Raw genomic sequence first — 112,283 nt, 5'->3', positions numbered from 1 at the left:
AGTGTGCAGCACCTAATCAGCAGATAGCAGCCTAAAGCAAAGTTCACAGTTTATAACTCGTTTAACATCTGCAGCTACTTTTTGCTAGCTAGCTGTTACAATGTGGCGATGTGGGATGTCGCCTAGCTTGATTGAGCATGCTAATGCTAACTGAGGAATTTCAATGAATCTATTTCCGTTTATTGTAAAACATTTATTTCATAAATGAGTTCTTCACAGCCCACGTGGGCGGCTCAAATTCCCAGAGTTCCCTGTTAGCTAACTCACTAGCTATCTTACTCAGTGGGCACATTAAAAAAATGCAGACATTTATTTGGCAAACTGATGGATTATGTCTGCTTATATCAGCATATGACATGGTAAATACAGCCTGAGCAAATAAGACCAATATTTCCATTTTCTTTTCTTTTAATTCCCATGGGAAGTTTCCACCTTGAATATTTGTGGTATTTTTTCAATCCTAGTTTATCCTTCCTCCTTTACCAGTTGAACAGTAGAATTTAGGTTCTGTGAACAGCCCACAGATCAGAATAAACTTTGGCAGAGGTATTGGCATGCAGGACTGTACAAGAGACAAATATAGTTTTCTGTTAGTGTGATATTGAGGCTAAATGAAGACACAGGGTACAGGGGTATACACATTAAAGCATTAGAAATGAAGTGATTGTGTTAAAGTTAGACTAGAGTTCTACTTTTCTAGGACTATTGTTGATATTCAAACACAGCTGCTAGGGTTTGAGAGCAGGGAGATACGTATGTTGGAACTCAGCACTGGCCTCCACAGAAAAAAAAACATTTGTAACACTTTCTTCTTTGCCTAGAAACGATCTTTATCCTTATGCATATAATTTCATCAATATGTCACTGACACAGTTTGAGAACTCAAGTCTTACCACAGAGCTAAATACCTTATTATGACACTTCCAGTAGATGGCGTCAAGGTCTGGCAACATCTTGCACAGTGTGTAAAATGTAATGGTTTGAATATTTTAAATTGCTTATACTAATCACTTAATCTTTTTTCCTTCTAAGACCAACAGATGCTCTCAAACAGTAAAGAATAAAAACTAGTTCCCACAGTATGCGTACTATATATCAGCAATGCTGTACATTAAAGGAACATCCATAAAAAAACATCAGTTCATCAGCTGATAATAATCATGCTTTATGGCCACATATGCCAAAAAGAAGCCCTGAGGAAACGAACTGAATGATGGGAAGAACAAAATACTCTGAAAAGGGCATGTACTATAAATAATATGTGTGCACATACCTGAGCTGCATGCTGCCACAAGCTGAGATTCACAGGACTAAAACTGGAGATCTCTGGGATCACACCAGCCCTGCTGCCAAATCGGGCCAACGGCCTAAAGGGGGGGGGGGGGGGGGGGGGCTTGCTCAGACCACACCCATCTTTGAGGTTGACCTTCATTTTGATCTCCGCTACACCTGTAAAGCTTCGTGACACTGCATCTTATACGGTTATTACTGCAGAGCCGTAGAGTCGAGGTGGGGAGAGCTGGGCCCGTGACTGTATCTTGTTCCGTGGGGATGCTATGGTGGCAACATCTGTCCACAGATAGACATATATACACCTGGCAAAATAGTATGGTGGTAGTTCCCGCTGCAGTAGAACAACATTTTGCACACACAGACTCACAGTGTTAAAACAATCCCAGCGTCACTATCATGGCTCTTAAACCTAAGACAGTGATTGTGGTTTGTTGGTGACTGATGCATCAGTTAGTTTATGATTAGCCACAAATCTTCTCCTGGTGCTTACTGATGCTAAAAGCTCAGGACAAAAGAAGTCATTTTTCTCACAGTGGGGAGAAGTGGATGGTCCTTTTTTATTTTCTTGTTTTCAATCAGAGCCTAAAGCAGATGAAAAGAGCTCACTGAATAAATAAATTAAGTAACACACCGATAAACATTCCTCCTGATAAGGATCAAGAGGTGTGATGCCGCCCCAGAGATCACATTTACACTTAAGAGGAGGGGTGTTCACACCACCCAACAACTTTCACCTTTTAACTGGTGTTCATGTTAATGTCTCTGCGTGTCTGCTGATCGGCAGCGTGAGGGGACTGATCAGCCTGAGGGGACTGATCTGTGATCAGTGACAAGAGCCAGCAGCCTGAATTGAAGCCTGCTTCCTTACGGACCAATAGGATCATGTTATTGTCTCAACAGCCTCCTGATGATGACATATTTACACTTAGTCTTTATACCTGGTCCTTCCAGTTTCCTGATTAAATCTGGTCCGCAGGGTGGAGTAGAGAGATATTATGAGATCATGTGTTATGCAGGGTAAATAGAGAGATAGGTTCTTCATTTGCCGATCACCAGAAAGCAAGCAGCAATTAAAAATTATGTTTGTGGAGGTACATTAACTTGTTTTGTATTGTATCCCCTCTTATGCCTGAATCACACGCAGGCCAAGAGAAGCTGATGTGCATGTAGGTACAATTAATATGGTTTGTATTTTGAGTCACAATATGTTGACATGCAGGTCCATTTCAGATGGAAAAAAAGGAAAAAAGTCATCACGAAACCTAGCAATTAAAAAGGGAGCCTTAAGGGACTGTATGACAATTATTAGTGGGGTGCATGGGGTCAGTGATCTGATGTTTTGGTAGCGCAAAAGAGGATATTGATTATTTTTCTCTCATTGCAGATTCATCCTTCCTTGTGAGATTTATGTATATGATGCATCAAAAAGATTGCATTTGTTCTCCAACACACCCAGCTGAGAGACGTAGGTACCATGTCATCATTTATCATCAATTGACTTGATGGATAGTCAAGCATTATCAGAATGTAGCATTATCAGAAGCCACAAAGCTACTACCTGTGCTCATTTCACTCATTCTGTGGATGCAATAACTGGCTGCAATACCACTTTGTAATGTTTTCATAAATATATTATTTTGGGGGTAGGATCCAAAAATACAATTAAAACTGGGACAGGTCTTTTTTTTTTATTAACATAAGATCCAACTATTCTCCCCACCCCAGTCTTTTGGTGTATGATGTACTCTATGAACCTGAGATAAAGCTGGTTTAACCTCCATTCGATAGCCTACTTGTTTTGTGATAATGAAAAATGAATCATTTACAGTCTCACGCCAGAGGAAACGGCTCAAGGCTGCTCTCCTCTTCATGGCCCTGAACTATGTAATGAAACATTATGTCACTGGAAAATTTCATGTTATGGCAATCCACAGTTATAAAATAAGGTGATGATCCCCTCTGCCGAGAAGATGAGTCCACACATTCCCATCTGCTCAATATCACATAACCTACCTGTTGTTGGTTCTTACCTCAGGGGGCTTCAGTTGGATAATGGTCTACAGTGGGACAAAGGTGTGTTTATGGAACGATACATTCCTGGGCTCATGGACTCCGGCTCATTACAAGATTATTCTCTCCCTTTCTTGGCAGAAATATGAGAGAGTTTGGGACTTCAGGGCAAAACAACTGGCTAATACAATGTGGCAGCATGGAGCCTTGTGGACTGCCTTGGTTAAAGTTTTCCATCTCTTCCCTGTGTTTCAAAACCAGGAAGTGGTGTCACAGCACCAGGCCCAACCCCTGTTTTCACCTGAAGAGAGGGAGGAGCCACACTGAGCTTGTCAAGGGGAAAAACAAGGAAGAGCTCACAAGCAGGCAGTTCAGTGTGTCTGTTCGCTTTCCCAGATTGTGCCTTGGAGACAACTGAAAAAGGAGTTTACCCTGCTGGTGGGTCTCTCAACACGGATATGGATGTCCCAGATTCTCCACATGGGAATATGGGGCTGTTAAGGACCTTTGATTCCTCTGAGTTTAGCAGCTGGGAGAAAATCGGCTCAGGTGGATTTGGACAAGTATACAAAGTGCGGCACGTACAGTGGAAAACATGGCTGGCTATCAAGTGCCCTCCCTGCCTTCATATGGATGACAAGTAAGTTACAGCTGTTGAGCCACATGGACTCACTTTGATAACTGATGTTTTGGTGAAACAATATGAAGTAGTATAAAACAGTGCTCCCATAGGGGTGCTGACGTGAGAGGTTTCTTTTCTCCTGTATTTGATCCCTCTGTCTTGTCCTCACCCAAATAATCTTGTCTGTCACGTTTATCACTAGAAGACCAGTTTATGCCCAAAAAGTAGAGACACCGAGGCTTAAGATTCAGAGTGAAGTCATTCAGAGCCTCGAAGTCCTCGAAAGGTGAACACCAAGGAACGTGTGACTCACCTCCTGCTTGTCTGGGCACACAGTGCAGCAGTAAAGGTGCCACAGCAGCAAACAAGAGGTCACATTTAGATATTTACTTACTGTTCCTAGAGTCAGAACTGAACAGGTAAAGAAAGCGCTAAGGTTTTTCTGCACGGAACAAAGGACAGAGTGAATCTTTAGCTTTAAAACACAGTAACCCTGAATTAGTTTTAAACTACGGTGAAATCTGTGGAGTCCAGCCACTGTTGTGTTGCAGCTGACATGTTGATTGACCCCTATGGCAAAAGTACGCCCACACTACTCGGGCAGTAGCTGTTTACTTATTCCAACCAAAGCCAAACATGAAAGGTTCACTGCCGATTTGCCCAAACAACAGTGGCACTTTTATGTATGGGCCTCAGGGAGGGGCTGATTTACATAGATGTACATTTCAATAAAGATAACAAGGTGGTCTTTCCCCCCCAGGCACTGCTAGAGATTGCACAACCCTCTTGAATTCTGTAACATTTTGCACAACCATGAGTCATACTTTTGCTCTGCACGGATCTCAAAGAGCAAAGAAAGAAAAATAGATGTTTTTTATATTTTTTGAAAGTGTTTGTGTGAGAGAGCGGCGTCAGAATCTAGCGAAGTTTCCATCCTTCTGTGCACGCACACTGGGTTCATCTGTGGGCTTCAGACAAATGATAAATATTACCTCACAAAAGGCTTCCGTGTTTTATTTCTCAGAACTGGTGGTGCAACTTAAAGCATCCGTTGAACCTGAACCAAAGATCTTATCATCCTCAAACATCTGCAGAGTACATAAACAGTCATTTGACGGCAGCCTTCATTGACCCACGCATAACATCCAGCAACAGGGACTCAAAGCCACCTTTGTCTGCCTGTTTGCGGGCTGCCGCTGTGTGGTACAGACAATAAAAGAAGCTGTAAAACCGGTCTTACCGGGCTTCTCTTTTAAAGCAGGGACATTGTTTGGAGGAGCTGCTCAGGAGCACTTTGGATTAGATGAAGGATTTAGCAAACAAGTGCATGGACCATTCTCTCATGTCATGTTTGATTATTCCTGCCTGGCAGATTTGGGGGATTGTGCCTCCTTCACTTGTACTGACAAAAAAGGACAATTATAGCCAGGCTCCCTCCTATAGAACACAACACTTTTAGAAACCTGATACATTTTGCACATAATAGACTCTGAGCAGACATAGGAGTCTCATCTTTCCCGGCCCCGCTCACCTAATTCTGCCTGTGAAGCACATTCTTACAAATACAACCATTTGTGATTTATCTTTCCCTCATCTGTCCTCATTAAGTGTTTGCATTTCCAAAGCAGCCTTTACTGGATATATGAGCTCTGAGGTCATGAATGACCTGCACAGTTGTGTTTTGTGGTATGTCAGCAGGGCCAGTGGACCGATAAAGAGAGCTGTGCAAAGGTTGAGAAACAAAGAACAAGAGCTCTGTTTAAGCCCACTGGGCTCTCCTGGTGCATTCCGGGTTGGGCTGGAATCCCTAAAGGCCTTAAAAGAGCAACTGGACAGTCAAGCACAATCCACATACTTGGTCTGAATGGTGGTTATTGAATTATAGACGTCTCCAGAGTTCACTCTTTCACAGCCTCGAAGGTTAATGCTGGTAAACATTTAACATCGCTGGGAGCTCAGCAAGGATGACCTGTGATATGCTGGAATTTGGGCGAGGACAAAAGTTATGCCAAATATTACAGCTCATTGAGCAGAGCATGAGCTCAGAATCATTAGGTTAATGTTTTATGAGAAGGTAGATTTGATGAATACCTGTGAGCTAATGGACGTAGAAGTATTGGTTCAAAACAAGCTAACCTTAATACCTTAAAAACAATGTTTTATGTCATTTTCAGCTGCTTCTTCAAATTGTTTAGGAGCTCCGGCATAAGAGCCTGAATCACTAAAGCCAATAAAAGTTAGTTTTTTTTATCAAAGGGAGCGTTCAGAGCTGCTGGAGGAGGCTAAGAAGATGGAGGCAGCCAAGTTCCGATACATCCTGCCGGTGTATGGGATCTGTGAGGACCCCCAGGGCCTCGTCATGGAGTACATGGAGACCGGCTCCCTGGAGACCCTGCTGGCCACCGAGCTGCTGCCCTGGGAGCTCCGCTTCCGCATCATCCACGAGACCGCGGTGGGAATGAACTTCCTGCACTGTATGAACCCACCGCTGCTCCACCTGGACCTGAAGCCAGCCAACATCCTGCTGGATGCTCACTATCATGTCAAGGTAGGGTCACAAAGTGGCATCCTTAAGTCCTCTTAAACCTGTAGGTAGTTTATTTTTGGTGATGTTTGGCAAAAAACACATAATCTTTTATCATGTTATAATTCAAGTGTAGACTTCTGCGCCTCCTCTTGGCTCAGTTTTCATGCTTTTAGAAAAACTAAAAATGCAGCTTTAAGGGCATTATTCAGCTAGCATCGGTGAAAACATGGAAATAAGTGACGACGATAGTGATATTCAGGTGATACTGTGCACATTTATTTATTTATTTATTTATTTTTTTCTAAGGCAGTAACAATATGTAAAAGAATAATTAATTGTGAGAAATCATCATCAAGCATCTCATTGAAATCATATAATAATAGAGCTCCTATGGAGTGCAATGATTTGATGTTTTTGCTAATGTAATACATGAAGTCAAATCACAGCCGTCTTTCCTTCAAAGCTGGTTGAAAGTCACCGTTTTAGGGTTTTAGAAGTAATTTCAGCCGTGAGGGGGTTTGCTATTCCCTTCCATCCATTTTAATATGACAGCCCTACACACGCTGTAGGCAGGCAGGTGTCTCTCAGCCTCTGTCCAACCTCTAAACAGCTCAACTGTATTGAGCAATGGGTGGGAACCATCATTCTGGAGGTTAATACGTGGATCTAAACACCTCACCCGGGCCTGTCCCGACAGGATTAATTCAGCTCCTATTAAAGCTCCCTCTGTGAATGTGTGTGCCTGAAAGAGCGTGGGTGTGCACTTTTCAACACAAACGTGAAGGGCCTCTCCTCTCCTACAGGCTGGGACATGGCTGTGTTGCCCTCATCATACCAGAGTGCACATAATAGAAGCTTAGCAGCATGTCACACTCAGTGGGCAGAGTTAGTCATCAGTGTCACAGGGTAGGAGAAACGGCGGCTGGGTTGCTCTATTTGAGGATCTAATCTGATCTTTCCCTTTCTCAGATATCTGATTTTGGCCTGGCCCGGTGGAACGGCCTCTCGCGGGCTGATGACATCAGTAGAGATGGCTTCTGCGGCACTATTGCCTACCTGCCACCCGAGAGCATCATTGAGAAGGACAGAGTGTCGGACACCAAGCATGATGTATACAGGTTGGATTTTTCTGCAGTTTGCATGCAGCCCTTTGTGTGGATGTAGATTTTTGCTTTCCATCTGCCTTTTTCCTTCAAGGTCTGCCTCACTGTAATGAATCACATCAAGGAGATGGATTAGATAGCAGATGGGAAGTTGGAAGATGAATATCATTTTCTCAAAGAGTCAACAAAGTGTCAGTTTAAAGGGGTAAACAAATTATTCCTTTGACAATCAGACAGCACTGGTTTATACAGTGGGTGGTAGGGGGACATGAAAACGATAAGCAATTGCAACTAGAAATAGAAGCGTGCCAATTTCTCTGCAGTTCAATATTTTCTTTGAACTGACATCTCTTTATTCTGTTTTGCCTCTATTGCAGTTTCTCCATCGTCATCTGGGGGATTATCACACAGAAGAAACCCTACCAAGGTGAGGATAGGTCTAGGCTAAAAATGTTATCGTTTTATGAATTTTAATTGCTTTTAAACATTATTCTAACATGTTGTTTTGTGTTTTTACCAATGAATGATTTCAAGCAACAAGTGACAAAGCTAATGTGCTACAACTATGCTAGCTGCTAGGACACTGACACCAGCATGCTAACATGCTTACATGATAGTGTAGCATTATGACATGTTATTATGAATCTCACATGCTTTCTTGGCAAGATTCAGTCTGCGTATCATTTACGCACCAGGCATAAATGCTTGCACGAGATACCAGGACTGGATTTGTTCACGTTCTATCCCTGACCACTCGAGGTCAATGCCTAACCTCAACCGATCCGTCTGGAATGCATGGCGGGTCCTGCCAAGAAAGCAAGTGGGATTCATAATACGGAAGTATGTTAGTATGCTAACATTTGCTAATTAGCTTGAAACAGGTATAGATATTTCATTTAAAATCATACATATTAACCTCATGGTGGTGCCAAAGCTTGATCACTTCCAGTCAGAGGATCAGCAAAGTCAGATGGATTCATCCTCTGGGGAACATGAATGTCTGAACACAACATCAACGCAATCCACTCAGTAGCTGTTGAGATATTTCAGTCTGGACCAACATCGGCCAGTGCTGCCACACTAAAGCCATACAGTTAGCATGGCTAAAAAAGAACAAAACAACCTATTGAGGGTTTTGTTTTACATGTATGAAGTGATTTTCTGGTGTATTTCAAAGCATCAGTTTTTATTTAATTTATGGGATTTATTCTACATAGAATATAATTTTCTCTGAGATGAGATGAGATTATATAAATATCGATCTGAACCACAACCCCTGCCCACACAAGTTAGAGTTATAAGATTAGTTTGCGTGTGTGTTTGTGTGTGTGTGTGTGTGTGTGTGTGTGTGTGTGTGTGTGTGTGTGTGTGTGTGTGTGTGTGTGTGTGTGTGTGTGTGTGTGTGTGTGTGTGTGTGTGTGTGTGTGTGTGTGTGTGTGTGTGTGTGTGTGTGTGTGTGTGTGTGTGTGTGTGTGTGTGTGTGTGTGTGTGTGTGTGTGTGTGTGTGTGTGTGTGTGTGTGTGTGTGTGTGTGTGTGTGTGTGTTTACTCTGTGAATTCCAGAGCAGGTAGTTGGACAGTGCTAGGCTGGCAGGTAGAGTGTGTTTTCTCCCAGGCGTATCAGGTAGCAGTACACTTCAAGGACTTTGGCTCCTTTTGAAGACTAGCGTGTAGATGAGGGTTCCCAGGTTGGCACTGGCACCGTCTATGTTGATCCAGACATAATTAAAAAGTGAGAGATGGCCTCCTTACCATCCCTTCCCTTCTTCCTCCTCCACCAGCGAAGGGTTTTACTGCTACGATAGAAGCCGAAGTGTCTGTGATTAAGGCCTCTACCTGTTTGTTCTAAATCATTGACTTGGCTGATTCCACCGTCAGATACAAAGAGGCTGGAGCCGAGCTTTTCCCTTTTGCTCCCATGGGAAACAACAGCACATACTCTCTTATCTGAGCACGTGGGAAGATGATGATAAAGCTGTGCATGACTGACTATCTATACAGGCACTGGCTCCTACCAGCACCTTAGATGATGTTGTCATAGACTGCAGCATTTTACATTACCCCTAAAAGAAAAGTCTTTTAGATTTGTCTTCAAACAATTAATCCTCAACAGAAAATCAGGCTTCCAATTATGTTTATGTGCTCTATAAATATGAAACTTTTGTATTTTATTTAAGTTATTTTAATATAAAACCTGATCCATAGTGATGAAGTATCTGATTGTTTTTCCCCCCAGGTGAGAATAATATCCTTCAGATCATGGTGAAGGTGGTGAAGGGCGTGCGTCCAGACCTGGGTGCTGTGCCACGCTGTCGACCCTCAGCCTGTTCAGGGTTCCTGAGCCTCATGCAGCGCTGCTGGAACACAAACCCAGATGCCAGACCAAGCTTCCAGGGTAAATTGTGCCTCTCTATTTACAACAAACATATGTCAACCTTATTCTGTCACAATAACAAGTTAATCAATAGGAAACACAAGTGATCATAGACATTGAGGATAACACCCACTGTTAAATTGAGGTCCCATTTTGAGCTTTCCCTCTCTTTTGTATTCCCTGATCCATACCTGCTATTACTTAAACGTGACCTAGATCTGTTGTACTTTCAGACATCACTTCTGAAGCTGAGGAGCTCTGCTCTAAACCTCAAGAGGAGCCCAAGACACCAACCTTATCAACGTCAGAGCCAGAGCCCACGTCCCCTAATGCACTATCCAGTGATCAGGTACGACATCACAACACCACATTGACTGCTTTTGGATGAAAGAGCCCCATGTTTCAATGATGATGACTTCTTTGGAAGACGTAGTCTGTTTTTGTATTTTTGTACATGGATCGATCATGCAAACCTCCATTTCAAATGGACATTCTTTATAGTGTGTATATATATATATACTGTATATATTCCATTAATCTGTAACGACACACACCGACAGCGAGAGGCTTATCTCTACATTGCTCCAGACATGATGACATTGTGTAAATGTTTGATCCTAAACAACAGTTGCATCACAAAGTAGGAATGTTGACTGATGGGATTGTTTAGCCTGCTTTAGCCTTGTCATTTCCGTGGTGTTACTGTTACATCCTGCTCATGACAGGTGACGGCTGTTACTGTATAATTTCTGTATATCTGTTTTGAACTTCTGTATGTGTCCGAGTGATTTTAACTGGATCAAACCTTCAGCAAATGGTCACAATGTCAACATCCAATAGCCATTGTACTGGGAGTGGCTTTGTCTGAGAGTAGCAGTTTCATACCTGAGAATAAATGTAATGGCACTGTGTCAAAGACCAGCTTGTCCAAATATGCTTATCTTGCTTTTTGCTCTGCAGGTTAAAGACAACAAGCCGGTGCGTCCAAAGTCAGCCATGTTGCCGGAAAAAGATTACAGCCTGTCAGAGCTGTTGAGCCAGGTTGATTCTGGGATCTCGAGGAGCTTTGATCGAGTGAAGGAGGATAGCTGCCACAGCAAAGAGAACACTTGCAAGAGGCTGTCTGGCATCTCCTCAGCAGATTCAGCCTTCTCCTCCCAAGACTCTATCACGCTGTCTTTTGAGAGAGAAAACACATGTGGTAAGAGCTGAGTACAGAACTACAACTGGAACTATTATTCATGTAAACCTAAAAATGCTATATGATCATGATGACCTGAATTTTCTGACAAGCCATCCTTCTCCTTATCGCCCAGATTCTGCTGAGGTCCAGAGGCGAAAGCTGTGTGAGGCCATCAGGACTAAGGACACTGCCAAGCTGATGAAGATTCTCCAGCCTCAGGATGTTGATCTTCTCCTTGACGGAGGAGGCAGTCTGCTCCACCACGCCATCGCCATGGCCAACGAAGAGGCTGTCAAGTTTCTCCTTATGAACAATGCCAATCCCAACCTTGCAAATGCCCGTGGCTCCACACCCCTTCACCTGGCCACAGAGAGGCACCTGAAGCCTCTGGCAGAACTTCTGCTCAGTCGACGAAGCACCAACGTCAATGCCAAGGATGAGGACCAGTACACAGCTTTGCATTGGGCTGCCCAGAACGGGGACGAGGCCATCACACGCCTGCTCCTGGACCGGGGGGCAGCCCTCAATGAGACTGACGGCCAGGGACGCACACCAACTCATGTAGCATGCCAGCACGGCCAGGAGAACGTAATCCGGGTGTTGCTGAGCCGCGGTGTTGATGTTCGGATCAAGGGTAAGGACAACTGGACAGCGCTCCACTTTGCCGCTTGGCAAGGGCATCTGGGCATCGTCAAGCTACTGGTCAAGCAGGCTGGCGCGGACGTAGATGGACAGACGACAGATGGCCGCACACCGCTGCATCTAGCTTCCCAGAGGGGGCAGTACCGAGTGGCACGGATACTGATTGAACTAAGAGCGGACGTTCACATGACGTCTGCTGGCTTTAACACACCCCTGCATGTGGCGGCTGAGACGGGTCACACCAGCACCTCTCGCCTCTTGATTAAACACCAGGCGGATATTCACGCCCAGAATGCCCATGGACTCACTCCTCTCCACCTAGCCTCCCAGCGAGGCCACCTGGCTACAGTCAAGATGTTGATAGAAGAGGGGGCAGACCCCTACAGGTCCAACCAGGCCTTACGCAGCCCGTACCACCTGGCAGCAGAGAACGGACACTGTGAAGTCCTGAAAGAGCTGCTCCTTCACTGTCCACATGGTGGCGCTCTGTCAGACGAGCAGGGTCTCAGCCCATTACACCTGGCAGTGCAGGGTGGATACTCAAACATCATCACTATGCTGTTGCCGCAGGATTGCCAGGACTTAGTTACTGAGAGCTCAGTGCCAACAGTAGCCGAAGAGCTCCCACCCCTGGAGGCTCAGCAGCTCCAGAGGAAAGTCGTCATTCTCAAATTGACGGAGCACAACGACTGCCCGCAATCCTCCAGCTCACAGTGTGCCTCAGCTCCTTGCTAACAAGACCAAAGACTGTCAAACCTGTACAGAACTGTCATTTTTTATACTCCACTGGGGGGTCATACCAAACTTAAGAGTTTTTTGGACTTAAAAGCTTTTCAGCTCTGTAGGTTATCCTAATGGTCAGAAAAGCGTTCATGTAAATATGTACACTGTGAATAGAAAGTATAAATACTCTGTTGTGTTCAGTTTTTTTGTTTACTTTTTTTTTTACATAACAAGCACATTTTTTTTTACTTAACAAGCATCAGAATTATGACTAGGAAACATGTGACCTTTGGGGCATTTCACTCTACTGCAATGCAGTTGGTTTGCATGCAAGTTCTATTTAAGAGAGCACAAACTTTGCTCACAGGGCTTATGAGGGGATGCTGTAGATCATCGGAGCCATTGCATTAATAAAAGACCTTCAGTGTTGTGAACCTGTTACATATCAGTGCTGCATCATCCATTAAAACACTAAACCTTATTTTTGTTTGGCGTTGTTGCTTTTTTCACATTTTCATCCTAAGAATGTCACTGCAACTATTATATTTAGGCACATATTAGTCTGTCAACTTACATTATATCAATCATAATGAAATGCTATTAAAGGCCCAAAATATGCATACATATGTGCAATAATACATGAACACAGATGTCATAAGATAAAACCACATAGTGTACACACCTTTTCGGGCTTACTAATAGATTTGCAAAATACTCTGAAGAGATCACTGTTAAGAAACATGGGCAAGAGCTGATTCACTATTGTGGACCTATTATATATTTTCTCAAATGTATGATGTGCAGTTGAATATTTCGTTTTTCTTTTGACCTTTTGAAAGCATACTGGTTTTAAATTCTGGATTTAACTGAATCCAATTTGGTTGCTGAAAATGGGAACAAGCCTGTTGATAGAATCAAGGCATTTTAAAATGTCAGCGTAACAGAGAATGAAAAAGCTTTCCCAATCCGGGCATGTTCTATATTTCAAAAAGGTTTTGTCAACACCTCGTGGCACTGTAGGCGGTGTTGCCAATGCTCCACCTGCATGCGTGCTGTAGCTTTGAGCCTTGATGTCAGGCGGAGTTGGCATGTCTGCATCTGCAGCCTTACCTGGAGTATTATTATTATTATGTCTCTGCTCCAGACCCCATGGAGCATGCTCAGGTTGGCACAGACCATGGGAACTGCCCCTGAGGGGGATCACAGGCTGTAAGATGATGGATGAGTGAGAAAGGGGCGCTGAGGTTCTACCTGCAATTCCAGCCTGTTGGCTAATTCCATAGACCACTTTAAATTTTCATCACTCACTAAAACCAACATGTCATCCCTGACGCCTCAAGGGCTTGGCTTTTCGTAATCTGAGAAGCTGAGTGCAGGTGGCTGGGGCTTGTGGTTGTCCTGTTTTTATAGTGGTGAAATGTGAATAATCTGTTGTGTGTACACAGCAATCTATCCTGCCTGTTGCCTGGTGATCTGTTCCAGCTCCAGCTATGGGGAAGACAATGGCTGTGTTGTCTAATCTCAGCTTCTACCTCTGTCAAGACTGCAGCTATTTTTAACAGACTGGAAGGTTAGGTTTGTGTCATACAGTAATTTACAATGTTTTACTATGTGTGATTTTCATTCTGGGCAACAGTTCTCTCTACTATTGACTGCAGTGAACCAGGTACAGGGTCATTTAAAGCAGCAGTTTAACATCTATAGTTTCATTCAAATGGATCATTGGTAACTTTGATATAACAAAGAAATAAACTGACAGCACAAACAGAAAGGTTATTCCATGTTCAACAGTTTCATGATTTGAGAACAGAATAAAAAGCAAAGAAAAATGACTACCAATAAAAAACTGCAGTAATGCAATTTCTACAGACCAGAATGGGGGAGCCTGAAGCTACAGCTATTATTATTAGTTATTTTATTGCAATTTGGGTGCTAAACGTATCTTTAGAGTTTTAACCATAAACAACCATGAGTCATTTCCTTTTGTTACAGTTATCTACAGTTCAGAGTTGTGCATGTTCATCACACCCTGATGAGTGACGGATGAAGCCAGTCCCTGCCATCACATTAGTCATAGGGCCTTGGGCCCAGTCTCCTTTCTGCTGAGGAGCAACCCGGCAGATGCTTTCTCCAGCTTCACATATGAAGCTCGGAGTTGTCTTTTTTAACTGGCAGGATGTGGCGTACCCTCCAAACCTCTGTCAGATCTGCTAGGTCACGCTGTGTACAGTGTGCTGCCCACGGTTTTGGGCTCATTTGTGGGAATGTAAAAGGTGAACAGAAGTTTAATTTAAAGGGGATATATCATGCTCATTTTCAGGTTCATACTCGTATTAGGGTCATCTCTATGTTCCCTATGTTTTTTTCCCAAAAAGGGTCCTATGTTCCCTGGTCGCATAAGCCTCTGCCTTCATTGATTTAATTCAGCGTTTTGTTAGGGTTAGGGTTAGGGGTTGTGGTAAGGGTCAGGGTTAGGGTTAGGGGTAGTGTAAGGGTCTACATAAGCCTATTTGCTGGGGAACATCAGATCTTTTTCTTAAAAAAGGGTCGGCTGTTCCCCGGTCACATACATGGCGTTGGAACATTGGAACTTTTTCTTTAAATAGGGTCACGGGACCCGGGGCACATATGTACGCTCCCCTTGTATTTTGGCTTTCTACTAGAACATGTTTACATGCTTGACACATTATTGTTCTCATCCTATCTGTCTGAATATACCCGCATTCACCTTCTGTCTGAAACACTCTGTTTTAGCACCTGCCTCTTAAAGCCCCCCTCCTGAAAAAGCCCAGTTTGCTTTGATTGGTCTTCCGGTTTTTCGGGTCTTTCAGGTCTTTCCGATCTTTCAAGTGTTTCATATCTGCATTTTCTGCGTCTCTGCACCATCGTTACAGCCGGAGAATGACTGCACTTTCTGCCTATATGTAGTATAGCTATGACATCAGAACATACAGACGTCCTGACCGCTTGATTAAAGGCACGGCTGCTGAATACAGGCTTTGTACATTTCTTTGTGGATTGAGCCTTTTGAAACTTTCACAGCACCTTGACCTGCTTCATGATAGAAAAAAACATATTGTAGAGATTGTAAAAACACTCTCTACAATATGGGACCTTAAAATGAATATCAGAAAGAATAAGCCAGAAGATTTCATTGGGGCAGAACACATGTTCAAAGACTCCAGTAACCACGGTCGAAGAAAACCTTTGGTCAAAAGCTCAGAATGTATCCTTTAGTGGATAAAGGTTCATTGGTGAACCCTGTGAAATAAAAAGGTTTTCAGGTGACATCACCTGACATTTGATGAATGGTGTGTTGAAGCTCTACTTATCTGTGATAAACTATAAATATCCTGACTTGTTGCTTTCTTATACCTATATTGTCCTTTTTAGTCCACAACATTTATTTGTCATAGTTCCTGCCTGTAATAGGGAAGGTCTTCATTGCCACCGTACTCTACGGGGGAATTGTTGGGTCTATGTAAATCGTAAATAAGTCATATAGTGTGGTCTATACCTACTCTGTAAAATGCCCTGAGATAACTTTTGTTATTATTTGGCACAATAAATAAAATTTAATTGAATTGAATTGAAATTGAATTGATAGCGATGCTTACTAGTTACTTTTTAGATTAAGATTATACCTATAAAAGATATGTCCATCATAGGAAATATGCCTATGTATTTTTAAGTCAAATTTTAAATAGAGGACTTTTACTTGTAACAGAGTACTTGCACACTAAACTTATATACATTTTCAAATGTCCTCATTAAAGGAAAGTGGGTTACCAGGATTTCAATACTTCTTCCATCACTGTCTTTATAATCTTATAAAAGCTGAGCAGTAATGAGATGGATGAATGAGCGTAATTACCTTTAGCAGTGGCAACCTTATTAACGAAATGTCTTTACGTGTGGTATGCAATATGATGCATATATCACACACAACATCAGATGCATCATAAAAAGATATCTATATGTGAGATGAAAGGAGTTTTTACAGATTACAGTCTGCTGTTGTACTATATTGCAGCTAAGACAGATTCATGTTATCACAGATTCTTAGTCACTGTTGTGTTATCTGGACAGGCGAGTATTTGGGATCGGAGTGTCTCCAAGATTGCAAGACTTCCTTCGTGTCAGACGAGGTGTCTGGTTGCTCCTTTGTTTGACTGTGATAGGGACTTTTCAGTTTGGCTGAGTCACACCTCCCTTCTCTGACGGACCAAAAACAGCCCTCATGAACCACAGAGCATGCTGAAGTGATGCAAGGCCCTTATCAAGATACAGTGGCAACTCAAAATGTGAGTTAATGACTGTAATCATAATAAAGGAAACAAAATCAAAGTATATCTTTCAGAAAAGTATTGATTCATTCTTTTTTTTCCCACCACCCCACATCTCCTTTCCTTCCCATTTTACTTGCAGATGCTCTGAAATCAAAACGGTAACAACATCTGTTCTGCACTCTGTGACTGCAGGTTGCTGGGAGAATAGAGCTCATACACTGAGTGCTTTGGGCTGTTTTTCTCCCCACTCTTTCTTTTTTTTTTTTTTTAAACCTAACCCCTTATTTTAACCTCACAGAACTCGCTGAACAAGATCTGAGGTTGTGTTTCTTTAGCAACAAGGCAAGCTGTAACATGTGGCTGCATCGTCAGGGTGAAAACATGGATGTGGGCGCAATCAGCATTGATGATTTAGAAGATTTATGGCTACTAAGCAAAGGGTGAATACAACATTGAAATGTCACAGAGTTAAATTCAACGGGCCTGTTTGTCTTCCCCTGGTTTTATTACCGTCCTGTGATCAGATCACAGGTGGACAGCTGATAGAAATGAGGCGTAGCTTTAAGTTGATTAAGAAGAGGAAAGCATGTTTTTATATTAATGATGTTATGTAGACATTACAGAACTGACAACCGGATTTAAACACCTCATGGTCAATAAGAGCTATTTTTTGATAGTCCCTCAAATGTTAAATTTGGCTTTTTACTAGGTTACCTAAATTGTTTGTCTAATCAAAGTACATTAGTGGGGGTAGGTTCCTGGAAAGGTTGAGTCTGAGAACATAATCAGTGAGTGTGTGAAGGTGAAAGTCCACACTGAAGGGGAAAGCATGTGTGAAGTAGTCACCAAACAGTAACCAGTGTACTGCCACTGTGTCAACACGTGTCCCTCCTGTGAGCTCACGGAGCAGCTCTGGGACGTGTCCGGAGCTGCTTCTAGATGACATCAGTCTTGGCACCCTTGATTCCAGCACTGTAATAAATTTTTCATAATTGCAAATGAAGTCTTATAGAAGCAGTATTACATCATATGATGTTGTCTGCTTATTTGGGTGGTAGTAGAGCTTATTAGCATTAGCTTTATAAGAAATATTTTTTTAATAACAGCACAATTCTGCATAACTAAGACTGTGCTGGTGTTTGTGTGATTTACCTTCGCAATGATGATGGCTGCATAGCTGACTGTGCCAAGCTGCCACACAAACTTCCCCTTGACTAAACAGATACAGTAAACACGTAAGCTACCTATTGGCTGTGTTTCTACCCTCTGCTCCAGGAAATGTAGGGGGCAGATGTGATAGCCAAAATCGTGTGTAACCTGTAGGATACAGCTATAAAGTGCAACTATTTATCTTCATAGGAAGTTTTTTTTATAATGTCGGAGTTGAGACAGTATATTGAGAGAGCAATTTCATTAACTTTCTGCAAGCTTTTGTTGATGGCCAGGTTTATTGTAGGCATATGATCAGTGTAATGGATCTTTGCTTTCATGCAGCTTTAACAGAAAAGGGAAGTGTTGGTGGTGGTTGTACTACTGCTCTTAGACCAGGAGATGGCACAAACAAACTCTCACAAAGTAAACTTGTAAACTCCTATAGAGGATCATTACTGAGTCACATTCCACAGTAATTCACATTATAATGACCTTCTTCAATGTACTTACAAAAAACTGTTTCCAATGATCACCATCAGTGGTTCATCATGAGTGGTTGTCATGGTAAAAAATGATTATTTAATGAGGTAATCATCATTCAGAGTACTGCTCTGCACTTTATGCCAAAGAGGTGGGGTGTGGTGATTGCATAATGCTGGCAGTCTGGCATACACTAAGATGTAGTGTGCCCTTATTTGACAATATCACCTATCATCCTAAAATACAACAGCTCATGACACTCACAGGAGGAACTGAGCAGACAATCTGAATGAAATACCACTGACACATGTATAATGTCGTAGCAGTAGGCTGTCATTACTGAGGCTATGGCTATATAATTTAAATGACAGTTCCTCAGGGCTATGCAGAACAGCACAGTAGCTGAAAGAAATGCATGGCCATTCAGTAAAATACTATGATTACGCAGAGGCATTTCCTTTTAAATTTATTCATGGCCCAAATGGACTCCTCCCTCGTGCAATATTAGAAAAGGTCATCTTGTTGTTTATGATAAGATCCAAATGAACAGTCAGTTGAAGATATCAGAGCCTTGTTTCATATGTGGTGTCATGTGGGCCCATAGCTGCAGACTCAGAATAGATTATCAGTGGATGGATCACAGCCTCTGACAAGGTTGCCTAAGCTGTACTGTTGTGGCCCTGAATTGAGGTCTACTGACATTTTAACCCTTTGAGAATTACATTTGACTTTTAATAGCCAGCATTAGACAAAGTAGTTGTAACATCCAGGGGAAAGTTTGTGACTGCTATACAGCCAAACCTACATCACCACAAGTGATGGTGTTGGTGTTCCAGTTCTAGCTGTTGCTGTTTGTAATTAGAAAAAATAAATCCTTTAGAAATGCAGTCACACACCCCAGCAGCTGTGACAAAGGTAAGCATACAGGGCTTGTGCTACTGTATTTGTGAATGTATGTGTTTGTTGTTGTTTTTGAATGGCAGGTCTTTGATGGGAGCTGGATCTCATGGCTCCGTACCTTTCTGAGAGCCATTCAAAAGAGCAGCAAATATTTCTTTTTAAGGGGCAGGGGTTACTGTTTATCTGCAAATATTGATCAAGCATTGTCTGTCATACAGTACATGTTGGATAAATGTGTCAATAAAAGCGTGTGTGGTGTGTTTTCGGTGTAACAGATGTCTGTGCCTCCTGCAGCCCTCTGTTGATGCTGCTGCTGCTGTTGTCACAGACGCAGGAGGAACTGTCACAAAGCGCTCATGCAAGCATGGACCCAGCGATGTGGATCTAATGAGATCTAGAAAGTACGACTTGGTTCCTTCATTCATACCGAAGATCCGTTCAAAAGAACCAGATCATTCACAAAAACGTCACATCACTATTGCTTGGCTGTCTGTAGGGCTTAAAGAGATGTGTAGACAGACAGACAGAACAGGGCTACAAGCCACAAACTGCTGCTCTACTGCTATAACATTGTGGCTAAAATCACCTGCCTTTGCCGCAGAGCCATCAGGAGCAGAGCCTTCAGGAGCAGAGCATTTAGGAGCAGAGCCTTCAGGAGCAGAGCCTTCAGAAACAGAGCCTTCAGGAGCAGAGCATTCAGGAGGAGCAGAGCCTTCAGGAGCAGAGCCTTCAGGAGCAGAGCCTTCAGAAACAGAGCCTTCAGGAGCAGAGCCTTCAGAAACAGAGCCTTCAGGAGCAGAGCCTTCAGGAGCAGAGCCTTCAGAAACAGAGCCTTCAGGAGCAGAGCCTTCAGGAGCAGAGCCTTCAGGAGCAGAGCCTTCAGGAGCAGAGCCTTCAGGAGGAGCAGAGCCTTCAGGAGCAGAGCCTTCAGGAGCAGAGCCTTCAGAAACAGAGCCTTCAGGAGCAGAGCCTTCAGCAGCAGAGCCTTCAGGAGGAGCAGAGCCTTCAGGAACAGAGCCTTCAGAAACAGAGCCTTCAGGAGCAGAGCCTTCAGCAGCAGAGCCTTCAGGAGGAGCAGAGCCTTCAGGAGGAGCAGAGCTTTCAGGAGCAGAGCCTTCAGGAGCAGAGCCTTCAGGAGCAGAGCCTTCAGGAGCAGAGCCTTCAGGAGGAGCAGAGCCTTCAGGAGCAGAGCCTTCAGGAGGAGCAGAGCCTTCAGGAGGAGCAGAGCTTTCAGGAGCAGAGCCTTCAGGAGCAGAGCCTTCAGGAGGAGCAGAGCTTTCAGGAGCAGAGCCTTCAGGAGCAGAGCCTTCAGGAGGAGCAGAGCCTTCAGGAGCAGAGCCTACAGGAGCAGAGCCTTCAGGAGGAGCAGAGCCTTCAGGAGCAGAGCGTTCAGGAGGAGCAGAGCTTTCAGGAGCAGAGCCTTCAGGAGCAGAGCCTTCAGGAAGAGCAGAGCCTTCAGGAGCAGAGCCTTCAGGAGGAGCAGAGCTTTCAGGAGCAGAGCCTTCAGGAGGAGCAGAGCCTTCAGGAGCAGAGCCTTCAGGAGCAGGGCCTTCACTTCCATGGAGTGAATTCTTGGCCTATATTGACTCTGGTTTTTGCCCGTCTCCGCTCACTCAGCTGCAGGGTCAAATAAGCAGCTGCAGGATTGGCAAATTCCATTTCACCCAGTGCCAGCCTACAGTAGCTGCACCCAACAACAGACAACCCTGGCAACCTGCAATGCCGGCCTCTACTGGCTGGTACAATGTAAACAGAACCTAACAGAAAGTCATTATCAAACCCTTTAAAAAATGTTTTTAAATATTAATTCAGACTAAGTATATTTTTTATGGAAAAGCAAAAATTACATTCTGTACCCCTTAAAACACCCGGTGGGTGTGTTATTCTTTTAAAAATATAGCTTTTAATGAAGATTCTACATATAAATCCTTTAATGTTGAACATATTTTAAAATATTACCATAATGTAGATCATTTATATTTTTTTTATCTGGGCCCCCCTAAAAGTAGTGGCACGTGCCTAAAGTGACCACCTGTGCGTAGATCCGGACCTGCATCAATCAGCCAAACAACTATAAAGAGTGTCCGTTAAGTAAGTTATTCCCAAATAATAATGGCTCAAATAACTTCTAAAGCTATTAATAGCTGTTCCTAACGTTTTTTTTTGCGGGAATTTCCCACGTGTGACTTCATGTAAAGGAGAATAGAAACAGAGTACGTCGATGATGTAATCTGAAATACAGGAATACGCAGTATTCAACGAGGGAAAATGCTTTACTATCATTATTTTCTATTTATTTCTTAGTAAAGTTATACAAAGTCAGTTAACCTACATACAGTAGTTCTGCCAACAAACCCTCTTTCTGATGTGGAAATGTTTTGATGACGCCAGGGAGACTTACCTTGATTCAAACGCGGGGGGGTGTTCACGACTAGTGCTGTCAGAGGCGGCTTTTGCAATGTAACAAATCGATTTGCAAGACGCAATTATGTTTTTTTACATGTAAGGAAAACGAATTCATGCTGTTTGTGTTTTAACTAGGGGCAAAGTCGTCGGTAATCAAAGTACAGATGGATGCCCCCCCCTCGAATAAACTAGTGGGTCATTCCGCTGAGAGGGGAGAGAGGTTCCTATCGTCTCTGGATTTGCCGTGACGCGCTGATGTTTGTGAGCTCACTGTTGTGGCAAAGGAGAACCGAGGGGTCCGCACAACGGGGGTAGTTGTCTACGGAAACTCTTCGAAATAACGGTGAGTTTCTCAAAAGTGGTGTCTTGAAATGCTGGCGGCGCGTTCGTGCTGTTGGACAGCTCGCAGTTCAACGGCGCCAGATAACGGTCACGAATCAGCCAGAGCAGAGGAACGTTACTCTGGAGGATGTGAGCGCGCTGCTAGCTTCACTTCTTGTTAGCAAGCATTTGTTTAACGGTCTGTATACAGACACTCGGGTTATTGCAATCTGCCCCGAGCCGAGCTATAGTCACACAGGCATTAAAGCATTTCAACTGCTGAGCCGGAGACAAATACGTTCTGGCCACGGTTAACTGTGTGTGAATCTAACCGAGTGAAAAGTTCAGATGAAATCCGAGCTCCTTACTGCTGTTACGGGCGAACGTTATTCTTCTGGAACACCGTTGTATGTCCACAAGCTGGCTGAGTCCGGGCAGCATCATAGCGTCCTGACATGGGTTTCTTTGATTTTGAGCACTGAAAACTCGCAGGTACGGTTAATATAAACCCCGTGTACACTTGAAGAAGTCTGTCCAATGTTGTGTAGCTGTGCTGCCTCACACTTCAAGGGTTTCATGTTCACATAAACAGCTGCAGTCTAGCTCTCAATATGACTCAGAACTGAAGCTCATGACCTGTAGCATCCTTAACTGTTATTATTATTATTTGTGGCAAGTCCCTAGACCAGGGTGTTTTTGTTTTTGAAACCTACCGTAGTTGCACATAAACAATGTCTTTGTTTAAATGTGCTTTTCATTTTGTGGCTAAGCTTTGTCCTCAGTTGGAGGTCAGCAGCCTTGGATGCCCTTATTAGTTAAAGTTGAGTTTTCAAGAGGACCATTAAACTTACTAGAGTCCCTAGTTTCTCAGATGTAATTAAATGAATTCTGACTACAGTTCTGTACAATTCAGTTCAATTCAATTTTATTTACAGTGCCAAATCATAACAAAAGTTATCTCAGGACACTTTACAGAGTAGGTATAGACCACACTCTATGACTTATTTATGATTTACATAGACCCAACAATTCCCCCGTAGAGTACGGTGGCAACGAAAACCTTCCCTATAACAGACAGGAACGTCAGACAGACCCAGCTATGTGGAGGACGGACATCTGTCTGCACCGGTTGGGGAGGAAGAAAAGGAGAGAGAAAAGACTGACAGATGGACAGAGAGTGACAAAGACCATAGGTACACTTACCATTACAGGCTAACGTTATTCTTCTGGAACACCGTTGAATGTCCACAGTGTAATGCTGGCTGGGTCCGGGCAGCATCATAGCGTCCTGACATGACCATAGGTACAGCTTTGGATATTCTGATTTGGGGTTACACAAATCAATGATACAGACACTGCTAGGGTACACTGACACTAATATTACTAAAGGTTTTGTAGGGAATGCTACTCTAGTGTACATGTTTATTTTTTTTATCTAAGCTTATGGTCCTTCTGCTTTCTGACAGTTCAAGCTGTTAAGGATGTTACGCAGCCAACCAAATGTCTTTCCCAGGTAGTTTTGGATATGTGCTAGTCTTGGGCTCTGGGTAGTTCACATACTGTAAACCCAGAATGAAGATACTTACCAATTATAAATGTGAGTCCCATCTTACAATGCATCTTCTGTTCCCATTGAGATAACGGTTATTTTAAGATATGACTGCTAATGTTTGGATTGTTGTTTGCTGTGATGTATGGAAGTCAATCTGTCATTGGATATTTAAAGTTAAAAATCCATTGAATTTCTAGCACTGAATAATTTATGCATTGAAATGATGTATCTGAACGTTCTGAACTCTTTCTTTTTCACTGTTAGCAAATTCAATGTAGAAGAATTCAACGTTAAAAAATTGAATCGTAAAAAATGTAATGTTAAAAATTTCAATGTCAGAATTTTCAATAGACCAAATTCATATATAAAATGTATACAATTCAATGTTAAAGAATACAATGTTAAGATATCCAAGGTTAAAAAAATCAACTTTAAAAATTCAAGGCAAAAAAAAAATTCAATGGCGGATTTCAAAATGCAAAAACAATGTATGCAATTTTTGTGAAAGTGACGAGAGAGGCCGAGCACAGCTTCCGCTGCTAGTGTGGGTATAACGTTCCCACTGATGACAGTAACAGACAGTCTGCTGCTGGAGGCAGAGTTCACTTTGACTGACTCTGACCTTAAACTTCCCTTTGAATCAGAAACTAACCAGTGTAGCATGAAAGCATGGTGGATCATATGTTATTGGGTTTATATAGCCATATTATGTGATGGAATTAGGCCAGCCACAATTTTCTTATTTTGAATTTTTAACATTGAATTGTATACATTTTATTTTGCATCAGAATTGGGTATACTGAATTTTAACATTGAATTTATTACCGTTGGATTCTTTAACGTTGAATTTGTGAACATTGAAAAATACAGTTACATTCAGAGTCAAAACATTTAGATGCATCATTTCAATGCATAAATGTTCGGTGCTAGAAGTTCAATGGCATATTCAATTTCAAAATCTTATGACACAGATTTACTCCAATAGAGATCATTGTGTTTAACACCACAGGATCCAATAACATGTTGGCCCATGTGTTATAACAGAGAGACTGTCCTGTTCAGCTGTGTCAGCAATTAGCTGTACCATTTTATCCGTTTGTGTGGCCATTTGTTGATGATATCACTGATGAAAAACATGCAAATAAGATCACTGCCTCTCTTACTGTATTCTCTACCAAAAAAATGTGAACACCCCCCCCACCCCCACCCCCAACTGGCATTTTGAATGTTTATTAGAAAATGTGACCTAATTAGCAAGATAGCATGTGGTTTTGCCAGCTCCTGGTATCCAGTCATGTGCTCTCTTTCACTGTTTTTTTTTTTCCAGGAGCACAATGGATGAAGAGGAGCAGTTTGTGAATATTGATCTGAATGATGATAATATCTGCAGTGTCTGCAAGCTAGAGACAGAAACGGGGACCATGTCTTTCTGCCATGTCTGCTTTGAACTCAGCATTGAAGGTAAGGAATGGGATTGGGTGGGACTATTGCTTGTTTGCGTACTAAAGTGAAGGGCAAACAAAGTGATGTTGAAGGCCTCTTCACATACAGCTAACATAAATTTGTCTCCCACCCATACAAAACCACTGAAACCGAATCAAGACGCTGTAGTACACATGCCAGGCCTATATGTGGTGCTGTAACTGGCCACAGAAATACACCGACAGCGGAGAAGAAGAGACCGAAATGTGTTGTACCAACAGCAGCAACTTTCTCGCAAAATCTGACGACTTTTCAAATCTTCATCTCATTTTAGAGGCAAATCTAGCGACTGTTTCTGGTGTTTTTTTTTGTTTGGTGTTTATTGGAGACTTTTGTGGTTATTATCCTTAACGAGCAGCGGGTGCTGACTACAGCTCCTTCCCCTGTCCCGAAGCACTCATGGCAGTCACTTTCTCACTAGATTTAGCAACTTTTTCAGACCTTCGTAGAAACTTTATTTAGAAAAAGCAACTAGAAACAATTTTAGCGACCATCAGCACTTATTCAGACCATCAGGGAAAAAGGAAAAAGAAATATATCTTCGGCCTAAATAATTCCCATGCATGCAGCTCAGAGTAACCCAACTCTATGGCTGCGGAGGTCCATCTCTTCCCCCTATCTCCCTTACGCAGCAGCGCTGTGCAGACACTATTACCGTTGGTATGTGACACCGCGGGGTAAGAGGTAGAAGGCTACAGGGTCGAGAGTTTGGGAGATGACGTAATCGTTTAACAAAGTATGTGGCTTCACTGTCCAGACGACAACGCAAGGGGGGCATTTTCAGATCTACCCACTCTGGGACCCGGTTTCAGAAGATACCGTTTTCAGGCATACAAAACCCGCCTCCGTGTGGATGGTTGGCCAAAACGGTACAAAAGTTGTGCAGTTACAGGAAAACGCGTCCCTCAGTACTAGCTGTTTCAAAGCAGCCTGCAGGTTAAAGTATGCAATCCTTAAAGAATTTAAAAGTTATCTTGTTATTTTTAACGACAGCGAGACCTCTCCATACCTTTCTCCTGAACACACTTCAAAAAATCCGGGCCACAGTGCGATTGCTTAATACGTCATCACCCCTCAGAGTTTCCGTTTTCTCCAACTGTTTTTATATGATTTCATCTGACCAAATCTGCAGCTTCAGATCACCATTCGGAAGCATATTTTTAAATGTCCATCGCGGTAAACAGTCGTATAAAAATAGTCCCCAGGACCGCCGCCATGCATGTGTGCATGCTCATGCCTGTCTGCATGCTCATGCCTGTACATGTGCAATTGAGCCGTGCTGAAGCCCACCTCTCTCAACCGGGCCGCTGACGGGAAGTACACGGCGCTTAAGCCTGTGAATCATGCTTGGGCACAGTACGGATGGTAAGTGTGAGTAGACCCTAAGGTATATGAAGGGGTAATGGGCTTGTAGGAGATATATTATGAAGGGGTAATGGGCCTGTAGGACCAAAGCCCTCCCTAAAGCAGGCCACTGTGATTCTCCTGTTTGATCTGCCACTCTAACTCAAGAGCATGCGTTTGAAGTTTTTTTTCATCTCTTAATTAATGAGTGGCCTATTTGAAGAAGAATGAGAAATGAAAAGGGATTAGATATGCCTCTCATTTGGCACTCGTCTCATAGATCCACAAAGACTCTTTTCAACTGTGTGTGTGTGTGTGATCTCTGCACAGTATGATTGTGTACCACACAAAACAGTGCAGTATAGCTGACTAAGAGCTCTCAGAATGGTATATCATTCTATTGACAGCGGGGGAAAATGCATATGCGTGAATGATTTATAGGTCTATTCTGTTATGGTATAAGGGAACTGAGTCTGGGGCTGCTGATTAATCGCTCCAATTCTTTTATGCAGTAAAAGAGTCTTCAGCCACAGTCTCATACAAGCATTGTTAGAACAGTACCTGACTTAAAGTTGTGTTAGTGTGTGCTTGCAAGCTCATTAATCCTCATTTAGCAAAAAAGTAATTTAAAAATGGCAGAAATATGCAGCCTGGGCTTGTCTGGATGTCCAATACATACAATAATGTCAAAAGCCTAAATAAATCTGATGATATCAGACTTTCTACTTATTGAAAACCAACAGTCTTAGTAGATGTTTGATTTGTAGCACATAGTGAGTAAGTAAAGTTTATTTATTAAGCGCTTTTCACAGGCAAAAGTCACCAAGTGCTTTACAAGGGCATACAACAACATACAGGGCAGTAAAACTCAATACATCAGGAAAAAGACAATTAAGACCTAGACGTCTAGTTGACCTGCTGCATACAGGCCAACTAAATGCCTGTCTAAACAGATATGTCTTTATCTGATTTTTAAAACAATCCACAGAGACCCCAGGGTGCAGGCAGAGCGTTCCATAATTTAGGTGCTACAGATTCAAAAGCGCAATCAACCCTGGGTTTTAAGGTGGGTGCATGGGAGAGACAGTAAATTTAACATATTTGATCTGAGAGAGTGAGCTGAGGAACATGGGTGAAGTAGCTCACATATGCAGGAGCCAGATCATGCAATGCTCTGTGAGTAAGCGTGAGAATCTTAGACTGGATCCTGTATGCATCACAGAGCCAGTGAAGAGATTTGAGAACGGGGTAAATGTGAGACCTTCTGTTTGTCCTAGTGACTAGCCTTGTCTGAAGACGGCCTAAAGCGGACACTAAGTGAGGAGTAAAGTGCATCACAGTAGTCGATACGAGATGAGATGTATAAGGCATGTATAAGCATCTCAAGTTCAACATTTGAAACTACTGATCTCAGTTTACTGATATTTCTAAAATGGAAAAAGCAAGTTCTCGTCAGCTGCTTAACATGGATGTCAAATTACGATGATTGAGCGAATATTACCCCTAAACTACGCAAGTGGGGGTGGACAGCCGAGTACTACTTAGTTTAATTTGTTTACATGTTTCTCCCCAGATGGATGCTGTGTATACTGTTGAATGTTTGAAAACTAAATATGGTTTAAGGGTTGCCTTTTATACTTTTCCTTTGTAGCACACTAGCATCCTATTTGGATGTTATGGGTTACTGAATGTCTTTAAAGGGATAACCCGACATTTGACGAATATGTTTATTTATCTATCGACATTCCACAGGACAGGGGTTGCTTGTCTGACTCAGTTTGGTTGTCCTTGTTTGCTTCATTTTAATGTTTCAGCGAGCACGCTCTGTTCAGGTAGGAAAAAGTCAACTGTGTGTCCCCTATGCTTTGCATTGTTTAGACAAAACTGAGGCACCCTAGGTACTGGTTGTGTCACACCATTGTGTGCTTCTAGGGCTACAGGTTTAGATGGAGCCTGTGTGTGGCAATAAGGTGGCTGTTATGCAACTATTGGGTATGGGGGAGAAGAGGGTTTGCAGACAAGCACGTGTTTCTGATGCAGCTGAGCATTTCATGGGTGGGAGGGGAGCTTGCCAGTCTGCATGTGGCTACTTTAGGCATGGCTGATGGCAAGGCTGTGAGCCTGCTGACTGCTCGTGGAGACTTAATGGCCACGCCAACCTTTTGCTTTCGTGCTATCCTGCAGAAGAAGGAGAAAATAACAAGTCCACACAGGCAGATAGTGTAAAAAAGAAAGAAAATGGTCTCCAGCTCTCCTTTCACACACTAACACACCCTACCAGTCCCATTCTGTTCTAAGCCATATCGTACTATATCAAGGGTGCATTGCTGCTGTTGAATATTCATTGCCTTCTTGATATATGCTGGTTTTGAATATTTAGTAGAAGCAATATATGCAGAATTGCTTATTTTTTATAAAGAATATACCAAGAGTATATTGCGATGTACAAATCATGGCTCTACATAAAGGCCCTCTATATTTACGGGTCTCCACATGAACTGAGTTTGAACAACGTTATCAAGTAAATTTATTACAGTTATTTAGGAAAACGTTCATCTCCCTAAAGAATGTCTACAATGCTCTATTTCTTCATTGATAGGTGTACAAAAAGAAGTGCCTTCTAGAGGACGCACACAGTTAGAATTGTAGGCTTGCTGAAAATACTTGAGAAACATTTGTTCCAGGTGTAAAGGTATAAATATATTCCCACTTTTAAACCTATTGGTACTGTGTCAATGAGCCATCACATGATTGTCAAAAAGGTTTGTTTAATGTAAAGGTAAACAAAGGGTTGTGGGACATGCTGCATACTGTACTTCTTGAAGTCATTTCCACCCACAAACCACCCTAAGCTCTGCTTGGAGGATTGCATTTCATGGGGGTGCTCAGACCTGTCTGTTTAAACGTCGGCTGCAGATAAACACAGTATTCACCGTTGTAAGTGAGGCAGTACAGTACATCAACTTAAACACAAACAAGATCCACTAATAAGAAAACAATTTGCCATTTTCAGAATCCAATGGATTATGTATGGGCTTGGAGACATGTGCTTATGTTGAGTTATTTATCAGCAAAGCCACAGCCCACTGTACCACTAGGTGCAGAAGTATACTGTATGTGAAGGCTGTTTGTGGTAAAACGTCTAGCACAGTTCGATGCAGGATGAATATTCAGGAAGTGCAGCCTTTGTTGTAGCTCTAAGTGGTTGTTTCCCGAGGAAACCGCTTTGGCCTATGTGTGCTGGTTCCATCAGAGAATACCGAATAGAAGTTGTGTCTATTTATATATCGCTGAACCTCTGCCTAACCGGGCTTTTCTTACTCTCAGACCTTTATTTTCTTTTTTTCCTTACTGCACCATCTGAGCTGTATACTACACATGGTTACACAGCCTTGAGCGTCAACACAGTACAGCAGAGAGCAATCAAGAGCCAGTTCAGCCAGTCTCTAGTCATTGCTAATCTTCCGTGGGAGTCATGCTGCTGTTTCAAGCTAATGGAATTTGTGTATTTCAGAGGAATTTTCATAATCATGGCTTCTTTATTACTGCTTCGGGTAACCTGACACCAAACCCAACCTCTATAATGCCTGTGATGCCAAAGATGATAAGACAGTGGCACTGTAAGGTAGCCAAGAAAGCCAGACCGTCCATTCATCCAGCCAAGGCTTGCAGGTACCGTAGTAGTTCAGTAATCATCACAATATGCACAATATTTATGCATTTTTTATTGATTGTCAGATAGGTCGTTCAAATTAGAGTAGGTAGTTAGTTTGCAACCATATATTACAATACCTGATATAAAAGTCATATTAATGTAATATTTGAGTGAAGCATTCACACCACAAAAAGTAACATATCCACTTTATTAGGTGCACTTGTCCAACTGCTCGTTAATGCAAATTTCTAATCAGCCAATCACATGGCAGCAACTCATGCTCGTGCATTTAGGCATGTAGACATGGTGAAGAGGATGTGCTGCAGTTCAAAGAGAGCATCAGAACGGAGAAAAAGGTGATGAAGTGACTTTGAACGTGGCATGGTTGTTGGTGCCAGACGGGCCGCTCTGAGTATTTCACAAACTGATGATCTACTGGGATTTTCACGCACAACCATCTCTAGGGTTTACAGAGAATGGTCCCAAAAAGAGGAAAGATCCAGTAAGCAGCAGTTCTGTGGGCGCAAATGCCTTGTTTTAGCCAGAGGTCAGAGGAGAACGGCCAGACTGGTTGGAGCTGATAGAAAGGCAACAGTAACTCAAATATCCACTGGTTCCAACAGAGGAATGCAGGAGAGCATCTGTGAACACACACCACCAGCTACATTCTAGCAGAGAGGGAACAGCAGCAGAAGACCACACTGACACACTATTAAGCACCAGGTGCACCTGATAAACTGGCCGGTGAGTGTATACTCATCAGTTTTGACTGTTAGGATCTGATTTCTCAGTGTAGCATAATTCAAGACAGAAAGGTCTCTTTGAACTGGCCTTATTGGATGTGACGAGCTGTGCAGTGTAAACACCTGAGAGATCCTACACTGAGCATTGTGACCTTCAGCCTCCCACAGTCTTTTGGTCTTCTCTGGCTCCTTGTCAGACAAGATGTGCGCTGAGCTGCCAGGTTGAGCTAAGGCCCAGCACCTTTAATCCTTTATCTGCTTACATAATTCAAACTGATTTTTTTTTCAGAGGCCTGGTAGCGTTACCAGCTGGGTATGGAGTGAGAAAAATTCCAACAGGGAGAGGCTGGAATGATGTAGTTAGTGCTGATTCTAGTTGCTGCTCTACAGGAGCTATTGTAGCTGCTATAAACAGCTCTTTCATTGTGGGTGAACTCTTCACCCTTGGATGTAGAGAGGCCTAATTATGTTGCTGCCTGTGGTATTTGTATGTTTTAACACAGTTGGGATCCAGAGATTTTCTGAACCTACTGCATGCCCCCGCTTATATACAGTGGGTAAAGAAAGTATTCAGACCCCCTTAAATTAACTGTACATTATGCTGTATGTATAATGGGCTTGAATCATTGGTTTGAATAAACAGCCTCTTTTTCAAAGTATATTCTCTTCATTAGTCCCAGTTGATTTTTTTTTAAATTCTCATATTTGTGAAGCTTCAAACCAACTCATCACATGATCTAAACCACTGAATGTGAGCAGCTACTACTAAAGATATCTTCTGACACTTTGGAGTGAGGATGTAAATGTCAGCCACAGCAAAGGTAACCATTTCTCAGTTACACTAAAATTTACCAAAGGTTTAATGGTATCTACCCTGCAGGACACACAAGGTAAGGACAGGGTAGCCTTAATGAATAAGCAAGTTATGTTTCTGGTTTAATGTGTGGCAGACGAAAACAAGCAGTGGACAAATGCAACTGGCAGTAGATTGTGACTTCTTATACTGGGTATTTTTTTTCCACATTAATATACCAGCCTGGAACTCTTAAACAAGGTCACGACAGTTTTCTAACTTGTGAATGTTTACTCACAACAATGTCTTCATAACTTAAATATGACTTTAAGAAAATACAGCTTACATCACCTCATCATCTACCTAAATATTATAATAATAATAATTGTCACTGACTGTACTGAACACAGTTAAACACAGAATCTGAAGTAGCTGCCAGTTGGGCTTTACCAGAGCACAAGTTCATGATGTGCCAAGAGCACTAAAACTCTTCCATTTCTATTGAAACACTGAATACATCATTTTGTTCCCAATAGTGGCTGGGATGTTTTACTTACAATCCATAAAAAATGATTGCCATTGTAAGTACCGGTATTAATAATGACATGAAAGGATTAGCTTGATTTATTATAATTACATTTTTAGATCAATTATATCTTTCATTATATTAATATGTCTACTAATTTAGTACATCAGATGAGACACTGGGGGCGCCTGCTCCACCACTGAGCTACCAGGCGCGCCATAAAGAGGTTGAAAGGCCTCGCCGCAGCAACCTGGGTTCGGCTCCAACCTGAAGCCCTTTGCTGCATGTCACCCCTGCTCTCTCGCCCCCTTTTCCTGACGATCTTCAGCCATACTATCATAAAGGCAAAGACCCCAAAAAACTATCAATGAAAAAAGAGACCCTGGGAAATCAGCGCATATTAATAGAAAGCTCTGTAGCTACAGTATTTATATGAAACATCAAATATACACATCAAAGATCAGTTGGTTAGAATTTTCATATACTGTGTGTGGTGTTTAAGGATTACTAATGGCTCATTCCAAACCACGTTTGATATTTTATGACTACGTGTCAAATTGAGTATGAGTGTGAGAAATGACTACACATTTACAGTATGTGGGGCCTGTGTCTCTTTCTCCAACCAAATTACATTCAGCTTCACCCAAAGCTGACTTTTAAGTTTTCTGTGTAAATTGTGAAAGTCATATATGAGCGGATTGATGGATGTCCATACTATTCCTGTTTTGGTTACTGTCACATGTAACTTTGTGTTTATTAGCAATACAAGTCTGCCGTTCAGTCAACTCTGTGCTGTTCATCTGAAAATCACTATGTTGACAGAAATAAGTTGCTATACGTGTGAGGGGCAGCGTCTCATAACTGTTGGCTCGGTAATGTTCAGGTGCCTTCCAGGCTGAAGCAGGTGGAATAGCTATTGTTTCAGTTTGATGTGTGGTTTCTTGCAACTGTGTAATGTTAGCGGCCTGTACTGTTGGGGAAAGTCTGTGTGGTGGTTAACAGGTGAATTAAGTTCATGTGAGCACTGTGTTGGTGTCCAAGTTGGCCTATGCAGCTGCTGACAACACATTCTTGTAAACTGTACTATGCAGCTGTGTTTGACTCCTTCCCAACGATGACCTCTGTCCCACATATCCCAATACCCGCTCTCAACCATTCGTCTCCTCTTAAGTGTGTCAAGGCTTGAGCGTCCTTGCTCAGCTCAGAGCAAAACCGTAACCAGGCAGGACAGAATGCGTCTGTATAAAACGTGCATAAAGGTTACAATCCTATGCATTGGAAATTAAGGGAGAGATCTCTGGGGCAACCACAAGACCAAGTCTGCAGAGTGGAAGTCTGAGTTTAATCAGGGTAAAACCAAAGCCACTAAATAGAGAGCAGGACTAGATCAAACAGAAGGATGTTATCTTTCTCTGCAGCCTGAGGATTATTTTACCATCGCATTGGGAGCGATCCCATGGTTACGTTGGATAATTCTCGATAGTAAAGTAACAGGCATCATTCTTCCTCTTAGTTTTGGTGCTGCTCCACCAGCTTCTAATCTTTTTTTCGTCGTACCAAAATGTTTGGTTTCAGTACACATGTAATATAACCTTCAATACATTTGTATATAAAACATATTTACATGCAACTTGTAATCATAGTTATTGTTTTCTTTTTTACATCAGGAGTTGTATTTCTTGTTTTAAAACCCTGGACCGCTTGATTTCTGATTTGATGCACTGCTGCTCTCCTGATTCCAGTGGTGTGTAATTATTTATATTTGCTTTCTGGAAAAACTGATTAACATTTGAAAACTTTGAATAAGACTGTTTATATTTTACATCAGACAGAAGCATGTGTCTGTGTCTCTGTGAGTCGTTTCACTGAATGACTAACCTTGGCTCATTCCTTACAAGAGAGCAGGAAAAAAACAGGCTGTGGGTCGTCACTGTTGTTGTGCTTAATGTCCCTAGCTGTCACGGCTGAACAATGTCGATTCACCTCCTGTGAATAGACTGTGTGTGTGTGCCTGTGCTCATGTGTGCAGCCATGAAAGACAGTAGTGCTAAGCTGCTTAGCTGGAGTGAGGTCTTTGGCTAGTGGTGCGCTGGCCTGGTTGTGCGCCAATGATTTTTCTGCTAGGCAAGTGGTAGTCAGGGTGTTTTTGTGGTAGTCCACAAGACCAACACTGATCGGATTATAACATGGCTGCTTGATAGACCGAGAGCTGCTGCAGTTATTAGTAAAGCACCTGGAGGCAGTATTCTCACACATACCTTCTAGTTCCCTTAGAAGCGCATAATCTGATATAGTATTATTAGGGAATATCATTTGAAGATTGCTGTTTTGTTTTCACATCACAGTATTTGTGTAGATGCATGTAAATAGTCAGTGTATAACTGGATCTATATAATTTCCCTTGAAACTATTATGTTCACTTTATTTGTCTCAACAAAAACAATACCACCATCGGCTGGTCCCGACCACCAAACGGCGGGGGTACCGACCACCGACAGACTAGTCCGTAGGCCTACCACTAGTCTGTAAACAGACTGGACAGACCACTGAATTGGCTACAACCACCCCTCCATACTGCCCTAGCCTGCCATTGTGGTTATGGTCTAAATGATCTTCCTATGTATTGAAGCATGTAAGATATGCTGACTGTCCCACTTTCCCGATACCAGAATTTGAAGCTTTATACAATACTAGCATAAAAAACGATATTCAATACCACAGCAACTACAAAGAAAGTCCTTGGCACACAAAATGGGATCATTTCTTTCCCATTTTCACTTTTATATTTAACAACCTGTGCACAGTGCTGGTTCAGAAAAAAAGTCACTGAACACATACCAAAACACAGAATTGATTTTCTGCCCTGTTGTTTCATCTGTGCAGCCTTGGGTTGAAAATCTGATTGTAGACCTGCGTTTTTGTATAGCTTCGGCACTTAAAATACTAACAAATGTGGATATTGTATCATTTTGAAACGTGTGGTATTAAAAAGCATTGAGGTATCAATACTCCAGTCTATTTGCTTTCATCCTGCAGGCATACAGCAAGCTTTCAAAAGACATGAAAGGTAATGGCACAAGAGATACAAGACAATTGTCCTTTCAACAAATTGGTGCTTAAAGATTTTTTTCTTCATTCCTTCTGTCAACATACTGTGTTTTAAAAGATTGGCATACACTTGAAAGAGTAACACTTCAGTCAGCATATATAATGTCTGCTCTTCACACAACATTAGCAAGTCTGCTAGTGTGATGCTTAAAGGAAGTAGTGCTTTTTGTAACCACTGCTGTTCCCTCCAACCTGCCGAAGTCAATTGCAGTTCTGTTCTGTTTTCTTACCAACCAGTTAGACAAGTTCCTTTCCTACAGCCAGTCTTGAAATAAAGTTTTTTTTAGTTGGCACACACATTCACAAGACTTAAATGCTTTTGTTTTATTCATATTTTGGCCTGAATAAGTCAAAAAAATAATCGCGCAAAGTATTGTTTGTTTTCATTAAATTGCTAGTCGAAATCTTAGAGGCTGCAACAAAGATCTCATTTATTCCTTTGGCGCTTTCTTGTCGGACCGGTCAGCAACAGGTTGTCAGTTATTGACCCTATTGGAACAGGCTGTCACAACCCTGTGCACAAGTGTGTGTGTGTGTGGTCCTACAGACTAAACCTGAGGTATCTGTGTATGTTTGTACCTTTTGTAATGTGGTGGTAATGTCCTGTGGTTTCCTGTGCTCATCTGTCTGCTGGTGAAGCGCTGAGAGACATGCAAGGTAAAGCTACCCAACCCGAGCTCTTAAATCTATATGGACAACAGCGACTAATCTCCTCACCTCGGGCTCCAACACGTACGTCTGTGTGCTGAGAAATGCAGGCTGCGAGAAGAAGGCCATCTCCGCCACATCTGCTATCTCTTACACACACACACACACACACACACACACACACACACACACACACACACACACACACACACACACACACACACACACACACACACACACACAGTTTTTGTTCTCTTTCACCTTCAGCTTCCCTTTGTTTATCAAGCTCTGGCCCATTTTCCTGAGAGGTTATTTTACTTTTGGTACACTTACTACGTTGCTAAAATGGTTACAATGTGACCTGTTTTGACTGGAGCCAGGAAGCATACATTTTTTCCCCCATAGAATATCAGCCCACGCTTCCTATTCGATGAGAGATTGTTTTGTGTCTGGGGTCCAGGTTGAAACTGGCTCATATGGATACTTTGGTGTTGGGTATGTTTTCACACACCATCATTAATGAGACTGTGTTTTGTCTTTCTTGTTTGACAAATACAGGTATATTGAAATTCACGTGCCACCTTCTATTGCCCAGTAAAAACAAAATCCAAATATGCTTCATATTTTGCATGAGGCTGGGTTAATCTATTACCCTGCTATCTTAACGCTCTCCTGGCTAATCCACTGCATACTAAGCAGCTTTCACAGAGAGATCGTGGTAGGTCAACCTGACAGTTTTAGCTTGCTTTCATACTGGTTTACTTTTATTTGCGGTGGTGTGTTCAATGGGTTATTTCTTGTAAACTATTTAATATATTAATATAGATTTTATATATTATATATTTAATATATTTTTTTATTGTTTAGGAGCTCTGCATCTTGGAGTTCACTATATTTTTGCACTCATAACATTGACAATTTAGTGTGTGAGGCTGTACCATTGTTGAATTGTACCTGTTGACTCATTACTTTATGTCTGTGTGAATGCAGGCGTCTCCTCTGCTACCCTGTTGCACTCAAAGTCCTTGCGTGGCCACAGAGACTGTTTTGAGAAATGCCACCTCATCGCCAACCAGAAGCTGTCACGTTCCAAGGTCTCCCGAAGTGCCTACGAGGGCATGAAGCTGGCCTTGAGCCAGAAGCTGAGCCGCATCATCCAGTATGCCCAGAACAAAGACTCTGTCTCCTCCAACGGCCCCAGCAGACGAGGGGCCAAGCTCCTTTGTTACAGCCAGCAGAGTGACCGCAAGCTGCTGCCCCAGTCGGATGCCCAAGTTCCACGCTACACGCCCTGCTGGGACACGGGCAAAGCAACAGGGCTGCCTGATTACACCATGGGGATGTTGGAGTGCCAAACAGTGGAGGAGCTGGGGCTGCTGCAGGAGTCACAATCTGATGTTTGGTCCAGTGAGGGCAGGAAAGGTCTGCACAGCCGGAAGCAGTTGTCAGGACAGACCCAGCGCAGACACCAAGGCCACAGCAGAGATGAATGTGAGCACATTTCATTTTGTTCTGTGTTTGAAGGTTGAATGATGTTGACAGTATGTCGACAGATGCACTCTCTGCCTCTTCTCTCCATCTTAGCTTCAACATTCAGTGTAATCTCTGCGATTTCTCAAACCTCTAAGCATGTATTAAGACAGCAGAGAAAACAGTTACACAAGAACAGAAAATATATTCTTTCTCTGTCTGTCCTTCAGCCTCCTCTTTCCTATGATCTCCAGAGAAAAGTTAATTTTCCTATAACCTCGAGATACAGCCTGCCCTTGGCTGTCTCATGTCTCTTGTCTCTCTCTAAAGCTGCTTAGGGCTACAGACTGCAGGAATGTGAGAGAGTGTTGTATAGGTCCCTCATGAACATTCTGTGCTTTTAATGATGACACACATTTCACATATATACAGTTGGTACTCAGCTCTTTGCATTTCTCTATAAGCTCCTCAACACTTTACCTGAATATCTTCATGATATTGCATATCTTCAATATGTTGAACCTGCTATTGAATAGGAAACTGTGATCACCTATACTGTGTTTCAGTGCAGCCAAATTCCCTGTATAGTTGTTCTTATTAACATATCAGTTTCTGTTTTTATTTTGAGACAATAGAACGGGAATGAAATCTGATTGTGGCTCATTAATACTATGTTGACCAGCACTCATTTCCAAGCTGTGGAAGCTGTGTCACACAAAATAAACCAGAACACATGTTAATGTCATCAGCTGTGCTGTGAGATCGGCTATATTGACATTTGAAATGAGGGATGGCAAGAAGATCATCAGTCATTTAACAACTTTAAACTGTATTATGAATGTGTCTGAAGAACAGACAATCTGCTTCTGTGAACATTTAGTATGACATTCAGTGCTTCTACACTCTCCAATGTCAACTGTTTTTTTCTTTTAGTGACTAAAATGAATGTGGACGAACTCCATCAGCTGAACGCCCAACTCCTTATGCAGATTCAGAGTACGTATTTTTTACTGGCATTCTGTGTTAAATTGAAATTCTGGTGTAAAATCATCCCAGGGTCTTTTTCAGCAATTTTTCTCATGTAACAACTATTAACAGAGAAATCCCTGAACAGTCGCTAACAGCTGAATGCAGCTAACAGTGATTAGCTCGGGGCAGCACGGTGAACACATTTAAATGGCTTTTTTAACCACTAATGCTGCTCATGACAACAGCAAACCTCTGCAGCAGCATGAGAAGAGTCCCTACACATTAACCAAAGCATCACTGGGCTCCTTCTTTTTTGGATTGACTTTGGTAATTGACTTGAATGGACTTCACTATGAGAGGAGCTGGTACAGGGGCCAGTAGGTAAATCTTTAAAACACTCTTTTAATAAACTCTGGGTTCACTAAGTACGTTGTTGGTGCTTTGTTTTCTGTGTAGGGACTCTTCTCATGCTGCTGCAGAGGTTTGCTGTTATTTTGAGCAGAATTAGTGGTTAAAAAAACAGTTTTAATGCGTTCATCGTGCTGCCCCGAGTTAATCAGTGTTAGCCACATTTGGCTGTTAGCGACCGATAGTCACTCTCCGGGATTTCTCCGTTTATAGTTGTTACACGAGAAAAATTGTCTCGATGGCTTATTTGATGAGTGTATTTGCCGATGTAGTGCTCGTTCATGCATACCGTGCCTGTCTGTCCACTCCATTCTTTATCAGTTAGGCCTGTTGGTTGCATTTTTACCTCACTATTGTCCTACCCACTAGACCATGGGAAGGCTGAGGCAGCAGGGCCATAATAGAACACCATTGTGAGCGTTTTGGCACATTCCTTTTTAAAGAAACACCTCAATCATCATGAAACATTCTTGATATTTTCATCTTCTATTTTGAGTGATGCCAATGTTGTCTCTGGCCAGTGTCAAGAGGGAAATGACATGAGTGAATGTGTCAGCAGTCAGTTCCACATATTTAATTACTGTACTCAGAACAGGTCAGTTATTTCTCCTAATATTATTTAGGAGCAAGGACTACGATTTTGTCTGATCTACATTACTATGTACTATAAGAGATGTCTTCATGTCCATACACTTATTTAGATTAGTGTTCCTCAGCTGCATACCTCTGCCATCTTTGACTTAAGATGTTAGTTAGATGGTTTGTTTTGTGGGGATATCTTTAGCAGATGTATTTTCTGACATGTTGTCTTTGCTCTCTGCTCCTTCAGTATTGGATTTTCTTTATCTCACTTGTTTATCTGTGTATAAGTTGATCTTGTGTGTGAATGAAGCAACTGACTCCCCTTTTGTTGCTCTTCTCTCTCTCCACAGAGGTCTTCGAGGAGCTGACTGTGGCTGTGCAGGAAAAAGACTCATTGGCGTCAGAGCTGCACGTGCGTCACATCGCCATTGAGCAGCTCTTTAAGAACTGTGCCAAGCTGCCCTGGCTGAACATTAGCAGGGCTGGGGTCAAGGCCAGCAGCAGCAGCGGCCCTGTGGAGTGAACTGCCAGGTGGGGCTCCTGTCTCCACTAGACAAAGACTCCGGTGCTGGCTGCAGCGAGGCTGAAAAAGCCTTCATGTATATTGAGTGACTTTTACGACACTCTGGCGACGTTGAGTTGTTTGAGCTGCTTTAGATCAGCATTAAGGGCTGGGTTGTCATGGCGTCCGTTCTCATGGTTGCAGTGATGATGCAAGGATTAAGGCTGGTTTGCAGTTTAAAACAAAGTGCTGGTCCGGCATGTGACCTGAATTCCACCCATCTCATGTAGCCAGGATGCATGCTAATAGCAGGTGGAACGGGGCTCAGAGTTCCTTGGCCCCCGTACACCATGAGGACATGTTCTTATTGGACATGAATATCTTTTAAGATGCATCTTAATACAGACTGAACAACAGTTAGTCTGCATAATTTTACAGAAACTATTGCAGTTGGTTTTATTTATCAAACACTTTTAAGTTTTTATTGTTTTTATTCTCTGTAGATACAAGGTTTTTTTTTGCCTTTTCATGTCATGTGGATATTCAAATATGGGTTTTAGTCCTGCTTACTGCATACTCCTGTATGTTTTCTGATGGTTCCCTATAGAGAGTTACAGTATTTTATAACATGACTTGATCCAGATTATCTGAATGATGTCTGTCATATTCATACCACCAGGCACTGCCAGCAATAGTGTTTGATTACTGCTCTAATGTGAAGCATGAACAAGGTTTTTGCTCATTCTCGCAGCTGCACACTGGCAATATAATTGCTTGAAACATGAGTTTTCCACTTGCCTTCAAACTGCCCTAATATGACTAGACAGTTTAGGAAAACTGTGGTGACCAGATAGACTCAATAGTAAAAAAAAAAAGTATCCCATTGAAATAAGGTCTAATGTGGAAAACGGGCATGACAACACCCAAAAGTACCCTAAAGCATCTCTGCAACAAAGGCAAATCTAAGTGTGAAAGTGAACAAGGCTATACCAGCTGTGCAGGTTTTTGTTTGTGAGGGCGATGACTATTTTGGGAGTGTCCATGAACGAATACTTTGTAACAGCTGGTTGGCAAGCAGCACACGGAAATATCAGTTAATATACCCGCTGTTTAAAGTGATAATTGTTTTGTTTTGAATCCAACTTTTGGGTTTATAGTAACTATTATTGCTGGTGAGGTTTACTTGATATTTAGTACAGAGCTGTCAAGCACAAGTCGTATGTATGGCTATACACTGAACGAGGGCTATCAGAAGAAGAAACTATCAAAAAAGAAATCCAGCTGCCAAACCAAAGTCTGCACTTGTTCGGACCACATGTGAACTCCAAGCATTTGACTTATATTCCATTAGCAGAGGAAGATGCAATACCAAACGGATTATAATGTTTGTGGTTTAGTGATTTACTTCTAGGCTCGGTTCACTGTGTGTAATAATGAACCACAGATTCTTTTTTTTCTCCAAAGGTTTTGATGTGGAAATGTATTGTTCTCCAGTATGTTTTATGGTTTGTTTTATTTATATTTTTCATTTTTCTTACATGTGCAGTGTTCATTCGTGTCGCCCTCTCTCCTGTATTTCTGTCACAGCAATACCAACGGGATAGTTTGATCTACTGTGCCTCTGGAGGTCCCTGATTTTTAGCAAAGGAGACAAAGAAAGAGGCAGGGGGTGGTGTTAACAGTCAGCGTATTAAGCCTGCAGTTTTGGTTTATTATTCAGGAACCCTATGCAAGAAAGAGACAAATAAATCAGAAGCCTTATTAAATAGAAAATATCTAAAAGAATATGAATTACCTGCGTTTTTCTTAGAGCTACTTGAGTACCATAATCTGGGAAAAGACGAGGTTTTATTCAGACTGATGTTTAGAGAAACTCAACATTGTCACCATCTTTTTTTGCTCTCTCTTTGTAAGAGATTAAATGTATTTGACCCCCTTTTAGGGTTTAGAGGTAAAGGTTTTAGCTCCATTTTAAACTAGTATCTCGGTTTTCTTTGGAAAGCTATTCGGTGTGCCCGAGTTGTTTGAGTGTGTTCAGATTACTGGTCCTCAATGCAAGTCATTCAATCTTCAGTTGTATGTTTTGAATTATGGATGCTGTGTCTTTTTGTATACTGTGGAAACGTGTCTGGGCCCCGAGTGCCTCTGCTCAGCAGGATTTGGTTGTCTCTAGCTTTCACTTTCTCTCATTTGTTCTCTAATGTCCAACAAGGCTGCATTTGTGTTGTGTGATGATTCTATTTATTGTCAGTGTTCATGGACCTTACACATGCTGTGGGATTTGTGCTTAAGTGACAGTTTGTATTTTTTTGTAAAATATTTCAATAAAATTATTTTTTACTATATACTGTTGTACGCTGGGATTTTCCTGTGGCCCCTGCTGCAAGGACTGTGTGATTTGACATTCACATTACTGTAGAGGAATGTGGCAGCTTCTACATGGCTTCTTCTCCACATATGGGGGGTTGACAAAAAATCCCAAACTGAAAAATCCAATAAAAAGAAACTGGCAGCGACTTCTGCTCAAAAATACTTGGTGAAAAACCAAGCTCAAACGCATTTTAATAAGTCTTTGTCAAAAGCTCCTACTGTAGACACCTTCAGTTCATTTAGGAATCTTTGTTTTTTTTAAAGATACAGTTTATTATTTGCAAGGAAATGTGACATTCTCCAGGCATCATATTACAGGATATAATTATTGCAATGTTATATACACAATTTGTCACTTACTCATCTCATCTCCAACGGCTTATCCGGGGTCGGGTCACAGGGGCAGCAGCTTTAGCAGGGGACCCCAAACTTCCCTTTCCTGGGCCACATTAACCAGCTCTAACTGGGGGATCCTGAGGCGTTCCCAGGCCAGTGTGGAGATCTAATCTCTACACCTAGTCCTGGGTCTTCCCCGAGGCCTCCTCCCAGCTGGACGTGCCTGGAACACTTCCCTAGGGAGGCGCCCAGGGGGCATCCTTACTAGATGCCCAAACCACAAATCTGCATATTTTAGACATAGTAGAATTGTTCATGTTCATTACTGGAAAAGGAACCTGTATAAATTGATATTATTGGTGTTATGCACAGCCATGTGTTACATTAATGCACAGCTTTACTATCCCTATTCCCTACACATGCATTTTTTGTACTTTATACTGTAAACATTTGTTTATTAGTCAATATTTTGCACACTGCTGCACAAAACCATACAGCTCTTCCACTTTGACAAAAACAGATATTTTCTATTGTAATTTTTTCTATTTTATATTATGTTTCTTGACTTTTGCACTCACACAAATTGGTTGTAAGTGCAAACCTACTTGGCAATAAAACTGTTTGTGGTTCTGATGCACACTTTAATCTAAGTGACAACAGAGGCAACACCAAACACAGCTGCAGTGCAGACATTAAATAATTTAAGACCCCCATCAGTTCATTATGACCCAGCTGTTGACCTGTTGGATTCAGAGATGGATTGCACAATAATTGCAGGACTGTTCACTGTGCATTGTGTGGTAGTTGGAGGTGGATGTTTGGTGCCCCCTTGTGTACGAAATGTCTTGAACTACAAATGAGCCTGTTGGTTGTAATGAGTGTGATTTCCAGGAAATATGCGCACACACTATGTTATGTGGGGAGCTTCTCAGGGCTGGAATAGCCTTGAGCACAATATGTAGAGGAATATCAATATAAACAATAATGTTCTGTATGTTGTTATTCTAGTCATCTATGTACTAAAAGTCTGAATTTGTCATGGGGATTTTGCTTTTTAAAGTTTCCTTAAAGGATGGAAAATGATTGTTTGTTTATCAATCATTGACCACTCCAGTATCCCAGTATGTCAGTCAGTTCTCCCATCAAGTCTAACACAAAACTAACTATGTTACTTTGATAAATCATTGTATCACTTAGTTACAGCGGAAATGAGTGTGTCATGTTAGTCAGTGTATGCCATCCATGAGCCTGGGATCATCTTTAAACTAACTACACAGCAAAGAGAACACACTGTTACTACTATGGTGCATGTCTTTGTTAGTGTACACTATTAGGGAAATGACAACACTACACTACACTAACATTGCAATGCACAAACCCTCTATAGAAAAATATAGACTGTATAAAAAAAACTAAAAAAAAAAGAAGTGCCTGACGCAATAACAATAATGACTCGCTCCATTGACGAACGTATTGCTCGACCAATGAATGCATTGGTCTGCCTGGAACCAATAAGAATGCTCAGTGGGCGGGGTTTGCGTGGTGAAGGGCGCGGTTAATAACGGAACCTGAAGGGTTCTTCTTCTGGCCAGCTTCTGCCAGCCGCCGCTCCCCATTCATTTTTTAAACACACGCTGGAGGGGAGCCCAGTGAAAGGTAAGTCAAGTTATATATAAGATAATATAGCCTTTGGTCTCACCATAAAGTGTCTCTGTGGCATTGGTATGTGAATATACCCCGATTAAAAATGACTATTTCTAACTTTTGCCACTGTAAAGGATTGCGGTGTTAGTTAGCAACATGAGGCTGTTAGCGTCAACTTAACTGTTAGTGCAGTAACTTAGCTATGAAGCTAATGCTAATTGCCTTATGTCCTCTTAAGGTAATACTCGTGTGTTAACCATGAGGTTGGTTTCAAATGCGTTTCAGTACGAACTTAGCCTAACTAGCTCCCCCGCTGACAGCAGCATGTTATGGAGGGTGGTGGTGGTGGTGGTGGTGGTGGTGGTGTGTGGATAACCGGAACCTGTGCGTCACAGCCCGCCTTTCTGGGACAAACCGTTAACTGAAGTCTGCGGATCAGGTTTAAGAACAAAGTGAAAATGTCTTTAGAATGATGCGCGTCTTTACGTCACCCACTCACCAGTTTTAACCAAAACAGCAGTCGTTAGTCACCAAGGCAACCGTTTGTTTTGGGCTGGTCGTAACGTTAACAGGGGCAGTTAAACATGAGTGGGATGTTTGTGTGATGGTAGTGCTGCTCATCATCACCACAGACACGAAGACGTTTAAACCGAAACTAGAAAATCTTCCACCTGGAAGTAAATGTCTTAATACAAGGAGACTACTACAGAGCACTTTGTTTACCCTAATACAACGCATGTTATGTTTTGTGTCCCCTGGTTACTGCTGCCCGTCTGACTGAAGTGAGCTCACTCACAGAGGCTGCAGGGATTTCATGAAACACGCGTGAAACATGAGGAGAGAAATTGCAGCTGCGGTCTTCCTCCTGAAGAGGCTTTCGAAAATGGGGCAGAAGTTGGACTCACACCAGCTCGATGTGTTTGTTGAGAGGCTGGCTGCTGCACTGCAGGAGAAGTTCAAGGGGCACTGGTATCCTGACAACCCCAGCAAAGGAGAAGCATACAGGTGCTGCCCTCTCTCCTTTGACTTTTTCTCTTGCCGCTATTGCTTGTCAACACTTTTGTTATGAGTTTCTTCTCCACTGAAAGTGTTTGGACTGTTTTCAATCAGTTTTGTGTGCTCTGCAGGTGCATCAGAGTGAACGGCTCTCAAAGGGAGGATCCCGAGCTCCTTCGGGCGTGCCGAGAGAGCGGGGTGCAGTATGATGACCTGGAGTTGCCCACTGAACTCACATTATGGGTGGACCCAGGGAGTGTCTGTTGCAGGTGAGACTTTGAGTGAATTTGGTGTGAAATGCTGAGATAACATTTGAATAAGTTTAAAACTGGAACACTTTAACAATATATACTATAATACAGAATTGTTATTGGAATAATTGGTCAAATCTGAAGAGTATCTGCAGCCACTGATGCCCATTTAGCTTACAACAGAATAATAACAGCCCCATAGTTACCAAATGCAGCTATATTTGTTTGTGTTGCTTGCGCAGAGACACCATGTGACACCACTATTGTTCTACTACTGGCTCGCAAACGTCGTTAGCAGTTGGAACCAAACATCAGAAATCCACACGTAATTAGACAAAAAAAATTGGGCCCATTAAAGTTGTATTCATTCAATTCAGTTTTATTTATAGTGCCAAATCATAACAAAAGGTATCTCAGGACACTTTACAGAGTAGGTAAAGGCCACACTCTATGACTTATTTATGATTTACATAGACCCAACAATTCCCCCGTAGAGTACTGTGGCAACGGAAACCTTCACTATAACAGACAGGAACGTGGGACAGACCCAGCTCTGTGGATTATTAATTCACAATCATGATGAATTATTCAGGAAAAGTGATACTTTTAAGTCACTTTCACAGCTATAGTTAAATGTACTCAGTGACGTTGCAACATTTTTAATCCCTTTAGACTCTTTCAAAGATGTAAACATAAACATTCCAAAATCGTCCCAGTTTATTTCCTGTTGCTGTGTATGTGAATGACATCAGCCGACAGGAAGTTAACAAAGAACACGGCTATTGCCTAGCAATGGTATTCCGTATATAGTTCGTTCTTTGGTTATTCCGTTTCAAAACCAAATCGGGAAAACAAACAAACTGCATAGTTTTTTCTGTTTTAAAAACCAGAACGGAAAAATAGAAAACAAGGGAATAGAAAAATGACGTTGTTTGTTTTGTTCCTGTGATATTTGGATATTTACATTTTCTCTCATCAGATACGTCACACATTCACAAAAATCTTATGGGTGATTTTCAAGGCGTATCTCATATCTTATGTGGCGAATATGATTGTCCGCACAACATTACTGCCGCCTTTTTGAAAAAAAATACATTTCAGAAAATGTAATGTTTGAAAGATTGCAGCCACTGCTCTACACTGTGAGCCAAGTTCACGTCAGCATCCAGGTAACAATTAGTTTTGGGTTGATCTAAAATAACTGGTTACCCTGATCTCATCTTAGAAAATAACCAACCTTATTTATTAAGGTGTGTTCTCTCAATGCTGTGGCTACATTGACAACTACATTACAGTTCCATATGACTCCACGGTGTGACAAAGACATACTTTTAAACAAGGCGATTTTTGGAAGTCTCTTGTAATGTGCATTGCTTAAAATTAACGTGATGTTACTTATATATTAAACAGTAAGTAGGCCTATATTTAATTTAGTCCACAAGGGGTCGCCCTGGGTTCAGAGGCCAGAGAGAAACGCATCACCAAAGTTCAGGAAACTCAATAGATAATTACATAACCTTCTACTGGGCTGTAATAAAGTTTGATTTCAGAACATCGCTGTGAATAGAATCAAACACCATGCTTTGTTCATTTGGAGTAAATTCCACGGCGTTGAGGCTTAGCCCAGTGTGGAAAAATCTGTGTTTTAATATTTAATAAACACAAAATCATCTGGTCATGTTAAAAGTAGACTATTGACTATATAACCAAAGAACGAACCATACACAGATTAGAGTTGCATTTTCCATTTAGTTTGGTTTTCTTTTGTACTTTAACCATTTTTAAAAAAAATTACCAAACATGTCAAGTGAACCACGCACTGTAACGTCACGCTGTCGTTACGGCCTCATAAGTACGGCCGCATACGTACGGTAAGCTAGCAATGTGCTTTTTAGCTAAAAAGGTGAAATAATGGTTTATTTACGCTTTATTATTGTTATTGTTATAATAATTATTAAATGTAGTGCCACTAGGTGGCATCTCCCTTGTTTAGTGTGTAGTGTGGGACATACAGCACACACCTCGCTCTCCACAACGAGTGACAGCTCCCTTTACTTTCTTTTCTTTTTGTAATGTGTCTGTGTAGGAACCCTGGCCTCTTTTCTGTATGTATGTATGTATGCATGTATGCATGTATGCATGTATTTATACTTTTGAAAGATAGTGCCATGAAGACCTGGATGGTATGGTCTATACTGTATTTGCCCAAGTCCCCCAAGTTTCCAGCCGAGCCTGTCAGCTAACCAGAGCTACCGCTACCATCGCCAGCCATAACCTTAACAGTCACCAGGCCCAATACAACTGTATTTTGATGCGCTTCGAGATTTGGTCCAACTGCTTTCACAACTGAAATGAACTGCACCAGGATTCACTTGCAAGCGAACTGAGGCCCACGTTTTCAGGCGGCCCCGAGTTCGCACAACCCAAGTTCACATCACCCAAAATCAACCGGACTATCTGTGGAAACGAACCAGGATTTGTTTAAAGCGGACCGAACAGGTCGGGCGTGAAAGCGACCTTATTCTGCACCTTTCTAAGGGTGGTTTCACACTTGGTCCATTTCAGCCCTCCAAACGAACTCAGTTCATATGTGAACACTCAGACCCCTCTGAAGTTAACTGAACTCAGACCTCCTCATGAGATGGTCTGAGTACATTTTGCTTTAAGTCTGCACTGCAGTTTGCGTAGCCCATGTAAAGTGAACACAACACACCTTTGCCATTGTATTTCAGCCCTCTAGGCCTTGCTGTAGACGGACGCTCAAAAAAAATAAATAGACAGAACTATCTGCTCGTAACTCTAGCAAGACTAGTAGAGAAGGAGTAGTTTGGTCCGAGGAAGAAGCTCTGGGTATTTATAGTGTTCATGTCCTGCAGAAACAGTACATAATGTAGCCAATGACAACAAGTCATCAACCAGTCATTCAGTTAGAATATTGTTGAATATTGAGTTGGCCACTGATGAAAGCATATTCCTCACATTATTACAATATTCATCATTATAATTATTTTTTAGGCAAGTTTTGCCTTTAAGGTTTTGACATTACCTTTAGTAATAATACTGGTCCAAAATGATGTAAAATAGCATATTCCCAACTTGTTCAAGTGAAAACTACCTATAATCCAAAGCAGCAACGCTCCAGAGGAAGTATAGTGTGAACAGTAAGAGGACTGAGGCCCCATCAGAGCTGAAGTGGACCAGAGAGAGAAGGGAGTCCTCTTTTATATGAAGTAACAACCTAAAAAGCTGTGGATGTGTTTTTTTTTAAAATTATTATTATAATTTGTCTAAATGTTATCAATAACACCTTTTTAATCTTTGTCCCCCAATCAGCTATTAAAGATGGTCCCGCTCTGAACATATTTTCTGCTAATTATGTTCATCCTCCTAAAACTTGATGTGATGCGTTTCATCTTTGTTCCTACCATTAGGGTCGGGGAGCAAAGCCCTTGTTTCTCAGTGGCCAGTTTCTCCAAGAATGATGATGAGGACAACGATGTTGCAAAAATGACCAGTGCTTTGGAGAGGGTGACATCAGACTACCACTCAGGCTCTTCCTCTGATGATGAGAGCATGTGCAACTCCCCCTTCACTCTCCCCAACAGCCGCTGTGCTTATCAGGTATTGCATAATACATTTTAGAATTATTTAAATGTCCAATGCCAGTCTGGAGAAGAATAAAAGGACTTGTGTCAATATCAAACCCTGAACGATTCAATCTGATAACATATTAGAAAATCTAGAAGAGCTGTTAACCTATTCAAGTTAGCATAGTTCAAAACCGGGAGTTAGTCGGCTCGGGCCTGGAGTCTCTTCATGCATTGAAATTATTTATCTGAATGTTTTGACTCTGAATTTAACTCTTTTATTATTCAGTGTTCAAAAAGTTTTCAAAGGCTTTTTTACTTCAAAATCCGATGAAACATTTACTTTCCCAATCAGTTGGAGTGCAGGCAATGTCAGACTGAAGATGGACTGTAGTGTAACTGGTTGACAGTTCTGTCTGAAGTCAAATGCTTCCGGGCTGTGAATGTTTGTGTTGCAGTTAATGGCAGCTTTTATTGGTTTCCTTTTTAAGGCTGCGTGGCATCCTCAGAAGAAAGTACCAGGAGAAGTTCACATGTTTCCACGACCTAACTACGGCTTCAGGCCTTACACCAGAACCCCCCACACTATAAGGCCTAACCTGTGGGTCTCTCCTGGCTATGGAAGAGCGCACGGCTACTGGGACACATCCCAAAATCTGATGCATGGTTACAGATAAGAATCATGGTGCTTATTATTCATTAAAGCTTAAGACCACTTTAAAATGACTGAACAATGCTTTTTTTAAAACCTGAATTTTTATAGATGACATGTTGGTTGTTTTTGACAAAAAAATATATATTTTTTGCACTTTAGACAATTTGTTATACTTTAAATATATCACATGTATTAAATTAGATATTGAGATGCTGCACATTTTGAAGTACTTTATTTTTACAGTGGGAGATGTTCATGTATTCCACCTGCTTTGTGATAAAATGTTTTATTTATTCATAGTGCAGAATTGTCAGATGTATAGACTTACATTCATGGAGTTTTATTAAACACAACTTCCAAGCATCGTTATGTGTATTCATCGGGTGTTTACTATGTTGGTGGTTTACTCCAAGTGTTGCAGTTCAAGTGCAATATTAGCAAGTATTGCATTTAGCTTCTAACTTGCAAAAGTATCAATACTTTTGCCGTCATCAGTGCAGCCTCCTCCTCCAGTTGACCCGTAACGTCACCCAGCAGTGCTGCAGAGAAAACAAAACTAACTACAGCTCGTCTCTCTGAGCACATGACCGCTGGTTCATCAAGTTAACAACACTAAGCTGACTGAGACCGCCAGTTTTAGTAGAAAATGAACAAAGCAAAAGTGCTGTTTGAAAGTATTCAACATATGACGGAAAGGCTAGAGATGTAAACAAGCTTCTGGCTAACGTCAAATAAACAGTAACGTTAACGGCGGAGCTAAGCAGCTAACATCATCAGTCCTGTCCGTCTAACATTAAGAGGTTGTAATTTAACTGGATGACACAATAACAAGTCTGAAAAGTCAACCAGCAATGAGACAGAAATAGTGTCAGCTACTATACAAACTATTTAATCAGACACAATATGGAGCCAAGTCAGAAGAAACACAGAAGATAAACAGGAATGTAGCTGAATACATTAGCATGGAGCAGATCCCTGTTTACACTGTGGAGAAACCTGACTAACAACAACTTTTAACCTCCTTCATGGAAGCATTTAATGTCCACAGAAACCCCTGAGCTCTACAACACAATAAAACAAACAAGAGAGTTTGAACATATTTCATCATATTTATATAAACCCTACAGTTTTCACTACACCAGACAACTTTTTAAAAGTGTTCTTATCTTTATTTTAAAAATTTTGCCTTCATTTTTTGTAATTTTCTCCCTGTAGTATCAAAAATAATATTGTGTATTTCCCTGGGTCTTGGTATCGAATTCTAGTATCGTGACAACCCTACTTTTGGTATCTGCCAACTGACCGTGTAGAGAAGAGTATAACATGAAACAAAGGTCCTTTGCTAGAACCAAACCAGGAACATTGAGGTTATATGGTGTATTCTGTTCAACAGGACACTTTGTATGCAGGATTAGTACAAAGTCTTCAAAATCTGGAAAATGCCCAGTTGTAACTTATGTTCTAAAGTTTAGGAATGTGCTAGAGTTTTACTTAACTCTTTGAAAAATGCTTGCTTTCCAACGTAATCTGGTGACATCACAGATATACGCCAAACATATTTTAATATTTGAAATGAAACCGCATATGTTGCTCCATAGCTTGTATGTAACCAATTTCCCCACTGTGGGACTAATAAAGGATTAGCTTAACCTTTCAGGTGGCATTTTTTAACCACTGACATTGCTCCAAATAACACCAAACCTCTGCAGTAGCATGATTAGGGTCCCTACACAGAAAACAAAGCACCAACAACTTAGTTGGCGAACCCGGAGTTTATTAAAAAAAGACTGTGCCTTACCAGTAGGTCCATGTTCACAGGTAGTCCATACAAGTCAATTACCGAATGCACTGGAGTTGAGGACATTTTTAATAAGGGGGACATTTTTAATAAACTCTGGGTTTGATAACTATGTTGTTGGTGCTTTGTTTTCTGTGTAAGGACTCTTATCATGCTACTGCAGAGGTTGGTGTTATTTGGAGCAGTGTTAGTGGTTACAAAAACCTACAGTTTTGGATGCGTTCAGTGCACCGCCCTAAGCTAATCAGTGTTAGCCCTTTGCGGCTGTTACTGTCTCTCCGGGCATTCTCTATACATGATCGATCAACGAAAAAAACTGTCTCAATGGCTTATTTGATGTATTTTCATGCCGAAAAAAAAACATGGGATCCATTTTCTTCGGACTTACACTTTAACTTGAACTTGTAGAGACGAACTGTGTTAACTGTCAATGGTTTTCCTCAGTGTTCCTGAGCCCACGTGGTGATATCCTTTACTGAATGATGTCGGTTTTTAATGCAGTGCCTCCTGAGGGATCGAAGGTCACAGTCAGTCAGTGTTGGTTTTCGGCTTTGCTGATTTCATGCAGAGATTTCTCCAGATTCTCTGAATCTTTCGATGATATTATGGACTGTAGATGATGAAATCCCTAAATTCTTTGCAGTTGTACGTTGAGAAACCTGGCTCTTAACTGTTGGACTATTTGCTCACGCAAACGCCCTTGTTCACAAGGCGGCGACCCTCGCCCCATCCTTGCTTGTGAAAGACTGAGCCTTTCAGGGATGCTCCTTTTATACCCAATCATTACACTCGCCTGTTTCCAATCAACCTGTTCACCTGTAGGTGTCTTTAGAGCATCCCTCAACTTCCCCAGTCTTTTGGTTTCCCCTTTCCCAGCGTTTTTGAAACATGTTGCAGGCATCAAATTCAAAATGAGTGAATATTTGCAAAAAAACAACAAAGTTCATCAGTTTGAACATTAAAAATCGTGTCTTTGTCTTACTGTTAAATTGCTCAGGTTGTGACAATTTGGGAAATGAATTGTGACTGTGAAAAGGTAAGAAAATTAAAGGTTGAATATGGAAAATGAGAAGAACACCGCCATCTAGTGTCTCAAGATCGTAGTTGCAACAACAAAAATAATTCCAGCAGTCAGGTTGCCAGGTTGGTCAGACCCGGCCAAGTAGCCTACAGGAGACCGGAGTCTATTTGAGCCTGTTTGAACCCATCCCCTCCGGCAAATTGCACCATAAAAAACAAGTATTGCCGAGGAGTTTGACTGACAGTTAGCGTTAGCCGTTAGCATTAGCCGTTAAGCTAAGTAAACAAGAAAGTTAGCTTATCTATCAAGGAGAAACATAGCCATTTGGGCGTGCGTTTTAATGGCGTTTCTCTCCTTTCTCTCAGTCCATGGAGTGAATGCTTGGCCAAACTGACTGGTTTTTGCCCGTCTCCAGTCACTCAGCTAATAACGTCAAATAACATTTCACCCAGTGCCAGCCTACAGTGGCTAAGCCACAACAGAGAACCCTGGCAACCTGCAATGCCGGCCATTGGCTGCTACAATGTAAACAGAACGTGACCGAAAGTCACTGTCAAACCCGTAAAAAAATATATTCAGTCAGACTAAATATATGTTTTTATGGAAAAAATACTTTCATCCTGTACCCCTCAAAACGCCATGTGGGTGTATTTTTTTAATTTTTTTAAATATAGCTTTTAGTAAAGATTGTACACTTTACGGGGGGCGTTTCCCCCCTGGGCTGGAAGGGAAAGCCACCCAGGGGGTTATAGGCAAGAATTTGTTTACCTCTTAGTGAAGGCTCAAGACACACACGGTACCGTACAGAGACAGGGGCTTTCTGGCCTGTCTTCCATGAGTGAACAGTGCGGAAGCTCCTCGTTCATACCGGCAGAGGGCGCCGCCGGATCCTGTTTGGGAAAGCCGTGTGTCACGTGACACCCTGCGGCGCGCTCCGCTGTGCACCTGCAGAGAGCCGCGGAGAAGGAGGAGGAGTGGAGTTTGGATGCCTCGGTCGAGCCGGACTGCTGCTTTTCACTCGAACTCAGCACAAGTTACCCGACCAAGTTTCACTGAAGAAGTGTTGGAATAGCTGGACCAGGAATGGAGCTTCCTTCATGCCGCCTGTGCTGTGTACTGTTGAGCCTGTTTGCAGGTAAGTTTCCACACACCAACTGACGGTTAGCTACTTTGGTTCTAATGGGTTTTTTTTCACAGAAACGGCGGCGAGTCTCTGGTCAGCCGTGTAACAATAACCGCTGACGTTAACACCGAAACTTGCCCGCTTCCATAAGTTAAAAATGCTCAAATGTGACGTTGTAATAATACCTTAAGTCAGTATGGTTGACATTTAATTGGCCCGGTGGTCAAGCAAACCACACTTGACGACACTTAAAACAATTTGCTCCGAGTTAACGTCTAACTCCGACCCAAGGTCAGTTTCGTTAGCGAGCACACCAGAACAAGCGTCCCGGGGAAAACACAATTAAATGGTTACGGTGTAAACTTTTTTGCTTTAGGTTATATGTAAAATAATTACTAACGTGGCTTTTTTTAAGGCACGTTGTCCGTATTAGAAAGAGAGGACTAGGGCAGAAAGAAATCCAAAGAATCGCCATCAGATAATCAAAGTTTGCTCTGCTAGCGTTATTTCATGCATAGGCCTCCATTTGATCTCAATACACAACAACGTGACTGGTTTGGTTTATATGTGTGTCAGATGAGCCGTAGTCTACTGTATTGGGGTTCGTTTTTACACTACAAGTATAGAGCAAAAGCGAAGATGATTGTATGGATGTTAACCGATACCAACAGTCTGGGTATGCTTTCCGTGTGGTGTCTTTTGGTTTATTGTCCGGAGGTTAACACAATAGCTTGATCCGCTCTTAAACCTGTGGCTCCAGGTCTTCAGAGTGCGGCCCTTTTTGTCTGCCATCTGCCAGCAGTGCTGACCCCCCTTCTCCAATCCAGATCCCCAACTATCACATGTAACTTAACCACATGTTTGCTCCTGATGACAGCTTTGGTTGTGTTGGTGTCAGTGACTTAATCAAACGTTTCAATGCCCAGACCCTTGTTTGATGAAAGTTTAGTCCTGGTGACCCTCACCTCACAGGCCTGTCTGTTGATTCTGTTGTCGTGTAGATAACAGTGGGGGCTGTGAAACCTTTCATCAGAGGAGTTATTCTTAAACAGTCCTTGCTCTGTTAACTCATAGTTAATGATTTAAAGGTGGAATTGAGAGATGTTCTTCATTTGACTGGGAACCTCTTTAAAGGACAAGGAGCCAAGTGATATATTCTAACTCTAGTTTGGGAACCACTCATTTTCCATTCTTTCACATTTTCTATTCAAAGCATAATGCAGCTGACATCTTAACTGGTTATGTGGATAAGAATAGCGCAGGTCAAAAGTTAATTTGTGGTTTGTTCTGTTAGTGTCATCAGAGCAAGTAGAAACGTTGCTAACATGAGTGATGTATTCATTAAAATCCCATAATGTTAGTTATTCATCTTAAATGTCTGTGAGTATCAAATTACCACTGATGTTTTGTCGTAGCATATGCATGACTTTTTGCATATGGGTGTGGCTTTCTTGGAATTTACACTGAAACTAGCAGCTCTCTCCTCCCACTCCAAACAATAATGTGAAACTTTTGCCACATATCATGACAGTAATTTTAATATATTGAGCTTCTGATGGGAAGCCACAGAGCCATGTTCAGAGTAATGACATTCCAGTCTGCTGCTAAGTGAGGAACCTAATGTGATGAACAAGTGCTTTGTTTAGGTTCATCTAGCACGTCTCTCCATGTAAAAGCTGGGGCATTGAGTGTAATCTAAAGTTTGTATATAGTGTGTTGTTTAGCCTGCTTTTGTCTAATGCTTCACATTGTTTTGTGCACTGGTTTGGGCTCATTACCATCTTAATGGCACCGTGGCCTCGTCATTTGGGCGCTGTTCCACTTCAGCAGACAAGAACAGTATCCGCCTGACTCGTAGCATTCTTTTAACATGGCTTGATAATACACAATAATATGCAAACATCTCTTAAATGGCAAAATAACAAATGAGGTCTGTCTGCTCCATTTTCTTTGCTCTATTTGTCCATAAATACAATTGTAAGAGGGGATTTGAAATCCTTGAGGTTGTGGTCAATGATGAGGATTTAGAATCTGTATATGTGCAGACAGTATTCATCCAGCCTCACATCATGGGTCAAGTACACTAAACCATTCGAGGCAAGGAAAGGAAAAGGAGAATGTTTATACACACTGTAGTTGTGAAACTGCTGCTTTAAAAATTCTTTGTGGGGATGTTTTTTGATATGACACTGTTATCTGGAACCATGTACTGTAGGCTCTTACTCTTGATAATCACATCAGATGCTGGCACACACTAAACACTGACTCACGCAAAGGCGGACCCATGACAGCTTACTACACTTTCTACATATTTTCAAAGTTTATTTGAATGAAACAACTTAACCACCACAGTTTTAAAAATAAGACAATATGCTCACTCACTGCTCTAGTGACCCTGCTTCTTACATCTATCATCAATGAGCTTGTCCAAGAAACATTATATTGTCAATCATTAGACACTGTGGTTAGCCCCACCTGGCATATCTGTCCACTTCTTCCCTTTATTAATAGACATTTCTTGTTTTAGTCTGTACTCTATATAGGCTTGAGTCCTCGCACAGGACCTGAACAGTCATTTCCCCAACTAAAGTGTTGCAGGACTGGTCCTGGTGCCCCTCTCCACTGGCTGTTTGGGTCAAAAGTGAAGCCACTGACCCAGGGATAAACAGAAACCTAGTGAACCTGTGAGCATGCGCAGAACACAGTTACCTGATAAGCCTACAACCAAAAGCCCTGCCAAGAACTGGTTGCTTGGTTACCTTTTGAAAACAGAAATGCAGATCCAGGGAGTGTGCTTGTGTGTGTGCTCTGGTTGTTCTACAAAACTACCCTCCCCCTCGCTTGTATGTGTGTATTAGGTTGTCTTTTACAGCAGAAAAAGATCCCTGTTGTTTTTGCACAATAGCTGCTGAAGATGTATTGCATATTGTGATGCAATTGCGGTTTGATCAGTAAATCTTGTGAGGGGAACAAATATTATCACTCTTACAGCTGTGGTTGTATTGATGAGGTGTTGGGGTCCATGAAGAAGTAGTTACAACCAGAAAGATGGCTGGAGGCATGTTCACCACAGCCTGAGCCATTGTCATTGGCCCCACGCAGACAGTGATGACTTAAGGTCACATTCACTTGTCATGACCCAGCAGTCCAACACCACTACTGGCCTCCTGTTGGCTGAAACATGTTGCAGCCACAGTTTCACCTCCAAGCAAGCAGCCACCCGCTCTGCCCGGAGCCCCCTGTCCTTGGAAATGAAGCAGGAACATGTAGAATTGGATTACACTCCAGGGACACGGCTTTGTCCTCCACAGTCTGATGATGGAGACGACCGCACATGAATATTCACAGCCCTGGACGTTAATATTTTAGCATGCTAGCGTTGCACAAGCCCTGTGCCAACTCCTGTTCACCTTTATTGAGTGTGGAACACTGATCCCATCTTTACCTCGCCACATTACCCTACCTCTTCCCACTTTCCTCCCTCCATTTCATATTTGAATTACCGAATGAAGAAATAGCTGCCTGCTAGAGAATGAGTGAGAATGATTAATAATGCTGCTTGTTTCTGAGTCGTGTTAATGGCTGTTCAGCCACTCTGTATTCAGAGCTTGTTTCTTTTTCACAGGTAGGGACTAAAACTGCCTTCTGGGCTGCTGCCAATGCATTCTTGTAGGAAGTTATATTGGCAAGATTATGCGTGAATCCATTGGTCATAAAGTCAGTGTTACATTGACAGATATTTCAACTTTTTCTCTAACTTCTAGAACACTTTAGTCACAGTACTGGCTTACTGACAGCACCAGGGTCCCAAGAGCCATGGAAATGGTGTGCCTAATTTTGGAATAAATGTACCTCTGGGGCAGTTTTGCCTTAATGACACAAGTTAGTGGCTGATCAGGTTGTAAAGGTCATGCTTTAGTGTGACAGTTGGACCTAGGGAACCATGATATATTGGTTAGCTTGCATGCATGGTCAGATTACTTGTTTTGTCCGACCAACTGTCTAAAACTCGGAAGGTATTCAATTACCAATTATGTGAAAAGCAGCAAATTCTCTCTTATAAAGTCTGAACCTAGCAGTTTGCTTGTTTTTCTTGATAACTGACTTAAACGGCTAATTATGATTTTATTTTTAATTGCAATTTGCAGAATCATTTTCAACCCAATTCAATATTACGCTATTCCCTCAAAGATATAATATAATGCAATACCATGCATCAGACAGGATTCTTTGTTCCAGCAATCTGCCGTTCTTTCCTTGTAGTCTTCAGTGTTTCCCCTAGGATGGAGCTGTAGCAGCGAAGGTGAAGCACACGTGTGAGAAAATGTGTGAGCTCGCAAAGCGCGCCCTGCCGGGAAGGTTTCGGTCCCCTTTCAAAACATTGTTGCCAGACAACACAGCCCTGGAAATTAAAACGTGATTTGACAAAGAAGCGGTTATAAGTGACCTGTATCACCCAGTGTTCATTTTGACAGCCTTTTTAAATGAAGTCATAGTCTTGATGAAAATACAAATGCCATTTAACAGACTCTTATTTTAGTCTGATTTTTTCAACATTAGTTGATCACTGTATGTTCTCTATAGAGCAAACTAATTGTAACAGTGTTGCTGTTGATAAAATAACTAACATAATGTTTATGCTGTTACTTTAATGAAGGTATTGTAGCCTAACTAACTATATTGTTACTATATTGTCTGAGATGAAAGCTTTTGTATTTCAGTCACATGATTGCATTTTCTGTTACGTTACTTTGTGATACTCAAATTAAATTGCAGGAATGATAGTATCTGTAATCAGCAGACGGAGCATCGTTCTCAGCTGAACTTTAATCAGACGCCCCATTTCTATTTATTCCTGTCGGAAGTGCACAAGACATATACCTGATTTCCAGGCGCATATTTTAAAGCTTATTCCACATATTCTATGAATAAGTGTAGGCAGAGAGCGTCATTGAGATGCGATAGTCTGGCGCTTGCATGCTGTTAGGACACGGATGGAAATCAATCTCCTCTTGTCTTTTTTTTTAAAGAAGAAAGAAATATATATTGTTCTAATACAACATAACTCTTTAGGATTAAAATAATTCAACAGCAGTGATCAAATTCCTGAAGCGGCACACCTCCGCTGGCGGATGACTGTAGGGGAAACACTGCCTTGTGTCTAAAGAGAAAGAGCATACGAATCATTTATATGTGTAAGGAATGAGTTAGAAATGGTTTGTCTGCTCTAAGACCAGTTGTTGTTGAAAGTTGTAAGCTTTAGCATGTCCAGTCCACTAGTATAATGTTATTATCCACAGTAGTGGCCAAGCAAAACCAAGACCAAGGAGCAGATCATTTACTTACTACAGTAGTGTTTTGGGATTACAGGTTATATTTCAAAAAAGCCCTGTTCTTGTCATCCACAATGTAGTAGCTTCTCACTCTCTGCCAGCCCAGGACGCTGTCAGATTCAGTGTTAGAGTAGCAGCTCTGTCTGGCTCTTTATTGGATATTAGAAGTTCAATGTCCAACAACCCTAGCCAATGGTTCCTGGGATAGCAGTACATGTGTTCTCATCCTAAATCATGTTTCTTCTGAAATTGTAATATTAGAGGTGAACCAGATTGAACACAATCCAGTATTAAAGATAAGCAGCAAACTGTGTTAAGTCAGAATGAAATAACAATTTGACCATACATTTTCCCATATAATACTCAAAATACTTTGACTGACGAGCTTACATTTCAACACAAGAACAATGCTATGTATTTATTTATGTAGATTTAGCCTCAGTGTTTTAGCGCAGTATCATGTATGTGGCCATCGAGTGCATCTTAAAGACCTTTTTACAGGGTTCTTGTTTAAAAAGCAATTCAGCCAGAAGCATTAAAAGGTCAGACGGAGACCGTGTTTTCAACCAACTGCTGTTAACGTTCGCTGCTGGCTACAAATGAGAAGCCTGCCTTTGTTTGCCTCTGTCAGTAATCACAGGACCTACTGCTTCAAAAATTACTAAAGATTTTGAGTGGAAAATGTGATTGAAATTCTCAAAGTGCGTGCTGGACAGAGATTGTACTGAGCAAGGTATATTTCCTCTGCTGTCCATGTAGCCTAACCTATCAGTTAAAACAAGGTCGCAGTGGTGCTGATTGTCTCCGCTCTCTTGAATCAATCAGTCATCATCACTGTGTCACACTGTTAGGGCGATAAACATGCCCAAAACACATTTATCACGTAGCTGCTTGATGCCCAGTTCTGCAGCACCCACAACGCCCTCTGCTCCTAATGAGGAGCAATGGGCCCTGTGATAAATAAGCTGTTCGCTGTGATGATAATAATGCTTTTCATCTACCTCATATCTCAAATGAACATCTCCAGAATACATTTTTCTGAAGACAAACAGCATAGAAGCAGAGAGGATGCTGCACACCAGACAGTGAAGGAGATTTGAAGGATTTTGTTACAAAATGTTACAAAGTTATATTGCAATATATTCAACTTTTAAAAATGAAAGGTCTGGTATACTTAAGGTTGATCTATTTTTCTTAACAAACGTAAATATAGTGATGTTTGGAATTAAACAATGTTCCACAGCCAGTATCCGGTGCTTCCCCTTATGACTATGCATTCCATTTTTCTGCATAATATTCTCTCAGCATATCAGCTAGCCATCTCAGTGTGAGGATACACAGTGTGGCAGGCAGGTCCCCAGGGTGCTGCATCTGCAGGTGCTGGTGTGCTGCTTACCTGCTAGGCAGGTGTCAGCTCGGCTCTACACATGCTTGAACCTCTGTTAGATTATCTGTTGTGCAAAGTTAAAGAACCAGGCTTAGCTGTAGGCTACACAAGGGGGAAAACTCACTTTATCGTGTAAAACAGACCCGACAGTTTATTCTGACAACAAATCTTTTGTTGCTACCCCTGACTTTAATGGATGCGTCATTGTGGAGATAAGTGCTGTATATTGTATTGTGCATGTTGCATTATTATCAGTCAATATCCAGACATTGTCTTACACAGAGCAGAGTTGTGGGAAGATGATTATATTTTGTCCTCCAGCAGTAATCCCCCTCTCTCACCGCTAAGAACATTAGAGTTAATTGTGTGTCTAATCTTGAAAAATATTATGGCTCAGAAAATAAGGGACATAAGCAGAAGGTGGGGTGAATTTTGGGAGGAGGAGGAGGGGGTAAAGCAGCTGTTGAAGGAGCCATTTTTAGCACCTATCTCATTGAAAAACATTACACATTGTCCACTGCGGGTATGTTGAAAAAGGCAAATAAGTGTTGTCTGTAGAAAGCCTTTCTTGATTCAGTCCCACTCGATTTTGCTCCCTGTGGTGTTGATATTCAAGTTAGTCTTTGTCTGTCTTTGTCTGATGTTTAATCATTGTGCCAAATTATATATTTATGTTAATAACTCCTGTCCATAGAAAATAAGGGATTTGTTATGAGAAATGCCTGTTGCCGTGCACAAAATCCTATTTTGAACAATTTTACAGGGTTATGATTGCTTGTATTATAGATTTAAGAATTATATTACAGTGGTTGTGTAGGGAAATTTTAGGATGCTGGCCCAAATCTTGTTAGGAGCGTTAAAGGAATATTGATACAAAGTCACACAGAATTAGACCCAGAAAATCCCATTTCTTGTAACATTAGTTGCCTCTTAATCAGACTGATGCTAAACAGAAGCCAAAGACTGCAATGCAAATCCTTAGAATTTGGAATCTGTAAGGTCATTTTACTAAATGTAGGTTTTTGGCTAATGTTAACGCAACAGGCTATGCAACTGTATTTCTTTTGTACATTCTTTAGATGACAACCTCACTATTTCCCTGATGGGAACTGTGTCGGATATTATAAGATGCTATCAATATGTTTGCAGGTGTAGTAGTATGAAGAAAGGAAAGCTCCTGTATGGTCCGTCTGCAGCATCTTTGCAAAATGTCACTTATCTCTTTTACAAATATGAATGCAAGAGAACACTCAATTTCATGAAAGAGCATTACATGAGATTAGATTAGATGAAAGGTCTTTGATTCATGCAACGGGTAACACAATGTTCTTATTTTTGAACTAGTCAGTCATACAAACCAAAAAGTCACCCGTGTTACTTTAATGTTGAGGCAAGTTAGGAGAAAGACTTTGAGTGAAGTGCAAATGTATATTACACTGGCATCACCAGACTAATTTGCCAATTCATATTAGCCTTAACCTGACTATCGCCAGATGACTTTTGTTCTACCTTGCTTCTGTCTTGACACCGCCTAGCTCCACTCAATCATCTGGGATCGCTCCATAGCAGAGGGATTTCAAGGTCTGCAAAAAATGGTCAGGCCGACCAGGACCGCTGGGCGGGGTTTTATAGATGTGACGTAGCAGAGAAGCGACTCATTGGTTACGCCTAGGGTTGCAAGGCGCGAAAAATTTCCAGTAAATTCTTGAAAAGCTTTTCAGAAACTTTCCATGGGAAGTTACGCTAGGGAATTTTGGAAATATACATAATTGGAAATTGGGGGTAATTTAAACAAACTGTGTCGTATCCAAACATGAAAATAAACATTTTGTTTTGTCATAGGCAGACATCCATCATGTGGTATTTGCAAGGTAAAGTTTAATACCATACATTGAATATATTTACCCTATAATATCATCAGAGCATATAAGTGGAGCAGAGCGTGAGCGCGTGTGGAGTGTGAACAGGAGGATTTTGGATGGAGCACTGAGCCGATTTTTTTAAAAGTCGGCGTGTTGCCTTTATTTACCGTTCATCTGATAAATACAATGCTGCTTCAGGGGGTGTTTGTGACAGCGATGGCCTTAAGGTTAGAGAAGCGAGTTTGCGACTGGTGGGTCGTCTGTCCCCTGGATCGATAAATGTGGATGGGGAAAGGGAATAAGCAGCACTTACCCCTCCCTCATTACAACTACTGTGGTGCACTAAACCCCAATCTCTCCAGTGGAGCTGCTCAGTGTCCAGCAGATCAGAGTGTGGTTGTACTGGGCACCTTGCAGGTGTGAAAGTGTGACTGTGTGAATGTAATCAGGGTGTTCCTGAAAAAGAGAATTGCACTGCATGGCAGTTTTTGTCTGGTTCCCAGGCTAAATGTGTATTGTAGTAAATTTAAATTGGTCTTCACTACATTCAGATGACTTTCATTTACTCATTGTTTTTACAAACCAGGTGTCCGAAAAGATTTAGCATGCAATAAAACGGTCTTTCCCTGAAGTTATTACTCCTGGATTAGTGTTAGATATATAGGTATGATGGCCAGGACATCTGCTACAGTTCAGCATAGAAAAGGCTCAGCGCCTGAACCACAGCAAGGTCAGCAAGCTACAACAGACATTTAATTACTGTAGTGCATCTCGCCGCCATGTGAGGAAATCAGCAGCTGGCCCAGTGGCCCTCTAGAGAAATGAGATTGAACTGAAAATAGCTCTGTGACTGGCTGGTTTATGATGGTCAGAACCTACATTACTGCGCAACTTTAATCACAAGTGCTGCTGTTTTAATAAGCAGGCACACAGGGGCAACCAGGCTGCAGTTGTTGCTGGTACGTTCCTGGGGAACCAGCTGTTAAGTGTTCTAATGGAGGACATGTATAATTCATGGGCACACACAGAGCTGTGTGGCTGGCTTGCTCTCTTGCTGTCTTTCTCGGAGTGGCTGATAATTGGAAAGAGTAAACCCTCACCCCATCTCCAGTCCCACTGGAACAAACAGCGCCCAACTCTTTTCACTCTTGGGTAAACATCAACTCCACATTTAATCCCTCTGTGACAGGACATCTATCTGGTAGGAGTAAAAGGATGATTTATCAGCGACAGCTAGAGCTGTAAGACAACTAGAGTTGTAGATGCATGACCTGAGGACCTATAAAATCTAACTCTTATTAGTCAGCCATTAACGCGTTGGGCATTACTGTAACATCCCAAGAGCTTAAAAGACCTTATGAAAAAGATATGTGAATTTTGTTTGGATATGAAAAGTCCCTTCTTTCTTCCCTCTGCTGTAAAATGGGGAAAAAATAGCTGGAAACCCTTGACCGAGCTCTAAGTGAACAGATATCGGGCTAATGTAAGACACTGTGGGATGGGTTTATCAAACTGGACCAGAAATCTTGAACGGCTGTCAATACAAGCCCTAAACATCACCACAGCTTACTGTCAGCTCGCATCATGCAGTTTTCTGTCAGGATTCTACAGTTTCAAACACTACCCACATGGTTGTTGTTTATGTTCTTGTGTGCGAGCCATGCCACACAAGTGGATCAGTTGTCATAGTGCTGTGCCTCAGTCACTTTCCCTGAGATCACATACTGATCCAGGGTGCCCTATAAGCAGTATTTGGCTGCCTGTCCAGACTACTCCAGGGTCAGACCTTTTTAGATGTCATTAGGGCCATTAGGGAGTTTGCTTGTGTGGCAGTTTTCGGGCAAATGCACTTCACTACATCCACTAAACACTCAACAGCCAGGTGACCTTGCTGAATCTTTTTAAGGTGTCGGGCTATTTGTGAGTATGGGGTTTTTTTTGTTTGTTTTTTACTTTCTGACACATGTTAAATTAAATGTGATGTTGTTAGGATCATGGTAAAAACATGTTTTACAATATTGATCATAGGCCTCTCAGCCAATCATTAAAGGGATATGTTACTTTGACTGATGTAATGTTTCTACTGACATCAAACCTTAAACTGGATTTTCTTGTTTTTATCCTGAAAGATAGCATTTCCTTTTTCACATAGTATTATCAAATAACTTTAAGTTATAATCCTTTTACATGAACTCAAACCACATTTTTTAAGCTATTTGTGGGTGAAATGTGTACAGAAATAGCTATTCAATGTATTTACATTGTGTTGTAATGATCTCTCTATTGACTTTGTACCATTCAAGAACAAGTAGGTGCTCTGACTGTTGTTTTATATTCTTACTTCCTGTGTATTGATTGTGGTCACCTTGTGCCTACATTTTAACAATTATTTGACCCGTTTTATAATATAACATACAGTTTAAAGGAAAATTAGAGACTTTCTTTTACAGCAGTCTGACAAGCACTGACTGCTATCTATGTTGTTGCATTATGAGAGCGCAGCTCTGGGACCAGCTGGTATTATGTTCATGTTACTGGTCAGAATGTGTTGGTATTTGTGTTTTATCAGTATATAGTAACAGGAGGGTTATTTGGTGAGGTACACTATTATAAGCACTCCAGTTTCCATGACATGGACTTATTGTGTCACAATTTTTTTATTCTGTATTATTTTATAAAATCTAGTTTGGTGAAACATGTTTGTAAATCACATCCCATATGACCTACTCATAAATATGTTGGTTCGCAATACCTACAATGTGTGATAAGCTGTGTGAATGATTGCTTGTTTTTTTTATAGCCAGTATTAGCAACCAGAAGTTAAGATGTAAAACTTTAACTCCTTCATATTGAGGAGGATTCACAGGGAAAGCATGCAGCATGTAACCGCGTCACCATCGTATTTCATTGATATCAGCCTTACTGTTTACTATCTACTCTTTTTTTCATCATAAAGCTATAGTAATAAACCACACTTTCCATTACCACGGTAACCACAGGAGCCACCAAATAAGCTATAAGGAGAATTGCAGCTTTAAGGGCTTGATTGCTGCTTTATTTAACTGTCACTAAGAGAGAATATTACAGACTTTGCACTACAACCTGTTGACCTGTTTGTTTCTCGTTACTGTCGTCATAAGAAATAGATGAGGGGAGATGTTGGATGTGCAAGTGCTTTAAACATGGGTGGTTGGGCTTCTCATTGCATTCCTAGTGTCAGCTTTAATCTCCGGCACATTAAAAAATGGCACAGCTTCTGCTCTTTGATTCAGAAACAATTTCATGCTCTGGAGTCCAATTTAATGTGGGGACAACACATATATGTTGATGTACACTGTGTAATGTTTTCTAAAGGTGTTTGTGTCCAGTTTGCAGTGATTAGCCCTCTTTATAAGTTTTTTCATAATTTTTTTCTCAGATGCTTGGGTTGTTGAGATGGATCTAATCAGGGTAAAAATAAATTTACAAGCGCAACTAGAATCTTGAATCCCTTTTGAATCTAAGCTCCATGTCTTTAATGGGCTTACTGCATTTATTTCTACTGTCCAGACTTTGCACTTTTTTAGAGTATGACAAGCTTGATCTCATGCGCAGTTAAAGAACACAAAACAAACAAAATTGTAGGATCTCCTCTCCGTGCAGGATAGCTAAACTAGTGCAGCAGAGTTATTTTTAACACTCCCAATCGCATCATGTCATTTAACGTGGTATGTCGACTAGAGTGGTTGTTTTGAGCTTTCCCCTCATGTCTAGGCTGGTGCCAGTGTGAGCTGGAGGCATGAATAAACCCAGCAGTCTCGGTTAAGCTGTAACAACAACTGACAGTCTTCGCCTGCAGCTTCCTACAGGGCTCAACACTCAGGTGCATTTACTACACCTGCCTTCAAGAACCTCTGAGTGAAGAAGAGACTCCAGCCCTGAAACATCAGGCCCGTTTCACTGCCTGTGCTGGGAGAAAAAGAGAGGAAAGAAAAGGGATTATCCATCTTGTTATCATCTAACAGCAGTCTTATCTTGATGTCCTGCTGTAGTGTCTCCCCCACACAGAGGACAGGAAGGGGCCGTCTGTGTTGTTACACTTTCACAAAGACCTCATTCTGCCTGCCGGGAGTGCTTTGGACGGGATGAGAGGGTTTAGAGAGAAGGGATGTTATAAATGCATTTGAAAAGGAATTGATGTTTTAGCAGTTATTACAAAGTACTTTGTCAATACGTCATTTTTGTCCTCAGGGAGCTTTCAGTGGCAATCAGATACTGATGATACTGTTCACTGAAATTGGCTGTGTTGGTCCCTCAGCTATTGAAGGCACACTCTGGGCATAAAACACATATAGGACTGAGTATTTTCTACCAATGTCCAGAATACCACCATCCTAAAATGTCCTTCAGGCAGGGGACCTAATTTTAGACCAGAACCTAGAGGAAACAGTGTGAGCAAGGCAGACTCATTGACTGCCTCTCGGCCAATCTAGGTGACAGCCACACATGCCTCTGCACTACATGGAAAGGTTACTGTGTAAATCTACCAGAGGGAGAGGTAATGTCTTAGGGCGCACTCACACTGTCCTTCCGCACCGCGCCCCGGGCTTTAGGGTACTTGTCCCCCCCCTCCCTCTCCCCCTGCGCCCCAGGCCCGTTTGTACTCACACTGCCTGGGCCTCGCGCAAATGCTTCTTGCTGTCCATACGTCATCACGCCGTATTGATTGACATCATTGCGATGCGTCTCTTTGTTTACAAATCTTTCCATAGACCTCTGAGTTTTTGTGCATCTTCTCGACTGTTTTTGAATATTTTCATCGACCAAATCTGCAGTAAACACTCCACCTCCGCATGACACCAACGTGAACCTTTCGCCGCCATTGTTGTTGTTAAATGTCCGCGCATGGTCCATCCTTCTATTTTCTATGTCCGAACAGGCGCACATAAATTACGTCAGAACCGCCGTAGGCCTAGGCGTAGGAAAAACCGGTTTTGGCCCGGTGCGGAAGGACAGTGTGAGTGCGCTCTAAATCTGCGGGAGTTGGCCCTCTGCATCCCACACAAAAACCAGGTGCTACAGAGGTAACTGACTCATTTCATAGCCTTGTTTAACCAGCAAACTAACTCAGACTCAAGGGAAATATGTTATCTAAAAAAGTCACCTTTTCATTGTTTATTTTTCACCTCTCTAAGGTAATGTAGATTTTGGTGACTAAGTGCTAAGTTATTTCAAATAGTGGTCAATCTTTTTAAAATATGCTGCACTCTATTAAAAGGAGCAAGGGAGGGACCCAGGAATTCACCGGGAGGCATTTGGGTTTGAATTCTTGATACTTTTATACTTTCCTCTGTCTGCAGTCTGGCCTCGCACCTTAATCCTTTTAGGGGTTTGGCAGGGAGCCATACGTCTTTACTTCCCATAGGGGTGTACATACATTTTGTGTAAAGGTAGATTTACCACCAAAGCACATTTAAAAAAAAAAAAAAAAAAAAGTTGAGTGAAGATAAGCCCTCAGTTGAACCAAGATGCCAGAGTTGTTAGTGCCAGTGATTTGTTTCAGATGCTATGAGGAAGTCGTTTCTTATCGGTGAGAAAGGCAAAATCTGACTAAACCTGTCCTCTTCTTTCTCATGGTCTCTGTTTCAGTAAACATGGGGCTCACCTCAGACTGACTAGGTGAAATTGCTGAGCTCCGGAAATTCTAGAAATGTGAAATTGTTTCTTCTCCTGAGGAGTTATCCTAATGACACTGAACACCATGCTTGTTAGGAGCTCTAAAAAGAACATCTAATCCCTATTTTACCCTGTGTTTCAAGGGGAATGTTCTAGTAAGATATTCACGCTCCATTGCTTTAAGCTGACTTCTTATGTATTCACCTCTGACGTAATTAAGCAGTTGTGAGAAACTTTTGATTGCTTCTATAGACTTATGTTTGTTGCTTATAGTCGGCATCTCAAATGTCTGTCCTAGTTTTTCTGTTCTCTAAAACCTATTGTACTATCTGTATCCACTCTCCAACACATCCTATTCCACAGTTAAAACCACTCTGTGAGAGTCTATCATCACTCTGAATGAAGTAGCTGCACTCTGCTGCACTTTTGTCTGTGTGTGTGACCAGCGCTGCTGCCTCCTGATCACAGTTGGCAGTATGCCTTGGGGCCCGGACAAAGGCTGGGGCTCGGGCGCCGTCAGGGGCCTGGTGTGTATCAGACACTTTATTTGTTTTGGGGGATGGGGGGGCATAGGATAGGCAGCAGCATGGGTGCCTCCCCCGCAGTGAGGAGAGACTCCTGTGTCAGGAGAGAGAGAGACTCCCTATGACTACATCCTACTGAGACATTTGGCTTTCATTTATTTGATTCATAGTGAGCTGTTGGAAGCTTGGCACCCAAATGCATACCTATGATAAACATGATTTCTTTCAACAGCCTCACCCAGTCCTCATTTGTATTTAAAATTTAGAAGACCGTAAAGACTCCTTACCCTCTTGGGGTCACTATTATGATTTACCCTCTTTCTGCTCGACCTTAACATGCTGATCCAGTTATAACTGGATGAAATGAAAATTTAAAAAATGCCACCATACTAAATGCAGCACATTGACTTTCATTTGCCAAACCATCTAAGAAGGGGTCAGAATGTATTTCATCACATCAGCATCATGTGATTGCAGTGTGCCTCTGATCCTCTGTGCAGATTATGCAAATAACAACTTTTTGCGAGCAGTGTTGACCAGGATATTTTGGGAAGTCGGCTAGATAGAAAGCACATCTAATGTGAACATGAGAAGTCAAGTTTAAGTCTTAAAGCATATTTGGATGCAATCAAATGTTGATAGCATCTGTAGCATGGATGATCATTTTTGCTGGTGGGCACCAAATACCTGACTAGGGCTGCAACTAATGACTATTTTTGAGTTCATTTTATTTTGACAAAGTTTGTCATTTCAGCACAAAACAAAATGTAAACAAAGGCTTACATATTAAAGTGCAAAACTGTGGGTTTAAACTCAAAATATTTTTTAGGTGTCTAAAATACGTTAAGCTGCTGCTCCCTTCCCCAGTAGTGGACATTACCTAGCTTCTGTGTCGGTCTTCATGTGTGTCTTGCTCCTCTATTTTTACTTTAGCGTGCTTTTTCCATTAAATACCAGCTTATGATTGATTTAAAAATGTAAAACCTCCACCCGATCCACCATCCCTCCCCTCCTGTTATGAGGATAAAGCAACAAAGACGCAAATGTGTGTGTTTGTAGGGCATATTTCTGTTTCACACCATTCTCAAGTCATGCAAACTACTTTCTCATGTGCACTAATTGCTTGCAGGGAATTGTTTTGTGTATGTGTTACCCCCCCCCCCCCCAGAAGTGAGTAGGACATGATTTTGTAATTACTCCTCTGGCATCTCTGACTGAAGAAAACACTCCAGCTGTTTCATTATGTCTCCTCTGTCACAATTACTTCTCTAGACTTTTTTCTCCAATGTATCTCTAAACACCTCCATGTCCCTTTGCCTCTTTTCAGTTTTAATATCCTCCTTCCTTGGCTACTTCGCTGTTGTTGTTTCTGTGAGGGTGTTATCAGCATGCTATCTGTGTGCTGCTCCTTGGACTGGCGTCTTGCCTATCTGCTTTATGGCACAACCAGCCCCCATATCGCCACCATCTCACTATGTGTATGTCCCTAGGTCTTATCTGACTCTTCAGGGTTCTTTAGATAAACTTGCCCCCTCTCACAGGAATGGGAGGAGGGATGTATGGTTGCTGAGGCGGCTTTTAATGGTTTAATTTTCTAGTTTTAGACCTAACATGGTGGCAGAGAGGTTAAACAAGCAGCATCTACTTTAAAAAAAAGTCCTAAAAAAAGTTCTACACCTTGTAAAATGCTAATGCATTCGTTAAGTAAGAAGTACAAAGCCCAGGGCTATGACGTAACAGTCCCTGTGATGAGGACCCCTTTGATTAACTGATCACAGATGTTTTTATCAACCTGAAGGTGGAATTACAACATTTAGTTGAATGTACATGAAATTAAAAAAAAAAAAAATTCCCCCCTTTAATGATTGCTTTCTATGGACATCCACAGCAATGCCGTTCGCTATATCCCCCTCAGGCTCTTATAAGAGCTGTCAAATGCTCAGGCAGTCGAGTAAAGTGCCTGTCATTCGTCACCCCTTCATCATTTAATGTTCAATTATGTCAAAACAGCCTTTAGGTCATCTGCACTGGGAATTGATGGCAGCTCCGTGTGGCAAGGAGCTTTCAGGCTGCATTACAGCACAATCAGTGTGGTTCAACAGTCCCAGCCCTCTGCAATACTAAATAAACCACAGCCGAGCTCGCTCTCAGGGCACCCACATTGCTCCAAATTGAATAGTTCCAGTGGGAGCACTGGGGTGAGCATTCCAAGCTTTCTTTTTGAGCAGCAACCATGTTATGAAGTTATCCTTTGCTGTGCCCGAAATAATTGATGTTCTCCGTCATGGTCACAGGGGAGTGGCTATTTTATGATGTGGAGAGTGTGTGCTGTTTAATTTGCTCATTCCACAGTCCCCCAGACTGCAATTTTATTATAATGAATCACTAATGTTCGCACCATCGTTGCCCATCCAGGAAAACATGCAACACTTTTCAAAAGCTCTGTCACTGTTTTTGTGTGTTAGTTCTTATTAGTGAGATACTTTCTTTTCACTTCAAGACACACACACACACATTGTTTGTAGTCAATTGTCTGAAATACCAATCCTTTCACTGCCACTGAGGCTTCCGTCCAAATGCATGTGAAACTGCATTGACCAAGCCTTAAAGAAGGTAAACAGAAGTAAATCCCAGCACAATGTCATTCACCTCTTTCACCTGGCTAAGCTTTTTCTTCTTGCTCTTGTTGTGTTGTGAGCCTGAAATAGCTGCTGCCTTTATCTGCCCATGGTAAGACTTGGCTTTTCAGACTTTACTCCCAAGGATGCTCTTTAAGGTCAAAGGGTGAAGAAAGAGGCTTATGAACTGCTGTGGCCCCTGCCAAGACTCTGAGGGTCTTTAGCTGGGTAGCACAAGGGTCAAGAGAGGTTAGCTTGTTAAACTGTCCTTACACTTACAGCTTAACATCATGTCTGCCCAGAAGACCTCTGACAAAAGCATTTTTCTAAGTGGTATCCATGTACATGTCACTGAGAAACTAATCTTCTTTGGCTGCAGACTACAGCTACAGTAGGCACATGAATTAAAAAACAATAACTTATTGAAGATTTATTAGTTTCCATGTACATTAGGGATGCCACGGTGATGAACACTGATGTTATCTATTAAACTGCACATTTTCCAAGAAAATATTTGTTGATGCCTGCCACCCAATATGTGTAGAGTGCTTTCTTTGATCTCTGACCACTGTGGTCAAGTTTTTACAGCAGAGCCGGGCGCAACTCCACTGCATTCCAGCTGTGACGCGTTCATCGCGACTGATTGTGACAGTGTCAGTTGATGTTTCAACTGTTTAATATATAATTCCAATAATATATATTAGTATTGGGCATTGGGCTGTACTGCAGACAGATTTTCTGAAATTCTTTAGTTTGATTTGTTGTTGTTAAGTGAAGATAATAACAAATGCACAAACTGAGGTCTTGTCTTATCACTCATAACAAAACCTCAAAGATATTTATTTGTTTACTATGATATGAAAATGAGAAAGCAATTCCTCCCGGTTAATAGTGCCAAAAACTTTCACTGATTAATTATCCTTTAATCGGCTAAATGTTTAATCAGCTTGTCATTTTGATCAGCAGACTATGCCTGTGTTTACACTGTTCCTCTGTAATGAAACTATGTGGACGATTAGAAAGAAGCCTCATCATGACAGGTTTAAGCTTGAGTTATGACTTTTACAAACGCTTTTTATTGGGGAAGTAACGTTAACTTCCCTTTTCATAACTCTCCCTTGTGGCTCCACCGACTTCACCTATTTCTCCCCCTATCTACCTCTTTCTTTCTTTCTCTCCCTCTCTCATGCCGTCTCTTAAGCACCACGGCAACCTTCTCCGAGGGATTGGTTGCCAGGAGACAGGATTCGCTCCCCATTGTATGCAGACAAAGGTGGAAAGGGTGGGTGGTGGGGTTACAATCAGCAGGACCGTAGAGAATCGGAGGCCTGGCACTCCACAATCATGGGTGTGTTGGAGAGGAGGACAGGCAGGGAGGGATGGAGAGGTGGGGGAGCGAGTAAGTGAATGGTAGTGGGGGTATTGGGTGGAGCACTCTGACACCCTAAATTCCTCTTGTTCATTCTCGGTCTCCCAGTAACCACACTTGAATGTGCTGTGTCAGACAGTGTGGTGGAGACTGGAGGGAAAGAGACACAGGCAGCCATGTATAGTTATTAACACAGACTTTTTAATTAGCCAGCGTGTCATCCCCCACTGCTCAGCTCCCCTACTACGCACACATATACACATAGTAGGACTCATTCTTACTACAACAGCAGACCCTGAGCTCAAGGAATTTGTGTGTGTCTGTATATGCTTGACTGCATTTACCAACAGTCTATTTTTCATAGTTTTCCTTGGACTGTTATGATGGTCTCTCTTATCAGCAGATTATATTACCTTGGTGGAAGGCCGGTTTACTTTAGCTCTGGTGCCATTACTCTAAATAAAGATTGACGGTCACCCCGTATAAGCCAGTAATTGTATGGAGTACTCTCTCACCATGGCAGAGACTTTGAGCTCATTTCTGTGAGTCACAGCTCCAGGGTGCACACCAAGCCCCCACCACAGCAACTTCCTGGTTGATCCAATACGGACGTGCCAAAAACTGCAGTTCTCAGAGTGTCCACTAGAGTAATTTGCACAATAGAGCAGTTTCTCATTGACCACATGTTAAACGGGCCGTTTTTACAGCAGCATTAAACCTTTTTAAGGCCTGGTACAAAAAAACATTCCATTCTGTGTGTTTTGGTCATACCTCCATGAATTTTTTTGTAGCAGGTTAGTTTTTATTTTATTGGAGGTTAAAGTTTATGAATAATTAGGGGCGCGGCTCTGAGTGACAGCTAGCCTCTGGCCCTCATCTCTCCTCGGAGGCTAGTCGTCAGGATTAGCATGCTAACTCCGTCATCTCGACCTGGACTGCGGCCATTTGTGTGGTGGTGTTACTATAAGTGACAAGATGGTTTGCCCCTTGATTAATTGTACAAACAGATGGTTTAGGAACACACTGTGTTAACGTTAGCTCTGTTATGCTAATCAAATAGCCCCACTTGCACCATGACTTGCAGTATGGCCTACTTTTGATGGCAAATACACTAGATGCTAATCTGGAGCAGCGGGAGTATTAGGTCAGTGTTTTACAGTCTATGGGCATGGCACTGTGTTAAATATCAGTTTAAATCATAGATCATAAACGCTGGCTGCCTCTACTTGACTACCAGAGCCGGTGTGTTTTCCACTAGACTGACACGGGAGTGCCTGCACTCGACTCACGCAGCCGGTGTAATCCCCACTAGAGACACGGCGTGCCCTGTCGGTCTGTGCCCTTTAAAAAATCCTGTTTTTAAAAAAAGACTGCCGTTCCTTCCCAGCCCTGGAATATAATCTCAACACTGACTCCCACTCCATTTTATCTAGCAGCGTGTCTGCCAGACAGCCGTATCTCCCTCCCCCCAACGTCACATCAATGCCCTTTTTTGGTAAGAGGAAACGAGGAGGAGTCAAAGTCCAACAAGATGGCGGCTCCCAGAGGCGAGGACGACTGGATCAAATTGAGAGAGTGGGCCCTGACGGAGAGGCTATGCCCATTTTTTCATACGATCTGTGGTTCACACACAGTATGTATAGTATATTGATAGCTACTGATTGACACTGTGAGTTGCCTTTTACAGGTTACAGGGTTACAGGGTCATTTGTGTCAACTATGAGAACCTAGTGGCAGGGAATCCTCCATCAATCAGTCATCTAAATTGCTGAAGCATTTTTCTGTTTTCCCACTGACTTAAAGTGGACAGGACTGAGCTGGAAAAAAAGGTGATGTCATGTACTCAAATTCACTAGATTTTAGCTAATGTTTAATAAAATCTGATCAAATCACAATCACATAATCCTCCATCCATCCGTCCATCCATCCATCCATCTTCACCCGCTTGTCCCTATCAGGGTTGCTGGGGGGCTGGAGCCGATCCCAGCTGACATCGGGTGTAAGGCGGGGTACACCCTGGACAGGACGCCAGTCTATCGCAGAGCACATAGAGACCGATAGAGACAGACAACAATTCACACTCGCATTCACACCTACGAGCAATTTAGAGACATCAATTAACCTGTGCACGTCTTTGGACTGTGGGAGGAAGCCCGAGAACCCGGAGGAAACCCATGCAGACACAGGGAGAACATGCAAACTTCACACAGAACCAGGAACCCTCTTGCTGTGAGGCGACAGTGCTAACCACCACACCGTGCTGCCCACTCATACAATCCTGCCGCCATCTCACACAATCCTTCAAATTAGCTGAGTTTTGATGTTTTAAACTTAACAGTTAATAATAATACCTAAGGATGTACTCCGCCTTACGTCCAATGTCAGCTGGGATAGGCTCCAGCCCCCCGCAATATTGAAGACTTGAAATTTATTTTTATACTAAGCTTGTATCTCCATTATAGTGATTTGTATTTCATGGAAAGGATGATATTGGGTTGTCTGTACATGATCATACATAATTTAAGTGCTGGGACATGTTTGTTATATTACTAGAGTGCTGTTGGTGGTTTAAGCTGAAAAAAATGTAGTGTAATAAAAATAGGTTTTTATTTCCAGGGCCTTGAACATCTGCCTGCTTTGCTATAATTGCAGGTTTGCTGTGTCTTTAAATAAACTAACCTAATTATCTCATTTGCATTTGCTACAGTTCCTGTCCATGACTTCATACTTGCAGGAGAAGGATTAAACAGGTTTACAGATTTCTGTCTGTTGATTGAAAGTGGAATTAACCTTAGCTTACGCTCATGGTGGTTATGTTCCTCTGCCTTGGCACTGCTGTCACCTGAGGCACACACGGGCAGGTTTATATAAGCAAACTAAGCTTTTTGCCAGTGGAAGGGATGATATCCTGAAATGGCTCTTTTTCCCATTTGTCTGATGCTGAATAAAGGAGGCCTCTGGCTGAACTGTAATTTAAACAAATGCTGTCTAAGGCCTCCGAGGTCTGTCATTGATTGAGGTGCATCAGACAGTGTCCCTTATTGCCTGTCAGAGAAACCAGTCTCTCTGATAGACTCTTCCAGCTGAATACTTTTCATTTTCACTCACAGAATGCAATTTCTCCCCTTTCTAAGCAACTTTGAGAAATGCCCCTGCTTCTTTAAGTGCTTGATAAATTGACACAGCTTTCCGTCATGCAGATGCCAAGCCGTGTATTCGTTTTGACAGTGATAGACACATCTCAGTTCTCTCTGTATTGCTCCCTGTTTTTCTTGCTTCTGCTGAAGGCGATGGATCGCTCTCATCAATGGCATCTGTCAAAATCCGTGGGCTGAAGCGACCAGCTGCAGCACTGACAGAGAGGGAATAAAACTATGTTTGTGCTTTGCAACCATATCAAGTGCTTACAGGCTGTGGGCTTCAACAATAGTGTTTGTGACATAGACTGTCACTCTTTATGGGTGTGTAAACCTCTGTGGTGTATTTTCATTCAGTTGTCTGCAACATCCCATAGAAGAGAGGTTTTGAGGCAGAAACAGAGCTGATGGACATGAGATGAAGTAGGGACTTCAACCTGTAGCTCACACATTCCTTAACCTGAGGGCCAAAGTCTAGAAACGTCCTCACACAGGCAGCTGGAAACATCCTTTCTTGTCTCAATATCACAATCAAAAGAATGTTTTAATTTTCATCTTTTAAAGATGAAAAACTTTTGGGGATCTCTGCAGGAATTTCCTTTTTCAGCAATTAGATGGCGAGCAATTGTGTTTTGGAAATGGCTCAGAACCTCCCTTATTGTCAGTATACCATCCATCCTCTGAATGCTCCAGGTCTCTAGTTTGTGGTTGTAAAGTTTTATGAGGCTGTGATTGTCTTAGAGGTCATTTATACAGTGAGCTCAAGTTTCACAAAATGGTCACACTACAATGAAATGGCTGACCATGGGGGCTGACATCATCACACATTAACACAATTGGGCTCATTGAGTCCATATCTGTAAAAAAGGGGACATATAACCCATTTTCACTCTGATATCTTGACGTCAGGGAACCCCTTTGGAAAATAGCCATGCCAGTTTTCCCCATCAAAATTTAGCCTAACTTTGGAGCATTATTTAGCCCATTTCCTGATAAGTTAGCAAGTCATGGTTGCGGATGTCATGTCAATGGACTCCTAAGATTATCTAGTTTCAGATCATACCATTATCACTAGCCTCTGAAAGAAAAAGGGTGGCAGGTGCTAAAATCGAGCATTTCAGACACAAGGTAAATACAGGAGACTTTTTTTTTTTTAAACATTAAGGGCACGTCCACACGAAGAGTTTTTCCTGTAACCGCACAACTTAAGCCTCGTTTTGGCCGACCATCCACATGCAACCGGCGTTATCCGAGCCTGAAAACATTTTTTTTTTGTTACCAGGTCCCAGAGTGAGAATATTTTACTGGTCTCGTGTGGACGCAGATATTTCTTGAGCCGAGTCCGTGTGGACAGAAGAAGAAAAAGGTTGTTTTCGATCGTTTGTATATACCCTAAGAAATGTAAACATGTTCTAGTTAAAACCCAGGTATGGCCTAAAAGGGCCATGATATGTCTCCTTTAAATTGCAGTATCAAACAATATATTAAATAAACGGTATATCTTGTTACCTTGCCCTTGCTCATATTGTATGTATATTTGATTTTATATATTTGATAGAGCAGTCAGATGGGTTGGAAGACTGTATGTAGCTCACATAGAGTTTAAAGAGTCTTTATAGCCTGCCTAATACACTTTTAGATCCCTTTGTGGTTGTGTAGATACATGTACTCATTTGTTTGTCTTTTATGGAAACCTTGTAATCAAAAAACAAACCTTTCCAGGAACAGAAAAGAGTTTAACAAAGTGTTTACAGTTGTCCGGTTTGGCTCCTGGTTCACCAATTATCTTTGAGTCAGCTCCATCTGCCAATTGGTGTAAAAACAGCAAAATGAGATGCAGATGTAGCTGAGGCAAAAACAGTTTTTTATGTTTTAGATGGAGTGAAATCCTTTTATCAGCAGAACATTTCAGTTACACATATTTGGTTTCATTAATGGGATGTAACAGTTATTTGTTACACACGCTGCTTTTTTAGCAGCAACATATTGTGGTGATTTAAAAAAAATTTTAAGCTGTTCTCGCCCAGTTCGCTGCCTAGAAGGTGGCATGCTGTCAGAAGGATTTTAATGTGTCAAGGCAGCATGTGACAACTCCATTCTCTATGGACTGTGTTCCCTGATGCGGCTTAAATCTCTTATTGAATGGAGAATCTTAACTCAGTTGATGTCACCAGGAAATTATGTTTATACGATCTAAGAATAAATGCTTAAGAGTCTGCTCCAGTTGGGTGATGGGCTACAGTTTCTTTTTTTACTTTATCATCACCCTTCCTTTTAGCTAAGCTGTCTTCTGCTCTATTAGTGTCTTTTTTTCACTGTGATTTATATTGTGCATATTTAAAGAGTTTCTTCTCAGATAAGGTGTAGCCATAATTACGTATTTCATGTTCGAGTGGGGGGGTGCCGTTGGTAGGGTGCAGCGCCCCCCTAATATAATGGGAGGGGAAACACTGCTCTCTGGTTCCCAATTAAGGCTGTATGTTAGCAATAATCTGGTGATATAATACAGGGTTACGATAAAACGTATTGCGATAATGTAAGGAGGGCGATATATTGGGATTTTTAAAAACACATAAATTCCAGAAAACTGTTATAATGGAAAGAACTCACCACCATGTGCATGTGTTGTTATATTGGAGTGGAAGAGTCAAACGGCTGAAGAAGATGCATTCAAACACATTCATACTGCCAAAACCTGCATGGGATTATCCGAAAGTGGGCATGTCTATAGAGGGGAGACTCATGGGTACCCATAGAACCCATTCTCATATCTCTCATATCTAAGGATGAGAGCCGTTTGTTGGCCGAGACCACCAGTACAACCGCAGGTCTTAGAATCAATAGTGTTTTTGAGAATTGAAGTATCACAGAACATAATATTTTCCTTTATCACCCTGTAGCAAACTCTATCACTGCTGCTCTACATGTCCCTTTTACCAGTAAGATTGTGAAACAAGTATTGTACTGTTTGCAAGTCTACATGTTTTATTATTATACATGTTGCAATACATTACTGTCCTCTCTGTGTGTGTTTGCAGGTTTGGCATTCGGTCTAGAGATTACATCTACGGGCCCGACATCCATAGAGAAGGCCAGTGGTCAGAGTGTGAAGCTGGACTGCCAGTTCAGTCTGGCCCCTGAAGATTCTGGACCGCTGGATATTGAATGGAGCTTGTTATCCTCTGACAATCAGAAAGAGGACAAAGTGGTACGTGTAGATGTTCCCCTAAAACATTGAAATACAATTTGATATATAAGATGGCATATGCAGGTTCACTTGGCAGTTATCTGTTCTCTGATCTACTTTTATTTAGCGCAGTCATCTGTGTTCAGAGAGCTCGAGCTTTGTTCTTGTGTTTTGTTAGGAAGTTGATGGGACCTTTTCCAACCTGTTCTTCTGAATGCAGCTTTAGATCTTCTTTCACACACAGATAATCAGTGTCATATTTTTTCATACTTTAAAGACTTTAAAAGTCTCTCATTTGTTTGCAGTATGTGTGGTTTTGAACTAACCTGTTCTGTGTTACCTGTCCTGGTTTGGTGCTGTGCAACAGGTGAAATGCAATACAGGGGTGTTTCAGTGTAACATAGGAAGTATACAGTATACAGGACTAATGTAATTTGAGCCACCTGCACTTCTGTAGAACATTTGTTGTCTGCAGTGTTCTCACAGACACATAGTGGGAGCAATGGGAGCTCTCTTTATCACAGGCAGTGTCTTTCCTTTCCAGCATGGCTCTCAGCCATGGTGAAGGAGGACTACCCAGCTCTACAGGAACACCACATACCCTCAGGGCTTTCACAGCCATAAAGACGGATTCTTGCTAAAGATTGTTCCAGTGGTGTGGTCCTCTCCCGTGGCTCTCGACTCCCCCACCTGTCACAAAGCCTTCTCATTCCTCTCCTCTTTCTCTTTTTTTCCCTGTATCCTGTGGCTTTGTTTTTTTTAGCCCGAATGTGAGGAATAGGTCATCATTAGGTTTCTCTGTCTCTGTCATCCACCCACTTGTCCTCTCTGTCCACTGACCCAACCAGTCCTTCTCTCGCCCAGGTCGACCTCTGTACTCTTTGTCTCCGTAATGACACATAGAAGCAGATTACCCCCATCTATTTGTTTTTGACCTACTTGTTTTCCCCCTGAATCATTAACTGTAGTGGAGAAAGAGAAGGTGGAATTACACAGTCTATAGTGTTACTCTCAATATATTACTGGTTCTCATGATGAAATATTGATTTCAGTGCTTTTTGAACTTTCTCATTTGTTCAGTGTCTCAATAATGCTACGAGGGCGCAGAGAATTCAGTGTGGGTGGTTTCCCAGAAGGGCCTCCTCCTCTTTATGTCTGAATGCAGCTGTAGAAATATATCAAATGTTCCCAAATTGCATCTAGTTTCCCCGTTTATTTTCTTTTATTTTGGCCATTTTGCTGAGGTCTATCTCTCATTAATGTTGCCAAACCTTTATAGGAATTTAAGCAGGCCAGACATCTCTCCATGAATGTATTTGTTCTCCTTGACCTATCAGATTTTGCTCGCTATACACACACACGCTCACATTCATATAGCCTTCAACCAATATGAAGTCATGCTCAGAGCAAATTCTTTGTAATTAGCGGCATGTTAATTCCAAAGGGCTGCTTTAATATATGTGACAGTGTTAAATGGGATTAGCTCGATCTGTGAGGACCAAAGCTACTAGGTCAGGCAAAGAGATGAGAACGAAGGCTAAACTTTCTAGCCAGAGGCTCTTGGATGCTCAAAACCATGGTGAACCTTTGTTCACATGACTTGATATGAACAAATCCAGGCTGCTCTTAAAGGAACAGCCTCTATCAGATCAAACTTTTAAAGTGGTGAACTAGTCAACAGGATCAGTCCACAGGACTGTCAGGCTGCTAGCTATAACTTGCAACTCAAAAGCTCTGTTTCGCAAGCAGGGAGACGGGTTGTTCGGTGTGCCTGCATGTGAAAATAATCCTTACTTTGTTTGTTCATGTTAATGGACATATATATTTTGCATTGGTGCAATCAGAAGAAATGCCACAGCATTATCTATTCAATCCAGTGTCTGGTGGGGATGGTCTCCTTTTATCTGACATATCCCACACATCATCAGGGTCTGGTTGGTGAAGCATAGTTAATGCATGTTGCTTTGTTGGGCTTGAATGGGAGATGCCAGACATGCCTACAGTAGCAGTCATTAGCATTTGGCACTCATTGCCTGGCTACAGATTAGCTGAAAGAAGGTTGTGCCCTGTGTGCTCACCACCACTGTGAGAACGACAAGGTAAAATATAATGAAAACTAAAGAGTGTGAATAGGAGAGGAATTTGCTTGGAATAAAAATGTTCAACATTCATAGCTTTATCCTGTATCATACAAACTGTCTTGTCCCTGAGCCGTAGCAGCAGAGCCTTTTGTTTACTGAACTTATCGCAATAAGAATTTGTACACGTTGATAGAATAACTGGGGATTTGGAGGTAAAGACATGACACCGGCCGGGTGAAAATTGAATTGTTTGTATATCAGTGATGCTGGTGAATGCTAATGGCCGCATTTAGTTGCGTTCCCTATAGCCTCAAAGTTAAAGGACACTTTCATGTAGGGATTCTGCTTTAACCTTGCAAAGCAGCTTGGAGCAGAGCTGTGAAAGCCTCAAGTTAAAAGCCTCTGTGGGAGCGCAGAGACGACGCTGCACTCCCTGAGCTCTGCAGGTTGTTTGGAGTACACAGGTATTGCAGCTCTCTGCTTTGCCTTTCAAATGATCTGCACCTTTCCTCTTTCCTGCATGAGCAACAGCATCACATGACAATGACCTCATGTGTTTGATGAAACTGCCTGGCTAATAGAGGTCTGTTACCTCTGTAGCATGAGCCGTCCGCTGAGAATGGCCAGGCCAGGTGGTGAAACGCAGCACACACAGTGGTGCTCTTCTATCCTTTTAGCCCCCTGCCAGCTTGTCTAGTCATTTGCCCTTTTCGTTTTCATTCCCCAGGCTCTTTATGGGATTTTTTTTTTTCATTGGATCATGATTCTCAAGGTTATTTTGGAGTTCAGATTTTTTTCTTTGCAAGAGGTGTGCATGTGTGTAAGCACTCCTTGCTGTATGCTGTGAAGTGGTTATGAGAGTTCTTGAGCTTGGGGCAATTTCATTTCCTCTCCTCCATGGTCTCATCTAGCATATTGCTGTTATTACTGCTGATGTTCTGATCCCCAGTGAAGTAAGAAGGATAGGATTCCCTCCCCTGAGAGCCAGGTGGAATTTGAACTACATTACCTGTTGACATGGCTAATATTTACAAGATGAACATGCAAGCCTACCGGCCTGCTCCAGGAAGTAGTCTTCACGTTGGAAATGTAGCAGAAAGGCTGGCTGTAGACATGCCAGAACAACTCTGACTCTGTTTCCCTTTGTTTTGTTTCTCTCACGCTTCCTTTAAGTGTTCTGCCTCTTCTGATGGGTTCATTATTCTTCCTCCCCTCCTGCCATGTTTAGTTTTTCCTCTCTCCTCCTCTCTACCCAGGGGTATTGCTATGCGTATGCCTGGCGTTGATCGTGGCACAGAAAGACTGTCTCCATGGAAATGTGGAATATGCCAGTGTGTATGAAAGAGAATGAGAACTCCTTTCATTTTTGTTTGCTTTTCTTTTACCTTCCTTGTTCTCTTCCTAGTGTTTTTGTTTTCCCCCCTCCTCCATCTCCTAAGTAACTAACTATGAGGTTTCTTGTTGGCTCCACCTGGCCTTTATTTCTAGGCATTTCCTTGCTGCTTGCAGTCTGCAACCCAGACTGTGTATGTGTATGTGTGTGTGTGTGTGCATAAAGCGGGGGCTACAGAAGTGGGGGCTACCGCTCTTTGTTGACACAGCAGGTGTTGATTTGGCTCCACAGTGGTCGCTTTGTTTGTTCCACCTTCATTCTTGTTAAGCACAGAAAGGGCAGAACAGCACAGGCTGCCAGGCTGAAGGGCATTGCAGAGATAAAATAGAGAGGGCTTTCACTCCTCCATATATTTTGGTTGGTTCAGTGTGCAAGGCCTTAGCTTTCAGAAAGCACACAACACTTCAAAGCCTTTGAAGTTTTCTTAGTTTGCTAGGACTTTCATTTTCATACATAAATCAGTCAGATACTGTAGTAAATTTAAGTTCTTAACTCAAACTCTCGTTCCTGCACTCCCTTTCCACATCCAGGTGATCCTCTACTCAGGCGACAGATCCTACGAGGACTACTATGCACAAATGAAGGGTCGAGTCCATTTCAACTCAGCTGACCCCAAGAACGGCGACGCCTCCATTAACCTGACAGGGCTGAAGTCGTCTGACTCGGGCACCTACCAGTGCAAGGTGAAGAAAGCTCCTGGTATCCGCAGCAGGAAGATGCTGCTGATCGTCATGGGTGAGTGAAAACAAAGCACTGAACACAACCTGGTGTTCGGCTCGCAGCTTCTTTTTTTTTCTCACAGAGTAAATTCTCTCTCCACACATGCACCAAATCACACGGCCTTTGCCCTGCTTGGCTGTTTTGATGTAATCCCTGCTAAAATTGAGTGCATGACCTTCCTAAAGGCTGTAGAGCATTGCCGCCTTTATGATACAATTCTGTATTCACCCTAGATGCTCTGTGATTATGTCTAAAATGATAATCCTGATAAATAATATTTTGCACTAGTGTTGATGAACAAATTATTTTATTTTATTTTTTAAATGAAGTGAATGCAGTAGTTGGTATGCAAATATTTTACAATATTAGCTATATTCCTGTATTATAAATGTGAAAATAACAACAATTTAACAACTTTTACACACTATTAACTTTGAAACCTTAATTAACACCTCTTAAACAAATGATCTGGAATCTTTTGTAGTATATACATAATTTTCAAACGGCAACGTAAAAAAATGTTAAGAAATGTGAATAATCCTCGGAAATGGAGTCTATGCACTCTGTCTTTTTATTGCACAGGATGAGATTGGTGACACATCAGACAAGTCAGACGATTCACTCCCTAGGCAAACACACACTCACACAGAGTGGCCTTGCTGGTCGGTCAACTGACTAAATGATGTCGAAAGTGAATCGCCTCCCGAAACCCGGCTGGAATTTGCATATGGGAAAAACAACCCACATGTGCTGCACTAGTCTGTGTTGTGGGATAAACTGCGTATTGTGCAGTTATCGCAGCCCTGTTATCAGAATAGTTTTCCCTTTCTAAAGATAGGGCGGGCTTCAGAAAATGGCTGCTGTTCTTGTTGACATGATATCCTGTGTACAGAGTGACTGCACCTTACCAGCTAGTTCAACCAGAAAGACAAGAGCCTCTGGAAAGCAAACCGGTTTCTCAGTAGTTGTGTTGTGGCACCATTAAGCATTTCTTTAATAAAAGAGACATCCACAGATAATCGGACCATTAACTGTGGCTACATCTGGCACAGGAGCCATTGACAAAGCCCTGGGGGAGTGTTTTTTTTTTTAATTTAACATAAAAACTGATCTGACCAGAAGCAAGTTGAAAAAAAAATCACTGCTTAAGTTATCGTTGATTCGTTCATATATATGCTTTTACATTTGATATGACGGCTTCTCCTCCCTACAACTGTTCCACATTACTCACAAGTGTGGGAGGTTAGCAAGTAGAGGATTTGTCACTTGTTTTCATCCCTATTTTTACACATTGTTTAATGTCATTGTTTAAGTTCATAATTTAATCAAAACCACCTAGTTAGCCAATCATGTGTAAAATAGAAACTAACAGCATAGGCTTAGGTTGGGCATGTTAGTTATAATTATTTAGAAACAGTCTAATATGATACACAAGCAAATACATATATACAGTATGATATCCATAGTTGATACATTTGTTTAGCTCATTCATGCTCTTCAACAGCCTTAGTTAGTTTTAAAAACCCATTTGTCTCCCTCCTTAGAAACTATACTCCTCAAATCACATGTATCATATATGATCATTCTTGGGTTACTCTTACTATTTTGTAGTATCTTTTGTTCTAGTTCTGATTCTTGTGCTCCTTGTTTTGACTGTTTGTTGTTTTGATCATTTGATTTAATTTGTCCATTGTTACCTGCTGTACATAAGTGCAACGGTCTTGTTTAGTCTAGAGGTTTAAAGCTAAGGCTCTGTCACTAGTCCACTAGAGAGCAGCTGAGGTTGGTTAGCTTACCAGGTAGCCAGTCTGTTGGTGGATTAGTGGTTAGCACATACCTCAGACACGGCCCTGCCAGTGCTGTTCTCTGCTCTTCTGTCTTGTTACTTCAGTTCAGTTTAGATTGTTGTTGGTAGATGGATCCCTGAAAATGGCAGTCCAGGTCTTCATGAGCTGGACCGGTGTGAAGTTGTAGTGTGGTGTGAGTAGCATGTGCAGCTCTGCACACCTGCTGCTCTCTGGCAGTGACATCTTTTTCACACAGTGTCACCACACCCGCAACCATCTCTCACAAGACAACCAGCCCAAAAAGAAAAGTAAAGAAAGAAGAAACAGAGGAACTCTAACCTCTAACTCAACAATGAGAGCATCGGCTTAGTGACTCAAATGCAAATCCCACTTTCGTTATGATTATAATTCCTTCAGCTATAGCATGCATTTGTGTGCATGAGAAAGAGAGAGAGAGAAAGAGAGAGGGAGAAAGAGATAGCTTGAGGCTACAGAAGCTGTCAGGCTGCTAGCTATTGACCCCAGGGGCTTGGGTGTTCTTAGCAAAGAAACATTGACAAGAAGAGGGGCGGACATCTTGCTTGCTCTGCATTTTACCTTCAGGTTGATCTTGTCACAAGGTGGACAATCTGAAGAACAGAGGAAACATGCATGCATGTGCATGTATGTGTGCACAAACATAAACACACCTCAGTTCATATGCTGGGTGTGGCTTGTCACATACACGGCTATTTGCATTTATATACACATGCTGACACCTGCAGTGTACATGGTGTCCAGGTACCGTACAGTAGGAAGCATCGCTTGTTGTGTATTCTCCTCTGGTTGCACCAGGACATTGAAGTTAACAAGAGAAGAGTACCCACCTGCAGTCCAGCACTGCATGTCAGCAACTCTCACAACTGTTTCTGACTAGACTCCACCTATACTCTCAACAGCCAATCATTAAGCTCCGCCTGCCTGAAGCCCAGGCAATCCTCATCATATCCATGATCACACTGCAAAGCTCAACAGTCACTCTCCTTAATTCTTTCTGCCGGACTTTAGTGCCCACTAGTCGCTTTTATTTCACTTTATCTACTATCACTCGTCACGCTTTGAAGTTATGCCCTCCTTGATTGCAACGAATACTACAATCTAGCAATCCCTTTTTACTTATCTCGTCCACAAGATAGCCTTGTGCAACTCATAAATCTCAATTCATTGTTCGTTTAACAGAGCCAGGTTAGCTGTATCGCTCTGCCCTTTATCTCTCTGTGCTCCTCCAGCCTCTGTCACCTTCTTCTTTGACCTCATCTTTCAAACAAATAAATCTGCTCATCGGACAGCAGTCCTAATAAGAGGAGCCGTGTGTTACAGCTCTCAGACGTGTCGAGTTCACCTTTTAAAAAATGCATTCAAAATGTCATAGCCCTCTGACATTTACTCTTTGCTATGTGAATGTGTGTGTGTAGGTGCAACACAACAGCAGCAAAGAACAGGCCAGTGAGTTAGGAGCTGTGCAGCCTTGGCTCCCATCACTCTACCATCTGTCCATCAGCACTCGTATAATTTTTCGCTCTCCCCAGCTCTCTGTTTTGCCCCCTCCATCCTGACCCCCTGTGTGTTTATTAGATTAGTAGGAGCACTCTGTACTGTCAGTCTACTGTTAATCCCCCCGCCTGACACCTGGTTTAGATCTGAAGAGCCCCACTCCATGATTTTGTTGTTACAGAACGCATTACTACCACACCATCATGTCAGCGTTCTCTCACTGAACACATAACACAGACTTGGATTGTGGCCTCAGAAACATTACCTCTCATAGTCCCTTCCTCTTTTTCTCCCTCCCTTTTTGACCCTCACCGGGCTGACTGCATGTCTGGGTTTCATTGGAGCAGGTCTGCTTTTAATTTGAAGCTCTGTTTGTTTTTGAATCCCCCGTCTCCTCTCCTGCCAAGACTCTGACTGACCGAGAAGTGTTTGCACACATTCGGCTTTAAGACAGAAAGCTTTGTCTCCATCCTTAGCACTGAACACTACAACATGCACGTGTGTTTGTGTGTCTAATAGCAGGCGGCATACCTATTTCTTGTGATTATCCTGAGTGACAGCTCCTGTAATGACAGCAGCTATATCAATTACTCTGATTACTGCTCTCATTACACTGGTGACTGCTGTTATGAGCAAGGCAGCAAATAACTTCAAGAATACACAATGCACAGACACACAACTTGCCCACAACATGATTGAGAAATAACAGGGTTGTAGGCAGGAGGACCGTGTTGTTCCGAGCTAATGCGGCCACCTGGCTGTGTCTATTATTTGTACCCCTCTCAATCACTTTCCTTTCTCTCCACAGTGAAGCCATCCAAGCCCAGGTGCTACGCCGAAGGCCCCACAGAGGAAGGCAAAGACATTGTTTTGAGGTGCATATCTAGCGAAGGCACCAACCCCCTGCAATACAACTGGGAGAAGACCAGCAACAGCAAGCTGCTACCCAGCTCCGCTGTGATGGGTAAAGGACCCTCTTCCACACATAGGTCCACTTTCTGTTTAACACTGTCATCTTTTCATTGATGTGTTTTTCGTCCTCACTACAGATCCAGTGGGAGGCACCATTAACGTGAGGAACGCATCTGCCAGCACATCTGGCACCTACCGATGCACTTCCAGCAACCGTGTTGGCACTGAGGAATGTATACTGTATCTCAAGGTGACACCTCGTGAGTACCCAAGAAACTATATGCACCAACCTGCATTCAGCCTGTTTTACATTTAAACCTGCTGCTCTGCTGTCTGATCGTCAGTGGACTAATGTATTTGCTGCACTTAATAAAAGGTCCAGGTTTGGACAGTTTGCTGTACCCTATTCAGGTATAAAATGCAACCCTTACTTTCAAGTCAGTGTTTGTACCCCTACCCTTTCTACCTTTTAAGAGCACAGTTATGTATCCAAGTAAACAAAGATTAACTATTAATAACAATGGCATAATCCTGAGGTAATTGTTGATTATTGATTGAGGTTAAGTATTTAGAACGAGACTAAGGGTTAAAAGCCATGCTAGCTGTTCTGTGAGGCTGTACATAGGCCGGGCTGTACTTTGAGCCAAATGTTCAGAATGAAATGTCAGCAGGCTTTAGCAGGTATACTGTTGGCGCACACTGTCACTAGCATTAAAATCCTTTTAATGGGAGCTTTTTGGTGTGCGGATCTATCTGTTCTTTCCTTACTTATTTCTTTGATCCAATACACTTCCCATTGTGCACTAGGGATGTGTCTTTTTTTAATAATTTCTTTAGGCATAATGTTTCCCATGTTGACTGTCTTCGTTGAGAATGCTTGTATGTGCTACCTGAAAACTCAAAGTGCAACTAAGGCTAGTTGGGATGTCATTGGTTTGGAGCTATCTGGTTATGGAGTATTGTTTCAAATGCCTTGATTTGTCGAAACCAACAGTCAAAAAACCAAAAGATATTTAATTTAATTTAATATAATTTAAAAAGAAAGAAAACCAGCAAATTATCATATTTGAGAAGCTGGAACCATCAATTGCTGAAATGACTTGGACAATTAATCAGTTATCAAAATAATTGCTCTGGACTAAAGTGGTGGGCCAATCAACAGTCTGACCATCAGATACGGTGGCCCTGAAGTGCAAATCAAAACAGTAAATAGAAAAACCCAGCAAATCAAAAAACACAACAATGTTACCTTCTACTGGAAAAGGTAGGGCCCATCTATCAGAGGATCCACATGACTGGTCAGACGGCCTGTCAGTGCTCACTCACAATCCTGCTAGACCACATCTCTTAATTTTGCACAAGACAAAATTGGTAAAGGATGTTTTGCGTCACTGTGTGAAAAAAAATGGTTGGATAACCGGCCGATCACATCTCCCTACATCAAAATAATTCATAATAATAACGAACGTATCTTCAGTACTCATGTACTCATGTTTTGAAAACAGATCCTTATCCATGTGTTTTTCACCTCGCCTTCCTGTTAAAAGACAGTATGTCTGTTCAATCAGGAGGATCCTCTGATAGATAGACCCTACCTTTTTTGGTAAAAGTTAATGTTGTGTTTTTAGGATTTGTTGTTGTGTTTTATGATTTACTGATCTGTTTGCACCTCAAGGCCACCGTATTATTGTACGTATGTGCTACCTTAGTAACTGTAGGGATGTTTAGGTCAAATTTATACAGTTTTACCTTATTCTATCACTCACTTATGAGTCATGGGCACCCAAAGCCATGGTGAAAGCACCCAAACGACATGTACCAAACTTTCCAACCCTTTTATTCAACCCTTTTTCAATTGCTGTCCAGCCCAAAACACTGCAGGCATGATCGCAGGAGTCATAATTGCTGTACTCCTGATCCTCCTCATCATTGCCATCATCCTCTTCTGCTGCTGCCGTGCCCGTCACAGGAAGAAGTACGAGAAAGAAATCTGCAATGAGATAAGGTACATTCAGTGAAACTTCAATGACACTTGGCTCACAGATACCTAGAGATCCATTTAGATGGAAGATGATTTTGGAACTCTGTGTAGCTATATAATGAAAAATGTTTGGTATAATGCTGGATTAAATATAAGCATAAAAAATGCCATAGGTTTTTACTTTCGGCTCCCTATTTAGTATGACCTGTGGTAATCTCACACACATATTCACAACAACACGTCTCCAACAGCCCAACAACCATGAAAATGTTTTTTCTCCATCAGCGGTTTTCTTTTTTTTACCCCTCCTCAAATAAACAGCTGTGGTAATCAGTTTGAAAGCTTTGTTTGTTCTGTGGATCCTGTGTCGTGTCTGCTGCTGGCTGCCCCCACCCCCCTCCAGAGCCACCTATCCTAAACCCCCCCATCCAACTCTCCATCCGGACCACAGACTCTGTACAACCCCTGGGCTTACTATCACTCTGCTGCGGACTGAATCTGTCTAAGACCACAATGTGACACTCGCGCTGTAGGACAAAGAGGATTAGACCACTGGTCCTGTCTCGTATACACAGACACACACATTCCCTGAAACACCACAGCACGAAGCTGCGGACTAAACAAGCTCGAGCCCCTCAGGCTCAGTTTGATTGAGCATTTAACTGGATTATTGCTGCTTATTAGTTGTTAATGTGGTGGCAGAGGGAGTAGAGGGCATAGCTGTACTTGGTTGTGCTCAGCTCAATCTCCACAGGCTATTACACAGTCAGTGTCGCTGAGCAGTGCAGTCACTGCCCCGACCAATCAAATGGGCCAACTCTAATTATTTGTCCCTCTTTATTGAGTCAAATCATGTGTGGCTCTTGAAATGACTCATGCAGACTACTAAATATTCATTGTTTTCCTCACTTGGGCAGCTTTTGTTAGACATTCCAGACTTTTATACCTGCGTGTCATAAAACTTCATTATGGTTTAAAGTGCCTTAGAAAACTATTTTCCATATTCAATTTCTCTGACTTGACGCTCAGGTAAGCTAATGAAAGTGGTCTTACAGTCTTGTGTTATTGTGTAAATGTGCTGCTGTCTCCGTTACCTCTCAGGGAGGACGTGCCCCCTCCTAAGAGTCGTGTGTCAACGGCGCGCAGCTTCACCGTGGGCAGCCAGCGCTCCTCCCTGGGCTCCATGTCGCCCTCCAACCTGCACGAGTACGCCCTGAAGCCCCAGTACGACAAGATTCCCTCATCAGAGGAGTTCGACAGGCCTCCGAGCCACGCCCCGCTGCCCCCACCCAGTGCTGTCAGGATGGCCGGCCCTAACCTCAGCCGCATGGGGGCCATCCCCGTCATGATCCCTGCCCAGAACAGGGACGGCTCAATCGTCTAGCCTGTTCTCTTCTCGATAGACGGCCTTGCAACAAGAGAAGGGAGGAAAGGAGTAGGACACAAGCCAATGAAGGTGGAGCAAGAGCTGGGATGGGCTGACTCGCCTGATTGTTTTGCTCATTATTTACAAATGGGAGTATACTCCCCTTTTGAAGACCTGGCTCTGCTGTGGTGCTGAGGAGAGAAATTGAGTTGTACTGGAATCACAACAGAGCACATTTACTTTTTATCAAATACAAATACAAAAAAAACTTTTATGAATTTTCTTCCTGGACCTTCTCACTGAAAACTGAATTGGTGTGGATATAAAGCCGAATGGTCAATATACAAATTATATTGTACATAAGTGAATGCATGTTTTTTTTTTAAATATAGATGGCCCTTGCTGTAGAGATATGTGTACGTTCAAAACAGATCCAGGCCCCTTAATTGGCCAGCTGTACAGCTGTATTCATGCATGTATGTATACAATTTCAGCCGAATGTGTGTTTGAATATAAGTGTATGTTGTTGTGAATGGGAGTTTGGGAAAAGCAGAGTTCATATATGGTCTCTTTCTGTAATGTCTACAAAACAGTGTCATCAATTATCAGGCAATCCATGCTAGTTTCACCAGACATTTTAATTCCATAAATGTATCATTAAATGGGATTTTCTGACCTTTGTGAAAATTGAAACGCAGACTTATCAGCAGAAAATTCACAGATTTTAATTAATAATTCCACTGAGTCTAAAAATGTCTATATAGGTCAGCCGTTTGCTGTTTGAATTGTCCAGTCTGGATTTGGGTGGGGGGCTGAAGTTGCCAGGATTGGCTGGTAGTGTGGGGGAGGTTCAGGCCACTACGTCTTGTGATTGGGTGGATTACTGCTTCTTGACCGAGCTTAAAAAAAAAACGCCATCCCTCCTCCAGAGATCTGAGAGGAGCTAGTGTATAGAGAAATAAGGGGGGCAGCTGGACAGCAAGGTTCACTGAGCAATCTGCTTTGATGGTGTTTGACTGTCAACATGCCCCTAACCCCGTGACCACCAGAACATGTACCCCCCCCCCCCCCCCCCCCCCCACACACACACACACACACACACAAACACACACACACACACACACACACCCCTCAGATTTCCAGCATATGTAATCCTCCTTATTTGCATTCGCATTACAGGGGTCCAATATCTTGATTAACCTTCTCTCTGTGGTCAATGTGAAACCTTTCATGGCTTCTGTAGAATACTTGAACTTTTTTAATGAAGGATGTGAAGCCTGTCTACATGAAGAAAGTGGCCACAAAGAGGAACAAATTAGAAACTCCTTAGAATGCTGGATTATACTGACCTGAATCCACTTTACAACCCCTTGAAGTTGATTTAGTCCTGCATTACCAGACCATACTCCAGTGCTGGAGAGTAAACATTCTGGGGCAGGAGAAAAAAAGGCCTCCTTTCGTCTTGGGCAGTGATAAGCCTTGCGTTCAGCAACAGTGCCCTCACAAAACAGATAGCAGAAGGGGCCACAGTTCCGGATGTCAGACGTTATACCCGCTGTGTACATCTGGTAAGCCAGTAGAGATCATTGTGCAGTCTCCGTGCTGGATAATATAAATATTCGTTCAGTCAGTTTAAGTTGCCATAGGTCAGTTCTTGCAGTTTGTGGGTTATTCTCCTCTTAAACCATGCCCTTTCTTCCATTGTTGGCAAACATTTTTGGAAGTCCAACATCTCTTCTTGTCTGCTGCTTTACAAAGAAAAACAGTATGACTTGTTGGAGTGGGCAAACTGTGTTTCTTTTTGCTCCAACGCCTTATTCTATTCTTTAAAGTAGCCTCAGTCCACCTCTGCACAGCCCTCACCGCTGGATTCTAACTACTTCTATTGTGCCTTGTTGCCCCAATTGAGTTGTGTCATAGCACATCCGCACATGTGCGCTGTACTATGTGTAGTAGCATCATTCCAAATGGCCATCATAGCCCACTGCCACTACAACAATTTAATTGGTACACAGTGATTCTATTGATTGTTTTCTGTTGCTTCGGTCCGGTCAAGTCTAGGATTTCCCACACCCACTCACCGCATATAAATTCTCCCACAGCTTAACAAAACCTGTATCATTGTCTTAAAGCTTATGCTCATGTTTTTTTAAACTTTATTTAAGATGAAGTAAATTGATGTGCTTTTTTTTTGTTTTAAATAACATGACTTCTTTTGGCTGTATGTATAAATATCCTGTCGAAGTAACCCTATCTAATCACAACACCGTTGAATGATATAAAGATGATGATTTTTGTACGTATACAGTATGTGATGCTCTGCCGTGCTGTGCTTTTCAAATCTATAGCTAAAACAGAAGAAGAGGGGCGGTGTTGGACTTGGTAGTACAGTAAAATTGCTTCCTAGTATGATCGGGAGTCTCTGGCATTGTGTGAGTGTACTGTACGTTTCTGTGTGAATTCTGGGATCTAAGGGGAGGTGACAGTTGTAGAAACATCTTGGCCCCTGAACATCCTGGCAGAATTGGATGTCACACCTATTTTCCAACACCAAGAAAAAGTAGGAAAATAAATCACATCTGTCAGTTCCCCCAGTGTGTGTGTTTGTGTGTGAGAGTGAGTGAGTGAGTGTCTGTGAGAGAGCGAGTGTATTGTTCATGAAGGGAGTTTTCTGTCAGAATGGGCCCCTGTAGAATTCTAGTTAGACTTTCACCTGCTGACAAACTGTACAGTGCCCTTAGGGAGATGGTGCCGTCACTGTCCCTCTATGTGCATACAGCTGTACATTAACTACTAACAATATTAACTGTAGCTTTGAAATCATTCTACTAATATTGTACGAGGATCTCCTTTGAGGTTTGCACACTGTGTGAAGACCGATTTTTCTTTTTGTGTGTATTTTTGTGCTGTATTTTTGAATAATAAAAGTCCATGAAATTAAGAAAGAATAGCCGTCCACGTTTATTTATGTATTTGTTTGTTTACTGAAGCAGTAGCAGCTTGTTGACTTAAGCATGAATAAAACTCAATTTCTCTCCTCTCCAGTGGCGCGTGTTCTCCAGGGACTCGGCTTCCTGCAGCTTTTTGACAGTGATTAATTTTAATCAGCCAGTGAATTCCACCTCTTTACACCAGGTGAGGTGACTTTCTAACCACTTAATGACTGTAATTAATCAATTAAGCAGGCAGGCACAATCGCTGCCTGCTGTCTCCAATGCGCACCATTCAGCTTTAGTATAAAATGCAAAGGTTTGACCCGGCTCGCCTCCCACCACTGTTAAGCCACGCATCCTGTAGGCTTCTTATTGGCTCATTGCCATTCCCCTACTGCACTGTATTGTCTGTAGCATCGTGGCCATTTGCGTAGCTTTTTTCAATTACAGCCAATCCCCCCGCTCTTAGTTAATGTGGTGGCTAATTACTTCATTGCAAACCAGCACTAATCAAAGTTGTACAAAATTAGCTTTCTAACTAAGTATGCTGACTGGTGCGAATGACTGAAGGACAGATAATGCTCATGTTTGCGTTACATGGTTCTGTTCCGACCACTGTTGCCCTCCTCACGCTTTATACACTTAACAACATGCTGGTGTTCTTGACATAGGGATAGATCGATAGCTGATTATTAGCCAATAGCTCCACTGTGTGCAGGCTGTTGACAGGTAGTCAATAAAAAGACTAAAGCACTTAGTAGCAGTGCTAAGCGGACGTCCATAGCTATAATTGGATGTCAGTAATAGATAGGGCCCCAGAGCATTGATCTGTGGCTAGTCAAAGTCCCTTGTGGGTCCTAATGGCTCCCCAGCAGATCTGCACATCAGGGGTTGTCTGTGTATCAGGTTGGTTCAGCTGCAGTCATACCTGCACTATCACAGCCATCCTGCAAATGGATGTGACGGGATATAAATGGCACTTTTATGGCCGTGCATTCATTAAAAGGATATTAGTGCTGTACGCTACTGCACGTGCAGATCAGATTTATGGACTTAAGGCTGTTCTCATTGAATTAATGTACAATGAGTCAAACATCATCCCTCAGTGTCTTCCAGCCCAATATCCATTTGTGATTCTTTTTTTTACCTCATGGCCTCATTCACATACTGTAGCTGATGGGAGAGAGTGTTGTTGTGCTAAGCACCTGGGGATTTGTGCCTGCCTCCCACTTCCCCGGCTCCCTCTCTTCTTGCCTGGGTAAGGTATTAATTGTTTGCAAGATCAAGGAGGTTGGTATGGCAAAAAAACCTCATTGGTTCTCCAGGAGGGTTTCCTTGGCAACCTTATCTGGTTGTACACAGTCTAAGCCTGCTGCTAGCAGGATGATTTATCTTGTAAAGCGTGATTCGCTTCCTGCTAACAAAAGAGGCCTCTAAAAGCATTGGTCTCATCAAAGTCGCTCTCTTCCACTGTGACGTCTGCTGTCACAGACGTTAAGCTTTCTGCCGCTCAGGTTGGGAGAGGGTTGCAGGGGGAATTCTGGGTAGGATGGAGGAAAATACATATGCATGAAGAGCAAGCTCCAATCGCTCCGTTGGCACAGCAGTACATTAACATTTTGGCTTGTCGCTCTTAGCACTTTGGATGTAAAAGGACACAGATTATGATGTGAATGTAGGCTTTTACAGCAACATGGCATATTTGACTGGTGCAGCTACAGCCATTTTTGGACATTATTATTATTATTATTTAAGGTGTATTCAGAGTGGCTCCAAAAAAAACCTGAAGTTCTTCTTTTGGGTGTAAAATCTTGTGTTTTCAATTCAGCATCCTTTCATAGTTCAATGATCACAATATAAATATCACACATGAGGGAGGGTAAGTAAGCAAATAGGCCGTCTGAGACTACTGGTAAATTGAAGTTGACAGTCTGAACTTTAAATGCACAGTCATTGTGCCATGTGAAATGAAAAGACACTGGAGAAGGAGGCACAACATCAATGTGTCACCATGCAAACACTCATTTCACTCAACCGTATGTCGCCTTGAACAACCTGCGTGTTGTGGCTGGAGACCGAGGGGGAGTGGAGTCCAAACCGGAGCCAATCATCCTACTCTGTCTGCAGCGCCTACAGACATACCCGATTTCTCAGGAGGCTTACCCAACTGCTGTGCACTCGTTCTTCCTCACCTCCCCGTCTGGGAGGAAGAGAGCCCTGGTACAGCATCCGACAGCCCTACCCACCTCTCCCCTCTTCCCTTTGGTCGATATGGAGTCATCTGTTAAGGGCCGACCTCTACTCAGCATCGTTTTGGGTCACTATTCCAACCACACACTGCTCACATTTCTCTGACTAATATGTGACTTTTGATGGATGACCTTCCCCTCTGCGCTCTAGGGAGGAGTGGGGAGCAGCGGTGGATGAAGATTCTACTCAGTCCAAGAACATCACGTTATATCAAGATCCCACTCTTTCCGGCGGGATTTTGTCTGGTGAGCTCCATGGATCGAGGAGGTGACGCTCCTCAGCAGAAGTGACATTTTTATTCACTGGGAGGAACATTGCGTGTAGTATGAGCGAAGGAGAGAGCAGCACTTAGCTCCTAACCACAGGAGACACCCCGCATGTGGGGAAATTAACATCAGAGTTGCTCCTCGGCCTGCTTCCATATGCAGCTGGAGAAGTGTGGAAATGAGAGAATACAAAGAGGCTCAGAGGCAGGACACCTGTATTCATATCCTCTCTCTGTGGTGTACTGTACAGTAGCTTCACACACAGCTCCTTGGATCTTTCGTCCCAACATTTCACATTGTTATCTTCCTTGGAGAGATTAAACCACACAAGCCAAGATGGGGGTTACACAGTGCAGCTCAACTCAGTCGTTTACAATGTGATTTGTACTTTTAATCTGCACCTCTGCTGGACTCTATTACAGGTGATCATCCTCCAATGCCATGTCATCAGGAGGGCACAATGGAGGCCGGCAATAAAATGTAGCCTTGGCAAGGGAATGGGGCTCAGTTTCCCTTTTTCTCCCCCTGATGATTGGGGTCATCTATATTATAGCCACAGTGATGTCAGTGATATATTGTATGTGTGTCTCCCATGTATGTGCTCATGCGTGTTGGTGCTGGTCGTGTGTGTCCATGTGCAGTAGCAACACGCTGAGTGGCCACGGTGGGGGCAAAGGTCAGGGTGGTGATTTAACAGGATGGGGCAATCCCTTTTCCCTCTGCACGAGCAGAGCAACCACCCCTCCATCTCAGGCTATTTCCAGCCCAGCAATTAGACAACCTCTTTTCTTCATGCTGGACACGTACCTCGTACCTCAGGCCACCTTCACACACTGAAACCTCCCCTCCATGCAGCGCTCCAGCTGTCACAGGTGTTAAATGAGGCAGAGGCTCTGGATGGGCCATGAATGGGCCGTGATTGGTGGGGTTTCCTGTAGAGATGCACCAATCCGATACCCGCATCGGATACCTGCTCTGATATTGACTTATTAGCTGGATCGGATATCCAGCATTCAGATCCAGTCATTTCTGTTTGATTAAGATCATACACAGCAATACAGTTACAGTGATCTAGTCACTTCAATTCTATGTTTGCAACACCGGTTAGGGTTTTATACTACATTTTATAATATCTGTTGCAGTGCACTTTACTTGGAAGCGTTATTTATTTCTTTTTGCAGCTAATGTACACTTTATTTGTTAATGAATAATATGTAATAATAAGTACATTTAAATCTGTGTCAATTTGTTACCTTTTTTTTTTAACAAGGCTAAATGTTTATGTCACTCACATGGCAATGTTCATTCATTCAACAGTCGTATCAGATCAGTATCGGGTATCGGCCGATACGCTCAGCCCAGGTATCCAGGAAAAATCTGGATCGGTGCATCTCGAGGTTCCTGGCAACACCATTCTACATAGAAGTTTATTCAAACTTTAAAATGTTCAGCTCACTGAGGAATTCCTTGAAATTCCTCAGAATATTTAAACTAACTTTTAGGTATTTTCTCCCACTCAAGTGACCCTGGGTAACATCCATAGACTGTATAAAAATGGATGTTTCATTTCCTCTGACCAAAAAAGGGCATGTATGTGACGTTGGGGGGAGGGAGATACGTCCATCTGGCTGACGTATACCTTCGAGGAGAAGTGAGGGCCAGAGGCTAGCTGTCATTCACGAGGCCACGCCTCTGATTATTCATAAACTTTAACCTCCAATAAAATAAAAACTAGCTTGGTTTAATTATGCTGGGAAAATTGGCCTGTTTAACATGGGGGTAATGAGAAACTGCTCTAGTGTGCAAACTACTCCTACTGGACACTCAGAGAACTGCAGTTTTTGGCACTTCCTTATTGGATCAACCAGGAAGTCGCTGTGGTGGGGGCTTGGTAACATCACATGCTGAGGATAAGCTGTTAAATTCTCTTAAACTTCCTCTGACTCCTTCACTTTTCATACATATTTATTTAATCCAAATGTTCAAATGTCCAAATCCAAATATTTCCTCAGCTGTTCAGTAGAGTCTCATGTCATAGAAATGTAAGCAATAAGAATTACGGTCTTTGAATAATAAGCCAGAATGTGAGGTGCCTCTCATGAACTGTTTTGACCCAGGAGACATTCAATACTTCACACCATCACCATGGCAACCTTTAATTGCAGGTGGGGACACAGACTGAGATTTGCTAATTGGACTGCTTCTCTGTTGTCTGTTTCTGTGAAATTCCTGCTGCATACTGTATGTCACAGCAGCTGCAGGTGTTATTCACAAACAGACATTTTCAACTCTAACAGTGCAGTTTAGCTCCTGTTAGAGTTTCTTCAGAAATTGCATTATAGCTATGAACCGCTGTGCCATTCCCATATAAATGATCAATCATCATTGGTATGGGCAGGAATTCAACCAGTCAGAATTGTTTCTGAATAGAACTTCAATGTAACAGAACAGATTTGAATGGGACAATTGTTCTTTTCCTTTATAGACCTAGAAGGTTCCACAGACAGGGAATACTGGGGAGGTCTGACATATAGTTACGGGGTGGACAAAATAACAGAAACACCCTGTTTATGTTATTTTGTCTACCCCTGCATTACGAACTGTATAACATATTAAATATTAGACCTATAAACTTAAGAATGCATTCATTGCTGGTCTACTAAGTAAAAGGAAATGTCCATGTGCATTTTTCCGAGCCCTGTATGTTAATGGTTATCTGGGCCTGAGAGCCACCAGGTTTTTAAGAGACCTAAGAAGAGATTTATGTTCGTCCTCCTAAAACTGATCTCACAGTTTACAACACAAGTCTTCTCAGGAGGATTGCTTTGGACAAAAGTCCTTGACTAAAAACCCTAGCATTAAAACCACATGATTCATCTCTATATATGTGTCAATGCATCAGCATAAGACCCAGAATTTGGGTTTTTATTGTTTACAGGATTCTCGAGAAAAATGAAACCAACCAGTTGCTGTCAGCTAATATAATGTGGTCTACAACTATCTACGGCTATTTTGGTAGGGAAATAATTCTTAACAAAAGGCTGGTTACCCATAACATAGTCTATATCCAAAGCACCTGTTACGGGCCGGTATGTCAAACTCCCAGAAACAGACCCACGTGCAGCCTTTCCTGTAAATTCAGACTGTGTAAGTAGAGCCTGTTGGTTTGTCACAAATTACATACTACTACATAATACGTACTTTTTAAAGGAGCTGTACTTGAAATACTGTAGAAAGTATGGCTGGGAATTCTTCCACATGGCTTTCACAGACCTTTCGCCAAAATGTGAAATAGTGGGTCAGGACTATAGGCCCAATTCCAGTCCCCACCCTTAACTGTAAACTCTGGGCGTAAAATCATCCCATGGTCTTTTTTGACACTTGAACACATCAAATAAGCCATCGAGATGTTTTTTTTCTGTGTATAAACTATTAACGGAGAAATCAGGTAGAGTCGCTAACAGCCGGACGTGGCTAACACTGATTAGCTCGGGGCAGTACGGTGAAGGCATTAAAACGTCTTTTTTAACCACTAATACTGCTCATAATAACACCAAACCTCTGCAGTAACATGAGAAGAGTCCCTACACAGAAAACAAAGCACCAATGGGCTCCTTCCTTTGGGATTGACTTTGGTAATCCACTTGAATGGACTTCACTATGTACAGGTACAGGGGCCAGTAGGTAAATCTTTAAAAACATTCTTTAAATAAACTCAGAGTTCTCTAACTACGTTGTTGGTGCTTCGTTTTATGGTTAAGGACTCTTCAGCATTAGCCACGTCTGGCTGTTAGCGACTGTTCTCAATGGCTTATTTGATGTGTGCAAGTGTCGAAAAAGATGGGTCAGCACTTTGCAGCAACATCATGTTACCTTGACAAAACCAAAACAGAACGGAGCTATCATTCATTTTATTAGCCACACCTTAAATAATTACCAGCTGACTATTGCTTCATATTATTTCATGATTTCCTGTATTTGTAAGGGGCCGCTTTAATATTGTGTCAGAATGATCTTAAAAAGCAGTACCTCGGCAGGTCACAATGAAAACATCAGGTGGATTGCAGGGTTTAGATTGATCCATAGTACCTAGCCGTGGAATGGGCACTTGTTGGCATACACATAGATTAGATTCCACACAACAGCTGGTGTCATGCTCTGGTTCTAATGCATTTCTTTGGGGAAATGATTTCCGTCACTCTGGGCTTGGTGGTGTATGCTTCTGGGAAATGAGAAGGTCAGAGCTTAGACAAAAAATATCAACTCTGCATTCACACAATAAAGCGTTCCACGTGAGTTGGCTGACTGAAATGTTCTGGTGCAGAAAGAACAACTGCAATAATTAAAGTTCATCTGTCTGAATCTCACGACTAATGGGGCCCTGCTGGGTGTGTGAAGGTCGTCCTACTGTAAACCATCCCACTGAAAATGAAATAAAAAGGAGCCTTTAGGATTACGTTACATTGTTTTCATGCTTAGATAATATCTGGGTCAGCATGATGAGCCTTGATTATTGTGTTTGAGAAGAAAACATGACAAGCACGAGTAGTAAAATGCAACATGTTTGAAGGCTGTTGCTTTAATCAGTGATAAACAGCAGTTATCCTCTGCCTTCTTCTGGCACGCTGTAGCTGCGTGTTTGTCTTTTGAAGGTCATGACTGTGAGAACAGTCCTGTTTTCATTCCTGCCTACAGAAAGGCAGCACCCAAGTGTGTTTCTTCAGTCTCTATGTATTCAAGTATGTTTGACACGACGCTGCTTTAGTGTTTTCCAACCTCCTACTATAGTGTGCGTAATGACATACAGACGGATACATGTTATCATTCAGAGGGCCTAAGGCATCCTGTCAATGACTTTAAACATCAAACAATAAATGTATAGTTCTAACAGTGATGTGGGAGGATCAGAAGAATCTATTCAAGTCAATTAAAAAAAAACACTGTGTTCTGGAAGGGGTGTACAGCTACAGTCGACCTGAACCTGTTTTCAGAATAAGTTTACATAGTGGTTTAAGAAAATACACGTGATGTCTCATCTTCTCCTCAGAATGGGGCTCTAGCAGAGCAGCCAGAGCAGCTCGCCTCGTTCTGACCACTGTCAGAGATAAATGGATACATATGCATTATGCTAAATACCCTGGGTTCAGAGGAGGGATGCATCCACCGTGCACTAATACAGCATTTCATATTTGAGGCCAGCTCTTGCTCTTTTGATCTCATCCTTTGCAGAATTTAACATTAAACGATTCGACTAATGATGAATGAATGAGCTCTGTTTGAGAGGCCTGAGCTTCGGCTTAATCCCAGCAGAGGAGCCGACAGCGCTACTGGCAGTCTTGTGTTTATAGGCTTTTTCTCAGGAGAGTGGAAACACCAGGGGAATTTTACCACTGAGAATGGGATGCCTTCCGATTTATAAACAGGAAAGTATTTTTGGAGCATCTAACTGTGTTTGTTTGGTTGGTTGTGATTAGAACTGTTGTCAGCAGGGAGAAAAGAGAGTATTCCTGCATAATTGCTTTTTTTCTAGGGGAAAAGGCTGGTGTATTAGCCAGAGCCAGTGCGCTGTATTTAGGACATAGTATCGGTACTTGATACCTTTAAGGTAGTCAAACTCTATTCTGTCATTTTCGTTTCAAATCTTTTATCACAGGGCATCATTTACAAGGCTAACACATGGTGCTGTCACGGTTCTTCATATAGTATATAAAGTAATAATGATTCTGTCTCTTTTGCATGTAGATCTAGAGAAATTACTTTGAAATGTGTTGTGACGTGTGATTGGTCCTCTACGGCAGCAGCTACAACCCATGCAGTCTGTGGTGTGGCGAAGTTGAGTATGATGCTTCCATTCACATGATGGGTATCAAATGAAGTACTCGATTGGTATCTGTATCACTTTAAGGCAGGGGTGCCCAATTCCGGTCCTGGAGGACCACTGCCCTGCATGTTTTAGGTTTCTCTCTGCTCTACCACACCTGATTCTAATGATGTGCTCGTTATCAAGCAGCAGAAGCTTGTCACAGGTTTGAAAATTATTAGACTCAGGTGTGTTAGAGCAGGGAGAAACCTAAAACATGCAGGGCAGTGGCCCTCCAGGAGCAGAGTCGGGAACCCCTGCATTAAGGGTACTAGTAGTGGTACCGATGTCGTGTTGTAGTTTACAATACCCAACCCTAATTGTACGAACAAGATTAAGGTGATGGGGGACATTTACGATCCAGAAGGGATAGAGAATCTCTGCAGGTGTGTCCCAGGTAGTTTTACTCATGGAATGATTCTGTGTTTTGCATAACCCACAGACTAGTCATTTCCCAGAGACAGGTTGTGTTTACCAAAGCACTGAGGCGTCAGATGTTCTTGTTTGCCGATGTGAGCTCAGAATTAGGGAGAGGTGTGCCACCGCTTATGCGACAGATGACTCCCTCAGTACTGGGATGAATTCCAGGCTTCAGGGTTCAAACAGCTGACAAGCGAGGACCGTGGCGTCATCAGCGGAGCTCAAACACAAGAACATGAGACTCAAGGAGTGTCGTGTCTAACACGCCATGCTGCTCCTCCAGTTTGACAACGTGTGATGACAATGTTCCTTTCAATCCAGGCAAATACCGAGCATATGATGGTGATCGCAAGAAGTGATCCTGCCAAACTGGTTGTCCTCTCTCAGGTCATAGTGATGACGGAGCCACTGTGTACTTCCTGCTGTACAGCATCCATCCACCGAAACTCTCTTTGTTGCTTCTTTTGTCACACCTTACAGTGCAGGAGTGTACACTGATGCCACCTTGTGTTTAGAAAGCAATTTACATGACCAGAGGGACATGGTAGTGTACAGGTTTCAAAGTAAATAAGGTCTACATTTTCCAATTTTAACAGGGTCATGTTTAACAGCATCATGTTAAAGTTATTATCTGTAACCAAAATATTCACTCATTGTCTTAGGTGTTGGGGCAGCACGCTGGTGTGGTGGTTAGCACTGTCGCCTCACAGCAAGAGGGTTCCTGGTTTGAATCCTGGCTGGGGCCCTTCTGTGTGGAGTTTGCATGTTCTTCCCGTGTCTGCGTGGGTTTTCTCCGGGTTCTCCGGCTTTTGCGTGAATGGTTGTCTGTCTCTGTTGGTCTCTATGTGCTCTGTGATAGACTGGCGTCCTGTCCAGGGTGTACCCCGCCTCACGCCCGATGTCAGCTGGGATCAGCTCCAGCCTCCCACGGGACCCCGATAGGGACAAGCAGTAGAAGATGGATGGATGTCTTAGAGGTTCGCTTCAAGCCGTTCATTTACAACATGAATCTGATTGTTGTTTTTTGCACAACATTTGGCACAAAACAAAAAAGCAGTCTGGTAAACCTTTGTAACTACAGTCTAATATAATAGGAAAGCTGAAAATGATTTATTTTTTTATAAATTTGGATCAAATATGAATAATTTACAGTAGGTAATAATGAAATGCCAAAAGAACTGGCGACAGCTTTCCAAATGTGAATCCTTGATGATTGCAAATAGAATACTTTTGGACTGTTGGTTGGTTGAGACAGAAAAGGTCATTTAAGAGACCTTACCTTACCTGGACATTTTTCATTTATTTTTTAGACCAAATAAAACATTTTCTTTCCATTAACTCAAAACAAAATGACACCAATCTAAAACAATGACTTAAAGGCTTTGAGACTTAAATATCTAAAACCTTTTCTGCAGCAGTTATTTGAATTTGCAGTATTTCCAAATGCATCTAGCAAATCGGTTCCTTTGAGGGATTAATTAAGGAACGAATTGGCAGTGTAATTGCTAATAACTTATTATGCTTGTTTATTTGATTATTTAACGGGTTAATTGAGAGCTTTTAGTCGGATGAGTGGCAAGAATTCACTACAGGAAACCTCTGTAATCCACGGAGTGAAAACATCCGTCACTCACTGGTCTGTGGAACACCACAGGAGCTGACAGGCTCTGTTGTGTTTTCTCTCATCAGCCCTCTCTGTTGTTGTTGTTGGTGTGTTGTTTGATAAAGAAGTTTTATTCACAGGATTCCATTTGCACTGAAACCCCATCAGACACCCTCCTGTCAGACCTCAGTAATCCGACACATCTGTCTATCACCACAGTGGATAGTGCCTCTCTTTATTGCTTTCCGGCAGTAACTTCATCTGATTCTTGATAATGACTAAATCTGGCTGCAGTGTGGGGTAATTATAACCACTCTGGCTCACCGTGCAGCTTTAAGGAAAATTATATGGGTATCAGTACACTGACTGGATGCTCAATTTTCCCAACTTTTCCCCCAAATAATGAGAACTGTAGGATTTTCCTGCAGTTCTTTTAATCACTTAGTATTTGACCTCTCATGGTATCCACTGAATGTTTCTTTGGTGGTGTCTCACTCATCGAGGGAAGCAGCTTAGACACATTAAACCTGCAGTGGAGGCTGAAAAGCCAGGTTCTGTCTGGTGGAGGAAGGATTTGTAGCAACATCCAAAAGCAGTTTACTCAGGCACTTTAGGATTTGGTTGGTCGGTGCTTAGTTCAGGCTGTTCCACGAATAGCTGATAGATGCAGCGAGCAGCTCTAGCTGAAGGGAGAGCACAATAGCTGTGATTGAGAGAGTTTGGAGGGGGATCTCATGAAAACCGACATACATGCATGCACTGTAGATGGTCTCTGAACTGTTGACCAGGCTGGAAGGAGTTAGACAGTGAGATGAGAGCTTAAATGATTAGTCGATCAATCAATTATCAGTTGATTCAGAAAACTAACCTGCATCAGTAATCAATTCATTGTTTTTTGTCAAGCAAAAGCATTTTCTGGTTCCAGCTTCTGAAATGACGCTTGCTTCATGCCTTCATTTCTGTGACAACTCTGAAGAAACTGTACTGAGCTTTTTCACTCATTTCTGAAATCAGGGCTGGGGCCAATGATAAGCCTGATTATTCATTTACCAGTGATTTGATTTACTCATTATATGGTTATAAACCAGTTGTTTGGGCTGTAATAGATCAGAAAAGTCCTTATTGACGTTCCAGATGTCTACTTTTGTCCAACCAACAGTCCAGAATCCAAACATATTGAATGTGCAGTGATATAAAAGAGAGCAATGCAAATCCCCTAAGGAGCTTAAACCGGACAATAATTGGAGCTTGAAAATGACTAAGATGATGATTCATTATCATAGAAGAGTAAGAATACTAGAAAATATTCACATATAAGACGCTGGAACTATTGCTTAAAAAACAACAAAGATATTGGTTATTAAAATTGTTGCTGATAAACTTTCTGTCATTAATTGACCAACCTTTGCAGTGTTGATGAAATAATCTTGTGTGACTCCGACCACGGTTAGATAGACGTATCATCACCTTGCAGCAGTTATGAGGCCTCCTCAAGATTTTATTTCTAGCGCTTTGGCTCCCTCTCCTGGTCCAGAGCCTGAACTACCACACACCCTGTCCTAACAGCACTTTATGCAGGCCTGAAAGGGAAATTACTGTTGGTCCCAGGAGCAGGAGGCATTCACTTGGCAGGAGGAAATATAGGCAATCCACAATTCCCACCAGTGACGGATCGAGCCAACATTTGATTGATGTGTGACCTGGGTGCTTTGGAGCTAAACATCAATCAGAAAAGGGTGCATGAATGCTGTGGTTATTCAGTGTAATGGGAATGTCAATAACTCTTCATCCTCTGACGAATGCACACGTACCGTGCCATGATTCACCAGTGAAGGCAGCTGATGTTTAAAGCGCTGTTATCGAACCAAGCACAAACCCTCACTTGTCCAAGTTGCCGATGCGGTGTGATGCATGATGTATCCGTGGTTTCAACCGTCACCACACACATTTCTAGTAAGTCAACACCTACTGGTGCCGCAGAGATGTGACCACTTAGATGTTTTTCCATCTTGTGACTCTTTTTGCAAAAGATGAAACATGATTGGAAGTGACTCCATCAAGTGACAGAACCTTCATAACCATTTTATAACTACACAATCAGTGTCACAATCATCTCAAAATACTTATGACGCCAGGGTGAGTGCTACCGCTGTCCTCCATGGGGGTCTAATGGGGAAACTTAAGTGTGTAAGCGTAGTGTCAAAAAGAAATATAGCCTGTTTACTCAGCTCAGTGAGTGTAGATGTAGGTGGAGTAATAAAAGCCCCACAGACAGAGTTAGTACACATTTTTTAATAACATGGCACAATTTACATAACACAAGTTTAAATGAGGAGCATGCTGAAGATTCAGTCGCTTCATTTTTTTCTCATTTTTGTACATGATCTAGAAAGACTTCACTTTTTTCCCTGTACATGGTTAACAGCAAAAAAAAAATCTCTTAACAATCTTTATGCAATACGCATCGACTAACCACTATGGCTCCGGTGGACATTTTTATGTTGGATTAAAAAACACTGCACGACATGATATCACAGAGTTTGAAGCGCACAACTAAACCCTCAGTGGACTACTAAAATAGATCTCTGCTCATTAGAAACAAACTGTCCGTAGTTTAGACTCGATTTTTTGTCTTTTGATTTTGTAGGTACAACAACTCAGGAAAGCACTTTAATACACTGTCTGACCAACAGAACCTATTTCCATAACATGTACTTTACACTCCTCCAATAGGGCCGATGTGCTGTCATGGTGTTGAATGTGCTGCATTCTCCCCAGAACAAGACTGGTGGCAACTGAGTGGCAAAAAGAGAGTTGATTTTTGTGCTGCTGGCTTTTTACATTGAAAAAAAATATTTGCAACTGCAATACCTCCATCAACTGTTTCCAAGATTGTCACCACAATTGATCATATTTGAGAAAGTCGTTCTCAAAAAAAGACCTTTTTCGTTTCATCCAAATAAACCTGCTACCTACAGCTCCTGTGGGGATCAGTTAAAGCTCGTCTCTGTTTGCATGGACCCAATGTGTGTCTGAGTTGTGGAGAGAATACAGCTGTTTGTCCTTTATTGTGACACAGCCAGTAGTGATGAGAAGGCCAGCTTTCAGAAAGGGAGCCCAGACATTTGTTGCATAGTTGAATATGGGGTCTCTGGTACAATGCTAATCAGCTGCGTCAACTGAACAAAACAAAAAGGGAAACAGCAAAAAGCACATTCTGAAGCACTGCTGTAATACTCCTCTATATACATGTGTTCAAAGTAAAGCTTTCAAAACACCCTTTTGCATATTTGTACCATGATTTTTAATCCATACATAGTGAGCACAGCGACTGTCCACATTATCTACACACTTTGCCGTCTGTCAGTGCTAAAGTACCTGTACATTCCAAAATGGTTCTAGGCATCACTTTGCTATACAAGAGAAAGAATGCACACAAAAAGCTGGAGCAAACCGCAAAAAAGTCTTTGAAAAATCTTTTTTTGTTCCATGATTATTGTCTCTTTGTAGTTTTATACAAAAACAATTCATTGTGAGGGCGTGTCTCTGCCCGCATAAGTTATTCACAGCTATAATACAGTCTTGCTTTGCCCGAAGCTAAGTGCTTGGTGTGAGTTCAGTGTTAGTGAGGCACAGGGCTGCAGGGGCACAGAGTCTGCTGAGGCTCAGCTCACCGTGCCTCAATGTCTTTGTGAGCCGCTCTGTCTCTGATATCTGTGGCCAGGGGAGTAGTCCGTCTGGGTGAACCAGGCCGGGCACCCAGTGTGGGGATGAGAGGGGGCGGCGCACTCAGAGAGGCGGTGGGTGGGGTTTTGTTCAGTATACCGTTCTGATGGGCGGTGGCTGCAGCAGCGGCTGCGGCCGCCGCTGCAGCTGAAGGACTGACCCTGGAGTAGTGCATGCCTGGGAGTCCAGGGGCCATGAGGCCTGGGGCGGGGTGTGGAAGGTGTCCATCAAGGGCAGGATGGTGCATTGCGGGATGGAGGCGCCCGTGCTCATAGTCCTCTCTAAGCATATTGAGGCGCTCACGCTCCTCCAGATGGGCGCGCTCCTGCTCCCGCCTCTGCTCCAGGGCCAGAGGGTGGATGTGGTCACGATTAAAGTCATGAGGCTCACGGTCCCTGTAGGAGCGCTCAGCCTCGTAGAGGCGAGGCCCTGCCAGCCGGTGCAGAGGGTCATGCCTCAATAACAGCTCCCTGGCCAAAGGGTCCCGTCTGTGAATGTCCAGGCCTCTGTAGGGGTCCCTCATTGGGTCCCAGTGGAAGGCAGGGTAAGGGAACCTGTCAGCTCCTGGGATGGGGCTGATACCCATGAAGGGCGCCACTACTCGAGTTCTCTCCAGACTACTGATGCTGTTCATGGGATGAACACCAGCCATGCTCATGGGCATAGGCATTGAGGAGGGAGGGTGGAGGTTTGGCGTGGAGGGTGCCGGTGCTGGATGCTCACTTGCCCTCTCTGTGGCTCCATCTAGCTCCTCCTTTCGTTCCTCCTTCACCTTCACCTCACTGTTCTTCTTCTGGTGCTCATATGGCAGCTCCACCTTCTTCTCCAGGACCTCCCTGCTCAGCCCGCCGTTGGGACGTTCGAGGCTGGTCTGCCGGACGTAGGGCGATGGCGTCCCCCTGTTGGACAGTTTGTCCTCTGACACTCGGCCGTCGTGGATGACAGGTGTGTCTTTGTCGCTGTGCTGGTTGTCTTTGAGCTTGTGGTCATCTGTTCCATTGTCTTTCCACGAGTCTGAGTGCTCCCTCTCTCTGTCTTTGGCCTTGGTCTCCTTGTCCCTCTGAGGCTCTCCAGAAGCAGGGGGCAGGTGGTTCCTGTGGTGCTCAGGCGGCCGGGTGTGGCAAAGGAGGCTGATGGGGTTGACAGGGACCGGGGACGGATGGCTCGGATGGCGCTTTTCTACAGATTCCCTAGAAGCATACAGAAAGTCCCTGCATCAGACTGACTAATCTTTTATTCCAAATTTAGGTAAAACATCTAGCATGCTATATACAAGGAAAAACAAAAGCTAACATCCCCAAAGCTTTGGAGATTATGATGACCTGGACAAATGAGAACATCTACAGGCCCAAAAGATAACAAATCTGATCCAACACAATCCAAACATGTGCCTAAACATTTATCTGTTTATGTCCTTGGGGTGAAGTAACAGGACTCAAGTTGGACTTTTGGAAACACCCACCTGTCTTTGTCATCTTTACTGCCCAACGAGTCCCGTTTGTCAGATTCTCGGTCCCTCTCGTGTGAGCTGACCGAGGTGCTCCTCTCCGAGTCTCCGGGTTTCAGCCAGGGTGGCGGTGTGGGAAAGGAGGGCGGCGTACGGTGCAGGCGGTTCCACGGCTCCTGGTGGCCACTGTTACCGCCGTTGTTGAAGTGCTGCGGTGCGTTGGGGCCATCCTTATGGCCGAACATGGAGTTGGCCGCTGTTAGGGATTCAACACGTGGAAAAACACGGCAGGACACAAGTTAAATGCGTATCTCGACAACTTGTGCTGGTGAATGTTGGTATATAAATTATATTCTGCTGCTGTTTTTATGCATCATGAGCAACGATAACAGTATCATTCCTGAGGTTGAAACTCACTTAGTGCTGGATTGCCCAGTCCCCCGAAGGCCGATGAACTGAGGGATCCCAGTCCTCCAAATGATGCAGGCCTGCCGAAAGGTTCTGGAGGGAGACACCATATGTTACCATGCATACAGTCACATCTTCATTTCCCTATTTCTGGTCGAGTCTGAGAAGAACCAAACTGAACTGAAGTGTCGGGTCGTCTTACCTAAGTGAGATGCTGGGGCGAGGAAGTTTCCAGGATGGTGAGGTGGATGACCGAAAGGACCTGCTGATGGGTGTGTGGGACCTGAGGGGGAGAGACGGAAAGCACCACAGAAACATCCATTAGCTGCTGACCACAATATTAAGTGTAAGAAAAAAGCAGTAGTTTTCATTTGCGGGAAAACGTTTGGCGGTGAGGCTCTGTTCTAGGAACAAACAACCATAACTCAAAGTCCACTTGTTCACTTTTCTAAAACTGAATTCATTAGAGCCTGACTGACAAATAACAAACTGCAAAACACACAGAAATGAGGTAGTTTGCAAATGCTGTCACCATTACAGAGTTTGTCCATGACATATTTTTTACTGTAAAATGTTCAGTTCAGAACACACCATTGTCGAAATTCTTTAAAAACGAATTGGGGATCCTTATCAAAATGATTGTTTATGAAAAGACAAAAGGAATATATGTCAGCTGATTGTTATCAGTTTTTAGGCATGCTAGCAGTGTGGCTCAAGTGACGGCAGTGATGGTCAGAGCCGGTCCTCCTCCGTGGTCCAGATTAAAATATCTCAGAAGCTCTTGGATAGATTGTCATGCTGTTTGGAACAGAGGTGCATGGCTCCTGCAGGATGAAGCTTGCTGACTTTGGTGATCCCTTAACTTTTATTTTGTGCTATCACCAGGTGCTTTTGTTTGCTTAGTTCTGTAAACTTAGCCTTAGAAATCTGGTTTCAATTCAGCCATACTGTCAACCGCATCTCATGGAGAAATGTGAATAATAAAAGAAAGCCTGTGTCTTCAAATGAGCCTGCCTCCTCAGGCCACAAGATGCGATTTACGGCTCCAGAAAAGTTATTTCTTTTGGCTTTTTTGTTCATTTTCAGGGAACAGTTAATACAAGATAGATGTACTACATTGACATTCACACTGAGCGTCGTGGTTGGAGACTAATTGTGTTGGTTTTGCTGTCTTCTGTGACTCTGTAACGATAATCTAAGCAGACGACAGCTCACTCTGAATAGCAGGAACTGACCGACTGCCGCTGTATGTCAGAGGGTACCGTTGTTAACCATCAATCAGTCTTTCTAGCCAGATTTCTGATACACACTCACCTGCTGCGGAGAAGAGCGTGGCGGGCCGTGCCAAGTCACTGGGGTGATGGATGGCGCCGAAGAGGCTGGGGCCCGGAGGTCGATTCAGGAAATCAGGCTTGAGGCCAAAGTCTAGCTTGTGAGGGTCGACCTGCATCTGCTGCTAGAAGACGGCAGATCGACAGAGAGCAAACATGTAAAACCATGTTACACACTGCAGGTTGATAATAGTCATTTTTATTTTACGTTAACCACTGTAAGTCACTGACTAGAGCGTTGTCTTGCCAAAGGACACTTTGTGAGGAATCAAACCTGAGACCCTTCAGGGATGAGAGCCCTGGCTACACTGAATTTCCTTCTAAACATCATTATAACCTCAAGAAGTGATCATTGTTATGACCGCTGAAGCCACACATTTGAATTATTTGAACTGTTTTGTAGAGGAAGTCAGTGCAACAAATGACCAAAATATCAGATGAGTACACAAAACAATTGTTTTTTAAAACATGATTTTGACCACATAATTACTATTGAAGAAGAGAAGTGCTAAAGATGTTCCAGTAGCAGAGAAACTAGAACTGCACATCGATTCAAATCCACTTTTAAAGTCTGTAGTGTGTTCCAACAGAAAACCTCAAAACTGTCAGTATGAATACAATAACATTATGTCAATGTGCACTTTTGTCCTTCAATGCATTGCATGAAGGAAATTGATAGAGCTTCTCAAACTGGAAAAAATGAAATGTGGAGCGCTCCGGTCACACCTCAGATAACAAAAAGAAACTATTGATAAAAAACTAGAGCTGTCTCTTTATGTTTACCTGAGTAAACAGTGCCATTCTAAAGTTATCCTTTAGTGACCTTTGTATCATTTATCAAACAGTACAATAAAGACAAGTATGGAATTGGGACTGAGTTATCTTTACACTGTGTATATATTGGTCCTGTAAAGATAACTGCATCGCCACAATACTACAGATCAGGTGATGTTACCATGGTGACGAGGCATAGTACCCACTATTTTTGTGAAATTGAAATTTCTGCTTTCTGTTTTCATACCTATGTTGATTTTTTTTGTCTTTTTGTAAAGCACTTTGAGCTGTATTTGATATTATGAAAGGTGCTATATAAAAAATAAAAAAATACAGGGCAGCACTAGCTCCCGAGTGCTTAAAATAAACACACTTTTTTTTCTGGAAAACATAGATTATTTCCAGGACATCTGGTCCTTTTAATCTATTTTCTGGGTGTTTCCAGGACTGGAAAACTAGTCGAGTTTCCAGGTTTTCCAGGCAGCGGGGCAACCCTGGATGAGGCCCTGAATAAATATATATTTGTCTACATTTTGCAACTGGAGTGTCTCTGGACACACTGCAGTGATACGTTGCTTTTTTCACCGCATTAGGAAATAATCCATTAGGTCACAGTCGTAGTTAGAGCTAGCTTTGGCACGAAGCAGAGACAGAAGAGTCAGCTGAGTCCTCACCTTCACTTTCTGTTGGTGGTGGTATATCTGCCAGGCGATATGGACATGCATGGCGCACCACTTCCCTGGTTTCTGTAGGCAGAAGACAAAACATGGTGACAACCACGAAAGGACATCAAGGCCATTACTGCTACCACTACAAATTAAATGTAAAAGTGT

The 112,283-nt window shown here is 42.3% G+C and overlaps 5 protein-coding genes across 5 annotated transcripts in view; 4 read left to right on the top strand and 1 right to left on the bottom strand.

Annotated features, from left to right (window-relative positions):
- Positions 1-3,677: 3,677 nt before the first annotated feature.
- ripk4 (receptor-interacting serine-threonine kinase 4) lies at positions 3,678-12,957 on the top strand. The gene is made up of 8 exons (XM_083927511.1): positions 3,678-3,943; positions 6,182-6,473; positions 7,422-7,570; positions 7,933-7,982; positions 9,791-9,949; positions 10,162-10,277; positions 10,889-11,129; positions 11,245-12,957. The coding sequence occupies exons 1-8, from the start codon at positions 3,762-3,764 to the stop codon at positions 12,486-12,488; spliced, it is 2,433 nt and encodes an 810-aa protein (XP_083783637.1). The 5' UTR covers positions 3,678-3,761; the 3' UTR covers positions 12,489-12,957.
- An 8,994-nt stretch (positions 12,958-21,951) lies between these two features.
- Positions 21,952-42,079, top strand: cUnh21orf91 (chromosome Un C21orf91 homolog). Its single transcript, XM_083926384.1, has 5 exons — positions 21,952-22,046; positions 24,904-25,037; positions 36,866-37,366; positions 38,279-38,341; positions 39,655-42,079. The coding sequence occupies exons 2-5, from the start codon at positions 24,911-24,913 to the stop codon at positions 39,825-39,827; spliced, it is 864 nt and encodes a 287-aa protein (XP_083782510.1). The 5' UTR covers positions 21,952-22,046; positions 24,904-24,910; the 3' UTR covers positions 39,828-42,079.
- Positions 42,080-44,104: 2,025 nt separating this feature from the next.
- On the top strand, positions 44,105-49,983 carry btg3 (B-cell translocation gene 3). The gene is made up of 5 exons (XM_083926612.1): positions 44,105-44,168; positions 44,940-45,161; positions 45,284-45,421; positions 48,835-49,024; positions 49,482-49,983. Exons 2-5 carry the CDS (start codon positions 44,989-44,991, stop codon positions 49,665-49,667), a joined length of 687 nt encoding a protein of 228 aa, XP_083782738.1. The 5' UTR covers positions 44,105-44,168; positions 44,940-44,988; the 3' UTR covers positions 49,668-49,983.
- Positions 49,984-53,462: 3,479 nt separating this feature from the next.
- Positions 53,463-93,367, top strand: cxadr (CXADR Ig-like cell adhesion molecule). Its single transcript, XM_083926529.1, has 7 exons — positions 53,463-53,599; positions 78,511-78,680; positions 82,664-82,868; positions 86,982-87,137; positions 87,223-87,345; positions 88,952-89,090; positions 90,168-93,367. Exons 1-7 carry the CDS (start codon positions 53,548-53,550, stop codon positions 90,448-90,450), a joined length of 1,128 nt encoding a protein of 375 aa, XP_083782655.1. The 5' UTR covers positions 53,463-53,547; the 3' UTR covers positions 90,451-93,367.
- A 12,757-nt stretch (positions 93,368-106,124) lies between these two features.
- Positions 106,125-112,283, bottom strand: part of auts2a (activator of transcription and developmental regulator AUTS2 a) — a gene marked incomplete at its 5' end in the record, with an annotated part of 340,529 nt that continues 334,370 nt past the window's right edge. Inside the window, 6 exons of the mRNA XM_083927505.1 lie at positions 106,125-108,680; positions 108,953-109,205; positions 109,355-109,438; positions 109,548-109,628; positions 110,660-110,801; positions 112,125-112,196. Of these exons, the coding sequence (XP_083783631.1) occupies positions 107,435-108,680; positions 108,953-109,205; positions 109,355-109,438; positions 109,548-109,628; positions 110,660-110,801; positions 112,125-112,196 (1,878 nt within the window). The 3' untranslated portion in view covers positions 106,125-107,434. The remainder of the gene's footprint in view (positions 108,681-108,952; positions 109,206-109,354; positions 109,439-109,547; positions 109,629-110,659; positions 110,802-112,124; positions 112,197-112,283) is intronic.

This window comes from Echiichthys vipera (assembly GCF_963691815.1).
Source record: "Echiichthys vipera genome assembly, chromosome: 14".
In the NCBI taxonomy this organism is placed as follows: Eukaryota; Metazoa; Chordata; class Actinopteri; order Perciformes; family Trachinidae; genus Echiichthys; species Echiichthys vipera.
Note: the sequence above shows the minus strand (reverse complement) of the source record. Positions and strands in the feature narration are given on the sequence as shown.

Bases quoted from the DNA above. Each gene is read 5' to 3' on its own strand.
- btg3 (XM_083926612.1), top strand. From the start codon at position 44,989: ATGAGGAGAGAAATTGCAGCTGCGGTCTTCCTCCTGAAGAGGCTTTCG. The intron at 45,422-48,834 runs GTGAGACTTTGA...TCCTACCATTAG, and splicing joins CCAGGGAGTGTCTGTTGCAG to GGTCGGGGAGCAAAGCCCTT. The intron at 49,025-49,481 runs GTATTGCATAAT...TTCCTTTTTAAG, and splicing joins ACAGCCGCTGTGCTTATCAG to GCTGCGTGGCATCCTCAGAA.
- ripk4 (XM_083927511.1), top strand. From the start codon at position 3,762: ATGGATGTCCCAGATTCTCCACATGGGAATATGGGGCTGTTAAGGACC. The intron at 7,571-7,932 runs GTTGGATTTTTC...CCTCTATTGCAG, and splicing joins ACCAAGCATGATGTATACAG to TTTCTCCATCGTCATCTGGG. The intron at 10,278-10,888 runs GTACGACATCAC...TTTGCTCTGCAG, and splicing joins ATGCACTATCCAGTGATCAG to GTTAAAGACAACAAGCCGGT.
- cUnh21orf91 (XM_083926384.1), top strand. From the start codon at position 24,911: ATGGATGAAGAGGAGCAGTTTGTGAATATTGATCTGAATGATGATAAT. The intron at 37,367-38,278 runs GTGAGCACATTT...TTTTTCTTTTAG, and splicing joins AGGCCACAGCAGAGATGAAT to TGACTAAAATGAATGTGGAC. The intron at 38,342-39,654 runs GTACGTATTTTT...CTCTCTCCACAG, and splicing joins ACTCCTTATGCAGATTCAGA to AGGTCTTCGAGGAGCTGACT.
- cxadr (XM_083926529.1), top strand. From the start codon at position 53,548: ATGGAGCTTCCTTCATGCCGCCTGTGCTGTGTACTGTTGAGCCTGTTT. The intron at 53,600-78,510 runs GTAAGTTTCCAC...GTGTGTTTGCAG, and splicing joins ACTGTTGAGCCTGTTTGCAG to GTTTGGCATTCGGTCTAGAG. The intron at 87,138-87,222 runs GTAAAGGACCCT...TCCTCACTACAG, and splicing joins ACCCAGCTCCGCTGTGATGG to ATCCAGTGGGAGGCACCATT.